At 38.6% G+C, this 119417-nt stretch overlaps 7 protein-coding genes, 3 long non-coding RNA genes and 4 pseudogenes across 15 annotated transcripts; 6 read left to right on the top strand and 8 right to left on the bottom strand.

Moving 5' to 3' along the window:
- Positions 1-1343: 1343 nt before the first annotated feature.
- LOC110053400 (uncharacterized) lies at positions 1344-2569 on the top strand. The gene is made up of 2 exons (XM_020759623.2): positions 1344-1712; positions 1934-2569. The coding sequence occupies exons 1-2, from the start codon at positions 1581-1583 to the stop codon at positions 2201-2203; spliced, it is 402 nt and encodes a 133-aa protein (XP_020615282.2). The 5' UTR covers positions 1344-1580; the 3' UTR covers positions 2204-2569.
- Positions 2570-21276: 18707 nt separating this feature from the next.
- Positions 21277-23741, bottom strand: LOC149102070 (uncharacterized). Its single transcript, XR_016202500.1, has 2 exons — positions 22041-23741; positions 21277-21483 (listed from the first exon to the last, which is right to left on the bottom strand). It is a non-coding gene; the product is annotated as an uncharacterized LOC149102070 (long non-coding RNA).
- Positions 23742-25555: 1814 nt separating this feature from the next.
- Positions 25556-33340, bottom strand: LOC149102069 (uncharacterized). Of its 2 annotated transcripts, XR_016202499.1 has the most exons (3): positions 29670-33340; positions 28146-28969; positions 25556-27178 (listed from the first exon to the last, which is right to left on the bottom strand). It is a non-coding gene; the product is annotated as an uncharacterized LOC149102069 (long non-coding RNA). The 2 variants fall into 2 exon arrangements; XR_016202498.1 differs by having other exon boundaries at positions 28146-33340.
- A 5119-nt stretch (positions 33341-38459) lies between these two features.
- Positions 38460-46625, top strand: LOC149102068 (uncharacterized). Its single transcript, XR_016202491.1, has 3 exons — positions 38460-38650; positions 46039-46140; positions 46245-46625. It is a non-coding gene; the product is annotated as an uncharacterized LOC149102068 (long non-coding RNA).
- On the bottom strand, positions 39686-44182 carry LOC110062521 (cyclic GMP-AMP synthase-like receptor). Its single transcript, XM_020769449.2, has one exon. The coding sequence runs from the start codon at positions 43878-43880 to the stop codon at positions 41988-41990; it is 1893 nt and encodes a 630-aa protein (XP_020625108.2). The 5' UTR covers positions 43881-44182; the 3' UTR covers positions 39686-41987.
- A 285-nt stretch (positions 46626-46910) lies between the features above and the next one.
- On the top strand, positions 46911-47959 carry LOC110062057 (uncharacterized; annotated as a pseudogene). Its single transcript, XR_002298040.2, has 2 exons — positions 46911-47113; positions 47348-47959. The product of XR_002298040.2 is annotated as an uncharacterized LOC110062057 (transcript).
- A 2457-nt stretch (positions 47960-50416) lies between these two features.
- LOC149102067 (uncharacterized) lies at positions 50417-52137 on the top strand (annotated as a pseudogene).
- Positions 52138-52867: 730 nt separating this feature from the next.
- On the top strand, positions 52868-63467 carry LOC110062072 (F-box/LRR-repeat protein 6-like). Its single transcript, XM_089274579.1, has 12 exons — positions 52868-53179; positions 55035-55359; positions 56752-56950; positions 57343-57474; positions 58106-58219; positions 58873-58947; positions 59898-59984; positions 60716-60807; positions 61129-61204; positions 61955-62038; positions 62658-62800; positions 63274-63467. Exons 1-12 carry the CDS (start codon positions 53011-53013, stop codon positions 63428-63430), a joined length of 1653 nt encoding a protein of 550 aa, XP_089130705.1. The 5' UTR covers positions 52868-53010; the 3' UTR covers positions 63431-63467.
- Positions 63468-65369: 1902 nt separating this feature from the next.
- Positions 65370-81094, bottom strand: LOC110062058 (F-box/LRR-repeat protein 6-like). The gene is made up of 12 exons (XM_089274582.1): positions 80141-81094; positions 78996-79290; positions 73026-73227; positions 71876-72007; positions 70599-70712; positions 69969-70043; positions 69051-69125; positions 68393-68481; positions 68184-68259; positions 67960-68043; positions 66840-66982; positions 65370-66665 (listed from the first exon to the last, which is right to left on the bottom strand). The coding sequence occupies exons 1-12, from the start codon at positions 80319-80321 to the stop codon at positions 66497-66499; spliced, it is 1635 nt and encodes a 544-aa protein (XP_089130708.1). The 5' UTR covers positions 80322-81094; the 3' UTR covers positions 65370-66496.
- Positions 81095-81847: 753 nt separating this feature from the next.
- LOC110062065 (uridine-cytidine kinase 2-B-like) lies at positions 81848-88910 on the bottom strand. 2 transcript variants are annotated; one of them, XM_020768923.2, is made up of 9 exons: positions 88777-88910; positions 88209-88372; positions 87197-87350; positions 86214-86310; positions 85660-85802; positions 84759-84856; positions 84568-84616; positions 83978-84085; positions 81848-82033 (listed from the first exon to the last, which is right to left on the bottom strand). In XM_020768923.2, the coding sequence occupies exons 2-9, from the start codon at positions 88311-88313 to the stop codon at positions 81996-81998; spliced, it is 792 nt and encodes a 263-aa protein (XP_020624582.2). In that variant the 5' UTR covers positions 88314-88372; positions 88777-88910; the 3' UTR covers positions 81848-81995. The 2 variants fall into 2 exon arrangements, with proteins under 2 accessions (XP_020624582.2, XP_089130707.1); XM_089274581.1 differs by lacking the exons at positions 88209-88372; positions 88777-88910 and adding an exon at positions 87434-87631.
- On the top strand, positions 88399-95889 carry LOC110062063 (FAD-dependent oxidoreductase domain-containing protein 1-like). Its single transcript, XM_020768922.2, has 7 exons — positions 88399-88727; positions 89774-90003; positions 91465-91559; positions 92289-92431; positions 93107-93364; positions 93889-93993; positions 94471-95889. The coding sequence occupies exons 1-7, from the start codon at positions 88455-88457 to the stop codon at positions 94723-94725; spliced, it is 1359 nt and encodes a 452-aa protein (XP_020624581.1). The 5' UTR covers positions 88399-88454; the 3' UTR covers positions 94726-95889.
- Positions 95890-97207: 1318 nt separating this feature from the next.
- LOC149102066 (uncharacterized) lies at positions 97208-98781 on the bottom strand. The gene has a single exon (XM_089274578.1). It carries the CDS (start codon positions 98743-98745, stop codon positions 97354-97356), a length of 1392 nt encoding a protein of 463 aa, XP_089130704.1. The 5' UTR covers positions 98746-98781; the 3' UTR covers positions 97208-97353.
- Positions 98782-100737: 1956 nt separating this feature from the next.
- On the bottom strand, positions 100738-102908 carry LOC110062055 (thyroxine 5-deiodinase-like; annotated as a pseudogene). Its single transcript, XR_016202304.1, has 2 exons — positions 102085-102908; positions 100738-101490 (listed from the first exon to the last, which is right to left on the bottom strand). The product of XR_016202304.1 is annotated as a thyroxine 5-deiodinase-like (transcript).
- A 3423-nt stretch (positions 102909-106331) lies between these two features.
- LOC110062071 (type I iodothyronine deiodinase-like) lies at positions 106332-111932 on the bottom strand (annotated as a pseudogene). The gene is made up of 2 exons (XR_016202520.1): positions 111218-111932; positions 106332-106982 (listed from the first exon to the last, which is right to left on the bottom strand). The product of XR_016202520.1 is annotated as a type I iodothyronine deiodinase-like (transcript).
- Positions 111933-119417: the final 7485 nt, after the last annotated feature.

The following is a 119417-nucleotide window of genomic DNA, read 5'->3' as shown; positions in this document are numbered from 1 at the left end:
ATACGTCAGTTGCATCCATCCGGCCACATAAGCAAACCACTGAATGACCACTGAATATAAAACCAAGAAAGCCTCTCAGCGGGCAGGGGGAGCCTTTATTTTCGTAACAGTGAAAAAACAGTGAAATACCGAGAAAAATTCATGCTTACCAAAGTATCCCAAAGTATAAATAGCCTGCGAATAGGCTCCCGGTAAGGACGGAAAAAATTCGGCGAGCGAAGCGAGCCGACGAGTTATTTACAGTCTACCTTTCTTTAAAGCAGGGCTAAGGATGCCCAGAAAGCTGTGCAGTACGTTTTTCGTTCTCTTAAACCCGCGCGCAATCTCGTTCCTCGAGTCTCGAAGACTCTGCGTAATGAAGTCGAGGTTGACCCGCGCGGGAAAAGAGAGAGATTCTCTTTTTCCCGCCTGGGTTCAACCGCTACTGAATGGCGGAGGGAGTGGAGAGTTCAGGGACTGAGCAAGTGAGACTCTTTTCAGTCGCAGGTCATTACAGGATAGGGCGATCGGCCGGCGACTACCGTGTAGCATGAAATTTTTGCGGGGACTTTATTTTGCGGATTGGCGATTTTTTCAGGTTTGCGGGAACAAATTTTTGCGGCTCCAATTGACTGAAATTTCCGCTGGGACCTAATTTTTGCGGTTTCCTTTTCAAGCAGCGAGACATCAGCAAGGAAGGAACTGTAATATCTTCAACTTTTAGTACTTTTTTAGGTAAAACAACAGTCTATACTTCTAAGATATTTCAGTCAACAACAAGCCGGTCGTACAACAAAAGCTAACAAAGCATTTCCGCTTACTGGAAAAGTATTGACTTAACTTTTATCGTTTCAGTTTGTTTGTAGCAAGCTCCGAATTCTTTTTCTCAATTCAAATATCAAAATAAACTTTCTTTTCACCTCAATGTATGATAAATAGTAACACAAGTGGATTAAAAGCCATTTTTGATAATATTAACGGGAGTAAATTTTTGCGGTTTTTAATTTTGCTGGTGTTTCTTTTTTTCTGCTGGAACTTATTTTTGCGGATCGAGTACCATCTGCAAAATCCGCAAAAATTAAACACCGGTACCGCAAAATTAAAGTGCTACACGGTATACTGACGGCAAACTTAAGGGATACAAATCATCATCTTCAAAGTCAGGTAAAGGTAGGAATAGCGGTTTCAGTCCGATCCTAACGTGATGTTCATAAGCACTTTTTTCAACTTATTTTGTTACCGTTTCCACCCATAGCCTCAATACCTCCTAAGGGCGTTGCATTCCATGAAGTGCAACCTCGTCCCCAGGGTCTTTTCCTCAGCGGCCATTTTGAAAAGCGGAGAAGATCCTGGGGACGAAGTTGAGACAAGTATTAGGAAGACGCCTGGGGAGATTGCCAATACATGCCAGTATCTTGGCTATAGGCAGCCGCGCGCTTTGTAATTATCTTTAGTTAGCGACATCACATATACGACGTCACAAACGTAAATGATTGACGCGTTATTGCCTTCAAAGCAAATTGCCTTTGTGGTACGGTGAGAGTCACAGGAGAAATTTATTGAAAGCAAAACATTACAAAAGGAACCTCAGTACTGAGAGCATGGGAAATTTGAAGACTTTCGTCTTGACTTGTCTAGGCGTGGGACTAGCCGCTGGAGCAGACTTTTATCTCTACAGGAAATTTACCAGTATAAATGGAGATGACCAAAACAATGAAAACTCTGCTTCACAGGTGACGGCGAAAATTAACAGAAAGTAAAACAAATTTGAATCATAACTTGAAACACGAAAATGAAAATCTAGATCTACTATTTACAACTTCTGCAAGCAAGGCCTAACAATCAATGATTAGGAAACAACTTTTCTTTTTTTTACGTACGTAACTGCGCAATTATCAGTCACAGAGATTTTACATTTGACAGTTGCTTAGCCCTCTATCACCTTTGCTTGCAGAGTGCCGCACAGGAAGCATTGGAGGATGATGATCCTACAAAGGAAGACTTGGGTGATGTTTCTAAAGACGACACAACCACGTTCTTTTCAAGTGAAACTCAGATCGAGGTAGAACGGATTAAGGAAGATGCATCAAGTCTGCAAAATGGCGTCGAGAAACAACAAGAGGACGCCACACGAAATCAAACCGAGAGTCAGAAAACCGCTGAGAAGAAACATCGGACTAAGAAGTCAAATTTTGGTGGAATGAAGAAAGGATTCCTTTTATGAACTGAAATGTTTCTCGGAAAAAATGAAAGGAAAAAACATAAAAAAACATAAAAACAAAAAAAACAAAAACAAAAGTTAATAGCATGATTGTAATTAGGCACATTATTTAGCTTAGGTTATTTCTAGTGATCTCTTTTTGTTAATAAAAATAAATAACATTCCTCTTGTAAACAGAACCATTTCTTAAAAAAATTAAAAATAATGCAAAAAAACAAACAAACGAACAAAACCGAAACCAAATCGAGAAACGTTTTACTGTAATATGTAGTTAGACATTTATTTAGCGTAGGTAATTTCTTGTGACTACCCTTTTAATATGTAAGGAAAACAAATTATTAATAAACATCTTTTTACTGACAGCCCGAATTGTTTCCGAGTCGTGGTTTGAAAAACAAAATCCTTGGAGTCTTAATATTATCAATCTTTCCTAATCGTTCTCAAACTTCCCTACGGGAAACCAAAATTGTTCGCTTTGGGTTTACCACTGCATACCAACGCAGGCTGATTTCCAGTGGTACTGTTTTGCTTTGCCGAAAATGAAACTACTGATGGATCTCGAACTTGCATGCGGTCAAGTGTAATTATAATTATGAGGTTTTTTTGAGAAAAGTTTCACTTTTGGGGAAAAACGTTAAATTTTTTTATCGTGTTTGGTTGAGCTCTTTCCATCCTTTCGTGCACCTAAGTTGCTAGCGGTTTTTGAAAACGATCACCAAATTAAAGGCCAAATTTAACCCATTATTTTTACTATCGCATCCTAGCTAGTAAATATATCGTATGTTGCCAAGAGACCGTTTGTGTTTGGGCCGTTAGCGTGTGTTTGGGCGTTTGTTTGCTTTGCACTCGTTTGTCTACTCATTTCTCTGCCATTCATTCAGTTGTTATTGTTTGTGCAGGGGACATCCGTCTCCTATCAAAGTTTCAAAATGTATTAAAACGTAGCGAGATTGCCTGTATTTAAAATATCAGCAAAAAAGACATCCTCACAGCGTTGGTGGTTTTCCTTCGCTTTGAAACGAAACGAAACGAAACATAAACTGAGCCTCCACGAAAACATCCACGCAATGCGTGAGTAACATCTGTGGAAGAACTGAGTACAATGTCTAAAAACAACTTAAGAGGGATTACTTTGGGTGTAAGGCCTATAGGGGGGATGCACTCTCTTACCTTGATAATCTCTTGCTTCTTCTACTGCATGTTTTAGTAATTATACTTTATGTTACTCAGCTATGACCAGAAATGCAGGCAGCGATACTAACCAAAATAACAGGGACTGGTGTTTTGTTGAGGAATCTCTCCAGTTTATTAAACTTATTGATTTGCATCAATAGAATAACTCTCTTGTTTGCATAGATCTGTAATATTAGTAAAAGCTTGATATTTTCTTTGGATTTCTCATTCAATTTATTTCATTTTCATTTTTGGGGTCAGTGCTCTTCGATTTTCTCATTTACCAAGATTCGCTATTTGTGTGCGTATGCAACCTTTGATTTTCGTTCAAAGTCACAGTTGAATTAGCCATCATTGAAGACGCTAAAATTGGGCTCCTCAAATCACGAAAATTATTTTCCATTAACTCACAAGAAAGTCGCCCTCCTGGTGGTATGACCACACCGCTACACATTCTGGATAACGAATTTTTAAGATGGCGGCAGGGCTTGAGAAAGTTAGTAAGATAGCAAGTTACATTCTCCGTTTGTTTGTCGAAAGTTTTATTTAAAACAGTTTTCTATGAGTACAAAAGTATTACAAAATAAGCAATACTGTTATTACTTCAGGCTGAAACCGGCTTTAGAAAAGAAAATTCATTATGCGAGAGAATAGCATGCAGTTGAACCCGTTGTGTCAAGAATAAAGCTGTAATTTATGTTATATGCTGCCTATTGACCGTAAAATACGATTTCACTTGGGTCGAAAAAGCTCCTTCTAAGCCAAGGTACAACATTTCCTCCACGTCCGCGCGATTATTTTCAGCATAATTTTTCGTTGTTTTTGAACCAACATGTTTGGGTAGCAAATATGGCTTTGAGGAGGCCAATGGCACTGTCTACTAAGAACTTGGAGTTTTCACGAATTGCGGTCGTTTCGCCAACGACTCGTTTCGCCAACGACTCGTTCGCCAACGTCTTAGGTCGATTCGCCAACGTCCTACTGGTCAATTCGCCAACGTCAGATATCCAGTACTAACGAAAAAAAAAAAGCAGCTTATTGATGTTTGGAATGCAATCCCGATCCTTGAGTGATCCTTGGGTCAAGAAATTTTAAGTCACTGCCAGTTTCGCTTGACTGCCTTGAGATCAATTTGCATGTTTTTGATAGTTTCACAAGCCGGCTCGTGGGCGCTGCATCGTGGTAATTTTCACGGTGAAAATTGACTGTTGAATACCAAAGTCCGATGGCTTCCAAAAGTTTGATGGCTTCCAATTCGCTGATAATGCATTACGATGTAAATTAACATTGTATCTTTTCCTTTTTCAAAAGCAAACAGAGTTTGTTTTAATTTTCCAGCCTTATAATCGAGTTAGAAATAAAATGGAACGTCAGGTAAATAACAACAGCAATTTTATTACAGTATATAGTATCAAATATTTACAAGCACTAAAAACCTATGAAACCTATTTACAAAACCTGATTGAAACCTATATTTATCTGAAACCAATTTATCCTATTTACAGAGAAGTTCTAGTTCGCACGAGCTGTTCCGTTAAACCGAGAACAAGTCTGGAGTAGTTGGGTGGCAGTCTTTTCGTTGTTCTCGTACTCTACCCAGCTTGCAAATAGCTTAGCCTGGATATTCCTAGTGACACTACGTTAAATTCGTTTAAGTTTATTGTCTGATACAAGCCTGATACAGCACACACAAGTGAAGGTAAACTTTTATTTAGGCGTTGGCGAATTGACCAGTGGGACGTTGGCGAAGCGACTTAGGACGTTGGCGAACGAGACGTTGGCGAAACGACTCGTTGGCGAAACGACCGGATACCGTTTTCACTCTTACAATCACAAAATAGTAGTGAATAGTTTCTACCTCCCATAGTTAATAGGCTACCACATAATAAAAGAACACATACAGTATTTTAAAATAGCTTGCCTTTTGATAATCCGGTGACTTTTGTTATATACCTGACATGTGGAAACCAGATTAATAACAGTGCTGTTGTGTTCAAATGGGTACATGACACTGCTCAGTCTTGAGTTCGTCGCATTATACAGTCACCGTGGGGGTATTGTTTATGACGTTATACACAATTTTCATCGCGATGCAAAGTCTCTCAATAATTTTCTTGTCTTTCGATCACCCTAAACGTAATACCAGTTCCATAGTTTTGATCCCATCTCGACGTTTTGATCCTCATCTTGTATCTTCGGCCTTCTATTAAGCCATCTTCCGATGTGAACACTTGGATATCCCATCTGCCGTTACCTTTTTGATAAATGGGAACGAAATTGAACAGGGCTTTCAATCTCGACTGCTTGGTGACAAGAATTGAGTTTCCGTGTATTTCGAATCTTTGTTTCCCTCGGGTCCCACTGCCTTTGTATTCTGCTGTTATACCGGTTTGAATCAAGCCCAGAGTTAGCTTCAAGACTTCCTTCATATCCTCATCAAAGAATTCTACACATGTGGTGCCAACGAACGTTTGCTTTCTAGTGGTTTGGTTCCTAATATAGCAAAGATACCTGATACCCTTTTTTCCACACGGACAGTCGCTCCCCGCCTCGCCACTGTCTTCAGTGTAGCTGAATAACCACTCCCGATAAATCTTACATTCATCTTCTTTCTCCACACTAAATTGTTTCAAGTGATCAGTCAGCTGCTTTGGATAATTCAGCTGTTTAGCTACGGTTGCCATCTAAATTTGTGTTCAGCAGTAACAAAGCACGGCGTTTTCCACAGTATCAAATTCTCAGAATTATCTTCCGTCTCGTTTCCCGGAATCGATATTGGAGTAATCGCGTGACTTATTTTTATTGTTTCATTTTCTAGCGATGACATTTTCAATCAACAGAATTTAAACCGGCGCGCTCAATAGTTACTAGGGAAAAATTGACTGAGTGAACTAAACATACATGATTAGGAGTGTCTATCCTTTGATGTTCATGATCAGTTCAACGAACAAGGATACCGTCGAGAGTTGTCGCGAAAAATTATTTCCGATAGTAACCCCTACCAGCTGATTACATCATATTGAATTTAGAGTTACAGATTTTGTCATCTGTCTAGCGCGGTCGAATAGCTACAAAGGCTTTTTCCTTTTCGGTTGTATTAACGGAAAACTTAAACATTCTTTGGCAATGTTAACGCGGAAAATGCGCAAAAATTCACGGACGCGGCCAAGGAAGTAATTGTCTACTTGACTTGCTCAGTCTTATTTGGTTTTCATTAGCGACGGAGTCGTAAGAGCGCTTAAGACCGAGCAAAACCCGAAGATCGGGGTCGTGAGCGGAGCTATAAGCTCGATGAAATCGGAGAAGGAAATTTGAAGAATCAGAACGTTTCTTTTCTTCTGATTCCGTTTACGACACCGTCCTTCAGTATGATCCAGTGAAAACTAGATCGTCAGAGCTTCCACTTCCGACTCCGACAATGTAATTTTCGCTAGTACATAAGCGACGGGGTCATAAGCGGAATCTATATTCTACTTCTGACTCCCTTGGTTTGATTTTTGTTCCAGATTGTTTTACTCTCATCTGATTACGATTCTGTCGCTAGTGTATCTAAAAGTATATAAATTTCCACCGGCCCATAGTCCAAATTCCTGAGTCCACAAATTTCCATGTTGCTGTGTACATTTGCTTTTGCTTTTGCTGCTTACAAATCAGCTTTATGACGTCTATAGTAGAGTGAGAGGTTTGGTATTCCTAATCTCTACTGATTAATACAGGTATACAGGAAGTGTTTCTGAGGTGCACCATCTAATATAATTATCATGTTATTTAGATGCACCCTACGAGAATATAATAGGCCTATAAAGGGAAATAACGAGTTTGCGAGTTGCGAGTTGCGAGTTGTGAGTTGCGAGTTGCGAGTTGCGAGTTGCGAGTTGCGAGTTGCGAGTTGCGAGTTGCGAGTTGCGAGTTGCGAGTTGCGAGTTGCGAGTTGCGAGTTGCGAGTTGCGAGTTGCGAGTTGCGAGTTGCGAGTTTGCGAGTTGCGGGTTTGCGAGTTGCGAGTTTGCGAGTTGCGACTTTGCGAGTTGCGACTTTGCGAGTTGCGAGTTAGAAGTTTGCGAGTTAATCAGTTTACGAGTTTGCGAGTGAGTCAGTTTGCGACTTATATCAGTAAACTGTTCAATATAACGTTAAGTTTTTTATTAAGTAAACTAGAACTTAAAATAATTTATACAAAGTAAACAGTTTCATAAAATTCTTCAATGTACTCTTCAAAGTGCAACTGGAACTTTTTAACAAGAAAAACTGAAAGATAATTCTGAATACCATAACATTTGTAATTGTAAGTGACTCCGCGCTGATGATGAGGGGAACACTCAAGCTCGTTATATTTTAACACAAAGAAAATGAATCGAGGCTCCAACTGAGAAGGTTTTAAAAAAGTGAAACTTTTGAAGCAACAGTAATCGTGACGTACCGTCCGCGAGAAATTATGCACTACAAGAGTACGTTTAACAAATCGAATGTGGTTTAGCGTTGTCTGTACTTTAAAAATTTTTTAAAGTAAACTGAAAACGTGGTTTTTTAAAGAAGCATTTTTAAGCTGAAGTTTCTAATTATATATCTTTTTAAATTTTTATCTGTTTTTGACATTTTCTTAATTCTTTATAGTAGGTATTTGTTTCTAGATTTAATTTCTTGTAAGCGCTATTGAACCATTGAAAAATGGCGCTATGAAAATTTTCCCATTATTATTAATATAAAAGAATAGATAGTTAACCTTTGTCTTGGTATCATCTCTTGCGCGAACATATCCGGCAAAACACTATAGCGTTAAAACTCGTACCTAGGTCTTTTAGCGCTGTGCAAAAATTTTTCTGATTTACACACAATTTGGCAAATTATCTGTAAACCAGAAAAATTGCACTTTGTATCCATTTTAAAATTAACTTTTCCTTTTTTTCGAATTTCGTAAGGAAATTCATTTTATTTTTCAGTTTAAACTGTTTTCCTATTTTAGCTTAACATTCAAGTTTTATTATATGCTTTCAAACACTGTGAACTTTCAAATGACATTTCAAATTCCCTGGAGTTTTAATTTCGTTATTTTATTATAAGTTTCCTTTTAACTACAAAAGGAATCCAAATTTTTTATTGGATGAGATCGGGCACACCTGCATATTTGTAATGAAGACTAGATCTTCGCTTCCCGACGCTCATGCATAATAAAACAGTTTACACTTAAACTATTCCCCCTTGGTTGGCAATAAACCCGGATAAAATTCTTTTCTAACAGTATATACTGCATATTCAAAGCACACAATCGCAACGTGTGATGCATTCCTTTTGTCCAAAGCATATTTCTCATAGCTAGAATGAATTTTAATGTTGGTATATAAAGAGGTGTAAAAATGACACACCCCGTTTAGCGTCGGTCGCCGTTGCATTGCAGAAGCAAGAGCGAGGACATCTTCGTCGATGTGCTTTCTTCAGGCAAGTTTATGTTTTCTCTTCCTCTCATGAGCTCATGAGAGAATTCCTTTTGAACTAGTTGTTAACTTTTCCTTTAGTTTCCCTAGTTTTTCAATTTTGGCCTTTTAGTTATAGCGGTTCGATATTGCCTTCACGCTGTGAAAGTTTTGAGGTCATAATGAACATTTATTCTTAGGTGATACCGAAGACTAAATCATGATAACTAAAGTTGATCATAAAAGACTGAATTACTAAAGTTTTATCCGTTTTATCGCCGTTCCTTTCCAAGCACGACCATTTACATTTTCTCCCAAACGACGAAAAGGAAAAACTCTCTCCTCGCTTGCAATTACTTCAGTGACATAAAGAGGACATTAATTCATAGTTGAAGAAAATTCCAGTCAGTTCTCTCAACCTTGCTGGTATTCGTTTATAAGTTTCATCCACATGTTGAAGGAAGTTTATTATTAAGAGCAAAAGAGGTTCAGCAACGCTACTGTTCGTACTTCACAACTATGCTGAATTAGTTATAGTCTAATCGCTTTTATTTGCTGCTTGAACCATGGTATTGTTGTTGTTGTTTTTCCACAAACCTCGAACAGAGGCAGGAGAGGTGAATACAAAGGAACTGTACTGGAGTGTTATCAGCTTTGGCCATGTGTTCACGACTAACGCTTTCATCACCAATTCAAATGAAGTGCACGGTGGTACAAAGTAATGAGCTCTTGTGAGGTCGACGCTGTTTGTTATGTATCCTGGATAGCTTCTAATGATGGAAACAATTCAACTGAATTTCAGATAAGTGAATACGTTTCTATAAACTTGTCTTTACTTGGCATGACGTCCACCCCAGGGGTATTCATATATACGGGGGTTCGAGAAAACCGACAGTAGATGCGAAAAATTATATCCCAGAGAAAGTGATTTCAGTGAGGAGTTCGAGGTACCGAGGTTAAACTGTAATAGAGACGAAAAAATGCGTGGCTCTTTCAAGAGTTTGTATTTTACGTTCTGAGAACTCTCTTGGTTCAAAATTTTATGGTGCTTTGTTTCAGTTTGGGATGCAAAAGACTTTTTCCGAGAGTTGACACTTAGTCCGTGACAGACGAATGATGAATAAGGAAAGGTGGACCCGAAAAGGGTCTGGAACTCTTGAATATTTAGAAACTGACTAAAATGCCATTCAGTGAGAACTTCTGATTAATTTGGCTGGTATATCAATGACGCTTATAAAGTTTTAAAGATGATGACAAATTTGATCTTAGGTTGACTTACGAGCTGTTCATAATGTTAATAAATATCAAATTGCCGAAAAACTGTAAAAGATGTTAGGGGCGGGAAATGTTTTGCAACCCAGTTCAGTTACTGTTATTAGTGCGCCAGCAAGTGAAACAATGGTTCCTCTTGTTAGAAAATTGTTGTAACGTAAAGAGTTTGACGTCGATCTCTGTGAACCTTTGTAAACGTTTCTTGAAAACTCTGACTAAAGACAAGGTGTTTCTTTATCACCGTAAGAACGTGTTCGTTTACGTGAATGCAAGGCTTGGAAACTAGTAAGTCCGCGAAGAAGAAGCCTGGAACAGGATGTTTGGGAAATAATTACCTTGTTGTCATGCAACTGTTTGCTCAAGTTAAACTGTGACTGGCGTGAATAATGCAAACAAAAAGCAACGAGTCAGATGAAACCATAGCAAGATAATCAACTTACAACACGATACCCATATAATAATTGGTCTTATATAGACCTGGATCACTGAACTGGACATTTCACACGAGACAATAAAACCGGAATTGCAAACGTATCCTGGCACGAAAACAACATAAAACGAAACTAAAATTCATATTGTTACCAGATTGGCTAGGACGACAGAGATCTCTCTGTTTCGTCAAGACGCATTCTCATTGTAAGGCTCTCAGTATAATTAGATTTCAAGAGAGTTGAGTCAAATAACCATAAGTCAACCAAGGTAAATAAATAGATTAATCGTTTTCATCTGTTTTCTTCAGGAAGAAGAAAGTCATCAATTTTGATAATTTTGGATCGGAGTGTTTTGAACTTCGCTTCTCGGTGTCAGATGACTATTGGAAACATCTCATCTAAGGTAAGTCCGTCCTGCGACTTCTACAATTTAACCCTTTATAACAGCTCAAGGTCGTTCAAAATTAATGCGCTATTAAGTTTCGTAAGAACAAAATTTATTAGATGGATGTGTCTCACAAGGACTGAGAACTACAGAATTCACGAATTTGATTAGCTTAAATGGATATTGACCGCAGTGTAGATTTCCCTTCTAGACCGGTTACATTTAAGCTGTAAACCAAAATACAAAAATTTTGACTAATTTCTTCAAAAAAATTATCAGTAAAAGTGCCAAAAAGCCTGATAAGGGAAAAAAAGAAAAGAGCACGAGCAAACTTTGGCAGATTCAACTTCAGCTCATAGCCGTTCGCAAGTAAAATGTCAGCCAATACAAAGCAGTTACATTAAACAAATTAATTTTTTCTTGTTTGCCATAAAATAAACATCTTAGTCGGTCTGTATGGGAGAATCTTGACCTTGGTCATGTGAACAGACCTCACTGCGTTCGGTCTGTACTCACGACTCGGTCAAGATTCTCCCATACAGACCTCCTGCTTACTTAATAAGAGCTAAGTATTGCAAACGGTGTAACATGAAATAAAAGAACCGTAAAATAATCTTTAAGACGGTGTTAATAAACGCTAGTTGGTTTATATTCGATTGGAGGGAGCTTATTACCAAAATAATGTTTGAGTCTAAAAAAGAAGAATGCGTTTTCGGGGGACGTGACTAATATTTAAAATATATGGCAATCAACTAGGAATAGGGGAATACAATAGGGTACGTATATAAGACCCGGAGGGTACTCCCTTATATGGGCTATATAGGTATGTGCGGCCCCAAAGGGTATGGTTTTTCAGCCGTTTTGGTCATAAATAGGGTATGGTTTTTGCACTCTAGCCTTGATATGGGTGTGTTTTTAAGAAGCCACTTTTTCGTCATTATCGAAAAGAAAATCAACAAAAGCCCTTCACAAATTGTTTACAGTAATTAACATTGGTCTGAACTAGGGAACTAATTATAACGCAGGTCTGAAACAGGGATCTGATTTAAGGGTCAGGTCATAATTAGGGTTTCGAATTTTTGGTCAGGTCATGAATAGAGTAGGGAATATCGCTGATTTTTGTCATAAATAGGGTAAGGGTTAACGCTTTGGGAAGCGGGCCGCACACCCCTGTCCAATTTTTCTGGGAGTATCTCCCACCTTCCCCCCCCCCCCCCCCACCCCGATACAAGAGTTCTTAAACAAATGTGAAACCACAACAAATCACTGCTGTTCTCTGAAAATTTATAAAACCATGCATGTTAAACTCCGGTGTAAGCTCATATGCTGAACACGACTGCGAGTTTGTCAGTTGACCGAGTGAGGGTAAAAAAGAGTTATTTATTGATATTTCTGTCTTTTCTCGAGGCTGGAAACAGATCAGTGTTGGAAAAAAGTGCGACCATCTATGACTACATAGCATTCTTGGATTCTGGAACAAGTTGGCTATTGGAAACATCAAATTCAGATAAGTGCATTAGTTCCACTCTTGTTAGAAACCACTGAACGGTTTCAGTTCAAGAATGATGCAAAAAGAAAGTCATTACCTAGAGTAGTAATTGTGTTGTTGAGGAGCCAAATTATCAGAATTAATATTAAAATAATATGAGAAACCAGTAATGAGAATTAACTTAATTAATTAACCTTAAAGTGCACCTAACCCCAAAATTTTTTTTCGCTAAAACGAATCTAGACTTTATTCGAAGCATTTGGGCGAAGAAATTTTTGAATTTGGTTGAATCCTCGATTTTCTATGCCCTTTCAAAGTCGCGCTTGAAGGTTTCACGACCGCGTTTTAGGGAGTCTGGGGCGGCGGTACCTGATGACGTCTACCCAGGAACCAAACACAATGGCGCCTCAGTCAACTCTCTGTATTTGCTCGAGAAAATGGAACACAAAACTAATCGTTCCGATGTATTTTGGGACTAAAACGTCCAAGTTTTGTCTCAGAATCATTTCTTTTTCGTCACTGGAGTCAGAGTTAAGTTTCGATTCGGAAGACTCCGAAATAAACTTCGATCGAGCACGTTCGACAACTGTGAACTCACTGCTTAGAGCTTTGAGAGCAATTTACAATATTTCAAGCGACGAAGGGGAAGACTTCTTTGCGGACGAGTTGCTCGTATATTAGGAATGGAAAGCTAGATACGAAGTGGAGGAGCAGGCAAACGAAAAGCAGGAAAGAAAACTCAAGGACTGCTTTGGATGGTAATTTCGTCAACTAAACATAAGATTCCCACGCGTGTTTATAGCCCGTTTACATTTGTCCTTAGCGAGAATGTATTTTATCAAGGTGTGATTGTTCTGTTAAATCCAGCTTGTGTTTTACTTTCAGTTGAATGCTTCATGTTTATAAGAGCGACGTACGTGTCGCAGTTTTCGAGACTTGATGACCTCCAAAACATTGGCTTCGATTGATTGAAAATCGTATTGTTTGGACCTGTATTTTTGAAGCTGCGGGAAGCAAGGCGGAAGGAAACATTTCATACAATTACCGATTTCACATTGTCACACGTTTTAAGTCGTAACTCCAAATAACCAATGTAAATTGTTCTCAAAGTTTGCAGCGAAATTCGTCGGATAAGCGAAAAGGATGTGTTCCCTAAGCGGTCCGCACATGTTACGCGGTCATATTTTCGACGCTATATGACAGAATCTTTGTCGCACTGCTGATTTCCAAACCTTCGAAAAACTCTGTGAGTCTAACAATTTTGTTATCATGTAATTCTAAAGGATTAATCTTCGACTTTCATCTAAATCGAAAGAGAAATAAGTGTTGGTTAGCGGCGTACAGTTGCGATCTATTTACATATCAGTATAACGCTTCTTGATCATGATCGGATCACACAACTTTGTATGTTATAAATACTGCGGGATTGGAAGATATAGGTTGTAGGTAGTATTTCTACAAATTGCTGGTTAGCTTTAAGCAGAAAATTTATGAAAATAGCGTTCGAAAGTCTGCGGAACAAATTCCAGTGAGAGTTCTTCAATGGTTCTCACAGATTCAGTTTGCTTGTTTCGGTTCGACAAAATCAACCATCGTTTACGTCTTTGTTGCACCATTAGCCGATCATCGTCAGTTAATTGTACAGTATATCTTTCTTTAAATCTGGAATATTGCTGCAACAGCCGATAGCACCTCTGGAAGGCGTTTCTGCGCACTTTTCGAATGTGTATTGCACCATCCTGAAGGAAATGAGAGGACGTGAGATATCCAACCTTCCTGGGTAGACGTCACAAGAGCCGCTAGACCCATTCTCCTCAAACTCGGTCGTGGAACAAAATGGCGGTGTTTTGGAGCTATTTTCGAGATTTCGTCGGGGCACAGAAAATCGAGGATTTAACGGAATCCAAAAATTTTTTCGCAGAACTATTTCAAATAACAAGGAGATTAGTTTTAGCAAAAAAAAAAGTTTTTGGGGTTGGGTGCACTTTAACTACCACTCCGTTCGCTATCTAATATTGGAGATCACCCTGAAACTGTCGAATAGTTTGTCTTGCAAATTTCGTTTCAGAACTGAATTGTTATTTCGTAATGCGTGTGACATATCGATCAATGATCACTGAGAAAGTTGATGAGAAAACAATGTTTTCCTACAGAATTGAAAACAATAGTAGCTTTTTGCGAGAAAAAAATGAAATGAAAAGCAACAGACAGGAATTTAAGTAAGCCCTGTTTTATCAAATGAATAAAGCAAGTCATAAAAGCTCTCTAGTTTTTCGCATCAAGTCCGAGAAGACTTATTATAGTTCTTTCACATGTTTAAATGTTGTAAATCTGAGGAGTAACTGGAGTATAATATTAATTTGAAATCTCAGTTGAAAGGTGTTCAAACTTTTAGCTCATAAATTAATTCATATCTTGTGAACTTTACGAAAGAATGCTATTCGTAGGGTGGGTTTCAACATAATTCAAATTAATTAAAACCAAGAGACTACATCATAATCCTGAAGATGGGTTTTGGCGAGGAAAACATTTAGAAGATTATTTGTATCGAGTCAACGTCCTAGGCGTTGAGCTCAATAGGAGAATCTTTGTTTACAATATTTGCCTCTTTACCATAAGCGATACAAGTTCTGATGGAGCTACAAAGAGATTAATACTGAACATTGAAAGGGCACAGCACGATTAACTATCCCAAGGAATTTGAGCGCGATGTATTGAATACTTTTTGTGCGACGAGGGTTTAAAAGCTCAAAATTTTACAAAGAATGTACAAGCTCATTAGCGCTTTAGCCACACAGAAATTTTAGTGCTTTTGAAAGCCAATTTCTCCTCGAATATTACACCCAAAGAGCCAAAAATTTCACCACTTACTAAGGTTCACAAGCTCTTTAAGTTTTTTAGTAAAACCGTGTCTAGCATGATGCCTTCTATGCGCAAAGTCGTATGTTAATGAGGAAAAATGTAAACAATGACGTCAGCAAAGATTCGCCTATAACTTTGGATAGAGTCTCCAGTTTTCAGCGTTCCGTTACGAACATGGGCGGTTGCCATGGCGACTGAAATGTGATCGTTCTGTTTACGTCTCGAAAAAAACCAGCTAATTTTCTGTTTATTGTTTGCCCCATTGCTTACAATTCTCATTATTACATGACATAGTTGGCAGGAGACACCCCTAACTTTTTACAAACTTTTTTTAGGGGATCCCCTTGCGCAATAATGTTTCTACGGCACCTACCCGAGGAGAGCTGATGATAACATGGCAATCATATGCATGATGTTTCTTATTGCTGAACTAATCAGTGCACTTAAAATGAAGACAAACAAGCCGTTATTGAGTAAGGTTACTGTTTCATTTTTCGTTTGAATACAAAATACACTTGTGAGTTTTTACGTCATCAGTTTTATCATTCCATATTTTGGTACCAGCGTTTTAAGACAATTTCCTCTAATTTTTTCTGTGTAGTTTCGTTGCAGATCTTATGTTAATTAATGGTGCAAGGATATGGCTCCGAAAATGCAAATTTTTAAAAATTAATATTATTTACTTCAGCTCGAGGAAAATGTTTGTAATTTGCGATGAGTTCTCTTTCTAAGTATAAATTTTCACTCATACAATTTATCTGATATATTGTTACATTTTAAGACTGAAGGAAATTTAAGAAAACATTTGGCGTTGGCCGGGCATTTTATGTAAAAGCAGTTTTTGACTGACACTTGAACCGAGAAAGGCGTATAGTTGAAGGCCGGTTTGTCGGACAGAGTTTTAGGCTGAGAAAAAAAATCATAAATTTCTCTGTGAACAACATTATATCATGACTAGTCGTCAAAAGAAAATGAAAACTGTGCAAAAGCAAAGATATTAAGCACAAAATAGAAGGTGAATGAACTTGAAGCATCAAAAGTTTTTGAACATATTCCGTTTTGAAAATATTGAAATGCAAAATTGATTGGGTCAAAAATCAGAAGAAATTAAACGGCCTTCAAGAGATAAATTATTATAAGTGTTTAAAAACCAGGTTTCAGTGAGGTAGCAATTCCGAGACAAGTCTGTCCTGCATTAGACAAATTAAGTAACTTTGCTCCATGTGCAACTGAAAACAGACAATAAAACATTCTGTCTGTGTTTAAACTGTTTGAGAACCGATCAACGAGATATAATAAAACCAGGGCGAGTCTCGTATGGGCTGAACAGTCACGCAGACAAGGATACATGAAAACTATATACCTATTATATGTTAAGCTACATATTGTTGTTTGAAGTTTAGCGACAAAGAAAAGTCAATATTTCTACGGATGAGAAAAGTTGTGAAGTTCTTGCAAGATGATTTGTTTAAGAAAACGTCTAAATGAAGAAGCGTGACTTAAGAGATCACATCTTTTCGTCATAAATTTTATCAAACTTCATGAATGGTCTATTTTATTCACTAATTTTCTTAATAAGGAAATTTCTTAACATAGGCCATCGTATAGTATACGAAGAGGGGGATTCATGCTGACGTTATTCTTTACAATTTTGCTCATTTGCACACGGCTTTGCGTACAGAAGGAAACGTGTTAGATATAAATTGACTCCAGACGGCTAAAGAGGTAGTAAAACTTAATACATGGTGAAAGTTTCAGCTCTTCGGGTTGTAATATTCAAGGAGAAATTGTCTTTCAAAAACTGCAAAATTTCTGGGTGGCAAAAGCGCTAATATGATCATGAGCTCTTGCATTCTTTGTAAAATTTTGAATTTTTAAACCCGTGTTGTACAAAAAGTATTCACTATATTCGGCTCACATTCACTGGCAGATTTAATCGTACTATGGCCTTTCAATATTCAGAACTGATTTATTTGTAGCTCCATCAAAAACTGAATTACTTATGCTAATGAGGCAAATATTCTAAACAAGGATTCTCCTCTACAATGAAATAAAAATTAAATCTATTTTTAATTGAACTGCGTGTGCAGTGGTAACAAAACATGAAGCTTTCAGGAGTTTTAGCAATGATACATCTTTCAGTTTCGATTTACGGCTGTGATTTCCTATCCTAAATTTAAAAGTAACTTTATTGTGTTCAGCTTTTTTATATGATTAATAAAGTCTTAGTATTTTGTTTCATTTTTAAAAATAAAATAATTTTAAAAGGCAATTTATTACCTTATTACAGGAAATTGACACTCGTGTTAATTAACGTATTTGAAATTAACGCGACTTAAATTAACTCGAATTGAAGGTAAATTTTCTTCCCAATAAAGAAAATTAACGCGAGAGAGGGGGCAAAATTTCAAAATGAGGGAAATTAACGCGTCTGCTTCACCAAAAAAAAAAAAACAGAATTTGTTGAGAACAGGAACCAATTTATTTTAACACTGTAAAGCTGACAGCGAACAAGAACAAAATTCAGTTGAAGTACAGTAAACGATTCACTAACGTGAAAGATTGACGTGAAATGTAAAGTGCGCGAATAAAATTTATTGTTTGGCTGTGTCAAGAATGTGTGGAGTGTGTCACAGATTTGGGAGAAAATAATGGTAATTAACAGCGCGGAAATTAACATTTACATAAATTAACGCCACTTAAATTAACGCGAATTTCAAAAATTCGCGTTAATTTTATGAAGCGTTGAATTTCCTATAATAAGGCAAGCTTTTTTTCGTTGTGTATGTAAATTGAGTCGGTGCTCTTTAAAATGATCTGCAAAATTCTTATTTGCCTTTGATAGTAAAACAGTGTCGTTTACGTTTATTGAGGTCTTGTGTTATTTATACCTAAGTTTATAAAGAACAAATTAGTAGAATAATTAACGACCCAAAGTGAATGATTGTCTAGAAGACTTCACAGTAAAAAGATAAGTGTGATTTGGTCATGGATTTACTCCCATTATATAATCTTATTTAATAAAACTTTACATATATTCTTGAGTCGTTTTACCAGAAGTAATTAAACGAAGGTTAGCAAATAACTTTCAAGGTGAATTCAAAAGTTGAGGATATTTAAAGAAATTTGTAGTAATTTGTAAAAGTAACCACTCGTTATTTGTTTTCTAGAAGCTACCGCGGAAAATGTTTTTTCACACCTAAGACGCATCTTACAGAAATAATATGCATTTTGCATGGGAAAGATATCTTTGCGATTCCGCTCAAAATTAAGATGTGATTTTCTTGAACTCGTTACACTGCGGATTATTTACATTTATCTTTTAGCAGCTAGGAAGTCTAATAAATAAAACATTAACTTTGGGTCGTTGACTTGACATTCTCAGATCTTGCAATGGAAAGATAACCTGTTTGTAATTTCATTCTTGATTTCTGAAAATTTTGCCTTTCAAACGATGGCTACAAATTGATTACAGTTAAGTGAAAAATATGGCAAAACGTATGATATAAGTAATTAATATAATTAATAAGACATTTGCAATGGTCTTGAAAAATCGGAGTGAAAGATTTCAGAGGGTAAGAAAGCTGGCATCACATTTTGTTTATTTATTTTGCAGACTTGAGAAGTTCTTAAAAATGCCAATGCTAAAATGGTCAGTACAAGAGTCAACTGCCATTTTTCATCTGGGAAACAACACTTTATGACCGCTTCTAAGAAATCTTCCCCCCATGTGATCAACTTCTAACAGTTAAAGGGGAGCAGTTTAATAGCCTTCAACAGTTTCTTATCAGGGAAATTGTAGTTTGGTCAGATTTCAAAGTCTGTTATTTCGTTTTCAAGAAATATTAGCACTTCATTTCTTTTCATTTTTCCAACATGAGTGACAAGCTTTTTTCCTCATACGGTTTGGTCAGTGTTTCCATGGAGATAATGTTTTGTCAATATATTTCCTTTTAAAACGTGGTTGTGCTTTCTTGTCTCTAACGATAACTGGAGGAAATGTACAGTTCTTGTTCATTTTAGCATGATAATAGAATCCAAAGTGGCGGTTAAACTTGGATGTAGCTTTTCAGTACACGCATCAGCGTATTGTTAATAATAATAATCACTTTTAAAATTTTCAGATTGTTTAGTTTCTTACCATTTGATTGATCAATAATAATTACTCTTGTCAACAGGCACGCAGATATTAGAAGAAACAGGCCAGAAAATAAGCTGCGGTACTTCACATTATTGTATTGAACCAGTTTAAAATGGAGTCACGTTCCAACTTCAACAAATGATGTGGGAACAGCTCCAGTATGAATTAAAGGATTTTAAAAACATATTATTGACTTTAAATGCCATAATTGAGATAATAATGTTATCAATATCCCAATCTCGATATTGATTTTTCCATGGCATTCAGTTGGCTTCAGTTTAATACGGCTTACGTCCAGGTACAATACTTAAGTAAAATTTCACAAAATATATCTCTAGTGTTTAGAGGCTCTAAGAGCTCATTAAAGAAGTAACGACCTAAGAGCTCTAAAAGCCCTCGACAATATTAATAGCTAAATTATAAAATAAGGGCATATAAACTTAGCCGCACAGTCAGTCTGTGAGGCAAAAACCTGTGTCCTCGTCCATTACTCTAATGTTAACACTAAGCATGTTTGTATCCTCCCCTCCTCCGAGGGGAGGCTGGAGGGAGTAAGATGACTCTTCCTCCCACCTTCCCTGGGTAATTTATTTATATATTCAATTTTTTAATACAAAAAGTGTACAAATTTGGGAAGTGTTTTTTATTAAGGCAACCATTGTTTGAACATTTTTTTTCTAGTTAGTTTTTAATTGATGTTTATGTGTTTTATCCACTAAATTTTGACGTGTAAATTATTTGGTTGTCATGGTTATTTATTTTGTAATTTGGTAGTTGTTTTATACTGAGCCCTGAATCCGCTAAGAGAAAGTTTGGTTTGAGAAACGTTTACCAATAAATTTGTTTCAAGAAACTTTTGCCGATAAAAGGTGAACGGAAGTACTGTTTGTGAGAGTTCAACTTTTATTTCAAATATTTCTATGCTTGAAGTATAGGGTTGTGCGCTTCATTTTTGTTTGTGGAAGTGCAGGAGGGTTGGGGACGGGAATTAAAGTTCTTTAAACAATCTCTGCCTATAGAGAAGTGGAACCACTATGGGCAAATTTTCCGGAAGAGTACAGGATTGTGGATGGGCGTTATGCTCCCTGCCTCAATTTTTTTGTCTTAGGAAAGAGCAGGAAATTGAATGAAAGACCTCCTCCCACTATGGGATTAAACATCTTTGCGTTACTGTCTGTTTTAATAGAGGGGATGTTGATAGGAGTAAACCAGATTTAAACGTCAAAGCATAGTTACCAGAGGGGACTGGTTATGAAGCACGGCAAACATCAAAGGAGCAAACAAAGACGCCAAGATTTATCTTGGAAGATCCGCGACAGTGCACAATCTTTTGTTTTGCGTTCATACACAATGCATGAATCCTCTGTAGGAAAAAAGATGGCGACTGGTACATTTACCCACAATTCTTAGCGCACGACAACTTCAAAAAGTTTTATAAAAACGTACAGAAACATTGTAAAACCTTCAAACCCAGGCTACTCAATGTCCTTTGTACAGGGACTAATATTATAAACATTTGGCTTTCTTAGTGCTTTATAGGCTGTGTTAGGTTCGCAGGGCATTGTGGTAAAATGTACAACTGCCATCTTTTTTTCCTACGGTGGATTACGTAACCAACACGTTTCTATTGGTTAGTTACTCAGTACGGAGTAACTAACTATTGTGTTTTGTCCACCATCAAGGCCAAAAATGCGAACAAAAACATCCAACAAAGAACTTTGTCGATTTTCATAATCATTCCCCTCTATTAACTGTGGTAAAAGTAAAGGACAAAGACACAAGTTCAACCACATTTACCTTTTAGGTTCTGTGGCAAATTTGTTTTTCCTTTTTAAAGCTTTCAGTTATCATTTATTATAGGAAGGTTTTAAGAGCTTATTTGAGGCTAGTCTTTAATTTGCTCTTCACACCCTCTTCACATCAATGATTTTAATATCACACTTCTACATGATCGTGTCACACTATCAGGATCAACTGATTTACAATAAATGTTTTGATTCGTCTCAGTTTATTCCCAAGTTCAAAGTGTTTATTTTAAAATGTTTCTGCACTTGTCTTCTCGCCATTCTTGCTGTGGTGCTGGGTTATTGTTCACTGTGTTGAGTATTCCTCAGCCTTAGCCTGGTGATAGAATCAGAAAATAAAAGGTGCATTAAGACTTATCAAGTTAAGTCAACGTGTCTCAATTAATTATGTGATGAACTGTGCATGTTCAAATGCAAGCACTGCTGTTACTAAACTGTGTTTCTTGTTTTTTCCCCAACTAAAACTTTAAGTTTTCATAATCAAGGAAGAAAAAGCTAGGTTAATTAGACTGACAAGCCAAAGGCCAAATTAGCTTAGTTATTTTAGCAGAGTTCTTATGAACTTTCCTTCAAATAATTTCTCTAAAGTATAAGATGACACTTAATCTTGCCTGCTTGGGATCACCCACTGTGTCCTTCAAGAAAATTGTGTTCTTTTCCCATTTAATAGCTTATTTATTGACCAAAAGGATTGTTTGGTCAAAATGCCTGGGATGTTGGCCTCATTCTATTTTGCATGTGCAATTAACAAAGTTTGGACCTGGACTCTGTCTCAGTTCATACACCCACAAAAAAAGAACTTGGCCAATATCCAGCCATCTTGACCTCATGCTTTGTAAATAACCCATTACACTGATTTTCATTCAATTTTACCTTGTCCAGTGTCAGAACAGAACTGGTAATCCTCCATAGTGATTGTCATTCTGTTTTGACTTGTCCAGTGTCAGAACTGAAATAGTAATTAAGTTAAATCTTCTACAATGTCAGAACTGAAATAGTAATTTTCCATGCTGATTGTCATTCAGTTTTATCTTGTCCAGTGTCACAACTGTAATAGCATTTCTCCATACTGATCGTCATTCAGTATCATCTTTTCCAGAGTCAGAACTGAAATAGTAATTCTCCATATGAATTGTCATTCAGTTTTTTCTTGTCCAGCTGTCTCAGACGTGAAATAGTTGTTCTCCATGCTGATTGTCATTCAGTTTTATCTCGTCGTGTCAGAATCGAAATAGTAATTCTCCATATGAATTGTCATTAAGTTTTATCTTGTCCAGTGTCAGAACTGAAATAGTCACTTTCCATACTGATGGTCATTTAGTTTTATCTTGTCGTAATAAGTGTCAGATCCGAAATAGTAATTCTCCATACTGATTGTGGTTCAGTATTATCTTGTCCAGTGTCAGAACTGAAATAGTATTTCTCCACACTGATTGTCATTCAGTTTTATCTTGTCCAGTGTCAGAACTGAGATAGTAATTCTCCATACTAATTGTCATTCTGTTTTATCTTGTCCAGAGTAAGAACTGAAATAGTAATTCTCCATACTAATTGTCATTCAGTTTCTTCTTGTCCAGTGTGTGAATTGCAATAGGAATTCTCCATACTGATTGTCATTCAGTTTCATCTTGTCCAGTGTCTGAATTGAAATAAGAATTCTCTATACTGATTGTCATTCCATTTTATCCTGTCCAGAGTAAGAACTGAAATAGTAATTCTCCATGATTGTCATTGTTTCACGTTGTCCAGTGTCAGAACCAAAATAGTAATTCCCCATACTGATTGTCATTGTTTTACCTTGTCCAGTGTCAGAACCGAAATAGTAATTCTCCATACTGATTGTCATTCAGTTTTATCTTGTCCAGTGTCAGAACTGAAATAGTAATTCTCCATATATACTGATCATCATTCAGTTTTATCTTGTCCAGTGTCTGAATTAAAATAGTTATTCTCCATACTGATCGTCATTGTTTTATCTTGTTCAGTGTCTGAATCGAAACAGTAATTCTCGATACTGATTGTCATTCTCTTTTATCTTGTCCAGTGTCAAAACTGAAATAGTAATTCTCCATACTGATTGTCATTCTGTTTTATGCTGTCCAATGTCAGAACTGAAATATTAATTCTCCATACTGATTGGTGTTCAATTTTATCTTCTCCATTGGTGAAATGAACTAGCTGTTCTCAACATTGATTACCATTTTTATTTTGTTAGTTGAAAACTAAAATAATAATTTTCTAGAGTAACTGCTTAGTTGTCCATTGTCAGAACTCAAATGGCAAGACTATCATTCAGTTCTATCTTGTCCAGTGTCAGAACTGAAATGGCAGCTCACTAGATCTATTAACTGATTGTCATTAAGAAATATACATTAACGTGGTTAAAAATAGCTGTTGTTTTTTTACGAAACCTACTGTAGATGATCTAAAAGTGAAATATATGCATTGCTGTATGAAAAAATTGACCTAAATTATATGGCTGCAACTCGTACTTTGGAAACATGCTGTCAAGCACAGCACAGGTGTTACGAAAAAAGAGTACCCTAGTTCCAATATGTTATCAAAATTGCTTAAGCAGAGTACCATAAATATAGGAACAGACCCAAATGCATGCATAGAAACAGAAAACCGTGCACCTCTTTTACATGTTTAAAGTGGCTAGCAGCAGGATCACGGGGCACAACCTGGCGGCCACATTCCAGCCAATAGGTCGATTAAGGCACACAGCCTTGGTTTACAGCATACATCTTTGATACTGTACATCCATGTTATGGTTAATTGACAACTGTCAAAACAAGGTATCTGCTGACCAATACCATGTGACCATATCGCAGGCTCAGGTTTAGAGCTCATCAAGGTCAAATGTTTTTTTGGAGTTGACCGCTGCCCAGGTACTGGTTTTCGACTGGATTGGAGGCTCAAGCAAGATTAAGTTATTGTAATCAGGAGCTTGGCCTAATCTATATATTAGTGTACTACTACGTAGAAACTATCTTGCAAAATTAGCTCATGGCAGTGTATTCGTATTGCCCACCACAGTTAATAATATTGTACCTACACGTGGTTGCTACAGATCGAGACATCATTTTTCAAAATTGATGTTTTTAATGACAAAAGTTTAACTTCTCTGACCAAAAAAATACATAGACAAAAATGTCAGATAGTGGCCGCCAATCTAGCTTCCCCTCAAAGGCATTCCTTCTGCCCATTCATTAGGGCTGATCAGTCAGACTTCAGTTTTCAACACAGTTGAGATCAGAGAGACCCAAAATGTTTTTACCAGCCTTTACTGGTATTTAATCAGTTGTATTAAAGTTATTTCAGTTTTCGTTGACTCTTCTTCAAAATGTCACTTTTCCCCAAAGCAATTTATCAAAATAAAATTCTCTGCCCTTGAAGCACTTTTTTCCTGACCATTTCCTGACATGTGGCAACCCTTTTATAGCTATCTGGCAAAATGAATAGATAAAAAAGAAATGAAGTCCCTAACCATTAATCCAACACACACTTTGTGACAAAATATGATTCTCTGAAGAAATTCATGACACCAGACTTTTTTTCCATGGAAAACAGTCAGTTTCTTGCTGACAAGCCTAAGCTTCAACTGACAACTTGTTCAAGTCCTATCAGTAGCATCTTTCCTGGAACCCTCAACATTTTACATCCCTCTATCGAATTCACCATAGAAGTGGACACCATTAGTATGGTACCATTTCTTGAGAATATGAAACAAGGGTGCCAACTAAAAAGAGAACTCTTGTTTCACTGTGAAAGCCATGTATGCCAACCAGCCAACACTCCACTATCTGTGCTTATGACCACTAAGGCTGCAGATAAACAACCTAATCAAAATGACAGCAGCAAAAACCAACAATCCTACAAAGGAAAAGGTGTGCAAAATAAGCACCCATCTTGTTTATAAATATCTTATTAAGACTTTCTTGTTTAAAGGAACTTTTTTACTTATTTCTCTAATTATTTTTATCTATTAGTTATTTTTAATAATTTTTTAAAAAGATATTATCCAACAATGTTAATATCATTTTATAACAATAACAATAACAATGACAATGACAATGACAATGACAATGACAATGACAATGACAATGACAATGACAATGACAATAATAAAAATAATAAATTAATATATTATGAGGAGGCCTCCAATCAGCTAGATGTGGTTTTCAGGAAGGTCCTCTAAAAAATAAAGGTCTATTAAAATATACATTTATTGTCTAAAATACAGAAGTAATAAAAGCTGGCTAAAAACTTAAGACTAAAACTACGTGTAAGGTTTAAAGCTAAAACTTGGATCAAAAATACTTCAATTAACTAAGGTTAAAAATGGTTATTAAGTAAAAGCTGTTTCAGTTTGTTTTTAAAAATCCTTTTTGGCATAAGTTCTTTAAGCTCACTTAGCAGCGAGAGCCAGTCATTTATTGCTTTGATATATGTTTTGTTTCTGCCCCATTCCTTTCTTGGCTTGCTAATTTTGGGCATGTAACCATTTTGGGTATTCAAGTAACTGTGTTGGCTTATGGTAGATCTGAACACATCAAAATGTTTGGGGATCTCTCCTTTCATTGCGTCTTGCACAAGACAACACCAATGACTAAAATGCCTTGTATGTAATGGGACCACCATTTTGTCCTGCACATTCAAATGTTTTGTATTATAATTTTTATGTGCAACTGAGCATTACATGAAGTCTGTAGATTATAAATGTTAACTCATTTTATAATGAGCAACAATTTTCAGCCAAAAGCTTGGCCAAAATCGTGAAAAATATTGATTTTGCTTAACCCATGAAACAAATCATTTAATGCAGCACAGTCTACTAATATTAGTATTATGTATGGATTATGATTCCTCCAGGCCTTTACCTGGTTTGGGTTAAGACCAAGTTTGCCATCGCACCTGAGTCCAAGAAAATGAACATTCTTTCAGGGTGGCATTAATGAAGTCAAACATGTTATTATAGCAAATCATCGCTAACAATGAACTTGAGATTTGAGTAGACCACCCTTGGGGACTACATACAGTGTCTCTGGATGGATTGCTAATGATGTCAGTTAGCTCAGCCATAATCTTTGACTTGTTACCCCAGATTTTCCTTCCACTTAAATTTTTATTTTGAGAAATAAAATTGATAAATTATAAATAAAATGTGTTTCCTACACCATGATCCATTCCATTTGGTTCAGAGAGTAACAGAACATGATAATAGGAACTTTGATACTAGAAACTTCTTTTAAAGAAGATGTGCAAACTGGTGATGTTACATGATCACCACTCAATTTCTCGTTACATTATTTTTATGAATACTTGCTGAAGTTGGAGAGGCATGTATAATTACATTTCAGTTTTAAAAAAATCATTATCATCAGCATTCATTGATCAGGGAATTGCTCTCTTGACTGGGAACATTTTTAGGGGCTAGCAGAACAGCATCTGGTGTTAGCTAACCACGAGTCCCTAGGACATGTAAAGTGGCCACATCTCACTGCGTCACTGATTTGTGCCATGCTCTCCTGGAGCCTAATGCCTTAATACAGCCTCACTCTTTCTGGCACCAATTTTCACTTCCTTTCTCCAGTGGGTATGGTTCCTGACACACTCCCTTCAGATTCAAATCAATGCCCAAGGCCAATGACACTTGCACAAATCCTTGAGGTGAAGATAGTTTCCTTGTGGTCTAAACCAATAGTCATTTCTCAATAAAGAAGTTCCTCGAGGATCCTTTCATCGGCCATGTTTCAGGTGCGATCGTGATCAGGCCAGCCGAAGAAGCGGAGTTGTAGCAAGATGTAAAGACTAGGGATCTGCTGATAGTCAAAGTGGTTGATATCATAAGTTGATTCAGGCATGTAATCCAGATAATAAATGCAGTAAAAAACCCATTGTTTATGGCAAAGCTACATGTAGCTTTGACTGCTTTTGAAGCTTCCTTCAGAATATGCTGTAATCCCTTGTGTGGGATTTCAATGTCAAACACAACATGAAGAAAGAGCCTGAAAAATGCAAAAAAAAAAATGAAGCAAGGAGCAACTGCTGTGACAAAGCTGACATTCCAGATAGACTTTAGAAGACACAGTTCATATAAAATTAGGGGACGATAAAAATTTTTTCTCTTTGCATACTCCTCTCTTAATATACTTGCTTCTACTAAGAGCACAATAATATCAAGAGTTAATAGTTATTGCATTTATAGTTTTAGTTTTCTGCAATAATTTTCTAATTGGTAGATTAAGTATTAAAAGATAAATTGCCAGTTCTAAAATACACCAACTAAAATTGATAATAACAATGTTGAAATAAAATGGCAAATATTATGCTTGAGGCATCTGTATCAGTCACTGCACTATAACATTTGTGGGTCGAGGGTGCTGTACTGTAGTTATTACATGTAAGTAGTGACATATTGCTTCAGCTTTAACCAGCATGCTAACCAGTATTAGTAGTGATATATCCATATAAGAGAGGGATCTCAGGTCAAAACACCTGAAAGTGATGACTTCTCGACCCATCAAACAAATAAAATATTAACTTCTTATGATATGTGTGACATTTGCCGACTATTTGGATTAAGAGTTTAATTTTTGGGATTCGGGCTAAAATTATTAATGAATAATTAACCAGTCTGTCAGCTGTGCTTATCTGACTATGACACTGAGCATTTCCATTCGATAAATCTTTTCTCAGCGTCTCATTGAGAGGTACTGGCACTCATTGCTTGTCGAAGTACATGTTGAACAGGTTTGATGTCTGCAGAGATGCCTATGCGATATTTCCCTGGAAAACTGCCCAAACCAGTGGAAACATCATCAAAATCTCTGAAATCATTCATTGTAAAATGAGAGAAGCTCATAGAGTTAAATATTCAACAAGGGAAAGGACTGATCTAGTGCTTGTAATGAAGCCTGATTGATGATGGACCACTTTGAGGTGCTTTCTCCAAGATTTCAAAGGGTCGCTTACTTTTCAGGCCACTGCTCCAGCAAGCTTAATGGAAAGGGGTATAGAATCCCAACGGCTCAACCAGGCACCCATCATACAATCTTATTTTCCCCACGGTGGGATGCAACTTGACTTCTCCATTCTATAGTATGTTTAAGAGATCCATGCAAGACATTGCACTGCTTGTTGCTCCAGTGTCCAGCTTAGTCGTGATGGTTAGGAGTATATCCTCTGTAACATGTAAGTGGTACCATTTTTGTGTTAATGACTTCAACTTGTTAAGTGACAAAGAGAGAGTCATCAGATTTGGTTTTTGATCGACATCCAGACTCGCTGCATATTCTTTATTAGTATCACCCAACTAGTGGACTAATGCAAATCCTGCATTTTAATTGGCTACGCTACTAAAAAACTATTACTATAGTCCTCGAGTAGCAAGATTGGCACAATCGAGCGTGACGCTTTCTTTCGTTTTATTTCCAAATAAATACTTCTTCAACATGCATTTGCTAACTTTATTATTGCCTTTTCAGTCCGACTAGTTGGGTGGTTGTGAGGTTCAGGGTGCTGGACTTGAGACCTGGAGATCCCTGGTGCAAATACTCCATCCTCCATGAGTGCCATAAACTGGATGTGCTCTGAGCCATTCCAATGTAAACTCATTAGCAATGCTATGTGCATGTCAATTGCCAAGTGGTAAACCTCCACCAACCAGAAATAACAGGGGAATTTGTACAGACTTGTTAACACTTCTCATTGTGAAACCTGTTTTCTTCTACTCGTGTATTGTCGAGTGCATCGGTCAGATCCCTCATTTTATCTTCTTGTAGTCTCAGTTGATCTTTCTACATTGTCACACAAGATAACCAAATAAAGATCATGTAATGTATTGCTATTGATAAGAAACTAAAACTCTCTCCTGATTTTGGAACACTTTAATATAGCACATTATGGAGGTGCGGTGGCCTCATGGTTAATGTGCTTGTCCCCACATCGAGCGATCTGGGTTTGAGCCCTTGCCAGGGACACTGTGTTGTGTTCTTGAGCAAGATACTAAACTCTCACAGTGCCTCTCTCCACCCAGGAGTATAAACGGGTACCAGCAAATTGTTGGGGAACATAACAAATTGTGGGGGAGTGACCTGTGATGAACTACCATCTCATCCAGGGGGAGTAGAAATACTACCTAGCTGCTTCATGCTATAGAAACCGGGATAAGCTCCGGCAGCTATGAGCCCGTTGGCTCCAAGGCTTCACTTTTTCACTTTTACTTTCACAAAAGCCATCCCCATCATACCACAGAGTGCAGTCCTACACCTATTACATTTGATGGCAGTAACAATATAATATCGTAACAGTTGTTGAAATAATTCCTGGCAGAGACATTTCCCTTCACATTCATAGGTTGTAGTGGCACCTTGTAGTGTGGGGTAGTGTAAACTGACATAATGAATAAAAGCTTTGTATAATTCAAAGTTCTAGTACTTTCAAAAGAAAAAAATCATCTCATCACACTCATCGGCTGCTAATGAACACATTTCTTGCCTTTGTTTGCCTCTGACACCATGTCCTCTACTCCTAAAGCTTGAAATATTCAGGAGGTAAGCAAGGCCAATGCACATGGACCTCAGGAAGCTTGCCACGGATCATCCATAGATATTAATGCCCAATGAGAAGGATTCTGAAAGACACTTAAAAACTATTTTATTTTGAACACAAGCATTAGCTCTGCAGTCAACAAATGCCATGTACCAACAAGGAATCCTGGGACACAACGCTTAATTCATTTTAAAAAAGTAAAACAGTTGATTTACATGTACATACAAGATGGAAGGTCTGGTAACAAAGTTAATGGCTCATTTTGGCTGTGTATAATGTTAAATTATCAGTATTATTTTATTCTTACATGTACTTAGTAATTTTGTTTGTCTCCAAATAGGGATAGCTGTTTCTTTAATTTCTTTTTTGGATTAAGGCATGATGTAAGATTGCTACACACATTTTCACATTAATATTTTCAAGTTACATTTCATAGTCAACGTACAATTCCTTGCACTGGGGCCTTACATAAATCTGTGTACATGTGTTCAAGCATATGGTTATGTGTACACCTGCCCACTTGGGGTGATCCCTGATTCAAACAAACAACTTTGTACAGTTTAATTTAAACAATGTGGCCTGGCCACCCCTCATATTTTACTGTGATGTACAGTGTAAGCTCACAAATCAATAAAAGGTCTGAACTGGCAGCACTTTACAGTCAGATATAAAGTCTGAATTGGTGTCATGCAATCAGAGACTTGTTAGTATTTGTGTATGAAAAGTGAATTTCTCAATAATACCCTGCTTAAAGTTATTTGTACATCATACTGATGTTTACAGCTGTAACAAAATTATATAATTATGCAACTCTAAACTCTTATCCAGGGCTTAAATATTTGTTAATAATTTCAGTATGAAAGAATTAATTATGCATGTTTCTATGGGTTGTTATAAATAATTTCAAAGTTTCAAATACCCTTTGTAACTGACAAAGATGTGAGTCACATCAAAACGTGAATTAAAAATTTAAAAACAATGTGATCTTTTTAAAATTGCATTCATGTAGTAATTTAATGCTTCAGTTTAAACTTTATGTCATTAAATGATATTCCATTTCAGTCAAATGTTTAGCAACATGACTCAACAGTCCAAAAGAGCAGTTTAGTATTGAGTGTCTTGCAAAATGACTATAAACAACATCAAATTATGCAAACCAGTGACCTGAGATCTTGAGGCAATTAATACACATAATTTAGCCACATGTTAGCACCAGTTGGAAAATGAATGTCACCAAGTCACAATAATTGTTTTTTTTCTTAATGCAACTGGTTGCTTTTTAGAACAGCAGTGTGAAATTTTAAAACAGATGATAGAGTATTTTAAATTTATTTTATAATAGAGATAACTCTATTGTCCCTCTATAGATTATAGAGTATGTTTATCATTAAACCCTTAAGGTGACACCTGAAAACATCCTTGTCTGCCTTTTGAAAGCAATAATTATTGAACGAGCAATTTTATATATGCATATTTTAGCACCTGGTGCACTGCCGGTGCTAAAATATACATGCATACATGTTTAATTACAAAAGAATAAATGATACGTGAACAATGTAAAAGCAGAATTAGATTACCACAAGCAACTTAACCCACACCACATATTTACACATGGTGTCACACAGGCCACAGGTTGGTGATTCACTTTGCATCAACTTCAAGCTGTTGCACCTGACATTCCACAAGCTCCACCATCATTTGCAGTCTTCTTATAACATCCTCATGTGCTGATCTCATCATGTGCAGTTGAATTCCTCAAGCTTCATGTAGTTGTCATGAATCATACCTGTTTTAAAATACCTCAAATAATATTTCAAATTAAGTTTCAACAATTTTATTTCATCCTAAAAATGCATAGCGTTACCAGTAAACAGTGCCACAATCACAAATGTATACAGTAAGAAACAAACAACAATTTTTGACAACAAACAAAACCTGGGCAAGAGTACATGGCTGGGTCCTTTGGCATTTAAAATGGCTGAAAACAGTCACACATCCACTTTAACTTTCAAAGCAGGACCAAACAGGTTGAAAAGCAGGCTTATTCTTTTTCTGCATGTTGTAAGAAGACACTAGGCTAAGCAAAATATTTTGACTGAATAAGTATTGTTTTTCTTTTGAGTCCTGCAAAATTCTGGTCAGTATGACATTACAAGTTAGGAAACTTAAATGACCTCCTTGGGATGTATTATTTATTATAGCCAAAGAGGTCTACGTGTATCTCAAATTAATCCACCATGTAAGGTGATGAAACTGATAAATAACAGACTTAAATTAAGAGCAAAGTATCCATCATACCAGTACATGTAGATAGCAGACACAAATATTTTCTTAGCAAGGAATTGGCTAGCATTTGTTTAGAGTAGCACAAATCTGCAGTTCTACGACAAAAATTGGTTAGTGTGCGGCAGCCTCAAGGAAAACGCTGCTTGCGTGTGCAAAAGTTAAGCATTTATTTATATTTTCAGGTCTCTTTCTTAAAAGTTAAACTCAAATAGGCCCGCCAAATTGAAGGAAATAAGATTTGTACTAAGCAAAAAGATGAATTCTTTTACAATCAATTATTCATTCAATCAATCAATCAATCAATCCCAATAATTAATTGGGTCAAATTAAGCTGCCAATTGGGTTGTATCCACATGGTTCATACAGCCTTCTGTCTTCAGATGTTTTTGTTTTGAGATTTTTTAAGCCTGGACAATTTAGCAATTGAATTTTAATCAGGATAACATTGGTCTGTGCTGGTGGGAAGGGGGGAGTTGCAAAATACAAACTACCCAAAAACCTTGTTGAGGTGAGATACTTTCATTGATAATTCAAATAATAATCACTTAATAATATTATTACAAAATCAGGTACACAGTACCGCCAAAATCAAAAGAAATAAAAAATAAGTTCTTCTCTACCTCTCCATGTCTCTAATGCTTCCTAAGTAATATTGCAGTGACACAATATAATGTTTAAATGTTGCCTGTGGTCTAACTAGCATTCATGAACTTCTCAAAGAAGACAATTCAAGGTCTGGTGACAAAACCTACTCTATACAATTAATAAGGCCTTTTAAAACATCTTATAACAGTCCCATCATTGTTCATACAGTGTACCAGACAAATAAATTGTGAGAGGTGGGAAAGGACTTTTTGAACATGCTTCACTTACTGGCAACACTTAAGTCAATTCATTGCTAGCTACTAGAATCAGTCAACTACATGTACATGTATCAAGGCAGGTTAAATTTGGCTGCTTGAATATCCAAATCGATCTGTGGCTTGCTGTTGAGCTTTTGAATCAGAATTCTTCATGATTTAAAGGTGTATGTCAAACACAAGTGTGCACTGTCAACAACGACTTTTTGCCAATGTTGGGAGGGAGTAATGGAGTAGCGGAGGGTTGGGCAGGGGTGGGGAGTTGATGGCTTAATGATTAGTCAGTAGGACGCTGGATTAATGGGTCCAAAATGGAGCCTAGGCTTGGGTCACCGCGTCATGTTCCAAGACAAGACACTTGACTCTCCCAGTACCTCTTCCTTCCAAGGAGTGGAAATGGTACTGACCGATTGCGAGGGAAACCTGACAAAAAACTGGGGGTAACCTGTGATGGACTAGATCCCATCCAAAAAGGGCAGTGATACCCCTAGGCACTTGATGTTACAGAGACCAGAGTCATGCACCAGCACTGATGAACCATGTGGCTTCTCCTTATCCCTCAGGAGTGGAACAGACTTCCCTGCACTGTAGCCAGTGAAATAATCACTAAAGTGTTCTTGTTCTGAGCCACAAAGACCAGAACAGGGATTCGATGTCCTGTGTAAAGCAAACCTTTTGCCATAAAAGTTTAACCCTCTTGACTGGATGTACCAACAAAACTTTCAAGTAAGGGAGGGAAATGGACATTGGTTAACATGCACTTCAAACAGACAGTTACACAAGAGACGGCTGGAAATGTAGAATGACAGATTGGGACTAGGGGAGTAGTGGATAATGGAATGAAGAAGGGCAATTGGAGATTAGTGCTCCTTGAGTGGGGTTGTACAGTCAGGTTGATTCAAGAACCCATATTGGAGGACAATCCCCCTATAGTGATGTGGTCAACACATGGCATTGTGGTAACCAAGGTCATGATCCAGATCTGAGAAAGAGTCGTTTTTTAAATTATAGAAAAAAGACAGGCAGCCTTTGTGACAACAGTTATTCCTTCTGATATTTAGATGACACATCCGATAGGGATGAAACTCCACTTTTGATTTTTTGTTGAAAATTGGGGAAATAATGCATTCCATGCTCAGTGAAAACAATGTTACATGTTCCATGCCATAATGGCAGTAGGTAAGATGGAGAGTAAGCCATGGTGTGTGATCTTTCCCTCAAGACTGAGACATTTCCATCCTTCCAGCACTCAGTTCAAGATGTTCAAGTATATCTCTTGCAGGAACTACAGTGTAAGGATTTTCTGGCTGTGATGAAGCAAAATCATCCATGCATTCAGAAGAAGTATCAGGTGATGAACTGACACATCTTGATGAAGAAGTGGCTAACACCAATTGCACGAACTGTCGAAGATTCACGTTGTCTGCTCAAAGGTGTTACGACCGGCCAGCAACAAAGATGCCGCACGTGCACCCCTGCCCACACCTCCAACTTTGCCTCCAACCATGCGCTCCGCTGCGCCATCACCACATCTGCATTGCCTCCACCTTTGCTGCCATAACACCTTTGTGCAAAGCATGGTGAATCATCTCCAGTTCATGCGACTGATGTAAGCTACTTCCTCATCAAGATGTGTCAGGTCATTGCTTGGGACTTCTCCTAAATACAGGGAAGATGATGCTTTGTCACAGCTAGGCAATCCTTGCACTGTAGTTCCTGCAAGACGTACACTCAAACATCTTGAGCTAAATGCCGAAAGGAAGGAGAAGTCTCTGAAATGAGAAAAGATCACCAACCATGACCTACTATCCACCCCATCTGCTGCTCTGTTATGGTTTAAAACATGTGACATCATCCCAACCAAGCATGCAATATATCATTTCCCCAACTTTCAACAGCCAATCAGAAGCTGTGTATCATCCAAATAAGACGTGTGATCTGAATATCAAACACAAATAACTGTTGTTTCATTACCCATCTTTTTCCTATAACAAAAACGCCCATTCAGAGATTTGAATCCTAACCTCGGTGACCACAAAAACATGTGATAACCATATCACTGCTGAGGAATTGTCCTTCACTGTAGATTCTTGAATCAACTTGATGGTACAACCAAACTCAAGGGGCACCATTCCCTGATTCCCCTGCCCCATTCCAGAATCCACTACTTCCCTAGTCCCAATCTGTCATTCCACATTTCCAGTCATCTGTTGCATAACTACTTGCTAAAAGTGCTTGTTAACAAATGCCCTTTCCCTCCCTCACTTAAAAGTTCTGTGATATATTCAGTGAGGGGCGCTGGACTTAAATGGTGAAAGGTCTGTTTCACAGAGGAAACCAAATCCCCCTTCCAGTCTCTATGGCTAAGAATGAGAACATTCCAGCAATGTTTTCACAGGCTACAGGGCACAAAAGTCAGTTCCATTCCTATGGAATCAGAGAAGCCAGATGGATCATCAGCACAGGTGCTCCACTCCAGTTTCTGTGACAGGAAGTGACTAGGAGTATTGCTACTCTCCTTGGATGGGATGATAGTCCATTGCAGGTGACCCCAAGCAATTGTCAGGTTGTCCTCACAAATTGGCCAGTACCATTTACACTCTTGGCAGGAGAGAGGCATTGAGAGGGTAAGGTGTCTTGCCTGAGAACATGACACAGTGACCCTAGCTTGGGCTCCATTGTGGACCTATTGATCGAGAGTCCAACTGACAAACCATTGAGCCATCTACTCCCAACCCCCACCCAAGCCCCCTTCCCCATTACCCTCTCCCAGCATTGACAAAAAAAGTCATTGTAAATAGTACACACTTGTGGTGAAACCTTAAAATCATGAAGAATTCTGATTCAACAGCTCAACAGCAGGATATTTAAGCAGCAAAATTTAACCTGCCCTTAGTTGATACATGTAGTCAACTGATGCTAGCAGTTAGCAATGAAGGAACTTACAGTAAGACCAACCACTGCTTCAGGCATGAATAGTCCTTTCCTACCTTTTATAATAAAGTTGCCTGGTGTACCTGATGATGGGGCTTATGATGGAACATTCCTGGTTCTGCTTTACACAGTACAAAGACTTCTTAGTGACTTTGAAGTAGAAACTGAAATTGAAATTACTTTGAATGAATGTAGAATTTTCAGAGATCTATGGAGGCAATTTTCAAAGAAAACTCACAGGGTCTATCTAAACAACTACATGTACATGCAACATTATAAAGAGGAAAGCATCTATTTTCACAGTTCCTTTGGCTCACAGTACAAACTTGGCAACCTTCATGTATCAAGTCTTACAGAATTTGTACTCTTTTCTAGAAATAAATTTCCAGGACTTTTCTAGTACTCAGACTGATTTTTCCAGGTCTCTAAAATTTACATTAACCCTTTCACTCCCAAGACTTCAATGTTAATTCTCTTTACTGTTGGTCCTACATTTCTTATTAGTTATCACGTAAGTTCTAAGAATCTGGTGTAAAATCAAACAATATGTCCCTGTAATTCTCTTCAACTTAAACATAAAAAACTATATTAATTTATTTACTTCAAGTGAAAGAGATTTCTAGTACTTTGTATGACCACATGTAATAGTGTCTTTGGCTTGATCGTTGCATGCTGGACTCAGGATCAAGCAGCCTGGGTTCATGCCCTAGCTGAGGATGCAAGTGTTGATGACATGGTTTATAGCAGAGGCAACTTCTTTTGACCCATTATATGCATTTATATGTGGAGGCAACCCCATGAGATCTGACAAGTAATTCAGTAAAGATGTGTTGCCTTTAATTTTATTGCAGAAACCTCAAGTAGAAAACATCACAACTCCTGTATGAATTTGTCATTAAAGTTGATACCCAAATTTACTGGTAGCAATGAAACTGTTGCTTAATAACAACATCATTGGTTAATGCAATATCCCTCAATCATTGTACAGTGGACGACAAACACACTCAAATGCAGGGGAGAATGTTTTGCAAATCCACCCAAATGCCAGAAACTACAACAAAATGAAGGAAGACAACTGGGAATTTTGCAAAAGAAGTCAATAACTAGCAAAACAAATAATCTACAAGGTTTCTATTGACATGGATTGACAGAGGTATGATGGATACTTGACTTGAAACTAAAGTTTGCATTTCATTCAGGTTTGTTCAACCACGTTTAGGTATTGTCTGAGAACAAATTGTTTACGCTGACGACGTCTTTTTTATGTAGAAGTATTAACATGAAAGTTTGTCTGTTTGTTATTTAAGCAGTGTCAGTATTTCTGATTATAAGTCCACAAAGCAACTGCTTAAAAGTAACGAGCTGATAGAAAAGGTGGGACTGTATGTTGAAAGACCGTTTCCTGTTCTGCCAAAATATTATAGTAGTAAAAACCTTCCAAAATATTATAGTAGTAATGAACTACATGACTGTATAGAGCTGGTCTGTTAATGCTGGTTAATGACATTTTGCACTTGTACATATACCCAAGGAACAACTGGTAAACAACTCTGCATGTGTTAACCAACTGGTCAACAGTTGCCCACGGTAACATCATTTCCAAAAGGAATGAAGCACTCTATTTAACACAAGTAACCGGTTTCTACTAGTTTATAACCATAACGTACACAATTAAAACACTTATGAGCTTACCTTATTGAAATAAACCACACGTTGCATTCATTTGCTTTTCATTGCTTTCCCCAAAACGAGCGTTGCAAAGCGTTCGTGTGAAGTGAAACAAACCTTGCAGTGGACGACAGCAGCTACAGTGTAGCGACCAGGTCAAACAGATATATCAAGGTTACCTCCAGTTTATCGTAAACTAAACATTAGCAACAAATTTGGTCAAAAGCTGACCTTACTTGGTTTTTAAAATCTCCCGCGACATCCTTCATCTTTTCTGCTACCCAGAGTGCCCCGCATGAATGCCTGCTCAGTCTTATTTGTCAGCGGTTTGCCTCAAGGAAGGGAAAATAGGCACACTTTGTTCCTCCTTACATGACTCAAATTTTTCCGCTTTGGTTAAAAAACGTTTTGAGCCAGTTCTTGGTCATACAACAGTGAGCGATGGTTTTCACCGTTGACCCCAGCAACGGCCTTTCTGTCCAACCTCAAGTGAATCGGATAGCGACTTGTTGACTGTAACTAACTGTTCTTCTAAGGCACTTGATGAATTTCAATCGTTGAACTATGCGAGGTTGAGAATGCGCCTCTTTTATTAATTCGCAGTGGCTATTCGTACCGCACCCGTACGGCGACTTGTACTTGCTTCGTACGGGAGTCAGAAGATTTCATTGAATTTCTCTGTAATTGCTGATTCTTCCTTATCCAAATTATTATATTTGCCTTAAGAAGAATTAAGCAATTCCAGTGAGTGCCGTTTCTTTGAGCCAGATTAATTTGCGTACTCTCTGCATACTCAGCGAACGACCCACTCGGCGCAACACTTCAAATTTTTTCCGTGATAGTTAATACTCACGCACATGTCACGCAACCTCTGGTTCACAGATTTACTGGCTACAAAGTACACTGAAGGTTAAAAAAAGTGCGAAAAGAATTTCTTATAGCTTTTTAAAAACGTAGAATACATTGACTTGGATCGGGTGGTAAGTAACAAATTGGACTCTTGTTGGTAGTCCCGTACGAATTATTCGCATTTTTGCTGTTCATACGGGGATTTTTCCTGCTTCCATAGCAGACGCAGTTTCAGTCAGCGTTAGATAGTTCTTTTCGTAGTTAGTCTGGTTACTCGAGGTTAGTTTACCGAAGGATGGATGCTTCGAACGTTTTCTCCTTCCAAATCAGGTGAGGAATACATGCACACTGAATCTTGTAACGCAAACTGTTCCACGAAAATACGGCTGGGGAGGTATTGTCTGAGGAAAGTGTTCGACTACATGTATGACATTCAAAAACAGGTTAGCGATTCTTAGATTTAATGGTAACTTTTAGTTATACATGTACTCGAGGAATCTCGTATGAATAGCAGATACCAGTCGCTGAACGGTCCCTTCGTATCGCGTGACACGTGCGTGAGTACTGACTCGGAAAAAATTTGAAGTGTTGCGAGTGGGTCGTTCGCCGAGTATGCAGAGAGTACGCAAATTAATCTGGCTCAAAGAAACGGCACTCATTGGAATCGCTTATTTTTCCTAAAGGTGAATATAACAATTTGGATAAGGAAGAATCAGCAATTACAGAGAAACTCAATGAAATCTTCTGACTCCCGTACGAATAGCAAATACAAGTCGTCGTACGGGTGCCGTAGGAATAACCACTGTGTTATTAATTTGTTCAAAATAACCTCCATTTCAAGGTTTATCGATAGGCACCAAGTGCATGTTCGTTCAAGGAGCTACATGGCACTTTGGCAAGCGATTCAGCGCGTGATGCGGACGCGCACCAGACAGTCTGTTATAAACTGCGACTATTTTCAGAGACGTATTGTCGTTATACTCTGGCTTTATATCGTATGGTGACAAATCTTCGTAACAAGATAGATGGTTTTTAGCAGAATTGTGGATGATTCTAAGAAGCCCGAAATTTGCATATACTTAATATTTGTACGGAAACAGAATTCTGAAACTGTGGAATGCGGAACGAAGAATATGAAATGTTGTCATGACAGCTATTGTGCTGAAACAGCAGAGTGTTTTCAGTGCAGGAGATGGTACCAGGTTCTTTGTTATTCCTGGTTTAAGAACAAATAACATTCTCAACCTTCCCTGGACTCTGAAACTTAAAGTGTTCCGAATTGACGAGGCTAGTGTAACGGCTGGAGGATGCAGGCCTTGTGTAATAGACATATGTGGTGTGCATCAATGATGTGGACACTATTAATTCTTCTTAAATGTATCTAAGCCTTTTATTTCTTTGTAAAAAAAGGTATTTCTCAGTCTTATAATTTAATTAGACTTTAAATTTAAAACCTCGTGTACGTATTTGGAAGCTCGTTATTTCCTAGATTTACTTGATTTTATAATTGCTTTTAGTTGCTCTATTCCAGCGATCCGTTTGAACTGTCAACGTGTCAGAAGTTTGTAATTACTGGCACACCTAATTAAAATGGTAACTGGTTGGGTGTCCTTTACAATTCGGTCGTTCACAATGGAGGCTGTTGATAACACGTTCTCAGTTCAGTTTTCTTTCTACGAAACTTGTAAAAGCACTTACTATTTAGATGTGCAAAGCGGCGTAACTAGTAAAAGTATCGTTAAAGGAGCCCAGTTACGGTATTTTGATTTATTTTGGCCTCGTACAAAATTACATTTGAATTGAAAGAGGACCTGAACATATTCATTTACTAAGATAGAAAAACACCAAATAGATAATGATAAAACATAAAGGAACTGGGGAAGATAAACACGGATTACAAACGACGAATTTGAAAAATTTAGGCTAAAATTTACAAACCATGACGTAGTTCCTTAAAACTGTTATTTGAAGACGTAGCATATAACCTTAAGCCTGAGTTTGCGTTTTCCAGTATATTTTAGTTACTTCAGTTTGAATTTATTAAATGACGATTTTTATATTTTAAATGGTAATTTTTATCATATTGCTCTTCTTGTTGTTGATGTTGTGGTTTTTACAAGGGTATTTCAGCGAAGGAGATTATGAAAGTGAAGAATGATCATCGCAGTTAATTTTCCAATTTAAGCAACTGGAAAGAAGAAGCCTGAAAAAAAAATCAGGGCTTCAACGGGATTCGAACCCGTGACCTCCGCGATAGCTCAGTTGGTAGAGCATCGCACCTGTATCGCGGAGGTCACGGGTTCGAATCCCGTTGAAGCCCTGATTTTTTTCAGGCTTCTTCTTTCCAGTTGCTTAAATTGGAAAATTAACTGCGATGATCATTCTTCACTTTCATCTATAACCGCAGTTCAAATATGAAATATTTCATATAAACTTTACATCATTTCACTCCTCACGGGAAGATACGAACTCAATTAATTGACCTCGCTCCCAATGTGTGGCTTCATAGCTCAGTTGGTAGAGCATCGCACCGGTATCGCGGAGGTCACGGGTTCGAATCCCGTTGAAGCCCTGATTTTTTTCAGGCTTCTTCTTTCCAGTTGCTTAAATTGGAAAATTAACTGCGATGATCATTCTTCACTTTCATCATTCTATAACCGCAGTTCAAATATGAAATATTTCATATAAACTTTACATCGAAGGAGATTATGGTAATCAAGTGTTTCGCACGCGTTCTTTCACCATGTTTAAGTCCTTACGAAAGACTGAATACCAAGATCTTGATCGTGTTACTTTGACAGCTGAAGGACAACTTAAACCTGGTCACTACGAAACAGGGAATGCAAGATCTGTTAATGTGGGTTGTTGATACCAGCCAGCCGTAGAAGAGTTTCGGCGAGCAGTTAAACTACAGAAGTTTATGAGTGGCATTGGATCTATGTAGAAGGGAACAGAGCTAATCCCTTTCAAGTTCCATTTTCACACAACCTAAGATAACATAACATTTAAATAGCATCATGTTCGAGTGAAAAATCAAAAGTCAATTTGCACAGTTTAAACATACTGCCATTTATATTGCATCAAATATTTTCGCTAACGCACGATTGGTCTAAACGCGTCACGTGACTGAATGTGTATCTTAAAACGCTATTAGTAACAGTAAAAATGTTTCAGCTCTCGGAAGTTTGAAAGCAAATATAAATATTTTAGTTCTAGCCAATTTGCGAGTGTGCGGACACTGGCGCTGTCACGCAACGCATAAACAAATCGTAGCTAACAGAGGGGACCTCTACTTGCTAGCCATAACCACAGAAAAATACTGGACTTTGTCATTATGTTGTTATTATTACCTATCTTGAAACTTCGGTTGTTCATATAAAAGTGTTGATTTAATTTTAGACCTGAGTTGAAAGTCAGCTAATGAAATCATTCAGGCTATTAAAGTGAAGGCATCGAACGCACTCCTTTTATCGTTGATTACTGCAAGTATTTAGTGTACTTTTCCAAAAGAGCATTTCGCCGAAATTTCATTTGAGTGTTCCATCTCAGCGATGCGTATTGCAAAATTCAGACCACCGGGGAAACCATCAGAATTCACCTTGAACTAATTTGCTACAAAATAAACTCATCATTTTGAAGGCCAAGTCACTGATTCAAATGAGACTGCCTACGGCTGTTTAAGATCATGTAATAAAATTTTAACGTCTTCCTGAAAATGATCGAAGAGAAAATTCAATAGTTTTTTTGGCTCGTCAGTTGCGTACTTGTAAACTGACCCTTCTAGTTTCCAGTGTTCTTGACACCAAAGATTATAGCTGGGAAGAATGTCACGATTTCTTGCCATTGTCTGCCGTGCAATTTTCTTGAATAGTTGTTCTACTTGACCCACAGAATCCGTATCTTTCACATCAGTATTTGTCAAGATTAAGGTCTCTTCTGGAGCGATTTCATCGAGCAAAGCTTGAACGTAGACATCGTAAAAACGCCGTTCCTCTTCGGTCTCTTTGATCACTTTCATTGCTCCCGGAACTGGCTCAGTACAAGTGAACTCATGTGAGTAAATTTCTCCCATGCCTTTCTTTCTCAGAGATTCCTCGACTGCTTTCTTCAGATAACAATCAGAAAAAAGAGTGTTCCTCAATCCAGTCAGCAATAAGGAGGTAAAACTCTTTTTCCGATAAACTGTTGCGAAGTCGCTTTTGATTTTCTCCATGCACTCTTTGAAGTTGTATTCGTTCATGTTCCAGATCAGGGACAACAGTCCATCTAGAAGAATGGAAATCATGCTAGCAGCATTAAAAAAATCCATGTCTTGCGTGATCGAAGATGGAAATATATTGTAGTCTGCGTAAAAAAAGCTCCGTAACTTCTTTTGCTTCAAACAAGCAACAAGGCGACGAAGTATCCTAACAAGCCGTTGACTGAGGTTCGTTCCCGACCACAGCTCTTCTACGGGATTCTCCTGCCATTCAAATAGCACCAGCGTTTTGAGGACGTATGAGGAAATCAGTTTGCCAGTGTCTTTTAAAGGATCAGCCGCTCTGTCCACGTCGAATTGCCAATACCCACTGTTGTTCTTATTATCATTGACCTCATTTTCGATATCAGGCAACACAATGTCACGCAACACTTTAAGTAATCTTAAACACTTGGATTGCCCACTGTAAGGGCCAAATTCGTTGCAAAATAGTAGCTGCTCAAAACACGACTGTGAACAACGCAGACAAAAATCAATCGGTTGGAGACCCGAACTGGTATACTTTGCAAAATAATTCGGTTGAACTTCAGTGAGGATATTCCTGTACGAGCCAACGGCAAAAAAATACGGCACACTGTCAAATACTGATTTCAGTACTCTTCCGGTCGCAGATTCAAACTCCAAATCGATCTTATTTGGTCGAGAGTTAATTTTCACGGCCAATGCCAAATCAACGCTAATCTTCAACCCTTTGTATTCCTTTCCGCCGTTCCATTCCAATAGCAAAGTGTATGCGGGTCCGTGTCTCGCTAGTGGCGGTGGAGAAGGCGTGGTATCGTCTCCTTCATATGCCAACACTACTTTCATTCCGTAGGCCTCAAAACCTTTGGCTTTCCTGTTAAAAATCTTAAAGAATGGTGTCTTGATAGACTTCTTCCACTCAAAATCGTCCGCAAAGCACAGCATCGGATTGCCTCGATCATCAGTGGAATAAAACTTAAGATTCTCAAAAGCAGATTTGCTTGGAACCACTGCTACAGTACAACACGGAAGTTCTTCGAAGAGAGTATCTTCTGCAGAAGAAAAGCCGTCAAGCTGTATGAAATAATCAAACTCATCCGGCTGTCCAACTTTCGTTCCTTCATAAAAGCTGCCACTGTTGATCAGTGTTGTCCTGAAGAATGGATTTTCTCTCCTCACTTCCAGTAGTATACTTCTGATAACCTTTCTAACACGGCTTTGGATGAGATTAACTTCTCGGGAACAAGAGATTCTCCCTTTCATTTCGTCTAGGTCTGATAGGAAGAGATCTAAGGTGTTCGACGTTGCTAAAACAACATGATTTCGTAAAGAAAGCGCCATTTAAATGTGGATGCAACTTCAGTCTTGAGAACTGCGATGAAATCGAAGGAAAGACTGAACCAAGCACAAAGCGACCCCCGGGGGAGGGCAGGGGAAGCGACTGACAATTGATACGCTGTAAACAGGAAGTTGTCCCGGATTAAGCAATTTGGGTTGCACGTCCCTTCGTGCCCCGGGGCAAACAGCTTGAAAAATTTCACTTCTCAGACCAACAAATTAAGCTCAAATTTGCCACCATCTTAGACTTAGCAGTTCAATTGTCTACCCCATCTCAGGCCCTAGGCGATGACTATGTTGTCATTTTTGAGTGTTCTCTGCATTCATAATAACCCAACATCTGTTATATTTTATCACATTTGAGAACGACCTGATTGAGATAACCAGAAAGATAAAAAGCATATATCAGGTGCAGAAGAAGTCGTCAAACTAAATCGTTTTTCTAACCTATCCATTTCTCTCGGGCCTGCAGCTAAAAGTAATCCTTTTTATTATACGTTAAGGAGAAAAGAATAAAAGCAGTGGTAAAGAAATGAAACGACTTGTGAATGTTGGCTCCCATAAGGACTATATGATATTTCGCATAAATAAAAACGGAGAGTTACACCACTTCCAACATCTGTTATATTTTATCACATTTGAGAACGACCTGATTGAGATAACCAGAAAGATAAAAAGCATATATCAGGTGCAGAAGAAGTCGTCAAACTAAATCGTTTTTCTAACCTATCCATTTCTCTCGGGCCTGCAGCTAAAAGTAATCCTTTTTATTATACGTTGAGGAGAAAAGAATAAAAGCAGTGGTAAAGAAATGAAACGACTTGTGAATGTTGGCTCCCATAAGGACTATATGATATTTCGCATAAATAAAAACGGAGAGTTACACCAGTTCCAGTTCATTTAAGGGGACCCCACCAAACCGGACTGAACGATCAAAATTAGACCTCATCACACACCTGGAAGATAAAAATTCTAGCGGTATATACCCGTATAACGTATATGCGTTAGTCCCTCTGGGCCTTGTGCAAATACTACAAGGTACTCGAAGATGGAGCTGACAAATCCCCTTACAGAGGAAGCGCTATAGTATGGCCATCTACGGGTCACATTACCAGACTGCTTCTAAAGACCCAGTAGCGAGTATCCGCACGCATTAACAAGTTAGTGAAAAAAGAAAAAAAAAAGACTTTAGCACTAAAACTTCAGTGTTTGTCTTTGCTGCATGTTTCTGCATGGGATATCACCACTTCATGATTTTTTTCTTCTCGAGTTGTCTGAAATAGCCGAAATTTCAACCAACTTTGGGTGAGTTCAAAACAAGACTCACCAAGCAGCGCGGGCGGACTCGATCAGCGGTTAGAGGAAAGACGTCAACAGGCCAACAAAGCACTTTTTGTTTTTAATCGTTTTTGTGTATTAGTGCAGCTGTAAATGTTGCGGAAATTAAGACCAGTTGACACAGCCTTGCTGCTATCTGACACGCGGGTATCAGAGTATTTCACTTGGGTGCAAAGTTCAATTCTCGTTGTTGCCTCACATACATGCAACCTCGTTCTTCATGAAAACTCTCAAATAGTTGAATTGTCTATACAAACAACATTGAATTAACGTAAAATTATCAGCAACTAATTTGGATACAATTTCGTTGCATGAAAGGGGTTTTGAGGAAGACACTAAAAAGAGGTGAGAAAGAAGTAAAAAGCATGTTTGTACATTGAATTAGTTTTGTTGAGAGCAAAAGTTACAACAAGAAAGTTAATTGAATAAGCTCAAAGTCAAGAAGCTAGTAAAGTATACTATCGGTACTTGTTGACACAATGTTTTAGATCTCAAAAAAACGCCTATTATGTCTTAGAAAAGAGGTAGATATTTTAAAGACATGCCTCGTCAGAGCTAAACGTATGAGAAGCACATACGGAATGTTCACAGCCCTCTACGCAGTTTTCTCGTATGTTTTTTCGATCGTTGCACGCGCGGATAGAATCGTAAGAGAAGTGGACGCTCGCTTCGCTGCCTCCCCGCTCCCACCCCGTTGTAAAAAATGTTTTAAAATTGAATGCGTCAAAGCTTGTAAAGATAGTTTACATTATTTCAGTTCATTTATACAGTTGCTAGGTTTTGGGCAGTGGAAGTGAATAACCGCCATATTCCTTTATTTCAGAAAGGCCTGGCTACCAATGCACCGCTTGCTTGGTTACTCAGCTCTTGCCGTTGACGGCAAAGGATACAAACCATCCTCTTCAAAATCAACGTTTGATAAAAGGTAGAACTGGCAGTTCACTCTGATCTTAACCTGATGCTTACAAGTTGTTATTCGGTACATTTTTATTACAAAATCCAACCGTAGCCTCATTATCTCCTCTCCAGGGCTCTCACGGAGTTTTGTTCCATGATAAAGTACAACCTCGTCCTGAGGGTATACACCTCGGCCTTTTTCAAAATGTCGGCGATAGCAGTTATTTGAAACATCAAACATTTATCATCTATAAATAATATCCCTAGGAGATTGAAGCATTTTATCCCATCATACACTAGTTATAGCTTAGTTAAGTAAGAAGTACAACTAAAATTATTATTACTGTAATTACACATATGATGTCTAATAATTATATTGTCATTCATCTGTAAATGCTGATCTAACTGATACCTACTGAATATATAGTTATTACGTAGATTGTAAGAAACATTTAGGGAGACTACTTGTAATAAAAGACTGCAAGGGTTTTACTCTTCCTCCCAAACTAGCTTTATATGTAGCACTTCAGGTTTCAGTATGTACTTCCAATTGTGGGAAATAAACATTCATTCATTCATTCATTCATTCATTCATTCATTCATTCATTCATTCATTCATTCGTGTTATTGGAGGTTGAGATAAAGCGAAAGCAACTTAGGCAGGAGCCTGGCGAAGACCAGCGAGCAGGCAAAAATAGGTGAACGCGCGCTTTGTAATTATTATCTTTAATAGCGACATCACATCTACGTCACAAACGTGAATGATTGACGCGTTATTGCCTTCAAAGCAAGTTGCCTTTGTAGTGCGGTGAGAGTCACAGGAGATATTTATTGTGAGCAAAACATTACAAAAGTTACTTCAGCTAATGAGAGCATGGGAAATTTGAAAACTTTCGTCTTGACTTGTCTTGGAATTGGACTAGCCGCTGGAGCAGGCTTTTATCTCTACAGGAAATTTACCAGCGCAAATGGACCAAAACACTGAAAACTCTACTTCACAGGTAACGGCGAAAATTTACAAACAATAAAACAAATTTGAATCATTGAAACGCGAAATTGAAAAACTAGACGAACTTATTACAACGCCCACAAACAAGACCTAAGGAGCAATAATTAAGAAGCGAGCTTTTATCTGTTTGTTTGCGTTTATCGTGCGCGCAACTGAGAAATTATCAATCACATAGATTTTACATTTGACAATTGCTTCACCAAGTACTGAACAACTTTGCTTGCAGAGTGCCACACAGGAAACATCAGATGATGATTATCCTACAAAAGAAGACTTGGGTGATGTTTCTAAAGACGGCACCACCACGTTCTTTTCAAATGAAACTCAGATCGAGGTACAACGGATCAAGAAAGATACATCAAGTCTGCAAAATGGCGTCGAGAAACAACAAGAGGACGCGACACGAAATCCAACCGAGAGTCAGAAAATCGCTGACAAGAAACATCAGACTAAGAAGTCAAATTTTGGTGGAATGAAGAAAGGATTCCTTCTATAAACTGAAATATTTTTCAAAAAATCACACTCACAAAGAAAACAAAACCAAAGAAACCAACAAAATTGACAAACACTTTACTGTAATATGTAATTAGATATTTATTTAGGATGGACTTTTTCTAGCGATGACATCTTTATTATATATAAAGAAAAATACGCCTTATAAACTGAAACTTAATGTTTGTCAAAAAACAAAACAAAAAAAGAAACATACAAAGAAAGCAAAAAACGAAAAAAAAAATCACTGTTATTTTTAGTTAGACACTATTTAGGGTAGGTTATTTCTAGTGATATCTTTTTTTATTAATAAAGGCAACTTATGTAGAAATGATCATTGGGCTGAGCAGTTTAGTCTGTGTTGATCCTCCAGAGTCCTGTCGGTCTCCAGGGTTCGGTTCTAGCGTTGTGTATCAGAAAGGGTGTTAGAACCTAGTGGTCTCAAACTTCCTTAACAAAATCAGCCCAGTTTACTTTCGATTTATTTCCCTATATTCATAGCCCACGAAAGGTGAGGAACTTCTTCAGTCCTGACTTGTGGCTTGCCTCCACAGAAAGTAAAATATCTTCCATGTAGCCTCTTACGGTTTTATTCATTGTTGATGGTTGATTACGTAAGTTAACTAAAATAGTTTTAGGAATACGTTCACCTACATGTGATGTATTGTGAAGCCAGAGGAAGGAGTTTCTCACGGTTTGTGCGCTTTGACTATAGGCAAATAAACCGAAAGTAAACCAGTGGGTATCAAACTTCCGCAGTCGAAATTAGCCCAGTTTATTAAGAAAGTTTTGTTAACACTTGAATGAACATCAGTTGCTTCCTGACAGCAAGGTATGTCCACATTTCTTTCATTTAGCTCCAACAACCTCTTCCCCAGGAAGACTCCCCCTTCAAATGTGAGGAGGGCTGGGAATGAAGTTCAAGTCGCAAATAAAGTGAGATCTAAAGGTGATATTCACATCCTTTATCGCCGTTTGCGTCACTTTCACGTGATCTTTTGTCCTCTGTATTCATTTTAGATTATTTAATTGACTTAGCTCAGCAAAGTTTAAGGCGTTTAGCCGCAAAATCATGTTCATTTTCAGCTTGCGTTCCTCTGGGATGATGCTTTATTGACGAAGCTTGTTCAGTCAAGATGGCTGGATGTTGGCTTCGTTCCGTTTTTGCGTGTTTATGGAGCTCGACTTTGTCTCGGTCAATAACCCATATATATCAGTAGTAGTCTGCATAAAGACTGAGACCGAATGTGGGAGTTAAAATTGATATTTTACAAATGTGAAACAATAGCTTATTTGCTTTTAAGCAAAACTATGCTTTTGTGCAAATGTTAATTTTAGCTGAAAAATAAGAAAAAATACTCATAAATGTGAAACATAAGGGATCAGCATTTACCGCGTAAATTTCAGCAAACAAAGGAAAAAGCGACCAAATTAACTCTCATGATCAAAAACGGAAGGCTTCAGCTTGACGAGAAATGTTTTACGTGCGTAAACTGTGAGTAATTAGTCATGAGCATTAAATTTAACAACGCCTAATTCCCGATGGACTTTCGCCATTTGAATAGGGCTGTTAACATACGATTTACTCGTAAAAATTGCTTGCTTTCAACCGTACATTTAAGCGAAATTCAGGTTTTTGAGGCCAAGAATAGTGGAATTTAACTACGTTCTAAACAAGAATTCTTAGTATCAATCTTCTTTCTTCGGCATTCAGCACCCAGAAACAATTAAAGAACCTTTTAAAATCTGGAATCATAATTTTCGCAATAAGCCATCCCACCCAACAGCTCTCGGAACCCAACGGCACACCATTTCAAACCAAGATAATACATGAACAAAAACAAGATATTTTTGAGGAAATTCTTTGTTCTAACAGAGCAAATTGCTTGTTCACATTCAAAAGCAAGTCTTTGCTGAATGCGTTTGGTTTCCGTAGAGTTCATGTGCAACATACCAGGTTCCAGGCAGAACAGAGAAGTGAAAATTGATTTGTTTTTTTTTTTTTTACAAAATAAGATACAATAGCCTTATTATTTTTTAATATAGAAATGTTAATTTTGGTCCATCAAATAATCACATCAAACTCATTAAGGAGAAACACGATTGGTTAGCTGTTTACCGTCTCAGCTTTATCCCTAGGAAGGAAACTGGAGCGCCTAAATTTTTTTGAACTTTCGTAATCGAAAACTGAAGGCTCCAGCATTCACTCGTAATCATTTTATGAATTCTCGGGCGAGAGAACGCGAAGACATGTATTTAACAATTATTCACGCAAAAAGAGGTGAATATAATAGTCTTAGATGTTTACCTGCGATTCACCGACACTGAGATGAATAATTGTTTTAGTATACATTGTATGTTTTCCACACAGGCTGGACAACTAGCGGACAAACTGAAAACTACTTCCTCTGTGAAAATAAACCGACAATAGACCGACAGATGGTCGGAAATTTCAAACTCTACGCTCACTCCGAGCAAACCAATTAGCACTTATGAAAAGCACGAGCTGGTCAACCACAAGTTACCGCCAAACATCGCCTAATTTTTTTCAAAGAAAAGAAACTGCAGGAGCGCCCCAATTAACTTTCATAATTAAAAACTGCGAGTTTCAGCTTTTAATTGTGGTTAATTAACTCTCGTCCGAGAACATGAAGAGAAATGGATTTTCGTGCGTAAACTATGACTGGATACTGTAAATTGCATTAGTCAATTCAAATGCATTTACTAGCTCCATATTTCCGATTTGCTTTAGGTTTTTCGTTGAACAGCCTTGTTTCATCTTTTTTTTTTTAAAAAATTGCTGGTTTACAGCTTTATAATTATAGCAAAGCGCGAACCCGGTTTCAAGAGGCCAAGAATAATCAGCTGAAGTTAAAGTTAATACTTACAGCCATTCAATAGCTTAATTACTTACTGTTATGCAGATGTAAATTTTAGTCGATAAAATTATCATCATCAATGGTATTTAGTTGAAACACAAATACATCAGAAGTCAAACTGTCCACACGGACGGCTTCGTATTCGCGGATCGAGCAACACGAGCAAGCGAGAACGGTTGAGTTAATCCAGAAAACATGAATTACACCTCAATCAACAGCACATCAATCAGTTGTGGTCCACAAGTTTCATCTCTTCCTATGCCGATTTCCGAGAGATTTTTTCCGGAGTTTCGCGCTGTATTCATCTTCAGAATCGCCATTAATGCTATAAGCGGTCCTTTTGTCATTTTGCTGAACATCCTAGTGATCATGGCAGAAAAAACCAAACAACAGCTTCGCACCAAATCTAATGTATCCGACTCGCCTGTTTAGCCAAAATTGACCTTGTTGTTGGACTTGTACATGTTGTTCAACCTCTTCAAATCGTACACTTTAGCTTTATGCTCAAAGGTGAGACTGACATGATTTTCAGCAGGCTAGCTAAGATAACAATGGTTATTACCTCATGGTGTGTCATAGCGTCGCTTAATCATTTCGTTTCATCGTAGAGCGTTATCTCGCTGTAAAACACTCTTTCGCTTACGAGAACATGGCTACTGATGTTCGTATCATCACAGCTTCTGGTCTGGCGTGGGCTGTCGCGATCATCCTTCCAATAGGAGACTTCTGGCCAGCAAATGTACAATTTGCCCCAAATTTTATAATATTGCCTGTGGTTATACCGTTTACCTTTCTTGCATTTGTCGTTTATTTTAATGTTTCTGTTTTCAAGGAGATTAGTCGCAGCGAAAAACAAATAATCACTAATCAAGTTTCCTTAGAAGTGAAGGAGAAGTTACTCAAGAATAAGAAAGCTTTTTACTGCACAACTACTATACTGCTCGTAATTTTCCTGTGCTATATCCCTGGAATTATCTGTTTTATCATAGTCATATCTTTTAAAGAGAGCATCCCTATTCATGTTAAACTTATCATGTTTAATCTTTCTACTTTATTTCCGACACTAAATTCACTGTTTAATCCACTGATTTACGCTGTTAGAATAAGGTGTTTCCGCATAGCTTTCATTGAGTTGTTTTCGAGGAAAACGTTTGCACAAGCGGAACAGCTTGAAAGGAATATTTTTGGACCAAAAGAAGTTAGGACTGTACGTACCGCTGAACAAGGAGCAAACAGGGTTAGCCGCCGGGAAGATGAAGTGCTGGAAGGAAATGAGACATTGACTAATGGCAACTTGGATGGAAACACAGTTGAAAGAGAAACGTGAAGAAACAGTGCAGTATGGTCAACGCCAGGACTAATCTCAGTTCATACTTACTATCGGCTTTTCAACTATCCGGAGTAAAAGCGGTTTATGATCATGCGAAATACATTAGAAAAAAATGCAAAACATTATGGCGTAAATGACCTGGTACTAAGACAGAGATAGCACTAGAAATCAAAGATCATCTTGTAACCTATTTCACAGGGAACGAGGTTGATTTACCTTGGTGTATGTCACAAATTCGCTGTATGTAAATTGAAATCATGTGCACAATAGTAAATTTTAAAGAAAATATAGATCTGACAATTTAGTATTCCATCCTATCTGAGTATTTTGTTTAATTTCCAAGCTTAGCAGTTATCTAAACTAAGACAAGAAAATGAAATGGAGCGCACCGGGCAGAAATTCAAAGATTTAAAGCGCAGGATTAGAATTGGAATATCTAACGCTTAGGCTTCTATAGCTTAAAAACACAACAGAAAGTTACACTTAATCTTCTTCATTTTACATTACAGTCCCAGAAAGAAATACAAGATGATCTAAAATCCATTATCCTCGTCTCGTAATAAGACCCCAGCATCCTAAAAACTCCCTCCCCCACTCCCTAGAAGCCTCGTCCGGCAGCTGTTAAACACTCAAGGTTCCATATTGCAAATCGCATACCCAAGTCACTCTCGATCGATAGACGACTATAACTATTCTGAGGACTCGGGTCTCAAAATCACATAGGATATAGTGGTAAAATCACGAATATCGGTTAATAATTCAAGTTCTTCACGGGTCACGCAAAACCTTCAGGTCACGAATCACGAAGAATAATTTCCTAAATTCACGTTTCACGGAAAATAAAATCCGCTAATCACGCATCACGAGAATAACCCTGTAGGACCCTCATAAAACATACCCCCACTCCCCTCACACCACAACTAATCGTAACTTTATATTGGCAGACGTTTCCTCGTACTTCGCGAACGCCACAAGTTTTTGCTTCGAGTTTCAGTGAATGATTCTCTTCCAACCAATACTCCAAAGTCCAACTCCAGCGATCCACGCCAATTATCACCCACAATTCTGTTCAAGCGTGCATTGTAAACAACATGGCCGACAACAGAGATGGTTAAGTTGTGGTTGTGGAAAAGGTTGCGAACTTTTTAGAAATACAAGGTGATCTGCTAGCCGATTTTGTGATGACAAATGTCGCGGAGGGCGAGGAAAGGTATTCTTGGCGTGCCGAGAAGTGCGGAACGACAAGTGTTTGTGTTTGGTCGATTCGCAGAAGAACTTCCCTCTGATGACAGCGATGATTCTGATTTCAATCCAAGCAAAGACGAAGAAAATGCGAGTACTGCATGCACTTTGTCAGGTTAGTTTCTGATAACATAAGAAGAGTAACTGTCAAGAGAAATATATTCGATGGAAATTCTGTTTCTTAAACAAATTATGCGATCTTAGATGAGAACAGATCGCATAATTTGTTTAAGAAACATGGAGTTAGTTGTTAGCAAGATAATGGGAAGAATTGTAATTGATCGCATTCGCATGGGGATTGACCGCAGGCTCCGTAAGGAACAGGCTGGATTTAGATCTGGTAGAGGAACGACGGAGCAAATTTTCATCTTACGCAATATATTGGAGCAAGTGAATGAATGGCAGGCAACTCTCTATATCAATTTCGTAGATTTCGAGAAGGCGTTTGACTCAGTGCACAGAAATGGCTTATGGATGATAATGAATCAGTATGGTATCCCACAGAAGAGGCCCTATGCACCAACTTGGCGCCAGAGGACAGGTGAAGGTGAAGATGAGAACAGGCCGTCACATACATGTATGAACAACAATAATAAGCTTACAACAAAAAAAGACTTTTGGAAGGGAGTGTTAGGGGCGCCAAACACAGCATTAACACAAAAACCGTTGGCCTATAAAGGACAAGTCAGAAAAAAAAAAATCCAAAAAAAGTGGAAAATAATCAGAAAAAATATTAGGCAAATACCACAATGTCATAGTTAGCCTGCAAATAAGCGAAATAAGGTGGTAGTTTCGTTGGCACATGGGCAATTGAAATGTGGCCAACTGAAAATGAATTTAATGAAACTGGGGTTTTCATGTCTTTACACTCTTGTATTCTGTGTACCTAGCACTGACTCAGTTAGCTTCATGGCTTGTAGAATTTTGTGTGGGTGTTTTGTTCCAGTGGCAGATGGGATTATCCAACCAGAGGGGACAAACACGTGCTAATTGCCGCCAGCCAAAAATGCAAGCTGGTGACTGACTCAGTGCAGGTGTCTGGAAAACCTGAATAGCGAATGGCGAATAGTCGCAAATAGCGAATAGCGAATAGTCCCGAATAGTGCCAATAGTCTTAAATAGTGCAAATAGTGGCGAACAGTCATGAAAAGTGGCAAATTACGATGAACAGTCGTCAATAGTCACCGCTTTAGGTCTAATATCCTGCGTTGATTAATTATCCAAATAAGCAACAGAATTTCAGTAAATTTATTACCTTTTCTTCTCTGGACTTAGGCTCAGGCTGTCCATCGCCGACATTAAGAAAACAGAAAACACAAGGATAACCTAATAAACACATATTTACACTTTTGGAGCGGTTAAAATAGAAGAAATTACGTCTAGAAACACCTTTTGTCCTGATAAGCATCTGTGCTTTTTAGTGGGAAAATCCTGTCCTACGTTGCTGCGAGGTTGACTGCCAGATACTGGGTACCCTATTTGCTACGATTTGCCACTAATTTGCCACCATTTGCCACTATTCGCCACTATTCGAGACTGTGCACCACCATTCGCACTATTCGAGACTATTTGTACTATTCGCTATTTGCTATTCCGGACTATTTGCTGTTCGCTATTTGTGACTATTCACTATTTGCTATTTGGGTTTTCCAGACACCCGACTCAGTGCTTCTAATAAAATCATGTTACTTAATTAATTTGCCTGGAGGGACAGATGGATGTAAAGCAACACCCTGAAATTAATATTTTACCTCACCACTCAAGAAATTCTAAGGGTGTACTGTTGTAATAGACTATGATCTCATCCAGGTAGAAGTAAAAGAAATCCTTCTAGCTGCTTCATGCCTGATGGGGCCACAAATGACAAGGCTTAAATACAGACTTGTCTTGACTAGTAACCCTCTAGAGGGGATTATGCTACTAGTACCATGTACTGTAATTAAATATAAGAAATGATATTCTATTTTTAGGAATTAAAAAGAAAAGTAAACCTCGAAACAATTTGAAAAAGAGGAAAACAGGACCAGCTTGTACAAGCAAAAAAAAAGTCAGTGGAACATTACAAATACAAGAAAATGATTCCAGAAAGAGGACATTTGCAAACAAAACAGAAGCAGAGTCTTGTACAAACAAACATGTCAATGGAACATCACAAGGAGAGCCAAAGAATTCTGCAGTAACAATATCCAAGCTGGGATCAGGATGGTCAGACCTTATTCCAATAGAACTTCTATTAATGATTTTCCAAAATGTCATAAAGGGAATTTGCGGGTCATCGATACCTTTCTTATGCAGGTGAGGTCGAAATCACGTTAAATTGAAGTTAAAGCTTGAGGTTCATATTGGGGGAATACTGGTCAAATGTTTTGTTTTTTCTTTGTACATTGTACATGCACATGTTAGTTTGTGCTTGTAAATAAATGTACATTCCCATGGCCTTTTCTTGGTAAACACAAACAGCAAGGTTAGGAATTTATTCTGACTTGTTTTCCAGTTTGGCTTCATGGATATTAAAGGCAAATGGCCCAAATTGTCTGCCAAAAATGAAGGAAAAATGATTTGTGCTGAACAACAAACTCCTTTCATTTACAAGTGCACTTTTTTGAATGTTAACAGCAATTTGCTTAAACTAATTCCTGATTGAGTGGTCAACCTTAGTGGTCCGTCTCGCAAAATTTGGACTTCTGAAGGAAACAATTAGAATTCTCTTTTTTTTAATCATGGACCAGTTTACCATAAAAGAAATAATTGTATGGCCTTACATACATGTGCCAGAGGCATGGAGAGCATGGAGTGATGCTAAACTGTGATGTAATGTTTTATCCCAGATAAAGAAGATACACTGTAGATGGACTGATAGCCTGCTACCAGTTAATTGCCAGGCATATGACCGTATAATATGTCACTTTGCGAAGCATATTGGTGCAAACGTTTGTCACAATATATAAGGGAAAAAAACTAATAAAAAGTCTGGGAAAGCCAGCTTGTGATGTTAAGTCTAGAAAGTGATTACCAGAACTCCAATCAAGTCTCACCCCTCAATCATGAGACTTGTGCAACTTATGCAATCATTACATCCACGATCACACTGAGATTTATTTCTCGTGCATAAATTTAAATGTTTTGATTCAAATATTATATTTAGTACATTTTGAGAGAGAAAATTGTTATCAAAGTATATAGTACCTGCAACTTGGGATGAACATACTGCCAACACAGGGAGAACACAAATTATCTTGTTTAGTAGGATAAGAGTAAATTAAACTTGTAATCTTTTTGACTTCATATTAGGGTATTTGGCAGACAATTTCTGCAATTTGAATTTAACCTTCAATTTTACAAGCAACCTAAAATACGTCACTAAATTTATAACATTTGCATGTGTATTTACCATTAATGGAGTGCTAAAACTCATTAATTTGTCAGCAGAGTTCTAAAAGAGCCATTGTTTGTACTACATATCATGTAGCTTGGTCAGCCGTTAGTCCATAAATCTCAGCCAATACAATTAATCTCAGTAACCAGTTCAATCACATATGATCCCTGTTATCTAATAATGTAAATTTTTGAAAGCCTAGCAAATATTCGGACGTAATAGTCTGTTCAACTTGTTAGTCCCAGTTATAATTTATGTACAAGTTAACTCAATTTATGGTGCAACTAATGTAATTGTCTTTGTCATTTAAGGATGTCAATGGTTTGTCACAGATGGAGGGAGGTTGCTTCAGAACCAATATTATGGAAAAAAGTTGACTTGTCCACTCCAAGTTTTAAATTCTTAAAAGCATCCACTGCAACAATAGAAAAGTTGATACCCACAAGACTGGCAGGTGTCATTCAACTTAACCTTTTAGGATGGGACAAACTTACAGATAAAACAATACAGGTGTTATAAATTGAATTATTTTATGCATTTGAGCAGATATCATCAATGTTATATGTTACCGCTTCTTAAATAGAGGTAAAATTAAATTTAATATTAACTGATCTTTTAAAAATAGAACAGAACCTCTCAGTTGTTTTTTTTTTTCTGCAAAGTGTAGCTCCAGAAAATATCCATACCTCCCCCACAGAAGAAATTTTTTCAAAGACCCTCCCACCACTGTGGAAATTCCAAATAAGCTAATCATGAATTTATTTCTCTTTTTGAGTCTTACAGAACCCAGTTACTGGTCTTCTGAACAAACATACATGTAGTTGTAAAATATTGTTCTCAATTATTTGTCAAGTGATCTATTCAACTGATCAGCCTGTTCCGTTCATGGCATTATTCAACAGACAATAGGTAAACACTGCCACGAACTCCAGTCAATAGTCCTGCCACGTTGTGAGAACTTAACATCTAAAAGTATTGCATCTCTTGCTGACAAGTGCCACCAATTAAAGATGATTGATATCTCATTTACAAAGGTAATTTTATTTAAGATTTATTTAGCTGCTGACAGTGACTGGTAAGTTTCCTTTTGGGTAAATGAGTTTTTTTTTAATTGGAGAGAATAATTATTTGAATGTGAATTAATCTGCAATTTTAACTGGTGGATTATAGACATAATTGCTTTTGTGAACGTTATTTAACTGTGCTACCCAATGGGGAGCAGGAATGGCACAGTGGTGCCTCCCACCAATGTGGCCTGGCTTTGATTCCAACCCAGTGCCATATGTGGTTTGTGGTTGAGTCTGTTGTTGGTTCTCTCCTTGCTTGTGGGGTATTTCTCTGAGAACTCCAGTTTTTCTCCCTCCACCAAAACCAATATCTTCAAATCCCAATTCAACCAGCACAGAGGACCCGCATGAAAGCCATCTAAGGCTGATGTGGCGTGCTCTCTAAAATATTATAATTTTTTTGTGTGTTTATGAATGTACTTGGATAATGTTTTGTAAAAATATGTTATCTTAGAGTGATCAGACAAACACATTCACTTAACCATTCATGTTTTGCATAATTTGTTATAAGTAGTCATACAGAATGCTGGTGTTGTATGGCTTTGCGAATTCACTTGAGTGGGAAGAAGTTTTTCACTTGTTGAGCATTTTTTTGTAGATTGATATCTCTGGTCTCCAACACATCACCACTAAGTTAGGAAGGCAGCTAGAAAAACTGAATTTGATGAACTGCACTCACTTAAGAGGAGGACATATACTTCCACTTATTCAGGTAAAAATTGACTTTTATCTTTGTTTGGCTCGTACATATGCAGAATTTACCAAGTAGGTACTACAGGAAAAGGTGTACCATCGTGTACCATGATGTACACAGTGCCTCTCTCCAGGCAGAATTTTTTTTGTTGACACCAGCATGTGTTGGAATTACAGTGGAATGTAAAGACCTCCAGGAGGTGCACTGAGTAACAATACTCCCTGTGCGTATAACTAACATACATCCGTTTACTGAAACAAATAGTCTTACGTACACCCGAAAACAAGTGGGAGGTACGGTGGCCTCATGGTTAGTGCACTCATCTCTGGATTGAGTGGCCCAGGTTCGAGCCCTGGCTTGGGACATTGCATTTTGTTCTTGAGCAAGACACTTTACTCTCACAGTGCCTCTCCCTACCCAGGTGTTTAAATGGGTACTGGCAAACTTAATGACTCCTTAATGCTGGGGGTACTACCCTGCGATGGAGTAGCATCCCATCCAGGGTGGAGTTAAACTACTACTAGTCACTTCATGCTACAGAAACTAGGATAAGCTCCGGCCTGGTCGGCCACTTAGCCTCTATTCAGACTTAAACTACATCTGATAACAAGATATTTACCATGAATTGAAATTTAATCTTAACTAATTTCATGGATCTTGTTTGTTCAAAGGAAAATTGTCCAAACTTGACATTCCTGGATGTGAGTGGCACTAATATAAGAACAATCCACATAGAAAAGCTACAGGTTTGTTCATAAACAAGAGATGGAGCTTATATTAAAGCAAACACGACGGCAACGAGAACTTGACCAACATTTTTTTGAAACATTTGTCGTGTTTCTATTGATGCCTATTGATCGATGCGTGAGTTTTATCTACTATCGTTCTATCACGAATGCCATTTTCTGATTGGCTACACTATCTATTCTATTCTCTTGTAGATAGTGTGTAGCCTTAAGCAGTGTGCGGTTGTTGACATAATGACAGCCGCTTCTTTGTGTTTTCGAAGTGTCTGTGAAGAGAATTTAGATAAAGTTTTAAACGACTAGCAGATTTACAGCGTGTATACTAAAGCAATTAGACTTGATTTCTACGCGTGATACGGTAGCTGGGTTATATCAAGCGATAGAAATGTCGAGCTCATAATGTAATTATTAAATAGAAACACGAGTGGAAGCTTTGGAAAATTAAAAATGCTGTGAGAACACAAACCCTAGGTGAGTGTTTCTGGGACACAGTTCTTTTTACTTCTCGCAAACTTTCATGAGTGTGTTCTATTAAACAATTAGGTTATGAGCTCGAGATTTCTATCGCGGGATAGTTGACGAGGGTAGCCAATCAGAGAACGGCATTCGTGATAGAACGCTAGTAGACTTATACAAAACTTCGATAGAAACACAGAGATTTTTTTCTGTTCCTTCCAAGAAAGAAACAAGGAGAATTTTTTTTCGTCTATATCTTATAGGAAACACTACAATTGTACCAGTAAAAGAAAGGAAAATTGCTCTGCGCTTATTTCGATTTCAAAATGCAAATGTCAACAACTCGTGCGAGTTCTGTCCTACTTTAGAAAACATGTGTTTCCTTATCTGTTTCCCTTTTTTTGTAAGAAAAGTTAAGATTTGAATTAGCTCAGCGGTCATAACGAATGTTCAGTTGCTAATGATCACTCGCATTTGTTTTCAATGGTATGTAGGCAGGTTGTCCCAAGTTGAAAGAACTCTTCCTGGTTAATTTGGTGCTCAACTCGACACCTACATGTAAAACTCTGAATGATGAAAAGGTACGTGTATGCAACGATGTGTTAAACGAAGCGAGATTTGAGATTTCACCTCAAATGTTACTATATCGATGAAGCGCAGTAGAATATGCAGTAGAATCCCTTTTTCTCGAAGCGTCGATTTTTCGAACCTTCCGATAACTTGAAACAAAAGTTGTTTCCTTTCCTCAGTTTGGCTCCGATTTCTCGAACTACTCTATTTTTCAAACCAATTTTTGCTTCCCTTGCAGGGCTGCCACAGGACATTAAGTGGTCAGAGAAAAAAATTCTTTTAGGTCAGGGAAAAGTCGGAGAATTTTATTTTGAGTCAGGGAAAATTGACATTTTGAAGAAAAGTCAGGGAAAATTGCACGTCAGAAGCCGCTATTAGATCTGACATTTTGTATTCATTTGGTCGGGGAAATTTGATTTTTATCAGGGAAAAGTTAGGGAATTCTGAAAAGTGCGGTCTTTGGCAACCATACCTGGAAGGTTCGAAAAGTCAAGTACATGTGTTTTTGTGAAATCAAGACATTTTCATCAGTCACTGAATAGAGTCAATAGGTGTATTTGAATCTCAATGGAAATTCAATGAAAATTCTCACAACAAGTTTGTTGACAATACAATCTGTCTCTTCCACGATCTCATACATACTTGTTCCTTTTTGTTTTATATTTATTTTTACGCGCCGCAGAAACCTACTTGCATTTTATGATAGATTTTATCACTGATGCCCGCTTTGCTCTCTTGTTAGAAACCAAGCGGTTTTCCACAGCTAGAAAACCTGGGCCTACCGTGTGGCTATATTGGAGTCGACGACCGTAGAACTGACAAGTTTTTGTATAGGTGAGTTAGTAGTACTCGCCTATTCCAGTGTTTGCTGAAAAATATACTTTCCTAAATAGAAAGGATACCCCGACAGGAAACTTTGGTCATATTGAACATGAGGTCAATCTCCGCATTCAGTCCGGGAAATTAGTAAAGATTATCGCGGTCCTAGTTGCCTAGAGGGGATAGAAGATACAAGTCGAGTACAGTGAGCAGAGGTTTTTTTTAACATGTTACAACAATAAAGTTAAGTTTACATGTATCTAAACTGAACGCAAAAAGATAACCTTAATTGTGATCGGGAATAATTAGATCGCGAAACATTTTGTTTACGTGTAGAATTCTGTGGTCATCACACAACTTGAGAGTTTTGGACATCAGAGGCCCTAACAGATTCAGTCCTGAAGGATTACGGGTATGTACGTCATGTAGGTAGGGCTTGAATTGTCATACGGCCGACCCTTGTAGTTTTTAGTTGAGAAAGCAGTCCGTTACCACTGGACAATCCTCACTTACATGAAAGGGAAATTATCGGGGAACTCGCATGGGGGACCGTCCAGAATGTTTTTTTTTTACCTTTATCCTAGGCTTTTTTATCTTTAAATATATTTGTCCATCTTCTTTGCTTGCTCCTATCCATGATCAATCGTCAATGATGTTTTGTTTCTTTCAGTTTTAAGTGGCATGCCTGTGAACTAGCTAAGTGTAGCTACACGCATTGACAACTATAAACAACAACAACATTTGATGATTTTTTGAGCTTCCTGCTTTGCAATCTTTTGCTCTCTAAGTTTGTTTTCCTTTACCCACTGTTAGGATAATAACCTCGTTAAACTACCCGAGCGCGAGGGCCGTACTGGAGAATATTGACGCGAGATCGTGGCATTACGTACCGTGCGCAGCTGGGTCCGTACAAAAACGGCCAAGGGCCAATATTCCCCAATACGGCTCGAGCAAGCTAGGTTAGTAAGTAGTTTATTATATGGCTCTCGAAAACAAAGAAATACACGGCTTATGACCGTATCATGGAAACGTTCCGTATGGCAAAATCCCGACCAAGAAAGAACCAATCAGGACTCTCCGATTTACCTGAGGACCACCTTGCCATATAGTAAAGGCATTAGTTACTGCTCACAGTATATCAATATCTCTTTTCCATTCTTAGAGGCTTCCAGTTATCTCCTTGGAACAGCTATATCTCACAAGCAACGCTTCCACGTTTAGTAAAATGGCGGCTATTGTAGAAAAGGCAAGCTAATACATTTTCTTGTAAACCTCCACTTTGCTTTTTGACCTTTTTACTCCTTAACATTTTAGAGATCGGATGATTATTGATTTTCTCAGGCATTTACAAGAAATATGTGTTACGGAGGTTTGACGTTTCGAAGTCGAAGCTGATATCGTCATCAAGAAAAATGCGAAAATCAGAATGAATTCGGAATGAATGAATGAAGGACAGTACCCTCCCAATCTATAACGTTATTTAGGACAAAGAAATGGATGGAATGAAAGGATGCTGTCAATAAAATGTCTTGTCTGAAAATTATCTCATGTTGTCTAACCAGATTTAAAGGCAGCAATGATGCAACATACCCTGTTTTGGACAGGCTGGGACCCTAACCTATTTAGGACAGTCTTACTTAAACTTATACACCCAGTTCAGGGCAGCGAAGGTAAAGATGATACTAATTTGTCCGGCACGTTCCCTTATATGCTGTATAAGGGGATGTATCCTGAACTTCTTTAGAAGCAGAAAAGGAAAAGAATAAAAGAAACCAGCCAGTAAGATTAATATAGAATACTCACCCCTTAGGCTGCTGTGGCTTGCATTAGTACATGTAGGTTACATTTATTCTTTTCCATCCTAGTGGCATCATAGTTTGGAAGTTTTGGACCTTTCCTTTAATAAAGACATCGAAGACGAGCACGTGGAGCTGTTACGTAATTTTGGAATGTCGAAGCTCCACACGTTAGATCTCAGCAGTACGAGTATCACAGCCGATGGAGTGAGGTGAGGAATGATATTCCCCAGAGTCGCAATAAGCCAGTCAGAAGCCGTTTCTACTGTCCTGATATCCTCCTATATCAAGTTACTAACTTGATATGGCCGGATTTATGAGTAAATAAGGGTGCGCTAAATGTCTAATCGTACCTTTTTGGTACGCTCTCGGCAGCATATCAGGCTCGTTTGTTCTCGCCTTGCATATTTTGTCTCGACTGCGTGTGTTAAAATACGAACCATAGCTCGAACGAACTCGCTTGACATGCCCTCTAAGTGTACCAAAAAGGTGCAATTAGGCACATATATGTCTGTACCCAGAGCTGCATGTTCATATGGGAATCCTCACCCCGCTCCCCCTCCCACTACCCCTCCCCCTCCCCCTCCCCCCCCCCCCCACTCCCGTTACTGTAGTTCGGTCTATTTCCTTCTACAGCATTGAACGCAATAAGCAATTCACTCTAAACACTGTTCCATCGTTGCAGGAGCGTTCTGAATGGCTGTCCAAATCTCACGGACCTGAATTTAGTATCTTGCCGCGGAGTACCTCGAGGAATCAAACGTCGCCATCAAGGAGAGAGTCTTCGTAATCTTCCACAAAGGATGATGGACATCGAACAGGAGAGCGCTGAAAGCGAATGAATGAACTCGCTTGTGAATAAAATCATTAACAATTCTACGGCAAGTGCGTCTTTATTTGAACATTGACGGGTCTTCTTTGAGCGAAAAAAGCAATCAGTAACGCTTTCCATAAGTTTTAAAAACTGTAGGAAACATTAAGAATGAAGCCCTTAAAGCGCGCGTAATTGACGTGCGAATGGTGTAGATATCCAATTTCAGGTATCCGATTACAAAAAGTTGTAATTGGATACCTGTAATTGGACATTCATGTGACCACGCGCCGATTAATAATGGTAATAGGACTGAGTGGAGTCCAATTCGGTCTGTAATCATACGAGTGATTAACAAAATCGGAAGACCGCGAAGCGGGAGTCCGATTTGTTAATCACGAGTATGATTACAGACCGAATTGGACGACACGATGTCCTGTTACCAATTAAATTCGACAAAGGATTTGACAAAGGATTTGACAGCGACAAAGGCGCTGAAGGATTTTAAAACGTCGTTATGAATGCTGAAAAACCCAGCAGTTTACTCAACAAAGTGTACCGCAACAGCGCGCGCAAAATGACGCTTACTGTCCAATTCAGTACAAGCATGACGCGTACACTGTCCAATTAATGCTCAAATCGGGCTGCTGATAGCCAATCACGTTCGAGAATTTTGTTACAGTTTTGATTACGTGGCAAATAGGCGCGGTGAGAACCAATCACGATCGAGCGTTTTGTTATAGACACGATTGCTCAGCAGAAATTACGTTTCGTGATGTATTTTGTCCTATATAATAGGTTCGATGCAATTATTCGGATTAACCTTTACCTTTAATATACCGACATTTGGTAATGGGTTTCAAGGTAAAGCTTTTTCTTCTCGAGGTAAAACTTTATTTTATTTTTTTCTTTTCTTAATGGATTGCTATATACAGTGTCAACTGGCCTCACTTCGCGTGGAACAGTGATCCATCTAGAAAAAGGCTGTAGTGAGTCCTGGGGATCACACAGCCAGCAAAACGTCGAGTTCCAGGCCCAAGAGTGTGAGTCCCAGACCCATGAACATGGGCCCCGTACCCTTGTGGATAAATAGCATGTAGACACAAGCTGATCATTTGGTGTTCTTGAAGACCAACATCTCGAAAGAACGTAGAAGTTTGAAAATGTTTGCCCTGGTACTCCTTGCTCATTCCGTTAGACTTAGCTTTCGTACAGATTTTACAATACGTGAAATTTGCTGTCTCATTGTACACCAGCCACGAGTTCTTTTTCAGCCACAGCTCAAAAAATTTCCATCCTCGGAACTGGAAGGCATTGCTTCTCTTATCGATTGGATCAAATGTGTGGCAATTCCTGTTATAAAATAGGATGACTCACCCCATAGGTAGCTGAAAACTGGACGACCCACCCTTTACCAAGGGCTCAAAAACTGATGACCCATTCCTTATCTACTCCGGTCCAGCCCCCAATACTTTCGGCCTCTAAGTCGTATGGCTTATTTCAATGGGAAGTTCCTTGCCAGGTTTGTACTGATGTGTTTTGTTCGGATTACATAATCGACACCTTACAACATTTCATCCAGTTGTCAAGGTGTTTTGAAAGAATACTGAGCACAGAAAACTGTCTAGGTGACGCCCTGTTTATTAATAATATTTCGACGCGGATACATCTATGCACGCAACTTTTAAGGGAATTGTCAAAAAGTACAGGCGGGGGGCGGGGGGAGGGGGGGCGCGCGGAATAATCCAGAGCATTTGAAAATGTGGTGGTTAAAATACACATGACCCACCCCGTCCATTTGGCATACAACTGAGTTACCACCCCTAAATAAAGGTTGCAAATTACATGACCCACCCCCTATAAAACATGACATTTTTGGTTTGCAGAATTCAACAAAATTACATTTTGTGTATGAAATCATGGTTTTGTATGCGTTTCGTATTTATTTCTTAGCAATAATACAAAATCACTTGAAAATAATGTTTTCCTTTACTCTTGAAACTTTAAGTTATGCCCGTACACTCTAAAAAAACTTGACCCTAAACCTAACGGCGTCTCGTCAGGCGTCTCGTCGATATCACTTTGATTCCTTTGAAGGCAGAAACTTGGCCTAAACCACTTAGATTTATAACCCACCCACAAAGCCTTTTAAAGCTCAAAATTGATTTTATACAAAATAGCCTCGTTAACTTTTACGATCCTTTGTGGTAAAAATCAGCTCCCGTAATGATCAGAAAACAATTCAGTAAAAGTTAAACCTCAATTGACGATGTTTCGTCTCACCTAAGCACGAGATAAGATATTAGTTTTAATAGAGAGAGTTATACACCTCGAGGGCTCACTGATGTGAATGCAATGTAATTGAGAAACGTCAAGCCTTGTTAACCAATAACTGGCTCCCTTTAATGCCCTGAACACACCAAAGGTACAGATATAGCAGATTTCCGCTAAGTTAACAGACACTTTGTCTTGTCAGTTACATGTTTTAAGCTGCTTTTACATAAACTGTTTATTGAATAGATGAAGAGCAAGACACGTTAACATAATTCTCTTGAGTAAGTGAATGAACTGCTGAAAAAAAGACGAAAATGAGGATCCCGGCTTTAATCAAAAACCAAATGAGGGTGCGGATGCACATAAACAATAGTTCTCTCAAGACTGCGTTACTGGCAACTCGTCTTCCTCGCCGGGCATCATGTATGAGCATGCTCATAAGAAGTGGTAAAGAGAGCACATACTCGGCCGAACACGGGGTGTGGCTGGTGGGGACTTAATAAGTGAGGAAAGCTAAGATGTGGTGTATAGTAAGTAAAGAAGAGTGTATCACGGATTAAATAGCTTAGGGAACAGATATGCAGCGATAGCGGCTGAAATGAAGAAACATTCAGATAGATAAAAATGATTAGGAAAATGAGTGAAAAGTGACGTGAAAGAAGTAGACAAAGTCAGCCCCACCAGGATACTTGCTTTTTAACCACTTCTTCAGGTGCGCGCTATTTTCCATCATCGCGTTTGATGGAAGCGATAGATTTCCTGCATGTTTAGATCTCAGAGCTGCAGGAATGTTAAACTCCTCAAGCGAACTGCATGGTGATTTTTACTCGCTTTCGTGCTGTTCCCTGCTCGTTCCAGACTCCATTTCCTCCAGCGTAGCAATGAGATTTCTCAATTTGGCGCCGGCATGCCACTGCTTTAAGCCTCGAGGGACTCCACGACAAGACGTCAAATTCAAATGCTGGAGTCTTGGGCATGCATTCAGAGCTTTCCTAAAGAGACAGAGAGTACGAAAACTGAGGAAAAGGGCCATTTGCCGGTAGAAATGAGCTGGAACCACTATTGTTTTCATCTTTTGGCAACAATAGGTAATTTCCGAGTTACTTTTGCCTCTGTTTCAAAACGAGCCTTCCTGCCAAACCTTTCATAAGTAATCAAACTCTCACCTTACGCCTTCAGCTGTAACATTGGTGCTTCCAAGATCCAAACTATACAGCTTCGGCATTCCGAAGTCCCTCAACAGCTCCATGGATTCGTCGCCCACCCCACTATTGGACGAGATGTCTAAAATCTCCAAACTGTGGTGCCACTGCGTTGGACGGAAAAAGAGAGACAAGTGTGCTGATCAGAACTAATTTGTTTTGAGGAATGTAACACGAGCATGACTTTTTCAGCTTCTCAGTACACTTTTTAGGATGAGGTCTCGTTTCGCCTGTTAAACAAAAGGCGAAGACCAGGATAATTTCATAGCCTACGTGATGTATCTTTTCAGACCGAACAAAGGGAAAGATGAGGTTTAAATGATTGCTACGAATAGGTTAATTTAAGATTTAACTGTATCATGAACAATGACGCGTTTTTCGAATTGATATACCTGAGATCTTAGATCGGCAAAATTCACTAACAGCTGAAAAATTGGGTGAAAGTTTGAGTGATAGTGGAGGAGAATCACCGAAACTTTTGGACTTATAGCTGAGCTCGAGATTTACACGCTTTCATCCCTGTGACCACAAAGTCAGGCTTGTGCAACAAACACAGATTACACGGTTCATTTGTATTTAGTATCGGATAACGAGGCCATTCCCTTTATGTGCTTATAGCATAATCGTTCGGTATCTAGTTTGTTTTTGTGTTGGCTTAGAGTCGACTTCAGTGGACGCACATTTCTTTGCTGACTCACCAAGCTTAATGTAAAAAATTAATTCGCTGATAACGGAATGTTAATCAAGGACGAAATGTCTCCGGCACGATCTTAACTCTTCTGTTTGTTGGCTATACAACCCAATACCGCGTTTTGGACGCTGACTGTTTTGCAGTGACGTGATATTTCGCTGCATGCTTATTTCGCGGGGAGCGTCTTCTTCGACGACACCATTTTGCACAGCGTGCAAAACAGGTACCGGAATTTCCCCTTCTTAATTCTACCAGTACAATTAATGACAAAATGCCTTAAAGCATGTAACAAAAAATATGGCGAATTTCCCTCTTTCCCTATCCTAGATTTCGAGTCCAGGTCTTCCTGAGTTCACCATGCGATACTGTTGTTTTTATTGATGTTAATATTACCTGTTCAATGACAACAGACATCGTGGCAAAATTGGCGCGAGTGTCTGAGAGAAACAGCTCCTCAAGCGATGTAGCCGGCAACCTCTGCCAAACAAAATAATAACCACACTGATTATGTCAGTTTCGTCAGTGTTATTTTAACTATTCTCTCCCGGTTAACATCTTTTCTGACAATAGACCTTTTCATCTTTGATATCGTACTGAAATATATTTACAAAATGTACCTGAATTCCTTCAGGACTGATTCGTTGAAGTCCTCTGACGTCTAACTTCTTAAGGTTTACTGACGTCCTTAAAATTCTACGATTTGAATGAAAGGAGATCATTTACCATCCATGTCAATCATATTCAAACTAGAAAAGAGGCTACAAGTTATCCAATAAAATCATCCATGCCTCAGATTTCCACGGTCACAGTTCACACTGTCACAAACCTGTACAAAAAACGATCAGTTCTGGGGACTCCAGCCAGGGAACCACAAGCCAAGCAAAGAGTCTCCAGTTGTGGAAAACCATTCTGTTCCTGCAAAATATTCAAACCACGAATTTTTGATTCCAATTTTTTATACTGTAAAATACATTTAATGGATATTATAATAAAAGTTCCATATAGTGCGCGCTCTGATTGGCTGAAACAGCGTGCTTTGTCAGAGAACAGATGCACGGTAAGCTCAATTTCAATTTGTTGCATCGGAAGTTTGACAAATTTGACCTAAATTAAACGTTTCCTGTGACTCAGACAAACGCAATGGAAACGAGCCATTTGCCATGTGCGGTAAACATAGCTACCTGGAGGCCATTGTTAACAACTGAACAACAGAAGTGTCAAAACTGTACTAAACTGACAAGTTTTGCTAGATTCCGACAAAAAGGTAAACTTAATCATGTAGCGAAATAAACGAATCCTCAACCTAGCGAATGCTTCGATAAAAGACATTACAGTTGTTACTAAAGAAGTAGGGAGAAACACTCGACTACGTCTCGTGTTTCCCCCTACACTTCTTTCGTGCTCCACCGCTTCCTGCGTGCTTTACAACAGAACAGACCACAGTCGAGGTTTCTTTGTTTGTTAAATATTATTGCTTTATTTACCACTTCAGTGCTTATGGGAGTCGAGTGAAGCAGCAGATTGGCGACGAAGAGTTCTTTAAGCTTCGGACAACCAGCCTGCCATACAAGAGCAACAAAATAAAATTCAGTTGTCAAACACAGTAAGAACTAAATGTTTGTAGAGTGGATGATGATAAGGGAAGGGCGTCAAATAACAGACAAGGTGAGCAAGACTTCAGCGCGCTTGTTTTAGCTACCCATAGCCTGGTTTCAGAGGGTTTTTCTTTTTTGTTTCTCAATCAAAATGCAGAAAGAAGAAAGACAACTTTTTGGATCGGGGCGGTAAGCCAAGCTGCTCTTATAGTTACATGCACGCTCTCGTGAAGCATACGCAGATCAGTTTCATTACTAGACTTATTAAAGTAATGGATTTTTTCATTAATAGTACCTTATACAACAAAACGACACGTTTCTCGTTCCCCGCCCCCCTCCCCATTAGATCTTTTTAGATTTTTTTCTTGCTTTACTAAAGGAGTCCTCCGTGCTGCAGAGGGGCTACAAGATCCTACAACAAACCTATGGAGAGAAGCCCTCTCTGCCTTAGTTCGTCCACAGCGTAAAACTGAACAGACACAACTTGAAATTTCCACGTTACGAAAAACGCCACAAAGCATTCTGTTAAGATGCAAATACTTGGGGATAATACCTATCTTGCCCCTATGTACTCCCTATCTACTCCCCCTTCGCTGAATTTCTTTGTATTCTCCGCCTCTGCGGAGCATTGAGCGCTATACTGTTAATTTGACAAAGTCTTAGAATGCTTCCTAAAAATGATCAAATCCTTCAATCTCATTACCTGACTTCTTTAGTTTGACATGAAATGGTAGTGACAAGCTGGAATTTGGTCACGCGCTAAATGGAACGATTAAATTAACACATTAACTTCGCACTGAAGGTTACCTGTAGCTTCTCCACGTTCAGTTTCCTAATATTGGTACTAGTTAGATCCAGAGCTGTCAAGTTTGGACAATTCTCCTACAGGAGAAACAACATGCAAAATAGATTGGGTCAGAAAAAAGAAGCCGCCAAGCTCAGAGTTTGAAAGTGTGAAAAAAGGGAGCTGGATGGGATGTTAATCAATCCCAGTTAAAGCCCAAACAGGTACTCATTTATCATTTGTTCTAATGAGGTAATACAGGCACTGTGAGAGCTAAGTGTTTTATCCAAGAACACAACACAAAGACCCCAACTAGTGCCGAACCCAGACCACTTGATCTGGTGGCTAGTGCGCTAACCATCCGGGCCGGGTTGTTCGAAAGCCGGTTGGTGCTAAATCTGGATTAAAGGTTAACCAAATCATTAATTTTTCTTGTATAAAAATGTTTTTCACCATGTTTCACAGCCTATTTTTGTGTAGTTTGAAAGTATTTAAACTCAAACCTGAAGGGCAAACGATATAAACAGAAAACCGCAACGAAAAGGTGAAAAAGTCAAATCGAAATTCTCGCTAATCCTGGGTTAGCTTAATCGGGCTTTGAACAACCCGTGCCCCAGACCAGGACGCCTCCCCTAGTGAGTAATAATACAAACCTGAATGATAGGAAGAACTTGTTCTCCACCTAGTCGACTGCAATTCATCAAACAGAGTTCCTCAAGCTGGCTTCCGAGTCGCTTTGTGACGCGATGAAGACACGAGATGTCAATCTGTGGGTCATGCAGGCCATGAAATATCGTCAATATTTTAACATAGCATTACACTGTACGGTGTAAATATCTGGAGTACAGTAATAGCTCACGTATAAGAACCTGAATTTTTCAATTTAGCCTATATAGGTTCTTATATAAATGGTACTTAAAGCAAATTCAGGCTACCAAGGTTCTTAAAATAGGTTCTTCATATTTTCATATGAATTTCATCTGAATATACTATATGTATTATAAATATCATCTCATAATACAGTATAAATCATTTATTTGTACCATAGAATGGCAGACACAACAGACATACAACATGGTACTTAAGCTTGAAAGCAAAAAAAAAAAAGTTATGTCAAGTTACTTTTAAATAGATGATGATCTTAATGCAGCAGTTTATACCTATACACTTTTACAGCAACCCCACTGATAAAAACCTAACTTAAAATTTTAGCCTTAATAGGTTCTCATGGGCAGGGAGCTTAAAATGAAAATTTTAGCCTAACAGGTTCTTAAAACCCAAGTTCTTATACGTGGGCTATTACTGTAGTAGATGGAAAGACATACAAATACTACCAACGGAATGATTGTTGAAAGGTGCGAAAAGCTACAAAATCGGTGTTAAATATAAAAGAATAATTAACATGTGTTACATTTTTAAACCATAGTAATGTGAGGACCAATTATGCTTTGAAATTAAAGCTTATATAATTCGATTGAGTGTGAAGTAAAACCAAAACCAAAGTAATCACTCTGGCCAATCACAAAGGACACAGAAAACCCAGCGAACCAATCAAAACTCAAAACAAATACATGTAGCTGATCCGAAGCGCGGGAAAGCGTGTGAGTTTTGGTTTTACTTTTGATTCAAAGGCAAAATGGCGGGAGTTATTTGAGCCTTACAATCGCCTAGCGTAGCAAATACATTTCGACAGTCAATAAGCGAAAACTGGTGAAATGGCTATGACACTTAGCAGGAATGTAACCACTGTACAGTAAAAGTAAACTTGTTCGAGTTGAGTTGGAAGCCGAGTTTCGTCGGGAGAATTCGAAGCGAAGAATTGCAAGGAGATGTCGGAGATGTATTTTGTATAGTACTTGCTGTGGACGAAAAGGAAAACTAAAAAAGACGGTTCACTGAGTAACAATATTCCAAACTGTGACATTCTAACCTTCGTCATAGCAACGTCAAACATCTTGAGCTGGCGGCACTTGGTAGCGAGAGAAGTGATGCCTTTTGGTGACAAGCTTCCGCACTGAGATAAAACGATGGACTGAAGTTGGCGACAGTGCTTTCCAACAGCCTAAAACAAACAAGCAAAAGGGAAAAAGGTAAAGTTTAAAGATCGGTAATTTCCTCTTTGTACGGCTGTACGTTTATAGCAGTCAGAAATGCAACATAAAAAGTAAGATTTACTGTAGTAGGCAAATTAAGCGCGGTAGTCAAAACCCGAAGAGAGACCGGTAGTAAATTAATATTAGTCAGGCTGGCTGTAGTCGTTGAACGGCATAAGGCATTTTCGGATTTTGCGTTTCTTTGCTAAACAGATTAATCCAAGATCACTCGGATCATGGTGCATCAAAGGCCACTGAATTCTTGCCCAGAGTGGATTCTTCGGGATCCGTTTAGTAAAGAAATGCAAAATTCGTTTTTGGATCTGAGAATCTAATCTTGGTTTTTTTCAAAAGAAACGCACCCAAAGATAAAAGAATGTAGTGATAGCTTTTATGAAGTAGGTAATCATCATCGTAAGCAAACCAGAAAACAATATTATACATCATTTCAAAGCAATAAACACTCGCATTAATCAAAGTCGCACATTTATCTTGACAAAGGATTTCTCTCTAAAAAACGGAAATTATATTAGATTCTTAAATAAGATAAAGTCTGCATACAAACTTATCCTGGTTTCTGTACCATAAAGTGACTAGGAGTATTTCTACTTCCCTCCCCCCCCTACCCCCCACCCCTTCCCCTGGATGGGATGTTAGTCCAGCGCAGGGTTAAACTCCTGTATTTGAGTTCGCAGGTACCCATTTATACAGTTGGGTGGAGAGAGGTTCTGCGAGAGTAAATTGTCTTGACCAAGAACACAACACAATGTCCCCGGCCAGGGTTCGAACGCAGACCACTCGATTTTGAGTCAAGCTAACTAACCATAAGGCATCGCCTCTCCCAGTTCTTAAATAAGAAGTGATAATAAGTGTCTTCCTATTGAAAAATAAACGCACTGTTTCCCAGCAGTTTATTCACTTTCTTTCTACATCACTCTCTCTGTCTGTCTGTGTCTCCACTATGGCTCTTTGACGTTACTTCTTTACCTTAAGTCCTGTATCTGTAAGCTCACTCCATCCATCAAGGCTTAGTTCTTTAACCGCTTTCAATCTTGAGCACGCTAACTTCTCGATTGTAGAATCATTAGCTGATCTGGGGCACTCGATACTCATCGCCGATAAATTCACTTCGCGCCAAAGAATTGGTTCTGATGAGACTTGCCTCCAGCTTCGACAAACTCTAGACATCCTGTGACAAGGCACACATGAAAGAACGTAAATTTATGTCTAGTGGGAGGAGGGGGTGGGGGAGAGGGTAGTCTGTAGATCTTTCCGTGGGATGTGCCGCTGAGACACTGGGGCCCTTACCCTATACTAGACAATGCATGATCAGCCGCCTGGTGGTGGCACCACAACCCCGTACCCTATCCCAGACTAGCTATTTTCTATGCAGTTTTAATTCTGTTTATGTGAAGTTCTCACTTCTGAGTTTCGAATTTGTTTTATAAAATCCTGGGTAAAGAATCCTGTTCTAGACTAAGTTATTTATACACTGGCCACTCTCCTGGTAAATTAGACCCTATACTAAACCAAAACTGTCTGATTTCTATTCCCTACCTAGACTAATTATAAACTGCCTGAAAACCATGCCCTTCACAGCGGCACGTGTACTCATACAGCTTATATATGGGGGGGACTACCCTTGCCCAGGTGGGGGGTCTGAGAAGGTTTCAAAACGTTTTTACCGTACATTAAGAATGGCTGACTGTTAGGATCGAGAAACGCCGGTCAACGTCCCATTTGGCAAATCGCTCATATTTTGCCCAAAGATACCCTAAAATGACCTAATTCTAAAAATCATATTTAAAGGTTCCAGCGAATTTTTATTTTTCAGAAATTCGCGAAAATTTGAAAGCGCGGTCAAAGTGCGGTTTTTGGTGTAATAAAATGACCGAAACAAGGTGCGAGGACGAAGCGCTGCTAAAGTCTTAAAATAATTTCAATTGACTTCAAACTTCACACAAATGTGGAACAACCACTCTAATTTATTCCTCGTTTTAAACTAATCTCAGAGATGTCGATATAGTGGTTTTCCGAATCATTTTAAAAACACCTATGAAGCGTGTGAAAAATAACGGCAAAATATAGGTCATGTTTAACAGCATCAAAATGCATCTGGTACCTCACTTTCCGATTATTTTACTTTACAGCCTTAAAATATCATTATTAAGCATATACCATGCCAAGTTTCATGCTCGAACTCGCAGTAGTTCCCTTTGAGAAAAACGAAAATCTATGTCAATGTGTTGGGCTCAAATAACACAATAATTATACACGAACAAGAGACAAATCAATTTCAACGGTGAAAGTAAAAGGCTGTCATTAATTAAAATCCCGTCAATTCACTGCTATCAGTAGAAACATAATGTCCACTACATAAACACTGTTTTTAGACGTTTTAGGAACATTGCGCGTTAACTTTCTTTGATTTCCTGTCCGCCGTCATGTCTAGTTTGTCATCGCGTGTATTTCGTGTAAACAACACTGTGAATGGTTGTCATAACAAACGCAAGAGATTTCCTGGAACATTAATGTTTTCGATTCAGCAAAACGCTTTAAGTTCGTTAAGACACAATAATGGGCCAACTTGGAATGCTGTTTAGCATTAAGGACGTTAAAGGACTGTAAATTAATCGAGTTGAAATATCTTGAAGCAAATCAAAATCAAGCCCTTGTTCTAATTTGGTAAACAGCCGATCTCCGTTCAAGTTCAAGAAGTCGAGAGGTTAATCCGGCAATGTATCACCGGTGCAACAACAAAATCAAACCGAGGTCATCAAAAGTGTAAGTTTAAAAGTGTAGTGGCAAGTTTCAAATAAATTTCGCCTATATAAATTGGAAGCAAGAAGTGAAACGGTCTGACCCGAAACAAATAAACAAAGTATTAATACGATTAATTTAATCCGAAAATGTTACAGAAAACATACCTAAAAGCCGTCGATTCCCCTCAATACCACTCCACATTGCCTTAAAGAGCCCAAGCTTTCTGCTGTAAGAATCATGGGCCTCATGAATCTGTTTTTACTATATCGGCAACCATGCTGCGGGGCTGATATTCGAGACTTAGTAAAAGTTGTCACACAACCGTACGAGCAGCCCAGTCACGCTTTCATTGCTCTTGCGCAAATGTTCAACATTTCGCGATTTACATAAACGGATTACAAGTTTAAAGTAGTGACAGTAGATTTAAATGTGCTTTTTAAAGCTGTCCTACCCAGGAGCAATTATTTGTTGTTCTTGAATGGCTCTTAGCTGTACCTACAGTCCGCCGGGCGGAGAGGGGGGAGGGGGTACTCCGGGAAATTTCGGATATCAGTATGCCGTGGAAGATTAAGTGGTCTCCAACTCTTAACGCCAACACTGAAACACCAGATGATTCTCGAAGTATCACAGGGATCACTAAGCTAAATAATTTTGAGTCAATTACCTGTTGGCGAGCATATTGCATTGACCGTGGACAGGTGGGAAAACAGTTCAAGCGGAAAAGCCCGTTGCACATTGTAATTTAGCGTTGTCCAACACGCAATCGGTCTGGTTGTAATGCTAGTCGTATCTGATAAAATCTCAAGTTTTCTTTCGACACGTGCTGGGGTGACGTACTACTAGATGGGCGTGGCAGGGAGCCACGAGTCAAGTCAGTCAACTCCCAAAGCTTAACAGAAGAGTGATAGTGAACCACTGGTGGAAGGACTGCAGATTGTCCCTACGTTTTACCCTGATAGGCCTCTGTGTTATTCTAATGAACTGATGCTGTTACAATGATACTATGTAGCTTCATGAACACGCTAATGGTCAAGGGTTTCTTTTTCAGTGTAAAAGAATCATAAATCAGTAGTTCTTTGTGAAAAGCTATTTTAAGGAAAGGAGGCTGTTCGCAATATCTATGTTTTCCAATGTTCTAGAATGATTAGTTTGTTAACGCACTGTTGCGCTGCGTCTGCACGCAGTGTCGGAAACAAACTACATTAGATCATCTGGTTTTAAGTTGATAAAGGTAAATTAACCGCTTCAGCGAATTTGGAAAGGGTGACGATTCCAACCTCATTCCCAGAGAGGTTGAGACGATTCGGCCGTTAGTTTTTCCTCTAAAGGGTCTTCCTCCTCTACTCCCTCTCCCGCTCTACAAAAATTTAACGATCCTCCCCCCCCCTCCCCCCCCCCCCCCCGCCGCAAGAGATGTTGCTAAATATCGAAGAAACCGAACGCCGACAGTTCCTAAGAATACTTCCGGCAAGTGCAGTTGTTAGTAAAATACTTCAGAAGCGCAGAGGATGGAGCTTTTCCGCGCACGAGTGAGAGAGGTATATCTAGTTCCATGTCTTCGCAACCGCACCGTAGCAAAGGCAGTTTCAGGTTCTTTAGGCCAATGCGGAATTTTGCTATAAGATACGATTTCTGCTGGTCACTGACTGTCCTGAAAGCCTAACCCTCTTTTAAAGCAACAATGACTTCTTGGTGACCTATTGTGGCTTTGAGTTAAGCGCCAACGCTTGCTCCAAGCAGGGTTTGTAGCACATTTTGGCTATGGTCATAAGGGAATGTCTCTCCACGGACTGAGTACATTTCTCCAGAGACAAGTGCCTCTCTAAAGTAGACAGCATATGAAAGACACGAATGCAGCCGCCTTGAAGACATTAATACATCCCTGCCGTACATAGTTTCTATCCTCTATCCAGGGAAACATCAGCAGACGCTTCCTCGGTCACACCCGTTGACAATGGCACTGATGTTAAGGTTGCAGTGTTCGTACCTTTTTAGAAAATCACCTTAAGTCTCCTTAAGAGAACGATGCTTCCGGCAGAAATACAGAAAGAGCGATGTCTGACTAAATAGCAAAAGAAACCTTAACCATTAGCATGATCATAAAGCTACATAGTATCATTATAACAGCATCAGTTCATTAGAATAACACAGAGGCCTATCAGGGTAAAGCGTGGGGACAATCTGCAGTCCTTCCACCAGTGGTTCACTATCACTCTTCTGTTAAGCTTTGGGAGTTGACTGACTTGACTCGTGGCTCCCTGCCACGCCCATCTAGTAGTATGCCACCCCAGTATGTGTCGAAAGAAAACTTGAGATTTTATCAAATACGATTAGCATTACAACCAGACCGATTGCGTGTTGGACAACGCTAAATTACAATGTGCAACGGGCTTTTCCGCTTGAACTGTTTTCCCACCTGTCCACGGTCAATGCAATATGCTCGCCAACAGGTAATTGACTCAAAATTATTTAGCTTAGTGATCCCTGTGATACTTCGAGAATCATCTGGTGTTTCAGTGTTGGCGTTAAGAGTTGGAGACCACTTAATCTTCCACGGCATACTGATATCCGAAATTTCCCGGAGTACCCCCTCCCCCCTCTCCGCCCGGCGGACTGTAGGTACAGCTAAGAGCCATTCAAGAACAACAAATAATTGCTCCTGGGTAGGACAGCTTTAAAAAGCACATTTAAATCTACTGTCACTACTTTAAACTTGTAATCCGTTTATGTAAATCGCGAAATGTTGAACATTTGCGCAAGAGCAATGAAAGCGTGACTGGGCTGCTCGTACGGTTGTGTGACAACTTTTACTAAGTCTCGAATATCAGCCCCGCAGCATGGTTGCCGATATAGTAAAAACAGATTCATGAGGCCCATGATTCTTACAGCAGAAAGCTTGGGCTCTTTAAGGCAATGTGGAGTGGTATTGAGGGGAATCGACGGCTTTTAGGTATGTTTTCTGTAACATTTTCGGATTAAATTAATCGTATTAATACTTTGTTTATTTGTTTCGGGTCAGACCGTTTCACTTCTTGCTTCCAATTTATATAGGCGAAATTTATTTGAAACTTGCCACTACACTTTTAAACTTACACTTTTGATGACCTCGGTTTGATTTTGTTGTTGCACCGGTGATACATTGCCGGATTAACCTCTCGACTTCTTGAACTTGAACGGAGATCGGCTGTTTACCAAATTAGAACAAGGGCTTGATTTTGATTTGCTTCAAGATATTTCAACTCGATTAATTTACAGTCCTTTAACGTCCTTAATGCTAAACAGCATTCCAAGTTGGCCCATTATTGTGTCTTAACGAACTTAAAGCGTTTTGCTGAATCGAAAACATTAATGTTCCAGGAAATCTCTTGCGTTTGTTATGACAACCATTCACAGTGTTGTTTACACGAAATACACGCGATGACAAACTAGACATGACGGCGGACAGGAAATCAAAGAAAGTTAACGCGCAATGTTCCTAAAACGTCTAAAAACAGTGTTTATGTAGTGGACATTATGTTTCTACTGATAGCAGTGAATTGACGGGATTTTAATTAATGACAGCCTTTTACTTTCACCGTTGAAATTGATTTGTCTCTTGTTCGTGTATAATTATTGTGTTATTTGAGCCCAACACATTGACATAGATTTTCGTTTTTCTCAAAGGGAACTACTGCGAGTTCGAGCATGAAACTTGGCATGGTATATGCTTAATAATGATATTTTAAGGCTGTAAAGTAAAATAATCGGAAAGTGAGGTACCAGATGCATTTTGATGCTGTTAAACATGACCTATATTTTGCCGTTATTTTTCACACGCTTCATAGGTGTTTTTAAAATGATTCGGAAAACCACTATATCGACATCTCTGAGATTAGTTTAAAACGAGGAATAAATTAGAGTGGTTGTTCCACATTTGTGTGAAGTTTGAAGTCAATTGAAATTATTTTAAGACTTTAGCAGCGCTTCGTCCTCGCACCTTGTTTCGGTCATTTTATTACACCAAAAACCGCACTTTGACCGCGCTTTCAAATTTTCGCGAATTTCTGAAAAATAAAAATTCGCTGGAACCTTTAAATATGATTTTTAGAATTAGGTCACTTTAGGGTATCTTTGGGCAAAATATGAGCGATTTGCCAAATGGGACGTTGACCGGCGTTTCTCGATCCTTACAGTCAGCCATTCTTAAAAACTCGCCTGCAAAGGAAAGGTACCGGTCCACTGTCATCTACAACACGCTGGAAAATCTTCAGCAACACTTCAAAAGGAATCAGGTCCGACCAACCATTTTCCCTGAGAGCTTTCAGCTCTAACAGACGCAGATCTTCTACTTCTCTGGCCTTTATTCTTGCTCTGATCCGTGCTTTGATTCGCGCTCTCGACCTAGCCTCTATTAAGTCAAGCTTAAGCTTCTCTTTCTCAAATGTCTCTTCGCTCGAAAGTCTTCTCTTTTTACTGAACGAAGAGTGACTCTCGTATTTTCGCTTTCGCCCTGTAAAAGTGCATAAACTAAATTAAGCAGCACAACGCAACAACAAAAATAACAAACAGACATTCGAAGAAAAGGTTTCACAACCACCTCTTTTTACCTAACATTCCGTACGGTCTTCAGATCTTTTGTTAATTTGTAGTCGTTTATTTTAGCCGTCATCTACAAATCGCACCGCGAAGATTTCCCGAATTTGATTAGAAAGGTCTAAAAAGCGAGTAAGAATTGCTTGTTGGGGTTTGCGGTTTGCGGTTTATTTTCATTTCGAAATTGAGCAGATAAGCGTTTGTTATGGAGGACTGAATTTTAGCTTTTTTCCAGTTTTCTAATGGACAGGGGATGGACTTATTTAGAAACATCTTAAGGCGTGGTGCTCCATCGCTCTAATTATGACACGTTTTAATTGCTCGCGCGCCGATTGGCCCTCTGATAATTGCGTCATAAACAAGCCAAATTTGGAATGGTTTAGAATTAGAACAAAATTTCATTGTTTAATTTAAGAAATGAGGCTGTTACGAAACCATTTTTCTAACAAAAATCTCCAGTTCAGAACGAAAGGCTAACGATTTTTATGGCTGGTCCTTAGTACAGATGTGAGAAAGCTACGACGGTTTGAGTTAAGGTGTGCTGATTAGGACATGAAAAAGTTTCCAAAAGCTTCGGAAATCCAAAAGCCGTTCAAACATTGTAGAAATCTATTATATTCAAAGCTAAGTCTAACTTTTTTCGTTGATTCTCCCTGAGATCCTGAATAAAGATTGAAATGGGAGAGCGTTCTTATAATGGCATACCACAGAGAGAAGTGTTTATCTCAGTGCTTACAAAGAATTGATCTCTTTTACCTAAAACATACCTTTTCTAGTACAAGCATTTGTATCGTTTTCTTCGTCGCTGCTTGAAACGTATTCAGATACGTCGCTTCCGTCTGAAGAGACTCGCCGCTTTTTACGTTTACCAATATTAATGGACGGACGTCTGTTTTTCAGACCTGACGTGCTGGGCTGAACTTTCGTTAAGTTCTTAGCCCGTGGCATTTATATGCTAGAGTTGAAATCTTCGCGTTTGTGCAATCTGTGGAAAAAATTGCTTCGTCAGCCAAAATTGACGCGCCGCAAAGGACGTGTTATGAAATAACTTCGGGAGACAAAAATGCGCAGCTAACTAACCATCTGCTGAAGTTTGTGTGAGAAATTATGATTAATCATTTAAAGATGATGTCATAATCATGGAAAAACAATTTAGAATTCAATTTGCTGTTTAAGTTCGTAATTGTCTGGCAAATATTTTCCTCTGGTTTGATGATGTCACAAGGAAATCAATTAAAATTAGCGTGAAGTTTTAGGCGTAAGTGAAAAAAAAAAAAAAAAAAAAAAAAAATTTTATACCCAGCAAATTCGAAAGATTTTTGTGAACATTTGACGGCCGATAGTTTCATTTCTTGAAGCAGTTGTGCGCCGACCCCACATGGCTTACCAAGTGCTGTGTTCAAAGCGCGGGTAAAGACGAACCAAAAGCAGGAAAACGATTCGTTCTGATTGGTTAAGCGCGCACGCCACACAAGTTACCTCAACCAATCACTTCTTCAGTGCGTGCGACGCTTTAGTTGTCCACAAATCCCTCTTCATGTTAGCCCTCGCGAAACCTAAAGCCCCGTTCACACTACGCTAGAGGAATGTAAAACCGCAACAATCACCGGTCATTTTGGGTTTGTGTTTCAGGATACCTCGGTCAGGGAAATCACATGATTATTGTGACATCATCGTTTTCGAAAAACCCCGTTTTCAAAAGGTTTTGTCCACACGAAAACGAAAAGCTGGCTTTTTTGAATTTCGAAAAGCTCCGTTTTCGTGACGGATTAGTGTGGACGGTAGGCCTAACCGTCGAAAAAACCCTGCGTTTTCAAATTCCTTCGACCTAGTCTGGACGCTGCCTAAAGGAAAGCCGTACAAAACCCAAATACGAGAATCTTCTCGCGGGCTGTACACACGTATATTCCCAAGGCAAAGCATGTCTTCCGTTAAGCTTCTTTCACCATTTGTGTATCTCCTTGAGCGCGCACATCACGTTCGACCCTTCGCATTCTTTTGTAACTTCTCGTTCAAACCTGAAAAAAATGGTGACAAGGAAAGACGAAATACTGTTCTACATCCATCCCTATTATTTTGTCACTGTTTTCGTGACTTTGCCCTTTTCTTCAGTTTTCTTCGGTGAAAGCTTTCGAAATCCTAACAGTACAAAGAACCTGACCTGATGAGAATTCTAATAAGACGGCAAAGTAGGTGTTGGGGTAGTAAAGGCAAATTTTCTGTTTTTTCCTTTCTTGCAATTATTTCTGCCTCTGGGTAAAAAAACATCCTGGTCTAAATAAATATTGCCGATAAACGAGGAATAAGGCGAATCCTGTCACCCGATATGTATGGACTTTACTGAAGAAAACTCGAGAAAGCCTCCTGATGAAAGTTTCTCCTTTTGCCCCGCGAAAATTATCTGAATAGGAATTCAGATTCTGAAGCCTCTAACAGGTGTGACTACGCACATGAATGGAAAAATTTACCACAAGTTTACAAAAACTCAATAACGTTTATTCCTTCTTTGCACGCACGCAAAACAAACGAAAAGGACTACTTGTTCCAATAAATTAATCATCATAAACTGTATTTACAGCATGGTGGAACTTCTACAACGACACTCATGCAAACCTATATGTATCACACTGAACGAATGTCATCTCTAGGAACCCAAAGGCCTGAAAAAGAACACACACGCTTATAACTAAGTAGAACTGTAACACAACTGACTAAACAAACAGCACTAAGAAGCTGCTGAAAAACTCTACATATTAACTCCTCGATTGACCGGTGCCAATCTCTTTTCAATTCCGTTTTCAATAACACGCGAGTATAAAAACTGCAAAAGACTAGCATTAACTCATTTGCAAAAGTACTCTAAAGGAAAAGTCATCTAGCAAGCCTGCAAGAAAAGTACCCAAGGAATTTAGGTCTCTAGTGGTGTTGCTGGCAGGTGTTAAAACACCCACATTGAAACTCTCTTTGAATATCATATTACAAGACATTTACTTCTGCCCAAACCACCCACAACAAACAAATATGAAATTCACATAAAACGTAAAATTTCAAGCTACAGTTCTGTTTTTCCACCCCTCCCTTGTAATTTCCTTCGCAACCTCTATCTGGGTCATCATGCAATGATCATTGGGAAACGTTTTCCATCACAATCCAAGTACACTGTAATGGCTGCAAATAATATTCATTAAAACCTTTTGGCACTCTGATTAAAGACTAAAGCTTAAGCAAGATACTGACCCTCTTTGACCATAAAGAACTTGTAGTGTTCTCTGATCGAAATAACTATTTTTCAACCACGCTATCATGAATAACTTATTAGCAAATATCAACTCCTGTGTTATTCATTATAAATAATTGTTGCTTTGGACCTGGAGGTCCACAATTAAAACACAAAGATCTTAATGAACCTTGTGTGTGATACTGTGATTTATCAGGCCTGCCTGACAAAATCTATTATAACCTCATAATTTGAAAGTGACGCTACTGAGCAGCACCTGAACAGCATGTTTTGACTGAATTTGTGCTATAAAATGATTTGAAAAAAGGAAGTAAAAACACATTCTTGGAAAATTTGACCATTAGCATTATGTCTTCTATTGCATAATTATGGTAAAAGAAAAGATTCAAAAGAGCTTAGTTATTGAATCATAACCTTGTGAATGACTATGTTTGCCCATTAACCCCCTCCCCCCCCGCCGGGGATTATGAGCAGAGAAGTGAAGAAGTGAATGACTACATTCAAAGACAGACAAGAACCGCAAATATGAGACATAATATTACTTAACTATACTCTAAAGATGAGCCTTGCTTTATGATTGTGCATATTAAGTTAAATTTGCTTATAAAAAGTATTTGATAGCACAGTTACGCCATTTTAGTTTTAATGCAGCTACAGTGTCTTAATTAATTTACGTTACACACAGCACGGCAATATTGAAATTTAAGCTAAACAAATAACTGCCTTGATTTTTGATTAAGTTACAGTCCTTCCATGTAGTATTTCAGAACAACTGCTCAATCTCTATTTCAGCTTTTAAGCTTAGTTATAAAAATTAAAGCTCTCTTACAGAAAAAAAGAAAACATTAATTAAAAGTATTAACTACCTATAAGTAAAAGTAGAGTATTAAAAACAAATTACAGCATTACATAATCACATGTTATTAAACAGTCTAATTTACATTAAGCATTAATGCAATCAAGTAATTATTCTCACAAAAAAAAGGATGTAATTGCCAGCTACATATATATATTGCGTTTCACATTCGAAAGAACCATTACAGGAAATCACTCTGCTTTCAATTCTCAAACTGATATTTGTGCAAAATTAAACACATTGCAAACTAAAAGGCCAATTTTGATGCATAAAAATTCCAACTTGGCCCCAAGGCTTCAGGGAACAACACAAAAGCATTATTAATTATTGATCCCTGTATCTCGACGTGATTCCTTTTGTTTTATTCCCCTAGCCTCAGAGCCACATTAGAATTTTAAAATATCGAAATTGGCCTATTTTAAAGATAGTTAATTTATTATTATCAGGAATAGATCATCTCTTCCAGGTAAAATCCACGTCATCAGTGTGGCCTGGATGAAATTGTCATACTTGAATCAGAAAGGTGTCTTTGTCGACGCCCTGGGTCACCATCTTGCTTGCCACTTTTGTTTCCATTTAAAATGTCTTTTATATGTTGTACAATGAGGCTAATGGCCACTAAAAAGATTTGATAAAAAAAAGAAAAAAAGAGAATTTCTACCTATGACAAAGTTCCTGTCTAAAATAAGTCATATACCAGTAATTAGTCATATCTTCACATCACAAAGTACTAGCCCTGAAAAAGGTCTGATGTTTTGATGCATGTAAGATTCAAATGCTTGTTTGCAGAGTGTAATACTATTGTTAATGCTGCTAATTTGTCTGTGTTATAATGTGTATTAAGAAATGACAACAATCAGGGCCAAAAACTGCTTAAAAGATATTTTCAATGTTCTGTATGAGAGGATTTCATACCTGTATATACTTGCACATATGTATTTAGGAAATGCTGATCAAAATGGACTTCTAACTTAAATTCCAGCATTTATTGCTTGCACATACATGTACATGTACTTGAACCTTGGCCTTCATTCTTGTGATGAAAGTGAAAAGAGTTGCCTTAAGGAATATTTTAAGTATATAACTTTTTACTCTATTACCTGTGTTATCTGACCCTCTTGGTATTATCACATCAGCATACTTTTTTGTCTGAAAATTTTAAACCCATGAGTCAGCTTTATTATATTAGAACATACATACGCGAGCACAGTTGTACTAAAATTGCACATACACGTACTGTATTAATAAAACCGTAACTGGTTAACAAGTGAGTTGAGTATTAAAAACTTACTGGAAGACAAAATTCCTCAAATGCTGGCTTAACAAAATTTGCGTAGGTGGCCAACACTTGCTCAAGATCTCTTCCTCGCTCCTGAGTATCTCGTAACACTGCAATTTAAAGTGGTAAGCAAGTAAGCATGTGTGTAGTGGTGTATGATGGCATTATATGCCATCATACATAAGTATAGCTGAAATTGGCTTGTAATCATACTGACCCATCATCAATATGATGTCAACTTCCCGAAAGACTACAAAAGCGACATTCAACACAATCAGAATTGGTGGATGAACTATTATTTCTTTTATTATTTGTTCTTTTTATTTGATATCAGGGCAGCCTGACATTAATTAATGCCAGGCTATGAGCTAGTGCTGATACTACTTACAGCTGTAGGTAAAAACATAAAGTCTGCATACGGGCCAAGTGGCCCCATCAGGCTGGTGCATTCTCTGGTTTCACTCAATTCAGTAGCATGAAGTGACTCAAGGAGTATTTCTACTCCCCCACGGATGGGGTGCTAGTCCACTGCAGGGTTACCCCCAGCTTTGAGCTTGCTGGTACCTATTTATAATACACCTGGGTGAGAGAGGCACTGTGGGAGTAAAGTGTCTTGCCCAAGAACACAACACAATGCCCCTGACCGGGGCCCGAACCTGGACTCCTCAATCCAGAAGTGAGCATACTCACCATGAGGCCACTGTGCCTCCACACTTACAGCTGTACATTGTTAGTAGTTAAAGTTTTGTAACCACAATACACAACAAGGAGATGTTATTGAAAAGCTCCGGTCTGATGAGCCACTATGACTCATGTTAAATTCTGGTCTTTACTTTGTAAGACACTCTCAAGATTTTCTGAGTGCAAATAACAAGTACAAATGATCATCAATCATGTCATGCATAATACATACCTCTTCTTGATAATCTGGTATCGCTGTCTGTGTCAACAAATAACTTCATATCAAGCATGTCACGAATTTCCTTGAAATAGATTGTTAAGATCCCCTCAAAGAGTATTACATCAGCAGGGTATATTGTGATAGACTCGTTTTGTCTACAAAAGAAACATTAAACAAATATCACTATACAACACAACCAAACTTCTCAAAACTTGGATGGACGACTTCAGAGTGAGAAAGGATCTAGTGAGGTGTGCACTGCGTATTGCCTTGACAGGATAACTGAGTTCAAGATAGAAATGTTCAACTGCATCAATATCTTATTCAAAATTATCATTTTATACTTTAAATATTAGAAAACTAGAGCACCAACAGTATATTAAAGCAGTGGCAGATCTAGAACTTGAGCTAAAGGGGGGGGGGGGGAGCGGAGGTAGGGGGTTATTTTTTGGCCTGCCCTGCTGGCTTTTCTTCCTTCTGCAATCCGCCACTGTATTAAAGCAACCAGGTACATTGTAAATTAAAGCAATTATTTTATGTTTCCTCTTTTATCACAGGCAAGTTACCTTGTAGCATTAACAGCATCATATATTGGTATTTTAACAGTTTCACCAGCTTTAGCTTTCCGCAGAGTATCAAGCGTCATCTCATAATCAAAAGCATCTTTAAAAAAGGATTTCACATGTAAGTCACTTAAAATTACACCAATTAAGTAATGATCCCGATAAGAATTGTAGCATTTTCTATTATTCTGTGGCAATAGGCTTTCCCCACATTGAAACTGTTGTGTTTTCATATGGAGAATGTATCAACCGATGGAAAGCAGGTTTATGATATAAAATATATTTTAACTCTATTTTGAAAGGTAGTTTCCTTTGTGTTAAAACATTCAACCAATCACAACAGTGGTGAACAAAGACAATAAAAACTTCCGATTTCCCAATGTTCCCCACATAGGATTACTGTGGTATTTAGACTCAGAAGAGGTTTTGTTGAAAGGAAGATAGTTGATCAATTACGCATAAATATATATACAGCTGCCTGAAGTTTTGGTAGAGTTTGTTGATTGGGCCAATCAGAATTATGATACAACAATAGCAAAGTTGCACAAAAGTTAGCACCTTTTTGCATTCCTTGCCACGTGGTGCTATCGTTCTTATATTAACACAATCATGCAGTGGAAAGGACATGTTTTGTTCATCGATTATTCCAGTCTCCCTGGCCATTATTTGAAGCAAGCTTTAGCTCTGATGATTTTGGAAAAAAAGTTAGAAGAAATTTACTCTCAATTTTTAAAACCTCCAGATGTTTTGAGCCAAATTTCTGTTCTCCCTGATTTATATTTTTGAAAATAAAATACTAGCATAATGGCCTGGGATATATACAGACTCATGGAGAAGGGTACTGAGCTGCCTTCAGTAAGTCAAAAAGACAGCACTAGATTTTTATGTCAAGCTAAAAAAGGAAACAAGGAAATAAACAATAATATTTTAACAACACTGACAGATGAAGAAAATTATTGCAAAGAAAAACAAATCAGAAGTTTCACCTGGGTGATCAAAGTCAAAATTTCCCACTTTTGCATCCTTAGCTTCGTCTTCCGAAAGTTCTCTGTAAAAGCTGTCCTGACTGACAATCACGACTCTTCTTGATTCTACTCCATCCTGACCCAGCTGTTCCATTATTTTAGAACAAACTGTTGACTATAAACAATTGTGAAAACACATGAAGACCTTTTCCCTTTCAATTGAATCACAAAGGAAGAAGCATGAAGTCTTTTCCTTACAGTTGAAACATTGTTTCACCTTCTACCTTTCAAATAATTTGACATAAATTCAGTGTGCAAGCGACTGTGAAAGCCCTGTTAACTGGTCAGCGGATGTTCGAAACTGTCTAACAGGAAGAGGAGTGAAGGAGTGACGAAGAAAATGTTCCATCCATACCGACAACTTGGAAAATATTACTTTCCAAGTTAAAAGGGAAATAAATTCCGTGTTTTCACTGAGTAATAAAAAAGCTGATGGAAAATTGAAAAATGGGAAATGCAGAAAAAGATAACCCCTGAAAGGAAGCGGCCAGGAATATCGAATTGCGAAGTGTTTTCACTCCAAACTTATATTTCTCTGTTACCATTGCTAATGCTATATAAGCTTACAGACCGATTTCACCCGATAAAAATGGTGTAAAGTTTTCCAAACAACTCAGATCAAAACAGTTCGACTATGAGTGATCCATCAACGTGATAACTTAGCTGAGATCAAAGAATCTACCTCAGCTGTTTCAGGCATCAAGCCCACGAATTTCACGAGCCCCACACCAAAGAGAGCGGATATCCTGCCGCAAAATACTTGTTTGACGTTCTCTCAAAGTAGAATGCTATCCACTTAGTACATTCAAGTGTGAAGGTTTACATTTTTACACGTTTACTCCAGGAGCAGATTAAATATTGTTGCGGGTCAAAGCCGGTCAAGTTATTAGCTTGCAGAAACAAGGAAATGAAAGTTTGCAGCACTCTTTTCCCTAAAACACCTTTGCAAAATGACTTGTTAAGTGACTGTTACCTTTCCAGAAGCTGATCCACCAGCAACTCCGATAAGGAACGGTTTTGGAGGAGTGTTCTTTATCAGCTCTCTTCTCACCGGCACAAAGTCAGAAACAGACGCCATCTTTATGACCAACTGATACTGTCAGGGACGGGAGGGACAGGAATTTCCCTTCGACGATTCTGTGACAAATCAGCCAATGGCCCGGCGTGACACGACAACAGTTCACACAATCTCAAAAAATCTTGAATATCTAATAACAAAATGGCTACCCGCGGCGTTTTCTTACGGAAAACCTTGACTTGTTTAATCTCTCGTTCAAACAACCGATTGAGAATGAATTATTTGAACTGTGTTCGCTGCCTGTCGCTGTCGTATGGCACGAAAGCTTCGAAAGCTGGCAGTCCCAAAGAGAAAAACATTTACGATGTTGCGATCGTTGGCGGGGGTGCCATGGGCTCATCTTCGGCTTACTTTCTAGCGAGCAGATTGACACATGAAATGGGTAAAATCTGCGTGATTGAGCGTGATCCTACGGTAAGTGAGGTTTGCTAAGTGTACTGCTTCCTCTAGTCTTTCTACATACCTGCAACTTTTTTCGAGTGTCCTGAGCACTCTCGAAATATATTAGAAAACCTAATGATCTGATAGATAGCTTAAGATACACGCATATGTACCCAAACATAGCTAAACATTTCAGAAGGTATTCCGTTCCGAAGGCGTACCCAAACACATTTCGAACACTACTCCGATCAAGTCTAGGAAGTATTACATAACAACCTCTAGTTGACGTAACCCGGGTGGGGGTGGGGGAGGGGGAATTCCGTTTAAAAAGGACGAGGGTACTCGTCAGAACTTTTGAGAAAAATCCCTAGAAAGTACCAGGATCCTATGGGCGTAGCTTGAAATTTTTCAACCCTAAGAGGTAGCAATTCTAAACCAACACATTAACTGACTACACACTTTTACTGATGAGTTGTGAATTTCTGGTGTAAATGAGACCAAAATTAAAAATCAGTTGATTGTCAAATATCTCTTTTCATATTTTCTTGGCTCAATACCCTAAAAGGTAGTATAAAAGCTCCCATTGTGGACTTTTTGAGGCTGAATTGAGTACCCTAGGAGGTGCCAAAACTGCTTTTTTTAACCCCTAAAGGGTGCAACAAGCACCCCCGTCCTTTCTATATGGGACTCCCCCTTCCCCCTGCATAGCGTCATTTACATGCAATTTCTTTCTTGCATTTATTCGAGCATACATGTTCAATGACCATGTTTCAGTTAGGCAGCAATGGCCCAAATTTTTCAGCTACAACTGTACAATGTTAGTGTGAGAAATTGGTCCGTAGGGCATGAGGACTTGGTGATCTGAGGTGGAAGTTTTTTCAACCCCCTGAATTGAATAAGTGAGAAGATACCAACGGTTGTTTAGATTATCTATACACTAGAGTAACCAATGTGATAAAATAAAGTTATAAATTAGTAACCAGAGTAAAATTAGCATAATTTACCACTTGAGATGTACATGTAGTAACGTTGAGGGATATATTTGATAATCTCTGTGTTTCTTTTTTTATTTCATAAAGTACTCAAATGCATCAACAACATTGTCACTTGCATCAATTAGACAGCAGTTCTCCTTGGCTGAAAATGTTCAAATGTCGCAACAGAGCTTTCGATTTCTCTCAGAAATAGACCAACATTTGGCAGTTGAGGGGTGTGACCCCCCTGACATCCAACTCAGGAGACAAGGTTATCTGTTTCTGGCAAGCAAGAATGGGGAAGAAATACTAAAGAAAAATCATGCACTTCAAAGGTAAACTTGTGGAAATACAGAATTATGTATAATTTTGCAGTAAGTACTTTGTAAGTAATTGCATGGTCATGCATGCATAGCCAAAATAATTCAAAAGCAGCTGAAAATCAGCGATACCTCTGAGCACCCTTGGAATACATTCAGAACATGCCGGAACACACCCAAATTGACACACAAAAATATGAAACACTCTGGCACATTATACAGGATTTTGCACGTACATTGAAAGTCCTTGAATTTGAAATCAAAATTTTAAAGACCTTAAAGTCTGACTGAATGATAGGGCCCTTAAATACCTTACAATATCTTGTTTGACTGTTTGGCTAATACAATAATTTGTTATGTTACTAATTAGGCAAAAAAAAAAACAGTTGTCCACACCCAGCTCATACAATAAGGGAAATGATTTGTTAGCCATTAAGTACCATTGTTCATAGTGGACTGGACTGGAAAAATGTAGACGTGAACAAATCTGTCAGGTTTCACTTAAACCTTAAGTGTCACATACTACATTCAAATGGTATTCTTTTAACTGGATAGAGTCCTTGAAAAATTGGAATTGTGTCCTGGAATTTCCTTGAAATTTAGTCCTTATGAATTTTAAATCCAAAAAGAGTTTGATTCCTGATTTATTGAAAGTCAGAATAGTTTATAACAGAGGATAGTCAGGAATGGACAAAAATATTTATTTCACTTTCCAAATGGGTCTGAGTGCCTTAGTGCCGGGGAAATGATTGTCATGCCAATTTAACAGACCAATAATAATTATTTTGAAATATGGCGTGACCTTTAGGGGACTAATAAACAATTGTAAAAAGAAATCACTTTAAAATTCATGCACAAATAACCAATTTCTTTTGTCATTGATAAGTCCCCTAAATCCCAGCATCTGCATTATCAAAAATGGCCCATTAGGAAGTAACTGGATTCATTCAACCTGAGAGGTTTCATAATTTTTAGAACAAAGAGAAAAAAATTCTCCTCTCAGTAATACAACAGTCAGGGGTTAAGTAGATGGAGAGGAGAACACAATTTAATTTATTCCAGGAGCTTAAGAGTGTGACATGATTCTTGTTCTTTTAGAAGCATGTTAGGTTTTTATACATGGAATGAAGTGTCTGGTTAAATCTTGATAACTTGGTAATAGACCTCTTGGCCACTGGGGCAGATACAGGTTTTTGAGAAGGGGTCCTTCAGGAAATGGGACTTCCAGCATTCTCAGGCCAAGTCAGTATGTTGTAATCTATGGCTCTTTTTTTTTTTTAATTTAGGGGGTGAAGGACCGAACCCCCTGAGCCCTCTAGATCTACCCCAGGGCCAGTAATCTTTGCTCTTGACTGCAAATCTTAACTGAAAGTATCTTGAAAAATATAGTTTCAGCTAGATATCTAATCTGGGCAGGGCTCAGCTTTGAGATGTTAAATGAAGTTGTCCTCATGACGTGAATAATCTATATTTCAGGAAGTTAGACTGCCATGTCATTCTTCTTTCACCAAGTGAACTCAGTGAGCGATTTCCTTGGATTAACACAGACGGCATCGCACTTGCTTCATTGGGTTAGCATTACAAATTATTATAGGGAGTAATGTACCACAGTGTATTAGCAGAAATTAACATTAATTACAAGCAGTTAACTGAGAGACATCAGGTTTTTTAGTTTATTTAAAAAGAGTACGTAGTACATACTGCAGTATAGTACTGTAGGTTTTGAATTGTGAGACGAAAAGCTTTGTGTAAAAGTTTCTGGCTTAACTGAGTTCCTATGGAATATTTCTAGTACATGTCCACTGTCCCACAAATTTACTCCCTATTGATGAGTAATTAAGGGTTTACATGTACCTTGACTGGGCCACACCCAATAGATCAGAACATTTATTTGCTAATGTCATTATAGGGACACAGTCAGCTGGCGCACGTGCACATTAGATACCATTCCATAACCAATTTGATATCACAGAGACACGATCCATACTGTTTCTAACCAAATATGATAAAAATAATATCATAGGACGTGCAAAAGCATGCACACTCAAAAACAGGTTTTTCAGTAAACAATTGAAAATCAAGCAAAACACTGTGAAGATTGAAGCAGATTTCTAGATGTACTTTGATTTCAGGTTGAGGTGAACTTTTTTCAAAATGAAGAAACTAGTGTCCAGGTCAGCACAGTCCCAAAGTTGACAGTGTCCCTTTAAGGTCCATTCTGCACAAAAATCGAGATATACTTGCGCAGTACTCTGCACGCATTGCAGGCCTACAATGGTATTTGCTTCCCAATATTTCAGGTACAGGAAGTGAAGGTTGGTTTGATCCATGGTCTTTACTGAATGCCTTCAAGAGGAAGGCTGTTTCTCTGGACGTGGAATACATAACTGGCGAGGCTGTAGACTTTGATACAGATTACAATGGCCAAATAAACAGCATTAAGGTTTGGACTATCAGAAGAATACCAACTTAAATTACAGCAAACAGTTTATTTTTATATAGTACTTCTTTCCTGTTTTGGAAATGGTGGGGAAGATGGCTGAAACCAAATTTGTAGAGTATTTCATCGCACCGCAAACGTAAAAAAACAACGTTTAGAAAGACGAGAGGGCGATACTAGCCGGGAATTTGAACTAATTACTGGGAATCGGGATAATCAAAACCATTTCTGGGAAATTCGAGATAAACTATCAGCTAGCGCATTGCAAAAAATATGGGGAGTAGTGGGTCAGTAGTATAGATAATTGAATGATACTTTGAGTAATTAAGGATTTACACCGCAAGTGATATTTGAAAATTCTTTCAAATTACTCTCACCTAAAGGCTCGTGCAGTTATTTTGGGAACGTTTTCAAATGTTACATGTAAGCGTGAGGAAAATCGTTAGTTGCTCGAACTTTCATTCAGATAATCATTTATTATGTAACCGACTGAGAAAATTACAAGTGCGCACGCGTTAAATTTCACCGCAAATTAGAAACTAAAGATAACTTAGCCTGTTTTCGGCCAATCCCAATGAAGTATGTTTCTCTGTTATATAATAACGATAGAAACCCGTTATTGGTTACTGGTCTCTGTTTCATTTGTATTTTCTCTGAACCTGTCGTATCTTTGGGTAGGTGATAACCAGTTCCTCTCCGAATAATGTGCAAACCATCCACTGTGGAGTCGTGGTTAATGCTGCAGGTCCGAAGGCAGGGCATCTCGCAAAGAAGCTTGGGATACATTTACCAGTCGAACCAAGAAAGCGGTGCGTGTTTGTGCTAGATTGCCCAGAAGCACCCGGGAGAGATGAAATGCCGCTTGTTGTTGATTGTACCGGTACATATGTTCGCCCTGAAGGAGGATGTTACATTTCTGGATTGTCTCCAGAGAAAGTAAGTATGATTAGTGCAAACATTCTCCTTCTTATGTAGCCTTACTTTGTTTCTGAAGTTCAAAACATGACGAGCGTTGAAGGGTGGACAGACATGCCAGAAATCACTCTTTTCCTACGGCATTTTTGACACTGAGTCACGAATAAACACCTTGTCTACAAGGCAAAGCAAGTGTTCTGAATAAACTGTTACTGATTTTCTTCGATCAATAGTTGTTCTAATTCGAATAAATCCACGAACAATCGTGGTATATCAGCTTAAGTGTTTCGTTCAATTCACGAATGAAAGGACAGACACGAACAGACTGGTCTGTGCACTGATGATAATCAAAGAGAGATGATGGACTGTACTTTAATAATAATTTTACACTCCACTGACTCAGTGCCAGATTATCGGCATCCACCAACGCGCTGTTTTTCAAATTTATTGACAAGAGATAGAGACCACTACGAAGAGGTAATTCTAAAACACACCGATTAGCCTTATTTTTTTTACAATGGTGTCGGTTTTTTTCTCCCATTTAGGAGGATGATCATGAATCTTCAGACTTCGAGGTCGACTATGATTTCTTTACAGAGAAAATATGGCCAAATCTGGCTCATAGAATCCCTGCGTTTGAATGCGTCAAGGTGAGATCTGTAGCAACTGGTAAGGCCCATGGTCCTCCCCCGAACTCCTTCTCGGGGAGGAACGTGTAACGGACTTGAGAGAGCAGCGGAATTCAGGTCTAACCCCAGTATTAAATTCGTTGGTACCCATTTATACACCAGAGTCATTTGGAGAGAGCCACTCTGAGTTAAAGTAAAGTATTTTGCCCGCTAAGAACAGGACGCAATGATCCTGATCAGGATTCGAACACGTGCAGCCGATTCAGAGTTCAGCGCGCCTCTTACAACGCAAAGCCTAGGCAAACACATAATCAATAAGATAATCTTATAATGAGCCCACAAACGTTTTATTTTTTGGGGCCCCCTTTGCGCCAGCCGGCGCTATGGGGATGAGTAAGTGAGTGAGTGACATACGTTTTTTCATGCGCGGTTGTTTCGATATACAATTCGGTGTGCGTTTAGTATACATTGTATTTTAATTTCTCTTTGTTGTGTTAGGTCCAGAGCGCCTGGGCCGGCCATTATGAGTACAACACACTGGATCAAAATGCCATTATTGGACGACATCCCCAAATAAGGAATCTTATTTTTGTGAACGGCTTCAGCGGTCATGGTATTCAGCAGTCTCCCTCTGCCGGGCGAGCCGTCAGTGAATTAATCTTGGACGGTGGTTTTCAAACAATTGACCTCACAGCACTTGGTTACGAACGTGTTTTAAGGAATGAACCAATGAGAGAGCTTAACATTGTTTAGTTAGGTAAGTATTAATTTATTTAGTGATTAGCCTGTTCCGGGTGTTCAGTTAGTTGGTGAACCACATGCCGCGTCCGGCGAGGAGTGGTAAGTGGAAGTGAATGTAAGGTTAGGGGTTCCGAACTCACTGAACAAAACGCCGGACTCAAAGCGTGTTTGAACCTAACACTCAGCACCCTCAATGAATTTTGAGTAATTTATTGAAGTTGTACATAACTTAACGCTATTGAATAGCGCGGGAGAGTTGAAGGAAATAAAATATGCATTACTGATAGAGTAAAACAACAAACCGAAACAGTTTTTACTTAATCATTTTTAACCTTAGTTAGCAGTAGATTTTTAATCCTAGTTCTAGTTTTAAACCTTAGTTTTAGTATCACGTTTTTAGCTTTTATTATTTTTGTATTTTAAAACTACCCTCACCCGGACGATCACACTGTACGAACTATGCTAGCTTTGTTAGTTATTTATTGTTAATTTAGTTCACGCAATTGTCCCTGATTTTTCTCCATGCTACAGGGGATTTCAATCACATTTTAAATAAAAGATCAACCGGATAACATTAACTTAACCAACGTTACGATTCCCCATAACACCATTGGCAGTATCAAATCTAAACTTTTTGTACATGTTAGGCAGGTAAGGTAAGGTAAGGTAATTTATTTTACGTCAAGAACACGGGGAGTGGTTGCCCAAGTCTCCCGAGCCAGGGGCTCATGATAAAAGTGTTTGACATACCATGTTAAAAAAAAGATTTAAAAACTATATATTAAAAAATACAAAATTATTATACTATTAATATCTTAAAAAATATGCGTTAAAAATACAATATTGAAAAACGATAAAAATACAACATGTCTATAAAGGAATCATTTAAGACAAGAACTGCATTGGCAGCCACCAAAGTTTGTTGTATTAAGATGATTAATAAAAGCTGGAACGTTTGCTGCATTTTTTGCTGCCGGCGGTAACTGATTCCAAATTCTAGAGATGATATAAGAATACGAGCCGTGGAAGAATCTACTATTGTAAGGGCGTTGTTCTACGTTTAGCCCGCTGCTTCTAAGATTGTATGGCGTGACCCGGGGCTTGAATAAGTTGGTGATATAACGTGGGCCATTTTCTTTAAAACACTTAAAAAATATTATCAGAGATTGTTCAAAACGTCTATGTTCTAGCGTTCTCATGCCCAGCAGTTTGAGTAATGACTCGTAATTAGAAGTTTTCCCCGTGTTCATTACTGTTCGTAGACCGTAGTAGTTAGCGTCTTCCACTTTTTTGTTGAGCGTTTTACCTATACCAATCAGTAAAGAATTACAATATTCAAAATGCGGTATTATAAAGTTCCTGTATAAAAGTAATAAAGTATCTATGGGTACTAAGCGCTTGTGGCGACGAAGTGCGGCAATCTTAGCGTATACTCTTTTCAGCATTACATTTGTGTGCTCTTTGAAAGATAACTTATTGTCCAGACATACTCCAAGGATCTTTAAATGTTCTTTGATATCGATTACGGTGCCATCAAACTCCACTTCGTAATTGTATGTTGAATTCCCAAGAATCATTGCTTGTGTCTTGTCCCCGTTGGCTTGAAGATAGTTGTAGTTAAGCCAGGTAGATAGTTTTTCCGTGTCTTGATTTAAGACGTGTTGAGGCACAAGAGGACTTTCGTCCGCCGTATATTCGGTTGTATCATCCGCGTAGAGGCGGAGGGAAGAGACGGAAACAGATTCGTTCATGTCGTTCATAAAGATGTTAAACAGTAAGGGGCTAAGGAGACTTCCCTGCGGGACGCCGCACTGTAAAAGTGACCAGCTAGAGCACGTATTATTGCATATTACCCTAACAAAACCTAAGAATTTATGGAGTCTAATTGTTTGCCAAGGTATTAAACGCTGGGTGAAGAGGGAAGGGTCGGGGAGCTTTGGCGCTAACTACCAGACTAGCTTTCTTACTATACATATCTCTATAAATCAAGCCCTAACCTCTCCTCTCTCCCCTATACCCCTTGCATGACCTTGCATAAAGCCCCGACCAAACGATCACAACATTTCAACGCAACATATGGCAACATTGTTGGGAGCAACATACGACATGTTGCAAGCGTTTGGCCACCGTGTTGTGACAGTCGGGTGTTGGCTCACATCTGGCCATTTTCAAACTTGAGCCAATAACACACAGCATGCCGCAACACGTCGCAACAGGGAGGACATACGGGCGCAATATGTTGCGCCCAACAATGTTGGAATACGTTGCGTTGAAATGTTGCGATCGTTTGTTCGGGGCTTAACCCAGGGCTGATGTTAACTTAGCTCGGATGGAATCATACTAAGCGTCTTGTATATTGAGGGTCCACAATAGGGTTCTCAAATCCCACTTTCCCGCCCATTTTTCACTGTTAATCCCGCCATCCCGCCCTTTTTTGTCTGGAATCCCGATCCCGCCTACTTTTCAAAGACGTTTCTGCGTTAATTATTATTTTTTTAAATTAATAATTATATACAGGCAAAAACTAACGATAGATAAATCCGACGTTTCAGCTACATCTTGGCGCCATTGTCAAGGGAAACTAATTAAATATGCGATTTCAAGAGTAACTAAGAGTTCAGAGTTTCTAATTTGCATAAGTTAGACAAAGACTTTAGCGCGAACTGAGTCTGATTGTACATTTAAACACGGTCGTAATTGTTTAATAAGTAACATCTCATTAATGAGACAATCAAACTTGTTGTGGCATTTTTTCAACACGCTAAAACAATTGCGAAGGTCATCCGGAATCCTGCCTGCGTGTCTATTATCATAGTGATTGCGTACTGACGAGGTCTTGCTTCTATGTCCATCAACCCGTACGAACAGATGGCCACGGGTGTAACCGACATAACCAGCATCGCACTGGTCACACTTGAAGTTATACACAACGCATTGTTGATCAATGAGCTGAGGCTTAGGTTCGCTTGTCGGGAACTCCTGGGCAATCTTGCGGCTCGTAAACACCGGTTGAACACTGGTCTGCAGCTTCACACTGAGATCTTTCAACTGTGTCTTCACGATATTAGCAGACTCCTGGTCTTTAAAGGGTATGACAACCCGAGTAGTGTTTTCTGTCGTAGATCTGGACCGTAATAAGGGCTGGTCAGCGACCTTTAAATTTAGGAAGGTTTTGACAGTGGAGTCAACAAGGTGCTTGGGATATTTCAGTTTAGAGAAAACAGACTTCAGTCGTTCGCACTCCTCAGTGAAGTAGGACCATGACGAAGACAGGCGATGTGTGCGATCGAGCATAGTTGTCAATAGTCCGCGCTTGTACCTATTATCGACATGACTGTGGTAATGGAGAAGCAGACCACTGTTTGTTGGCTTCACAAACACTTTAGTTTCAATACGAGGCGTTCTGTTTAGGAGTTGAGTACCGAGAAAGGGAAGCATTCCATCATTATCGACCTCCATAGTGAAGTTGATGGCGTGGTGAGCGTGGTTGAGGGTGTTAAGAAAGTCCCTAGCTGTAGACAAATCGGGCATCACAGTGAATGTGTCGTCAACATATCGACGATAGTAAGGTGGCAGCTTGCCCTCAACATCTAGTTTCTCTTCAATAGACGACATGAATACGTTGGCTAGCAAGGACCCAAGGGGTGACCCCATCGCTACTCCGTCGATCTGTTCATACAGGGATCCATTAAATTGGAAAAGCTGCCCCTTGGTGGCCACACCCAAAAGATCAATAAGGTCTTGCTTTGAAATGTTCAAATCATACTCGGAAATAAACCAGTTGTTTCTAAAGGCTCTGTCTGCGAGAATCGTAATGGTTTCATCCAAAGGTACATTCGTGAACAAGGAGGACACATCATAGGACACCAGCAAGTCACCAGGTGTTATGTTGAGGTCTCGCGGTAGTTCGTTCACAAAATCGAAAATGTCCGTGACTGTGTACTGATTTAACGACAACGGTGTGAGCTTGTTGTCCAACCATTTCGCCAAAGCATAATTATACGTATTAGTCGCTGATAGGATTGGTCGCATGGCTAATTTCTCCTTGTGTGTTTTCGGCAACCCGTATGGAGGTCGAAAATGATGGAATGCTTCCCTTTCTCGGTACTCAACTCCTAAACAGAGCGCCTCGTATTGAAACTAAAGTGTTTGTGAAGCCAACAAACAGTGGTCTGCTTCTCCATTACCACAGTCATGTCGATAATAGGTACAAGCGCGGACTATTGACAACTATGCTCGATCGCACACATCGCCTGTCTTCGTCATGGTCCTACTTCACTGAGGAGTGCGAACGACTGAAGTCTGTTTTCTCTAAACTGAAATATCCCAAGCACCTTGTTGACTCCACTGTCAAAACCTTCCTAAATTTAAAGGTCGCTGACCAGCCCTCATTACGGTCCAGATCTACGACAGAAAACACTACTCGGGTTGTCATACCCTTTAAAGACCAGGAGTCTGCTAATATCGTGAAGACACAGTTGAAAGATCTCAGTGTGAAGCTGCAGACCAGTGTTCAACCGGTGTTTACGAGCCGCAAGATTGCCCAGGAGTTCCCGACAAGCGAACCTAAGCCTCAGCTCATTGATCAACAATGCGTTGTGTATAACTTCAAGTGTGACCAGTGCGATGCTGGTTATGTCGGTTACACCCGTGGCCATCTGTTCGTACGGGTTGATGGACATAGAAGCAAGACCTCGTCAGTACGCAATCACTATGATAATAGACACGCAGGCAGGATTCCGGATGACCTTCGCAATTGTTTTAGCGTGTTGAAAAAATGCCACAACAAGTTTGATTGTCTCATTAATGAGATGTTACTTATTAAACAATTACGACCGTGTTTAAATGTACAATCAGACTCAGTTCGCGCTAAAGTCTTTGTCTAACTTATGCAAATTAGAAACTCTGAACTCTTAGTTACTCTTGAAATCGCATATTTAATTAGTTTCCCTTGACAATGGCGCCAAGATGTAGCCGAAACGTCGGATTTATCTATCGTTAGTTTTTGCCTGTATATGTTTATCTAAATCATTGTTGATTAAATTAATAATTGATTTAATTATTACCACCGAAACTTTGTAAAAATAGATATCGCATAAAAGATCACAAAAAGATTCAATAGGTAGCAGATAAGTAAGCACAAATGATTATAACGTTTCTTTCTGTAAACTGTTTACTGCTTTGTTTTCTTTTGTCTACGTATCAGTGGCAGAAAATGATTTTTCATTACCATATTCTAAAGATGGCCCGTAAACACACCTGACAGTTTCTTTGAAAGCTTTCAGGATCTTCACTTTCCTTGAAATCTGGGCTCAGAACTTTTCTTTCCGAATGAAGGCATTCCCGCTCGCACATACATGGCGAAACAATTTATAATGTCTCATACTTCGTTCGGTAAATCACTATCACCGCCATCCAATGTGGCCATCCTGGCCAAGACAAGCGCTCTAGAAAAGGTCGAAAGACTAGAGAAACTAGAAAGGAACGGGGGGCGGTGCGGGGGGGGGGGGGGGGGAGGAGGTCAAGATTACATTTGCAAGCGTCGAAGATGTGGGAGATAGATAGATGTCACTGATGTCAGAGGATCGCAATAGGACTCAAAGACTTCATACAGTCTCATGATACTAACTTAGTCAAGCGATAATGGATGCGTTTGACCGAACCTGACAGGTTACAGAGCCGTTGCTACTCATTACTTGAAACCTGACACAGCTGTACGCACAAAAGGTTCATTTCTGCCCAACTTGCGGCTTTTGCGCTGGTCAATTTATGAGACCACGTAAGAATTGAAATCCCGCATCCCGCTCTGTTCCCCTTGCGAATCCCGCATCCCAACCCTATAAAAACACGAAATTCCGCTCCCACTCGTAATTGTAATTCCCGCTTCCCGCCCCTGTTTTCAGCTCAAATCCCGAATATCACGGCGAAAAAAAGCCAAATCCCGCATCCCGCCAAACCTACTGGGGACCCTCTGTATTGGACTGAGTTCCTAAATGAAAAGCATCTGTAAATAAGGCGATTCAATTAAGCAGTACAGTTTTTTTTTAAGAATCGAGAACATTCTTTACAGTCAATTATGTCTTCGCTCAAGTGGTGCATAAGATCTTTCTTACACGTATTCATTTATATATATAAAAAATATATTTTCAAACCAATTTAACATGATTGAATTAACTTTACATTAAGGGTCTAGCCTATGTTTAACACAATCATTTTCTCTCCTGGCGGTTTTGTTCCGTCACCTTTGGTGTAATCCTCCCTTCTTCACCATGAAGTCAGCATATCAATCTTCGAGCAGGAGAGACCAGCCATTTTAGCGGTTTTACCTCTCTAGCTGTCATGCTAGACATGCAGACAAAAATTGGTAAGAAAAAAAAGTAGCTCACAAAGGCCAGGCTAATGTAAAAAAGAAAAATAGAACAAATATCCGTAAGTTTTTCTGGATAACATTAAATGAAAGCTGTCCACTATGGACCTCTAGTGCGCTGGATAACCAGCCAGTGAAACTGCGTCGTTTTATTGTTTTGCTTTGTACTCCTCCAGCCAGTCTTGCACCTCTGGCAAAACGTAGTTGTACGGACCCGTTCCCCCCTCGTACATGATTTCTCCGTGTTGTATAATGAACAGTCTCTCGGGGTACGCACCATAAGCTTCTGTGGCCTCGTTATTCCACGTGTCCACCATGATTGGAACAGGACAGCCACTGGATTGTTTCAACTTCTCTGCAGCTTCACAGCGGTCCTTTAAACTCTTATGCTGTGGAATTTCAATATTGTTCTGTAGAAGAAGCAAAAGAAAGAAAAGCATTCACCAGTCTGCCGGTCAGAGTCCGCGCACATTATTGTAATATCTGATATTTTTGTTGCATCAGTTTTCTTATTACGTCATCGCCGCCATGTTGGATGTCATCAACAAAAGATTTCTGATAATTCCTGATTTTCTGTTGAAAGCGATCAATTTCGGTAAGATTATTATTGTTATTGTGGCAATTTATAACCCTTATATCAAATATGCATATTTCTAATATTTAGCACGAACGGATGCGATAATCTATAAAGTAAAACAATTATCCAGGCGCTCGTTTTGCATTAAAATCCCAAAGTGCAAATCAATCAATAGGAGCAAACATTTTTCCTCGTGTCAAAATTAGAATTTGTAATTAGGAGTTCAAACTTTCAATTTTGTTCCCTGCACAATGTTTTTCTTTGGTTTCATTTTCTTCGTTTCTCTCTCTTAGTGGAGCGCAGTTCGAATGGTTAGTGAGTTACTGGTTTTAAATTATTTTGACAGGTATAGGGTAGATATGAACCAGCATATGGCACTGATGCATACATTTGTTGCCAACAAGGCACGAAAACAAAAATCACTCACATTCCACCGCCATTCATCAGTTGGGTGAGCTTCACAGATGTAGACAATTACAAAATCTGCCACATCTTCAAAATCTCGAACAACCTTGGTGAAGTTATTCATGAGATTGATGAAAAATGGAGGTCAGCTATAGCTGCCGAAGTTGACAACCAATGGCCGGCTACCTCTAGCGAAATCCAGCAGTCTGCACTCTTTGCCGTCAGTCGAAACTAGCTTGCAGTTTGGAGCAGGAGTACCAAGTCGAGCCGTCTTCTTTATATCGCCTAATACTATCTTTAAGACAGCTGCCAGCATCTTGTTACTGCCGTAGTCATCCCAGAAATCCTGGTATGGAACTAGAAGGTACCGTTCCTCGGACTTTTGGATGCGTTCTTTCACGTAAGGAATAGATGAAGCGATTCTCAGCAATCCAACCAGAATGGTGTATTTCAAAGCTGTTATGCCCAGCACTACTTGGCGACTCAGCTCCGCCAACATGTTAACGGCACCGATGGCAAAATCAAATGCGGCTACGATAGATAAACCTGTTACAAATGACCCCATTGATAAAAAGAAGAATTAGACAATCAACATTGCTAGGATGTTTGCAATCAATTGTTGAGGTGGATGTTTGTGCCATATCGTGGGAGTCACGAAATATTATTGTTTGCTTTCTCTGAGTTGAAGACAGTTCTTTCAACTATCAACAAACGAAGAGTATGATTCAACAAAAGTTTGCGATAGTAAAAAAGTAACACCTAGCCTAGTTTTGAAGGTTGCAAAACGCAATTTTCGCATCTGCTGTACCGCCTGAGGGCCCATCTTTGACATTTTCCTGCTGTTAATGTGAGGCGTTGGCTTTGAGAGGGGTCTCAAGGCCAAGAGAGCGTGATAAATTATAGAGCAAGAACCGTTACACTACCCAATAATACACTTCACTGTTTATTTGTTTTTTTTTTTCCTTGATGAAAGACCGCGATGCAAATTGAAGCCAATCTTAATAGATGGGGTCAGCTTGGTTAATGAGAAACATCTTAAACGAAAACAACGCGAAGATTATTGCGTCCAATTTTTTTTTACAAAAGACTATCTCTTGAGGAGGTCAATCTGCACGTCAGGAATTTCGACTTCTGGCGCCCTGATGAATGTGGGTTTATATCATTGACAATAAGAAAGCTCAGTAAGTGCCTAAAGGACTAAACTTTCCTTGTCATTAAGTTTAGCTAATCGTTTGAGTCAATTAAGTTGTTTAAACAAAAGTGTTAAAACCCAAGAGATTCTGAGTAGTCTAATGAGCTCATTCAAAGCAGCGTGGCATCAATATCGCCCATTCAAGTATCCTATATGTCGCCTGAGGCAAGACCATGTTAAAGGCATTTTCTGTGAGTTAGGCATAGGTCGCACTAGAGCAAATTTTTCTTTCTTCGGTCGGTCCGAAGACCCAAAAATAGAGGGAATAAATATGTTTACTAAAGGTTGATAATTGGACAAAGAACTGACCGGACAAAGAACTGAAAGGGCAAAGAATTGTTCAGTAAACACAGTTCAATCAAAGAACACGTCAGTTGATCGTTATTTGCACGTCAACGCCACTGACAGATACGACCTTTGAATCCGGGGGGTTCTCCCCTATATGAGCCATATAGGTATTTGCGGCCCCAATCAAAGATGTTGGCCACTTTGGTCATAAATAGTTTTTGCACTTTGGTCTTGAATTGGGTATGTTTTTTTAAAAGACGCTACTTTTATATCTTTATCGATAACAACATCGACAAAAACCCTTCATAAACTATGTTTAGGGTAGTTGTGTACGCGTCAACGGTCAGAAATTGAGGGAATCCAATTTTTCTGTCAGGTCAAAAATAGGGTAGGGAAAATCTCAGATTTTAATCATAAATAGGGTAAGGGGTTTGGGAAGCGGGCCGCTCACCCCCAGTGAATTTTTCTGGAAGTACACCCACCGCGCCCTCGCCCCCGTCCCCCCCCCCCCCCCCCCCCAGCCTTTGAATAAAGGTTTATAGTACAGCAAAAATGTTTGTTTTCCTGAGGGACCTAACCACCCTAAAATAAAGAGAAACTAGAAACGTCCTTTAGACAGGAACCCCTAGCTTGGTCGCAGGTCAACCTTCACAAGTGATGCAGTTTCAAAAGTGCCGTGAGGAAATTAAGAAACGCGACCGCATTTCAGAATTATTCCTAGTTTCCCGTTCATTTCATTGCTTCATCGTACGTTTGAAATGCCTAGAAAGGCAGCCGACTTGTACAAGCGTTTGGTCTAGGTAAGATTAAGAAGAAATTTCATGGTTCGGCCAGACCAAAGTTTGTGTAACAATGAATCAATTGTTTGAAGGTGAATAAATGTAACTATAGAAGAATTAAGATAAGTTAATAGAAGTGACAATGCAAAAACAAGGGGTCGTGATGGCGCAAAAGATCTGAAGAAAGAGATGCAGATCGAAGATATCACCAAATGCCGCGCGGTTTGCTTTACACTCTGTTCAATAAACTTCAAAGAAATACACAAAAATGTGAAGCTTCTGCAATTTAAAAATTGCAGAGGCTGCAGTTTTTAACTTTATAGCATAGGTTAACCAATATTGTGTTATAACAGCCGTCTCTCAAAATAAGCGCGCAAGCAAACGCTGATGAAGTCACCCTTCACAGGTAGAAGAAGGTTGAATGAAGTCGGGTAGCGTTCCACCATTCTTCTAAACAAACAAAAATCCCTTATTAGGTTCGACTCCGGCGGATTATTCTTGTGTAGACCTTGTGCAAGGTTAGAAATTTAAGCTTTATATTTACAGAGATAAATGTATCATTTTGTTATCAGTTCTCGGAACACGAAGTGATTCCTTTATTTATTTTTGTAAGGAAGACCGATAACCTTTACGGAAAAGAATGTCATGATACGCGCACGGTGGTCGAGAAACAGCGGTTGACAACAAAGCTGAACAAGTCGTTTCTCCTTTCTCCTAACTAAAGTGTAGTCAACCCGCAAAATCAGAAACGAGCACGACAGGCGAGTGTTTCCACAGCTTTTTCGAGTTCTCCCAAACTTCCACGACTGTTTCTATGACTCGATCGATAAAAACACGGAGAACATGTTTTCTATTCCTTTTAGAAAACTCTGCGACGGAGAAAAGAATACAACTTGTTTACTCTGATCAACAAAATGTAAATTCTCTTTGCTCACGCCATCATTACGTCAACGGCTCGGGCTAGTTTTTGTGTTTCCATCGAACTTTAGTAGAATTCTACTAGTGTACTAATGCAAAGGCTCCAATTTTATTGGCTGAGCTACTCGTATACTATCAGTCATTTAGAGTGCAGTGGCTGGAGGTCGTCCACAAACTGGCAACGTTTTCTAGTTTCTTTAATGTTTCGACAAAGATTTAGAAGTATTACTGGATAGTTAAATTCTCAAGCTAACGAAAGAAAGGAAAATGACTATTATGCGACTTTAAAACCTCACAATTTTTCGATGAACCGATTAGCGCGCTTGCACAATCCACGGGACTTTGCTAAAGCATGCAGTTTAATATAACGTTGGGAAATGATTGGAAGCTCTTCATATAGGGAAATTTATTTAGAATTCTACTAAGACAATTAATTAGATTATTCGCTCACGTTCACCTACTGAATAAAGTCCGTTTAGTCATCTTAGAATTGTTTCGAGCTGACCAGAGGAGAATGTCTCCGTTATCTGAGAATTCTCACCGCAAGAAATTTTAAGCTTCCAAAGGGTCTGTAACTGCTGTTATCGAATCGTTCTGGTGGAGATCAACCAGTTGATATTTTCGGGTAAGGTGTACAGCATTGAATTAGTGAAATCTTGGTCCAAGAATCCAGTCCTAAATACGAGTCTCCATGGTCCAGAGACACCTTTCACTCTTTCTAAAGCCCCTCGCGTCCACTAAGAGGGACAGGCCTGGGACGAGAAAGACCTGGAATGGATGAATATCAGTGCAGAACAATCCTTCAATAAAGGCTGTATTTGTAAATGTTCTATTTGTCTGCCGGATCATTTTTCATTTGCCCATGTAAGAATAGAAATTGTGTTCCATTAGTTTGAGCTTTTGGTATGATTTCTTCTTAGTTTTTTGGTTTAATGTTTGTCCTGGATTTGCCAAAGCTTAAACTTTAAAATTAGTTCTAAGACAACGAGAAAGAACTAACGAGAAACAAGACGTAGTGAAGGAGTGGACGAGCACATTACAAAACGCATCCACCATTGTATTGTACAACAACAGTAACAATTAAAGAAAACCAATTTTCACAGGTTTATTTTGCAAACAAATCATTTCATTTCTTTTCCTCTGTTAACAGTGTATATGCTTCAAGCTAAAGAACCCTTCGAGTGAGGTTTGTATCTAAAGCTGTCATTGTTCACACGTTAACTTTGGACAAAATAGCAACGACATCGGTAGAAAAATATATCCTATAAAAATATTCTTATTGTCTTTCTTGGCGTGTCCAGATCAAGAAAGAGTCACGTGTTATCTGTTATTTTTGACAACTGATATTAACTTAGCGAAGCCTCTTTTTACACGCTTCTCTTAAATATGTATATACAAGCTCAAAGCTCTTTTTGAAAGAACAGTAATAAATAGCATAGTAAACAATTGTGTCCACCAAACAATCTTGTTATCTCAATAAAGTTTTTGTTGTTTATCTCTGTATTCTTCCAGCCACCGTCGTACTTCTGTCAAATCATAATTGTACGGACCCGTCCCCCCCTCGTACACTACTTGTCCTTGCTGTACGATGAACAATCTTTCGGGGAATGCGGCATAAGCTTTGGTGGCTTCGTTCTCCATCGTGTCGACCATGACTGGAGCCGGACATTGACTGGATTTCAAGATTTCTGCAGCTTGGCAGCGGTCTTTTAAACTCTTATGCTGAGCAATTTCGACGTTGTTCTGCAACATTGGTCAAAAGAAACGTAAGAATAAACTCATACAAAAAAAAAAAACATCATCGTTTTATTATCTGTTTATGCCAAAAATGGTTTTATACGTTCAGCCAGCTCACGGTCGTTTCTACCATCTTTAAGACGGTGCAAGCATGACATTAAATTTAAAGTTTGTATGAGGATTTAAATAAATTCCCTAAACCTTGATCTCTAGTCTAGAAAGATTGTATATCAGACTAGACAACAAAGTTACGTAAACCCGAAGCATGATGCGGTTGCATATTCCGGCCCAGCCCTAGGTCTCATTCCTTAGATGTGGTCAGTAGCCGTTTGCAGGCAGTCACAGTTTCTAATAGCTAGTAAGGGTAATATTTACAAAACATTTTCACAGGATTCTCTTACGATTGTTGTATTTCGCACCAATGCTCGCATCAAATTTTTAAGAAGGGACAAAAACCTTGATCTGGTAAATGTTTTCTCTTTTCGAAAACTACTTGAATACCTTGGGTATTTTAGAGTCTGAAGTTTTCTTTAATTAGCCGCACAGCTGGAAACTATATCAGAAGATGGAAAGTGTGTCGATTTTCAGCACTCCGCAATATTTTTAGACTGTTTATTCTGTACTGTATCAGCACAACTGAATTAGTAAAATTCCACCGGAAATTTCATCGGCTTAGCAATCTTCGCTGACATCCGGATTTAGCAGTCGCTGAGTAGATAATCGTTAATACCAGATTTGCGTCTTTGAAATGATTGCCCACATATGCTGTAACTGCAACTGAACTCTCAATGGTCCTCAATATATATTATTTGTAGACCTACTACGGTAACATTTTCGCTGCAAAAAATGCATGTATGAAAGAGGTTTGTGATATTTTGTTGTTGTTGGTGGTGGTGTTAATTTTTTTTAATAGTGCACCATTTAATAACCGGAATTCCTTTTTGGTATATATTTTTTAACAAGTCAAGTTTGAAGAGGTTGGAGGATTAAATAGGATTAAAAGGTGAACTTCTTGATTTTGATCACGTTTCAAACACTTGAGGAGAACTTTAACCTTCTTTTAAGATAAGAGCTAAGTTTTGCTTTCTTTTTGCTTTGCACTATCTGTTGACCGCAAAACTTGAACAGTTTGTACTGATGTCTTCGATCATATGTCCGGAGTAGAGCACTTAAAAAGGCAAACGCCTTGCCAACAATTCAATCTGTAAGGACATTTTATTTCGTGTCAAAAGTGTGCATGGGTCTGACTGACTAAAATATCTTCGGGTCTACAAGATCATCATGTGAGAGACATTTCAAAATTTTAATTAACTACATCTTGTGCTTGATCTAAAGTTATCCTGTATTATCGCCATAAACCTTCCCACTTTAATTTTATAACAAAACAAGCCATCAAACTCGCTTGAAACGTGACTTTTCTTTAAAGGTTGATGCATTGCTAACTTACATAGCCGGTTGTTTCCAGTTTTGATTGAACAACGTACGTTAAGCTATGATGCAATATCAGTCAGGTGGCGGTTTCAGTAAAATTTCAAGTTGGCTTGCATGTGCTATACCTTCATGGGATGGGGTAAACATTGGCACCTGAAATGAGCTCTGTTGAAAAATGGCTCACCGCCAAATGATCAGCTTTGAACGACCAAAATCTGTAATTAGCAGCGATTAAAAAGATTGGGTTCAGCAAATATAATAACAAACCACTTCATAATACAAACAAGAATAAACCAGACCTTCCTTTTTTTATTGTCGCGCTTATAAGGTGTGGCGTGTGGTACGTGATCGCAAATGCATTTTTAGCAAGCGCAGCTTCTAGCAGTTGTTGCTGAAGACATCTCTCGAGAGATCATTTGCAAACAATTTGCAACAGAAACTTTGGCTGAATGTGACTTTCTATTTCGATCAATGTAACTAATTAAATGTTAACAGTCTCGCAGAGATCACAACAAGCCGCCTCATAATCCTTTATAACACTTTTCCAATAGTGGCTTTTGTTGAGGCACGCGGAGGTATCGATAACAAGTTGTTTGTATCACTTTTCACTGATCATTTTGGTTCGGTTCAAAACCTATAGTGCTGCAGGTGTATCAAAACTCTGTTTTAACTCCACAACCTTTAAAACATGTAAACCTCTTTTAAAATAACCTCGTTTCTATCGACTGTAGACCAAACTTTAACAACACTATCTTGATGGACTTCATTAGTCATCTTGGATGACTGATTTGGTCGTTTTTCATTTTCTTTTTGCGTTGTTGTTGATTTTGTTTTTTATAATTTTGTGTGTGTTTTGTTGTGTGGAATCAGGTATCTTTGTGGTCATGTGCATTGAGTTAAACCTTATTTTCAAGCGGTTCCAATACCCACTTTTGAGGGAAACATTTTAGGTGACGGATTGTAATCATCTAAGAAAGGCACCCAACAATTTACTTAAATACCGAAAATTTTCTTTGCACTAACTTGCCGCCAATAGTATATGTAAGCCGATATATTTCTCTTTCCATAATCTGCGGTCATCTGCGATGAAGTGAAAAACGCCTCAGAAACCACACCCCTCCATAACTCGAAACCAAAACTGTGGCGAAGAAAGAATGAACGGTACGCGAGAATTTATATAAAGCTTTTAAAAAGACGTTTTCCCATCAAATGTGATGGGAATGTTACTTGGTGAAATTTTTCAGTCAATAATTTAATTGTTCATTCTTGTATAGTGCGTCCAAGCTAAGGAGAGTTAGGTATCAAAGTTTGTTACGGCAATAAACAGAAAATCCGGCAAACTTTTCATCACAACATATACAACGTGCGATAAAAACGATATTGATCGCTTACTTCGGATCATTTCCGACGGCTCAAAAATTGCGATATATCCATCAGTTCTATGTGCTTCTGAGAAATCGATCTGCTCTACATTATACTGGAAACAATTTTCTCTGATTTGAACGTTTGCCTTCTTTGAAATAAAATAAAATAAAAAACTCTACAATTATAAGTGACTACGACAGGTCTTCGAGCACTCTTATTTTTTTCTCTGATAGTCTCAGCGCGATCCATGCCGATGGATCCATTCACGTGGAAAGTGAAACCGCGAGTGGCGGTGCTTGGAAGCCGGTGTGATTTTGACATGTAACGTTCAAATTCTCCAGCTTGACAATCATAGAATTGTATGAAGACGAGTAAAGAAAATTCATATTTTGCGTCAGTTTGGGACTCCGTGAAGGGAAAACATTTACAGCCAATGGATATGCATTTATAGCGTTAAATATTAAGCGAAAAACGTCCGATATCCAACCACTTGAGTTTTCTCTTGAAGTGATAACGGCATTAATATTTTAAGGGGAGAAGGAGTTGATGCTTTTTTTTCCTTCTGTCGTAAGGAGATTCGTCAAAATATGAACCGTGATAGCAACTACTTCTGTAGCTGGACAATTAAGGCAAAATCATTAAATCGTTTAATGCCCTTTGTGGTTATAGTCATAAGGATTATGTTTTTAATGTAATGGCAAATAATGATCACGGCATCCGAGCTAATCGTTATTGTTTGCTTGTTTGTTTCTTTGTTAGAAAGCGTTTCATTGCCGCCCTGGTGTTCAATTACTTGATTGACTTTAAGAAAGCAAAGAAACCAGGCCAGATTTCATTTGAATTTGCGCCTGTGGACATTCTGCTAATACTATGTTTGAAAAGAAATTACAATCATAAAATTTGATCCTAAAGCTCCTCAATAAACTATCGAGTTTGAACCCAATACCGTTAATAGTCTTACTGCATCAGATACACACGAAGTAACCGCAGAGTCTTTATTCAAGAGCTCAATTGCTGATATCGGTGGTTTGTCCAGTTGGTTTGTTTATTTCTTATTTTATTTATTTATTTATTTTTTATCATCATCTTTATTTTGATTTTCTATGTGCACGTTGTGTTCTCAAAAGAACCAAATGCAAGTCTTTAGGCGACTGCTTTTCAAGAGTCACTTGACCAATTGTAAAACTAAATATTGGGGTATAGTAGAAATTCGACCATAGTGCGGGATTTTAATTTCAAGTATAATGGTACGATTTAAAAATAGTGCTGAACAATCAAATTCCACGCCTATGTACACTTTTAAAACTTCTCTAAAAACTACAAATAATAGTTTATTCCGTGCACATATAATTGTTAATATGCTATTCTTAGGCTAAAAAAGGTTGACATGGTATAATTAATCGTACGTCACAAACTGTTCTTCAATACAAAATAACAATACTTACATTCCATCTCCAACCGTCCGTCGGGTGTGCCTCGCTTATGTAAACAACGAGAAAGTCTGCCACATCAGCAAACTCCCGAACGACCTTAGAGAAGTCGTTCTGGAGACGGATGTAGAACGGAGGTCAGCTACAACTGCCGAAGTTAAGAACCAACGGTCGATTTCCTCTGGCCAAGTCCAGCAGTCTGCACTCTTTTCCATCCGTTGAAGCCAACTTGCAGTTTGGAGCTGGAGACCCAAGCCGAGCCATTCTGTGTAAATCGGCCAGGTTTATCCTCACCACCTCTCGCAACATTTTCAAGCTACACCACGACTGCCAGAAGTTTTCATATGGCACCAACAAGAACTTTTCATTATACCTCTTGATCTCGTCTTTAATGATAGGAAGCGATGAAGCGATCCGCATGAGGCCCACGGCCAGTGCGATGCGAACTATGATCAACGGCCAAAGAATTGTGTAAGTTAATGCAGCTAGTAACGCTGATAGAGAGGGTTTGAGAGCTTCCGGGCACTGAAGGATTACAGACATGGTTGAGTCGACTGGAAGCTTCGCTGAACGAGCGAATGAATGAACTGTTTCTGACCTGCTCATGCTTATGTATACGATCAGATAGGAGCTGACGTCACCGAATAACATAGTTTAAATTCCTCGTGTAAAAACAAAAACAAAAAACTTCGCGTGTTTAGGAGAAAGTCACGAAACTCGTGGCTTCCTGTTTGCAAGCACTTGATAATATTGGTCCTGAATAAAAAGCACGTTTAACTGTGCAAGATAACACCGGCTTAACTTTCTCTGTGGAAGTTATCAACAGATCCCGGATACAAGCACGTGCAAGGGCCAGAGACGCAATCCAAAGGTTTGCCAGTCAGTACGATAAAGTTATTCGTGTCAACAAATGGAAATTTGTCGTAACTACAGCGGCATTCCTTGGCAACAGATCATTGACAAATCACTCAACCCATATTTACAAGGATAACCAGTGAGAGGTCTAATGTGTGTCAGTATTTGCGTATGTCAACAGTGATATGAAATTGGATCAAACAGTGGGGCTGATATGAGACTGATATCATCTGCAACAAGCTGCATTAAGCGAGTTACCATAGCGTCCTGTGTTTCTCGGACTTTCTTCTCACGTGCAGAATTGAATTTTTGTGGGCAATAAAATGATCTTTTTAAAGCGTCCACGTACATTGAAATCCATTAAGAGAAGGGTTATAAGTATGCATCACTTCAAGTAATAAAAGCAAATATGAAATCGCCGGGTAAACAACAGAAACGTGATGTCACCATTACCAACAATTCTGAAATCAGCATTTTTTCTTCAGCGCAACTACGAAGAACATTTTTGCTCGGCGTTTTGAGAAAATTGGAAAAGGCCATTTATCTTGACGGAAAATACTTAGCTTTAATGCTACCTTACAACGTGCTTCAGAAATGGTTCTTAACTTTTCAAGGGTGATCCGATCCACAATCACTTGCGCATCACGAAACCAATACATTGTGAAGAAAAGAACGTTCAGTAAGAGAGAGCAGAAAATTATCGACTGGGACATGTGTTTTAGAAATCTTGCTGCACAATGGATAGTTTAGGACGTTATCAGTTGAAGCTAACTCGTCAGTTCAAATCGGCATGAGGAGTTTGAGTTCTGTAGTAGTTTGGAACTGAAAATCTACTAGCGTGGTTTAAGTCGTACAATCCGCTGAGCCGCGGAATTTGCTATTTTTGGCGATGTTTAGGTCCGCCACTGTGTCAAGTGTCTTCGATCCACTCGGTTGCGTTGAAGTGTTGTACTGTGAAGCTCTAGAAGATCGGTCTATGGATAGCGGGCTACCGCAATTAATCAAAACCTCTTCAAAACACAATCGAAATGAAATACCAAAAACGCTGATCACGATGCCGATGACGTTGATTCCAAAGTGGTATCAGATAAGCGTGTTGTCAAACGTCCAGGTACGCTTATACACCCGACACGCGAGGTTAAGGAAGGAATCTGACGTAGTGTTCTGATGGGCGGATATCATGCAAGGAAAATAATTTCTCGATTTTAATTTTAATCATCAACAAACACATATAGGCAAATAAAAGTTAAGGAATACTTCACGTTGCCGAAAACTTGTATTTCTATTTTAGATTTGATACAAACATGAGGCATAAATATTGGGAATTATTCTAAGGCTTACATAGTTTACGTTTTCTCTTTTTGTTTTTTATTTTAGTCCTTAGCGTGACTCACAGTATTAGGCCAAGGAACAAGCTAGAATGGACTCTCAAAAAACCCTTGAACTTAAAAAACAAGAGGGATTAAATTTTATGAATCAGCGCAAACTTCCACCGCGCATCCGAAAGGAAACGTTTTTTTTGTGAGTCACGCTATCCAACTTCCTGACATTCGAACACGAACACGCGATTCACTTACATCGAGACTCGCCATCCTCATGAGCAAATGGCAACGCATGGCCGTACTAATGCAAGATACGTTAAATCTGATTGCCATCTTTTTGCGTACATTCAATCCACTTCCATGGACATCGGTCATAGAACGAGTGGAAACTTGAGTGTCACACGTATAAGCGTGCCAAAAATCTCTGTCAAATACATGGTCCAACATTGCAGCCATAAAGCACGCAAAGTTTTGTGGACAGCATGGTGGGGATTTGTTTCATGCAAAGAGTTTTGTATTCACTCGATGCAGTTTACAGTTTATTGACAAAATTCCCTTCGAATTATGCATTAAAGTTTATATTTAAAAAAGACATATTTCCTCCTGCAACCGCTGATAGAGCACAATGAAGGCTCAGTAGGCACGAGGATGCGACGAACCGTATTAAATGAAGTATGTTTTATGTTAAGTATTCCTTACACAATTTTGTTACCAGAATAACAATACTTTGGCTGTTTGTAAACCGGAGTTGTCATTTAAGTAGAGCACGTAAGGATGCTCAATTCTCAAGGGGAGGTTTCATTTCACAGTCCGATATACAAGTACTTCGTTCGTTTATCGGTATCATTAACAGTTAAAAGTTTGTTTAAAAACACATATCTGAGACATGTTTTGAGATCCTCTTTCTGGTCTTTCACATTGAATCAATAGTATGCTGTCAGAGCTCTTGAAGAACTATAGCTCAATGTTTTCTCCGATTTCTTAACAAATTTTGCTACGTTCAATAAACTGGCCGTGTATAGGTTTACTGCAAATCTTTACATTTGATTGGTTAAGCTATTTTGACCTGTCGCATGCAGATAAAGCTCGTGCGCGTAGTCAACATATCGATTCAACATTCGTTGTTAGTTTGACGCCAAGAAAAATACGCAGTATGTACATGTTCAGCAACTTTTATGAAAAACATCGAAGCCACTTTAAAAGAAATTAAGTTGTGCGCGAAGTCAACATCGATTCGACATTCGTTGTTAGTTTGACGCAAAGAGAAATACGTTGTACATACATGCTCTGCAACTTTATCAAAAACGTCGAAGCCACTTAAAAATAAAGTCCTGCGCTAGCCAACATCGATTCAACATTCGTTGTTAGTTTGACGCAAAGAAAAGTTGAGCGCAAAGTCGACATCGATTCAACATTCGTTGTTAGTTTGACGCAAAGAAAAATACGTAGTACATACATGTTCTGCAACTTTAATAAAAAACATCGAAGCCACTTAAAAATAAAGTCCTGCGCTAGTCAACATCGATGCAACATTCGTGGTTAATTTGACGCAGAGAAGAGTACTTATATACATGCTCTGCAACTTTTATGAAAATCATCAAAGCCACTTAAAAATAAAGTTGCTGCCTCATTACAGAAAAGCACAATTTATTTTGGCAAGTGACTGTAAAGAAATTCGGGCAATTAAAAGACCGAAGATAACCATCGATAACTAATATTAGTCATTAACATCGCTTAAGGACTTCAGAGAACCTTTTGAAAAGAAATATCCTCTAGCACTGCAAAGTTCAACTTGCGTCATCATTTTATTGTAATCATTTTCCGGCAGTTCATTCTAACAGATCAAAGCGCAGTGCCGTCTACAGCGAATTGTCTCTTGTTCAGTTTCTACAAAAAGAAAGATCTTGTGCTACAGGGAAATATAACGGATGGCAAATCAATTACTGCAGCGGCAAGAGTAATAATATTTCGCGTGCAAACCCCTCAGTTCTTCAGTAAAATCGTTAACTGAATGAAATAACTAAATAGATGACGCTTTTATCGGTATAAAACTGAATGAAGGGTATACTTCTCAATATGTTTATAAAGCCTCGCATTCTTAATTATTTGGTCTGGTGTCGTTCTGTTTTTAAGAGTTACGAACCCTGAATTGGTGTAAGTAAGGTCTTTATGAATATTGGCAATCCGTGCTTTTGCTTTGAAGGGCGGGGCAAGTACTCGTTGACATTTAAGGACTTATAGGCTCTACATCATTCAAAACTAAATGTATGTAATGAGCGACTAAGACTAGTGTTAACTGATTCATTACAGGTCATTACACTTTGTATATTGCGAGCAGAAACTAGAACAGACTTTTGACAGTGTTAAACGCTGAAATCGTTTTATTGGGCTGCATTACTATTATTTTAAGTAGGCACGCATAAACGTAGTTAGCTGAGAGTTGTTTAGAGCAAACAGCATCAGAACGAACGATTTGTGTCAGTATTCCAAAACAATTAAACATTTTACCCCTGTCGTCACGACAGCCGTCAGAGAGAAGTGCTTTGGCGGGGGCCGGCGATAATCCTTAACGCAAGCAAAGTATTGATTTTGTTTTTATTGAGTTTTAAAGCAACGTATTGTTCATTGAGACCATAAATAAACTTCCTTAATTGATTTAGAGAGATTGAATAATACGATTAGACCTAACAACTAATTACGCAAGCTTGCCGTCCGTCTGGCACTCACGCAAGCGAAAGCGCGGGAAAAAAAGTCTGGCCCGTCGGCAAAATTCAAACCCTCAAATCTTTGATCAGATTAAAGCCTACCAGACAAAGACTTTAGGATTCTCCTTTCCCTAACAACGAGAAAAAGTCTAGGCCTCAGGCGCCGGTGTTCTTGAAAGCAAAGGTTCGTAACAACAATATACTACAATTTATTGATATATCTCAGTTACTACGTGCGCACTGCCATTGGTTAGTTTAGAGCGGCGTATTTTTACTGTAACCAGCTAAAATTTATTGCTGTTTGTGACTGATCGCTATGGTTTCTTAATATTCGTGGCTTATAAAAGTGTAATTTTCTTGTTTGCTGTTGTTAAACACGGCAACGACTGATTAGCAAAGATTCCGAGTTGAGTCATTTTTCGTTTGACTTTATACGTCAATTATTTAACTGAGCTGTGCCACGTGACCTGAGAATTAAGTTGCCCGAACCAGTCAGACACTCAGTAGAGATAAATATATATATAATATCTTATTTTGCTCGTCTTGTTGGTCGGTACAGTAAGTTAGGGATCGTCGTTTTTAAGTACGAAGCGCCTGGGCCATAAATCCATAAACAGGATCATTTGTCAATTGTATATATTGATTTCAATTGATATCGTCCTCAAGACTTTAATTTGAGATTAATAATTACTTTTCCTCTCTAACAACAAAATCTTTTTCTGTCACTTTTATTTTCTCTCATTTCCCTCCTTCTAAATGCACAAAGTTTCCCAACCCCGCCCTTTAGTAAATCGTGGTTACAAAATAAGTCCGCCGACCCTGACCGTTGTCATGTAATTCTGCTGCAGAGATACGCATGACGTACGTAACACTAAATGGGGCCGTACTGATCATTGTTTTCCGTCAAGAGACGATGTAGAACATCGTCTCTTGATTCCGTTCACAGAAAACACATGACAACTGAGTTAAACGTTCAAAACAAAGGGATATTGTCTGTCAAAGCCCAAACTCGAATGTGCTTTGGCGCGAGGAATTCGAGGTATGACCAGTTACGTCACCGCCTACAAGCTCTGTAATTTCTCTCACTGTAACATTACCAACTGGTATGGGCGTTTTATAGCAAGGACATATCGTAGCTGGCCGTATTCGAGAAAATCGCCAGCTAGATCTGTGTATTTAGTTGGTTCAAAGTGATTCAAAACGCAGTCTCTTCAAATTACAGTTAAAGCGGTATGCAGAAAAGGCACTTTAAAACATGATATTAACTTGCCGTTAAATAAGCCATTAACTGAGGAGCTTAAGCTCGAGAGCTTGAATGACGTCAATTGAAAGTGCCTTGATGTTTTCTGATGATTAGAAGAAATGATGTGATAAATAAACAGGACAACGGTTGCATTTTGTTTCCAAGGACGCGGTGTTTATTTCAAGTGTCTTATTTTTCGACCCTTGTAAAACTTAGTTGGGCTTAAAGAGGAAAGTTGGTACCACAATCCGCTTAGTTTCCGTAGATGGTTTTCACCACGAATTCTCTCGTCTTTTTTAGAACTCACTTCAAACAAAGTTATTACGTCAACGGACTGTAATAGGAAGGAAACAGATCGTTCTGTTGTGAGAGATTACAATATTAGCTGTTTGGCAGCCCACTCAGGAGTCATGCAAAGTTCTAAATAACTTTACCAGCAACCCATACGATAGAAACCTCAGGCAACAGACTTCGCACACCGCTATTGGGTATGTTGTCATTTTTTAGTTACTCAGAATCGAAAAAAAGTGCACAATGGTTCCTCAAGCGATTTAAGGTGGAAATTCATTATTCATGGTTACTTGAGCTTCAAGGGTTAGAGTCTAAGACTGAGCCCTTATATTTGCTTTAAAGTTCTCAATAATCAACACATGGCTTTGCTCTTGATGACTCAGGTGTACACACAAACGTATATATTCCACCGTGCGTGGTACAAGGAGGGGAGACGATAGATGGAACCCCTCTTCCTGGTTTTTGTTATGGAGGTCAACTAGAAAATCGAAAGGTTTACTTGAACCTCATACTCTAACTTTAATATTTATAAATCGAAAAGATATATATATTGCAAACATTAAAAAGTAATAATTTCATTTATAAATGTAAACTATAGCTCTTAGTAAAAAAAAAGTATGTTATGTTTTGTTGAAATAAGACATAACAGAATTGTTTGCATTTAATAAGGAGTCTTGGCTGCTTAAAATGGAAAATATTTTTTGTTGGTCATGGCGTCATTAAGTGCTTCATCATGTTTTCTGTTTCCTGTTCACTCATTTAGAATCATGAAAGGTTATGTGATTAATAACAGGGACCGTAATACATCGTAATAACTTTATTTTTTGGTATGTTTTTTTACGAGGGCGTGGTCTATTTGTAAATAGTTTTTTTTCTTTTACCCTTGATTAAAGCAGCTAGGTGATGCTGCGGCTGTTCAGTTTACGCAGAGTATCAATATTTTTCTGGCCTGATTAAAACCGTGCAGTATAACACGGGAGCCTATATTGATCGTTCCGTTGTAAGAGATAGTTTAACAATAGTACACTTTCAACTGCGACTGAACTAATAGTACTAGGTTTATGTGCCTTTCGTTGTCTTGTCATATTCAGTAACTCAGAAAACAGTGTATACTGGTATTTCGAGCCATTTAAAACTGAGCTTAAAATTAATCATGCTTTCTTGAGCAACTAGGGATAGAGATTTGGAGTGAATCTACAAATCCACAGCAAGTCACAGACATCATTACACTAAGGCTCCCATGCGCGTTTGTGCACTTTACTTGCCAATGTTTCTCAACATACATTTACTTCTATTCGACATTTACAGCTAAAAATTGATCAGCAAACTCTTACTCAACCGGTTAAACGTCTCACAAACCGGAGAGAAGAATGGCCCTTCAGCAATCCAGGGCATCCACGTTGATTGCATTGAAATGCGGCAAATGAGGCAAGGTAAATGTGTAAATGGATAACGTGGCTCTGGAGGCCACATGTATTAAAAAGGTTGGAACCTTTTTCATAATTGTTTCCATCACAGGGGCAGATCCAGGATATTCCTTAGGAGGGGGTGCACCACTAAGGAATGGCGTATACGAAAAAGGTTTCATCTCATGGAGTGGGGATTGCGCATCCCCTGCACCCTCCCCCTGGATCCGTCCCTGCATCAACCTGATGTATTCCTGGTTGAGCACCAAAAGTAGACCTCCCCTCCCTTCCGATCCCATCTCTCAAGAAAGGGCATGTACAGATTGCCTTGACAATGCCTCCTTAGCCTCAAACTACAAGGATTTCTGAATTTCTGAATGTTTCCTGAAGTTG

This window comes from Orbicella faveolata, unplaced genomic scaffold (genome assembly GCF_042242905.1).
Source record: "Orbicella faveolata isolate gen_17 unplaced genomic scaffold, um_ofav_v1 contig_36, whole genome shotgun sequence".
NCBI classification, from domain to species: Eukaryota; Metazoa; Cnidaria; class Anthozoa; order Scleractinia; family Merulinidae; genus Orbicella; species Orbicella faveolata.
The sequence above is the reverse complement of the archived record's forward strand: the minus strand, read 5'-3'. Positions and strand labels throughout refer to the sequence as shown.

Excerpts from the sequence above, each read along its gene's own strand:
- LOC110062063 (XM_020768922.2), top strand. The coding sequence starts at position 88,455 with ATGGCTACCCGCGGCGTTTTCTTACGGAAAACCTTGACTTGTTTAATC. Across the intron at positions 90,004-91,464 it reads AAAAATCATGCACTTCAAAG|GAAGTTAGACTGCCATGTCA; the intron begins GTAAACTTGTGG and ends TCTATATTTCAG. Across the intron at positions 93,994-94,470 it reads CTGCGTTTGAATGCGTCAAG|GTCCAGAGCGCCTGGGCCGG; the intron begins GTGAGATCTGTA and ends TTGTTGTGTTAG.
- LOC110062521 (XM_020769449.2), bottom strand. The coding sequence starts at position 43,880 with ATGGCGCTTTCTTTACGAAATCATGTTGTTTTAGCAACGTCGAACACC.
- LOC110062065 (XM_020768923.2), bottom strand. The coding sequence starts at position 88,313 with ATGGCGTCTGTTTCTGACTTTGTGCCGGTGAGAAGAGAGCTGATAAAG. Across the intron at positions 84,617-84,758 it reads TTGAGGAATTTTGTCTTCCA|ACAAAAAAGTATGCTGATGT; the intron begins GTAAGTTTTTAA and ends TAAAATTTTCAG. Across the intron at positions 82,034-83,977 it reads AAGACACCTTTCTGATTCAA|GCCTTTGGGTTCCTAGAGAT; the intron begins GTATGACAATTT and ends GTTCTTTTTCAG.
- LOC110062058 (XM_089274582.1), bottom strand. The coding sequence starts at position 80,321 with ATGCCACGGGCTAAGAACTTAACGAAAGTTCAGCCCAGCACGTCAGGT. Across the intron at positions 73,228-78,995 it reads CCGGTACCTTTCCTTTGCAG|GATGTCTAGAGTTTGTCGAA; the intron begins GCGAGTTTTTAA and ends GCCTTGTCACAG. Across the intron at positions 68,482-69,050 it reads CTCCCATAAGCACTGAAGTG|GAACAGAATGGTTTTCCACA; the intron begins GTAAATAAAGCA and ends AATATTTTGCAG.
- LOC149102066 (XM_089274578.1), bottom strand. The coding sequence starts at position 98,745 with ATGCGACCAATCCTATCAGCGACTAATACGTATAATTATGCTTTGGCG.
- LOC110062072 (XM_089274579.1), top strand. The coding sequence starts at position 53,011 with ATGTCGCGGAGGGCGAGGAAAGGTATTCTTGGCGTGCCGAGAAGTGCG. Across the intron at positions 53,180-55,034 it reads TACTGCATGCACTTTGTCAG|GAATTAAAAAGAAAAGTAAA; the intron begins GTTAGTTTCTGA and ends TTCTATTTTTAG. Across the intron at positions 61,205-61,954 it reads TCAGTCCTGAAGGATTACGG|AGGCTTCCAGTTATCTCCTT; the intron begins GTATGTACGTCA and ends TTCCATTCTTAG.
- LOC110053400 (XM_020759623.2), top strand. The coding sequence starts at position 1,581 with ATGGGAAATTTGAAGACTTTCGTCTTGACTTGTCTAGGCGTGGGACTA. Across the intron at positions 1,713-1,933 it reads ATGAAAACTCTGCTTCACAG|AGTGCCGCACAGGAAGCATT; the intron begins GTGACGGCGAAA and ends CTTTGCTTGCAG.